General features: G+C 36.9%; 1 protein-coding gene across 1 annotated transcript; it reads right to left on the reverse strand.

Annotated features, from left to right (window-relative positions):
- Window positions 1-30472: 30472 nt before the first annotated feature.
- LOC129233580 (serine/threonine-protein phosphatase 6 regulatory ankyrin repeat subunit B-like) lies at window positions 30473-86884 on the reverse strand. The gene is made up of 6 exons (XM_054867590.1): window positions 86775-86884; window positions 74748-74802; window positions 48859-49085; window positions 42710-46302; window positions 41396-42601; window positions 30473-30645 (listed from the first exon to the last, which is right to left on the reverse strand). The coding sequence occupies exons 2-6, from the start codon at window positions 74760-74762 to the stop codon at window positions 30473-30475; spliced, it is 5214 nt and encodes a 1737-aa protein (XP_054723565.1). The 5' UTR covers window positions 74763-74802; window positions 86775-86884.
- Window positions 86885-144179: the final 57295 nt, after the last annotated feature.

A 144179-nucleotide genomic window follows, 5' to 3' on the forward strand; every position in this document is an offset into this window, starting at 1 on the left:
TTCTTTTTCGAAGTTGATATTTCGTATTATGATACCTACGATACAATCCTTATATTCTAAAAAACAAAGAAATCTAAAACCGAAGTTTAAAATTCTGGAAATAAAATGCAAGTGCGAGATATACGTAAAAATATCGCACCTGTGCAAATGGATTGAGCTGGGGTCCCCAAAGGGAGTGTCGTGACACCCTGGAGTTCCACGAGTTGTTCCTGATATCAAGACATGTGAACAATAAAGATAAAGTGCCATGAAAAAATTCTACTTCAAAGGGTGCCTCGAATCGAAAAATTTCGGGAACCCCTGGATTGAGCAATTTATTGAATATAAAGTTCAGTTAAGTTACGACGAATAAAACCACAGTTTACTTCTTTTCAAATAAAAGCTGATCTTATTTCCAGAAAACTGTTTTAACTTTTCCTCCTTCAATCTAATTTCATAAAAGTGTTATTAATGCCATAAATGCGCACTTTTTATGGTCACTTGTTTTTTTTTTTTTATACTAACTTCTTTGCAAACATAACCTTTTAAAAGTTCGATAAAAAAAACTGACCCAAGTCCTTTTAAGTAATAGTACTAAATATTCATATATATTATATAAATTTAGAACTTTTAATGTTTGCTAATTAACTTTATTTTAAAAATCATTTTTTATAAACAAAAAGCTTTAAAAAATAAAGGAAGAAAAAGTTTAAAAAAATTTGAACCGTTTGGCAAATAAATTTTTCCTTTGCTGGCTAACTTTTAAGAAACTCGGTTATTAATTACCTGTGTTTGTTATATTTTTGTTTAAAAAAAAGTCATCAAATCGTTTTTCTTTTAAATTACCGTATGTTGAAATTTTAAACTTCCAACTACACAAGTAGAATTTAAAATGTATTTCAATAATTCATAAAAGTTCTGTGGTTTTATTCCGGTTGTAGTAGTTTAAGTTTTCAGTTAAGAAAAATGAAGGCCTGTAATCTTTGCTACAATTCAGTTGTATTGTAACTGTGTACTTGTCTAGCACCAAAAGAAAATGTTAGCTGCTAAAAAAAAACTGAATATCGGGGAAAAAATTAACCCCAGGCCAAAAACAAATGTCGGGGAAAAAATTAACCCCAGGCCAAAAACAAATGTCGGGGAAAAAAGTAACCCCAGAACAAAAAAAAAAAAAAAGAAATGGGGGAGAAAATAAGCCCCTTAAAGAGAAAAAAAACAATAAAGAAAACTAAAGCAAAAAAAAAAAAAAAAAATCCTCGAGGCAAAAAAAACATGGTGCTTGACAAAAATTAACAAATCTTGATTTTATTACTGTAGAAAAACTTGCTTAAAATGTTCTCCCATAAAGCTTTTACACTTAAAATGCATAATGTAATAATATGGCATAACATATGTCTATAATAATATAAAAAAAGGTCTTTCGTAAATAGGCGGTGACGATCGGCAATCTAAGAAATGTGCCTCTCATGATTCAATTAGTTTTGACGTTTGTATATTGTGGAGGCATTGTCAAAAAAAAAAGCTGAGAAAAATTTCAATGAATTTTTAATACGTTTTAAATAATGCATGACAAGTTTATTCAAAGTATAAGATAGTATGACTTTTCATTAAAAAATGCAATTTAACCGAGCCACTCGAGCTGCTAAGAAGTGAAGGAGTTGTGACCTATCCCTTCGAAGCAACCAGAACAGAAAAATGTTTGAAGAGAGGATAAATGTGTGCGACAGAGATGAATCCAAGCGGCTAACAATCCAACAAGACACATCTGCTGCTTGAAAAAATATGCTAAAAATATTGCAGCCGAAAAACTGTTGCTGGAAATTGTTGATACTCTACAAAAATCAGCGCTTCAATAGAAGCAAGAACGAACTGCTTTCTGAATAAAATCTTTCATCAAAACCTAGAAAAAATTACGAAAATTACTCGGTGACGAGTAGGCAAGCAATTTGCTAAACGAAATATTTCGCAGTCATTGAGACAAATCAGCCTGAAAGTTAAATCACAGGACATCTGATTTTAAATAAAAATTCGTATTGTAGACCAGAGATGGTATGCAAGTCGAGTTGGGCCGTGACAACTTCCACTGTGCATTGAACTGAAACTTGCTCTAGTTGGAGCTCATAGAAAAAGAAAATATATCTCAACAAATTTGAGGTTTCTGGTGAAAAACCTAAATCGTGACTTTGCTGAAATATGTACTTTCATGTTTTGTGCATGATGTTAAAGGCATTGGGCAGCCTATTGTAGAGGACGATGGACTCGGAATCGGAGGGTTCTGGGTTCAGATCCCGATGCCTATGAAACCACCTGGTGCCTAAGTACCTGCTTACTCATCCGAGGATCCAAAAGAAAGTCCTGTGATACGTCTTTGCAGTTACCGTGGGTGCAAAGTTGCTAGAATACTTCTTGCATCCTTTCGGAACTATACCTAAATGGAGCTGGTGCTACCATCTATCGACGCTAAACCTGACTCCTTATTTGGAGGCCTTACTCTCACGGGATCCGCTCTCAGCTTTCTTATATCATAGTTTGTTACATGAAGAAGGGGTATGGGTTTCCGAGTGGCTTTAGTAAAAACACGTGAAAATAAGCTGTACTCATGATCCGTGTCCCCGTGCTAAACTGAAGAAATGTCACATAAGACTATGTTCTGATAAGTAAAAGAACTGATAAAAGCGTAACCCTATACGCCAGAAGATTTCATTTAAACGAAATAGAAATGGAAGAAATTTAACCCTTCTACAATTCATGCTCTCGGCGCTCTACAACAAAATATCTATTGAAATATTTTTTAAATAAGTTGGACTCAGTGACAAGCTAAACTGTCGATGTCTTCTTTATTGTTAACCACAAAAAAGGCTGAAAGGGGAAGAATATAAGAACCAATGTTATTTGACTGTGAAATTTTAAAATTGTATTTATCAAACATACATCATTCTTGTGATTATTACGCTTTCAAATATTATTGTTAATATTTCTAAGTGATTTTAGAGAGAGTGTGCACACTAACTCCTTCCAGTTCGGTTGATCGTTGACACATTTAACGCGAAATAAGTTTAATTTTTAATATTAAAAAAAAATCATTTCATTTTATGATTCAAACACTATTAAAAATAAAACGGTACTACCGATTTTAATTGTTTGGTATTATTTAATTGTAATTTGGTTTTTGATATTCCTTAAGGAATATCGAAAAACCCTGATGTTAATAACGAAGTAAATCTTAAATGAAATATATATCTAATAATAGTTTTTATTTTTAGGTAGAGGTAACTATTCATAATCTAACTAAACTATTGATTTCATATAAAACAGTAACCTAAATCTAATGTTAAACAGTAATGACGTCATTTAAGACGTCCTGGCATGAAGATCAGAAGACTAACTAAAAATGGAGTCTTCAGTTTACTGCAAGGGGTTAGATTGATTTTACTATTTGCTGATTGTCAACTCGCTGGAAATAAAAATACCTAGAATGTTTTAAATATTATAAGATGGTTGAACATTACTTCAGAATGATAAAAACTGATGTTTAATAACTAAAATATTTTTTATGATTCTGAAATTAGAAAATTTAAAAAATAGCTTATTTTGTTTTTTGATTATCAGAATAGATTGTTCTGAGTAGTTTTGCAACTGATTACTTATTCTCCAGCCACAAACGGGTGTCGTTACTCTAAACATTTAATGTTAAATTATTGTTAATATCTAAGTCTACTAAAATAAAAAACAGAATTGCTTTAAAATTTCACAAGTTATTAAATTTTAACGAATTGTCACTTTTTAATTAAAACAAGGTATGGTTTTTGACCATGAAAACAGCTGTTTAGGAAAAAGCGCGTGTTCTAAAGTCGAAATTTCACTTAAGTGTATGAATAAAATGTGGTGAAAATTTCAAAGTAATATGAGGTAGTTTTCTAGAAAAAGGAACATGAAATTTGAAATAGAGAAAATAGCTTTCGCAAGCAAAATTACAAGTATCTTTTATTACATTTCTGCTCCATTAATATTTAAATTAAATTACTTTTAATCTACATAGAATTCGATATTACGTAAAAGCTTTTAATTTAAATATTTTGAATAAAAACTGAAACTTTTTTTTAAAGGTTTTAGGGTAATAACTTTCCTTCAGAGCCTAACGTTCGTTATTTTTTTTTCTTATTCTTTTTAAATTTACGATAACATATTACCAAAGTGATTCGTTAGGTTTTCAATACTACACGATTTTCGAGCATTTTTCCGATTGGATTTTTCTCAGTCAGTTCAGTTCTTTTAGAAATTAAAGTTACTGCACATGGTAAGCATAAATGGTGGACCCGATTTCAAAAAATCATATTTTCGAAACTACTGCACATATTACAATAAGTGATACTTGAATTCAGAGAGCATTTACCAAGTTGTTTTTTCGAATGAAGCCCAAGTGTGGCACATTGTGCACAATGCACACAATAAATGCTCAATGTTGGAGCGTTCTGTTGCACGACATCATCCAAACCGTAATCCAGTTCGTTGCACATATTTTGTCGTATCAGACTTGTCAATTGATCGCAACGCTACAAAAATGGGACCTTTAAGTTTTTGTAGTGTTTTTAGCATCAGAAATTGAGAAATAGTGCCTTTGATGCAAATCCATCAAAAGAAATCACACGGCGTGTGGAACCAGCTGGATTGCAAATTAAATTTTCTTCTTCTAACAGGCTCACTTATCGAGCATGTAACTTAAAAACTTGGTATATTTCTTTTTATATTAGGGTCTCACTTCCAGTTAGTTGTTCAGTAGTTTTGAAAATATGATTTTTTGAAATCAGATCCAACATTTTTGGCCACCCTGAAAATTTAGAACTTAATGGATAACTTTACTAAGAGTAGTAATATAGTTCTAAAAAGCGTAATTTGGGTTTTGATGCATAAATTGTTCTGGCCGAGATTCGGTACAATAGTAGTAAAGGTTCTGTGAAGCGTGAGAATTCAAGAAATGCGATTTAAGAACAAAATGAATGTCTTAACGATCCGTTGTTCATTAAGCGGTAAGTTACCACCCCTAAACCAGGACTAAAGCAGAACTACGTGCAATGTACCGATGACCGAGCTGTAAGTTTATTGCATGTAACCGTTGTTCATGTTGATTTGAATGCAATAATTCAGGAAAAAATAGCAAAAGCAAATCAAGCACAGCTCCGTCATACAGCTGACTTTCACCGACTTCTAAATGGTTCAGAGTAATTATGAAATTCTTCACAGAAACATTTTTTTTTTCAGCCATCGAAACTAAAAATCATTTCACTCCATCGAAAAGGGTGGAGCAAAAAAACAAGGTCTATAATGCTTAAAACCAAAATATTGATAAGGAGGAAGAATAAATGTATCGAACAAATAAGAGCAATAAATTTTTTAAAATAAGTTTTGATACAAAAAAAGTAAAGCGCCGCAAGAAAAAATGTTTTTATTAGAAATTAGATAACCAGTACGAGAAATAATCTTCGTAAGCAATTAACTTTAATTCCTCGGAGCCAAATATAATAAAGTCGTTGGCAGTTTCTCTACATTCTTGCTTTAAAAGAAGTCTGTGTTCAAACATTTCTTCAGAAATTCAATTTTTAAATATTTTGCTTACTTTTCTCATGTTTTTAAGTATTCTTTAAAAAGAGGTAATATTCCTCTTCCATTGTCAAAATAGTTCCTTTTTGAGAAGTAATGCTTCAAAATCTTGTTCTTCACTAAGAAAACTTCCCCATTGCTTGACTTTCTTCTGTTGGTGGATTTGTAAAGAGCTTGTAATGAAACACCAAAGTAAAATTTTGATTTAAAAATATATATATATATATATATCGGAAAACCATCCGAAACTTCTTGTAACAGTTAACACCATGACTTTGAGGTCACATGAAATAATTGGTAGGCTACGCGACGGTATCAATTGATTACTCGGTACCGAGCACAATCGCCTTATCTCCCGACAGTACTTGCATACCCCCCCCCCTTATCCGCACCAGAATTAAATTACTGAATTCAAAACACGACATGATGTGTATTTCTGGAGCTACAAATAATAGTGAATAAATAATTCCCTGAAGAATTCAAAATGCATTCACGTAAAAAGTCACAAAGTAGTTACTTCCACTTCTCTTTCTACTTAGGGTTGAAATCCTAGTTGTATATTATTGAATTTGAAGCATTTGCAAAAGTCTAAATTGGAGAATGTTTTCCAAGAAAAATCAAGCTGTGTTTGATTTGGTACCTGTTCAAAAAAAAAAAAAAAAAACTTTGCGTTAATAGATTCTCAATTTTGTCAATATGCCAGAACTGGGGAGGGGGGGCTCAAATTTAGCGATTTCTCAAAAATTTGATTCTTATACATGAATAAAAAAACTAATTCGCGTAAAAAAAAAAACCAAAAAACAAAAAAAAACTTTTTTTTTTTATTTTGAGAAATAAAGTCATTCGAGAAGTTTGAGAAATAGTCATTCTAAGCGTTAACGTGACGTCTAGGTTTTTTGTTCTTTTAAACTGAATATATTGTTAATGGAAAAACATTGAAACATTTTGTTACAAAATCTGAAAGTCAAAATCATTTGCTTTACACATTTTTACCGGTACTTTACGTTTGATTGTTCAAATCAATTGTTCGAGGGAAAGAAAAGGGGAGGGGTTTTCCTAAAGCTGTATGGCTAAAGGTTTGAGCTTCTCATATGTGCTAAAAAGGAAGCAACACTGGTATTAAATATATAATCGATATTGTGCTAGTTATATGTAAATATTTTCTGTCATATGACTTTGTTTCTGATGAAATCTGTAGGAACGGATCAGTCGCTAATCATAATTAAGAAAATTTCTAAGAGATTTCCCTTTTTTCATAATAGCTCTTGTATCTTTAACCATGATATTTCCTTGAATTCCCAATTCCTAGAATACTAGGAAATCGTCCGTCAAGATATGACGGGTGAAAATGCTTCTACATTTGAACGAAGCAATTGCCTGTTTAGTGATATTTGATAGCTGAAACTTTATCCTCAACTCCATTTGATAGCGTTCATTGTTGACGGCGTTTTTGTTTCTTCATTCCCCTGAAATGACAGTCTTACCAGTAAAACAGTTAACTTACCGGATCCAGTTCAGCCTTGTTACAATAAAGCCTTTCCCAGCATGTCGAACATTGCCAAAAAATAATTATCATACCATGGAGCGAGTTTCAATGTTGATGATGTCAGGAGCGTTACTCGATCATGTGCTATTATTTATATATATATAAGGATCTTTTTTAAAAAGTATCTTCCTAATGAATGCGTTTTTGAATTGCTGGAATTTAAATCACCCTCTTTCTTTCGTTACGCGGAAGACGATTCTTGTCTGAATAGAATTTGAGATTAACACAAGCTTTAAAATACAGGGTGTCCGAAAAGTCAGTGTCACATTTTAAAAATTCATAAAAGCAACAAATTGTCATATCAATATGCAGTTTACGCCATATTACTTCAAAGGTCCAATAATTTTTTGACAGCATAAAAAGATAAATAAGTGAATATAAGTAATTTACATTGACCATTGTATCATTACAGTAAGAAAAACAAATTCTTACTATAATGTTACAGCCGTCATTACTTATGTGCTGTAGTTATTTTCCTTTTTTACGATGTCATAAATTCTTGAACCTATAAATATTTTTATGGCACAAACCGTATATTGATAAAATTTGTTGCTTTTCGATGAATTTTTAAAATGTGTCAAATACCTTTATAACAGCCTGTATACTGTTAAAAAAATAGTCAACGATTTTTGGAAACTTAATTTGAACGTTAATTTAATTATTTCGCTGGATTACCATTATACCCATTGTCAACCTTTATAAAATGCACTCGATATCTTACGGCTATTCCATTAATGGAGAAGATCCTTTTTCGAAAGATCGTTTTCGATATCACGATTTCTGTAATCAAATATTTTAAAATTTAAATCTGCTTTGATCCATTTCAAACAATTGAACTTTACACCAGTGGATAGCATATTCAAAAATGATGTTTAAAACTGTTTATGAAACTTAAACAAAAATTCCCTTGGCAGCTACGCTCATGTTTAGAGACTTGGACGATATGGAATTTTGAAACCTATTAGGGTAGGTGAGGTAAAGCTCCGCGATTTTCAGTTTTTATACCACCATGGTCAATAAAGGGCATATTTTCCCATTTTTTTCAAATTCGAGTCGTTGCGTGGGTTGTTACCTATAATCCTTCCAAATTTGAGCTACGTCTGATTAGTAATAATTGAGAAAATTACAATTTAGCGGGAAAACAAAATTGCGGGGTTTTGCTCCACAAAATGGGGTAAAACCCCGCAATGCGGATCTTTACCCCACTCAAGACGAATGTGAATAAAAAGGGTGACTGCTTGATAAAAACACTTGAAAAACCTTCTTGAACCATTGGTTTATTGTTATTCAGCAGTACCGAACTTAAATATATCACACGTTTAATCTTTTCTTTTTAACTTTGTCACGAAAATATCTTCTTCTCCATAAAAGGAGGATTAACTACCCGGGAAAAAATGACAGCCGCATTATAAAAAATAGTTTAAATGTCTGAAGCTATAATTTAATTGAATATCTAGTGCCCAGTGCTTTAAGTTATCAGTAAACTAGGTTGAGTTTTCTAAAAATGTTATTGCGTCGTGGATGGAACCGTGTCCTGCTGAGGTTACGACAATTTATTTATAACGTCTTCATTTCCAATGACTCTTCCTGTGTCTCAGTACATTTGCAGGCCTCTAGGTGTTTTATGTAAAAAAGAACCCTCTACATAACCTCCTCCTTCTTGTCATATTGAAGTTATCTTGGTCACATTCTGCAGGGATAAGCTTCGAGTTATTCTCTACAGTTTCACTCGAAATTATAGGGAAATTTGTTTCTTCTTCGAAGTCCCAAGCTTTTGTTTCATTTTTCAGAGATGTCTTCAATCGATATTTTTGAACCTAACTTTAATATCTACCATACAGAACGAAGAGATGCCTGCAATTAAGTTGCGTGCTTCATTAGGCGCGACATTTATCATGGTTCTGAATTGTTTTTCTTCTAAAGGTACTAGAACAAAAAATTAAACGTACGTAAATGTGCAAAAAAGAAAAAAAAAGAGAGGAAATTGTTACATTAATGAAAGCACATTTGAATTGAAATGAATGTAAGATTTTACCTAACAAATCTTATCCAAATTAAAACTTCATGAGTAAATGTCCCCAACAATTAATTTTTTCAGATGAATAAGCTGTACAAAACACATGCTAAACAAAGATATTAATAATATTTCAAAAAAGAGACAATTTTAAGCCGAGTGGAAAGAATCCTTGACCTTTTGGAGATGCGGGACTTTACCCCAAAACAACTGCGGGGATTTTCCCCATTTTGTCACTTTCTGAAAAACGCCCCATGTTGCTTTTAAGCAGCCATTAGAATAACTGTTTTCACGCGAAGGTTAAGCTTTAATGTTCCAGTATTAAAATGTAATTCATTGATTCTTCTTTTCAAATTCTACATTGTACAATGTTCACATAATATATTAGAAAAGTTAGATCAAAGTAGTAAAAAACAGACTTATCCCCCTTTCTCGTCTCTGGAGTGCCTAGTCTGGACAAAATTTCATTGATCAATAGGTTTCCATAGGACAAACCCACCACCTAGAGGTAAATTTCTTACTCCAAGGTGATCAAGTTAAAATATCGGTGCGGGTTTTTACCCCACGCGGGGCTTTACCCCCACCTACCCTATACTTTTGCTATTCTGTGTTCTAGCAATTACTGTACAGTTTTACGATTTTTATGCATCTCGCCATACAATCGTATAATAAAAATAATCTATATGTTATTTGAGCTTTAACAGAGTAAACTACCTAGTAAGCTAGGACTCGTTTGACATTAAAACAAAATACTTTTTTACTTTTGAAAAATGTGCACCACGAAATAATACATCTAAAATAGTAGTTAGTCATGACCAGTGGCGGCGATTCGTAGGGGGGGGGGGAGAGAACCCCCTCCACTTTTTATGGTTCATTTATTCGTTTTATTTTCTAATTTAGAAACTAAAATTAGGAATGTTTAAAAAATCACAAATGTCAAAATTTTCAGAACGTAATTATTTGTTTTACTTTGTATCTGTGTTTACGAAACATTATTTAGCAAAAGCAGTAACTTTCAGTGTATGTACTCATTGTTTAGATACTAGTAAATCAATTGTTTTACTTAAACCAGATTTACTTGTTTAATGAAATTATTACCAAACGTTTGTGACATCTCAAAATACTTTGGGGTAAAGTTTCAGTGTTTCTTCGGGGAATCTAATTGTGTACAAAATTCACCAATATCTTAAGTACGTGAGTTAAGTTGTTAGATTCACATCAATTACTCCTCATCTGCTCTCAAAACCAGGCCTAGCAAAATTTTGAACTTTTTTTTTCTTGTTTCATTTTTTGCTGCTGAATGTCCTGTGGCTTTTAGATTTTTTGTCCCCCCTCCCCCCCCCCCTTTCCGCCCGAATCGCCGCCTCTGGTCATAAAGCCTGATCTGAAATATTACGCTTAATGAAAGGACTAGAAAAACAAGAATGAAAAAAAACCTTTTCAATATGTACTACAGTTGAATTATTAAGAGTTTTGTTTTGATGAAGCACAGATTATATTATCTTTACTAATAATAAAGCTGAATGTCTGGATGTCTGTGGCGCGCATAGCACCTAGACGGTTCGACCGATGTTTATGAAATTTGGCACAGTTTGTAGCATAGGGGGTGTGCACTTCGAAGAGATTTTTCGAAAATTCGATTCGACTCCTCAGAAATATGGATAGATCTTTTAAATTGTTTATCTTGTTTGGCGGGAAACATTTCAAAGTGAAGTGGTTGCTTGGTGAGCAAAAAGCTTCTCGCCAATGCGAGGGACGCTGGGTAGAAAGAACTGTGCGCATGCGCAAGTATCGACGAAGGTCCACCTGTTCTATTGTGTACTAATTACCTTGACGGCGACAGCATGAAATCAATATCATCTTGACGGCGTCAACATGTATGCAATGTTGTTATTGTAAGGTAATATCAATATTGATATTTTAAGATGAATGCAATATTGCATACGTGTTGTTATTGTAATATTACATTTTATGCAAGCTTTACGCAGTATGAAACACGTCAATATTGACGCCATCAGTATAATATCAAGATCTGTTAAGGTTGATGTAAGAAATTTTGCTACTAGGAGAATTCGAAGCTGAATACCCATTACAAACTCGATTGCTTTTGATGTGTAGAGAAACTTTTAATTTTCTTCGATCCATGGTTGCAGATGATGTCTCTTAGGCCATGAGCATTTATCGAAATACAAACTAAGCAAGAAAGAGACAGTAAGACAGCTCAAAACAAATTAACCAACATATTTGGTACTGCACTGAAAAAAAATCAAACAAATCTAATATGTATGAGTTTTTATGAAATTTTTCGTAAACTCGTTTTTTACGAGCACTCGATTATGAGAAGTAAATTTTAAGGCCCCTTCGTGTTCGTTATAAGTGCGTTCGACTGTAATAGGGATATGTTGGAAATTGATTTTTTTTTTTTTTTTTCAGCGGAAACTAAATAGGCAAGCTTGTAGAATTTTGTTAACGATCAAAAGATGATAAAAATGTAAAAAATAAAATACGTTTGAAGATACTGCTTTTTACGCGGTTACGGTAGTACAGAAGGCAAGTATATTTTGCTGCAGTTGGAAGGTAAAAGGCAGTATCTGCAGAAATGAGTTTTTGAGATAAGAGAGTGGTTTGGATTCTGACAATAGGGTAAAGTTGGAAATTAACATTCTTTTCATGCTTTCTTTTTTCAGCGGAAACCAAATATCCATTTTTGTACAATGAAACTTAAGTACAATAAGTGACAAAACTGAAAAAAAAAAAAAAATTGCGGATGCTTCCTTGAACTTTCCTGCGGTGATTTAGGTCATCTTTAGAGGCAGTGAGAAGCAAATGGATGTCAGTGGTCGTTTTAAAGTTATCATTAAAACACGGTTTAAGTTCTGATTCCAGGTATGCTTGAATTGAAAAAAATATCTCAACCATGCTGTATGTCAACACCTACCAGAGCTACTAGCAGTATCTCTTTCCCCAAATTAGAAGAGTTTTTCCTTTCGTTCGAACTGGTTTTCTTCAAATTTTTAATTTGTGCACTTACAACCCTTCGCTTCTCACTACTTCATTTATAGTTCCATTAAACTTCTTCGGGAAACAATATATTTTGCATCGTAACTTATCTTTCAATTCTTTTTTTTTTTTTTTCGAGCAATCACGATTGCTTATTGTTCTCACTTGACTGTTTTTGGCGTTCCTTTGATTTTTCCCACCGCCACCCTCCACCCCATCACCGTCGACGGGTTCCTCACGGTGCTGCTCCTAGAGCGAAAGCCGTCTCCAGGTTGCATCCATGTCCTACACACACGCGCATACATACACAACTACACACACACAAACACATACACACACGCATACATACAGACACCGACACACACACACACAAACACATACGCACACGCATATATACAGACACCGACACATACACACAAACACATACGCACACGCATATATACAGACACCGACACATACACACAAACACATACAGACACCGACACATACACACACATACACACACGCATACATACAGACACCGACACATACACACACAAAAACATACGCACACACATACACACAACTACCCACACATTCATGTCTGCACACAGACTCAAACACATATGCCCCCCTACACACACATACACATAAGCCTACACACAAACACATACCCCCACACACAAACACACACGCCTACATACACACACTCGTGATTGCGAAAAACATAATTTGAATTCAAGATGTCAAAATTCAAAATTTTTTTTCTGGGGAATGGTAAAAAAAAAAAGACCCGCAATCGTAAAAGAAGAGCCGTCACTGATAATTTTTATTATACACTTTATAACTTAGTCTATTACTAATACGTTTCTGTTTTCCTCTCCGCTTTTCTGATGTGATGGAGCCAAGGCTGCTACTGCTTCTAGGATGAATCAAAAAGATGAAGCTTGGAAATAAAGAAAATCTTGGGTTATCGAAAACTAAGCCAAGAAAGGTAAAATATTACTTTCTGACTAATGGCATGTCTTGTCCTAATTGGTACACTGGTCGCGTTTACGAAGGAAACAAAAAAAAAAAAAAACTCGGCTAATTGAATCATTTATTTCAGAAACCACCCAAGTGCCCTTTTTTCAACTTTCGGAAAACTAAAAAGAAACTGTTTTGCAGAAGTATAGGGGTCTCTCTCTAGTCTATTTCAAGTATTTTTTACCAATTCAAAAACATGTTATTGGGATAATCTATTTAAAAAAAATTCCTTTAAGGTTTTGAGTTATAATTTTTTGAAAAAAATGCAGGTAGTTTCTGCTGTAAATGAGTGTATCCAAAATGATTTTTTAACATGTATTATTGAAATTAAGTCAAACCATTAATTTTTACCTGTTTTAGTTTTAAAGGAAAGTAACAGACACAAGTATAAAAGACTTTTTACTAGGCCTGAATCAAAAACTAAAAGTAGATTATAAGCTACACTACAGTATATCTATACAGGGTGTTCCGTTTTAACCTGCAAAAACCTTTATTTTCGCAACTGTTAGTCCTAGATGCGTTCTTCCAATAGCAAAAATGTTCAAAATCAGATGCAGAGTTAAGATATTAAAAGTTTGGAGTAAAAATTAAAATGAGTCGAAAAAGATAAAATTTAACTTTTCATACGTGCCCCAGGTTCCTTTTAGGGAAATGTTCTCCGTTGAAAAATAATTCCAACACAAAGTATGAAATTAGTACGACCAATATTCACCGAGATATGAAACGCAGCTTTTTGTGACTTACACCACTTTTCACTCGCCGTGAATAACACCTTTTGGGGGAAAATATAAATGCTAACAAGCATAACATTTGCATTCATTTTTGAATAGCAATGAAAAATGTAAATACCTTGTTTTTTTTTTACTTAGACGACCTGTCATTCTTCTGAAAGCGCGATAAGTTCCAATCTCATCTTCTGTATGGTCCCTTAAAACTTTGAACTGGAATATCTCCTCGAGTTTTGGTCGCACAAAGGTCAAGTGTTTTGTGTCAGTAATAGCTTTCAATGAAGATTTTTTCTTTAAGTATTAGTTAGGGGACCTTGAGCCCGTATAAAAAGTTAAGATATTGAAAGTTTGAGTCAAAACAATACAAAATTTAACTCTGCATCTGATTTTGAACATTTTTGCAATTTTAAGTATACATCTAGGAGTAACGGGTGCGAAAATAAAGGTCTTACAAGTTAAAAGGAGCACCCTGTATACAAAGGATCTGGTCTTATTCACTTATTAAGCTTCTGGCAAACTCCTTGTCAGTTGTTGGCCATTGGATGATAGTGTCACAAAACGAATTCTATCCAGTAGTCCTATCCAATATTTCAACAACATTTTTCAAAACCCGATAAACTTTAAAATTTGTTTACATCATTCAGCGGGGCTGTGCTGCTAACTTATTTTCCTTTATACGAGTACGAGACGTACTGCAGTCTTTCGAGCCTAGCATTCTGAATAATGTTCCGTTTATATTTTTCTTCGTACACAACTCTACGCTTGGGATTAGGTTCATCATCTGAACTATCAGACACGACTTAATAACTATATAATGTTAAAATAAACAAACACCTTATTTTCACCGAAAGCTCACGAAAACTAATAACTCAGTGTTAAGTAACATTTGAATCAAACAAAACAGCGAGTCGCAAAACAGGTGAGACCAACCGTCACGAGTGAAATTTACCGTTGAAAGAACCTAAGCGACGGCGTTTGTTTGTTTGTTTGTTTTTTTTTCTGAAATAAACTGATTATTTTCAAGGCTGCCAAAAAGCATTGCTGATATGGAACATAGGTTATTTCTGCACTTAAAGATGTATTTATCTTTTAATTGTACAGTACCACCAAAACACATTTGATATTTTGTCCCTTAGGTGGTTTCTGAAATAAACGATTCAATTATAGTCGCGCCAAGGAGCATATCCAAAATTCTGCCTGCAATGGTCCGATTGATTTCCTACCTTTTTTAGACTTTTCTTAGTGAGATTTTCTATCACTATAGTACTTGAATTGCGCAAACTTTTCTTTTTTTTTTTTTTTGAGGGGAGGGGGGGGGGGGGATTTTCGAGTTGATTGCCAACTAGCTCTAGCAGATTACACTAAGCTGTTGTATCTGCCTTAATGCGATTTAATGTCAATTTTTATTGTTTTAACCGGTTTAGATGAGAGATTAGGAATATTGAACAATTATTCAGATTGTTTTAAGTTTAATCACTTTATTAGTATTTAATTTATAATAATTAAAATTAGTTAAGTTTAGAACAAACATACATGAGCTGGAACAAGGTTTACTCTGTGTCTGATCTTCGCTTCCTATTCCGGTGTCCGACAACGTAATGAACAGCATGAAAAATCGATGCCGTCAATGCATTTCAAGTTAAGGGTGACAGATTCCTTATTGGAACACATTTATTGTACTGTTTCTGTGATATTTTACTACATAACACTGTGATGTTCTGTTTTCTTCAAGAATGGACTTTTCCGCAAAGATTGCCTTTTTTTTTGTAAAAAATCGTTTTTGCGATACACTAATACATATTTCTGTGGTGCATTCAATAAAAAGCTATTAAATTCATATATCCTCCAATTTTTTTGTTTCTACATTTATTCATTTGCAAATTAGACGCAAAAAACCGGTTGTAGCTTAACTTTTAGAGACCAGTGTATGATGAAAGGAATAGGGTGAATTCATCATCCAAATATTTATCACAACAGCTATTAGTTAATAACAAGTTTTTCCATTGCAGTCCAGTGTTATTTACCCTCCTCTCTCCCTTATCAAGATATACGGTCTTAAAGTATTCTTAAACGTTTAGAAAAGTTGCCAATAGCGAGAAAAAGAACATACCATGTGATTTCGCCACCCTCAGCAGTAAAGCTCTGGATCCTTGAGACGGATTAAGGGCTTTATGTGGCAGGACATCCGTCAGCAAACGTGTGAACGATGTTTATCATTACCGAAATTCACTAAATTTGGGAATGTTTCTCAAATATTCGGCAGACTTTAAAACCTTATTTCGCAGGCAGGGCAGAGTGAGTGATAATTTATGTGTCCACAAACATGTTTTACTGTGCTCTTTGGGTTGCAACTAATATACAGGGTCCATTATGAAAGTAATGAGCATTTACTGGCAAAATTTGTTTATTGATCGTAATTTGTACAAATATTCAATATTCTTCAAAATACATTCCTCCTGCATCAATACATTTGCGGAGACGTGTTAGCCACGCCTGAAAGGCACCCTGAAACTCCTTGAAGGGAATGCCTCTCAGGAACGTTGTAACATGGTGTTGGATGTTTTCCACGGTTTCCCAATGTTTTTCTTTCATCTTTCTCTTGAGTCGCGGAAACAAAAAGAAGTCACATGGAGCTAAGTCGGGACTGTAAGGGGGTGAGCGATCACCGAGGTGTTTCTCTGGGCCAGGAAATTGGTAATGATGAAGACTTTGTGACTTGAAATGCAATCGTCCTTGAAGGCTTCTTGCAACATCTGGAATGTTTCGGTTGCATTTTTTCCAAGCCTCACGCCAAACTTTACGGCGTTTCGTTGTTTAAGCGAACGCTCCATCGTGTCATGTTGCAAAAGTTGAAAACACACTTCAAGCGGAGGCACGTATCTCCTCTCACACTGCTCGAACTCAACTGACGACCGGATGCATTGAAAGGGCATGTCCCCCACCACATTTTCCAGCCAGTTTTACCGTGCTGCCATCTATCGTCGCGTCACAATAACATTATGCTCATTACTTTCATAATGGAACCTGTAGATTTGTTTCATTATTACACTATTGTATCGTTTTTTGAAAAGTATTAAAGCAAAAAATATAAATAATAATTTTCAATGCACTTTCAAATTTTTCTAGGCAGTTAGAAGATAACTATAAATTACAACAAGTGTCTTCGATTGGACATTACAAAGCAAATCTACAAGTAAAAGGTAAGTGCGGCGTCATTTGGTTATGTATCCTTCTGCACCAGAAATAGGTGCTTATAAACGTCACTTTTTTGACAAACAACACTCCCTGCAAACGTACCTGTTCTTAGATGATGTTCTTTTTAAGATGATGGGCACTTGGAAAATGGTTTAAGTTTCTGAGAAGTTAGTATTTAGTGTCAGGTTGTTGAACTGTAATCCAAGAATTTCAAACATTTGAAGGAAACACGAAGCAAGGTGATCAAGAGCAGTGCTGTCCTGCTCTTGAAATGTTGTAGGAAGTGTAGTTTTGGCATCGAACTGGCGTGTCTAAAAAAAACTTATGCTGTGAGACAAAAAAGCTTATTGACACGTAAATACAAGCAACAGATACATAAATTAAATTAAAAACAATTTGAAACTAAAATATTAGCAAATAATGTTTAAATAAATAAATAAATAATACAGCGAGAATAAAATAGGCAAATAATTGATCGACCAAAAATTTACTAAGGGCAAAAAGACCAAGTTTTCAACAAACGATTATTTAAATTAACATACCACTGATCTATGTTTTATGTCTAAGTATTTCTAACGACGGAAATAACTTTTGAATTACAAATATATTAATTGAAAAAAAGACACGACATAATAACCCGAATCAAGCGATAAAAAAAGAGAAGGAATATACCCAGAAAACCGTCACCCGTTGCAGTGAAGAGATGAATGTAAATAAACTATCATTAAATAACCAAAAGGAATAGATTAAACTGCTCAAAATTGAAGCGCTCTCTAAAGTACGAACATAATTTCATACAAAGATGAAAATTCTTCAAAAAATCTGCATAAACAGAAATTTAATATGCTCAGAAGTATATCTTAAACGCGTGAAATTAACAAGCGACAAATAGCGCCGTTCAAGTTAAAAAAGAAAATGGGTGCTAAGAACAAGAACATTTTTGTAATAGAAAAACCGACTACAAAGTAGTAAATAATAGTGAAAACATGACGAAACTGTAAACATTAGACCTTCTTCAGTTAAAGTTTTAATTTGTATTCGAACTTCAGTTAGCAAAGAAAAAGATGAATAGATAGTCTATAGGGTATCTTACCGCAGCGGTTTATTGAGTAAAGCATGTAAAAAAAAAATCGAACGTACATGAAGCACCGAAAAAATAACAAATAGCGTCCCTTGATACAGAAAAGAAAAACCTTCTGCAAAATATTAAATTTTGAATTTGAAAAATTAACTAAAGTCTACAAAAAAATAAAAATAAAAACCCAAAATACAGGTTAGTACAAGTACTTATACACATTTGAACATTAACATGCAGACCAAAAACTTTTTATTAGGTTTCACATTAAGAGTCAACATGAACAGTATCCTCAAGAAAACGAATTCAATCGTCTAAATACTAGAACGCTTGTAAGAAAATGCATAAAGTTCTAAAATAAATTAAGAATAGCGTCGTCCCCTAGTACAAAAAAAAAAAAAACTTATTCAAAAATAATTATTCTTTTACTCAAAAAATCAACAAAAAATAAAAACAAACCCAAAGTAGGGGAACATGGGGCAAAGTGAAATGGTGAAATATTTACTCTGCTTTTAGCCCCACCTATCTAATATTATTTTGACTATGTAGTACCATATATAGTCTATTCCAGTCAGGAAAAAAATACCGTCGAAGGATTAAAGCATTTGGTAATACAGGCAATTCTTCAAAAATGATTGGGTAAAAACTCCAGTTAGTCGGCCATTTAAGATGTCGGTTGTTGAGTTTTGTTAACCTATAAATTTCAGCTATCAATACAAAAACAATTTAAACCTTTAGTCTGTACCTCTCTGATAATGATTCACTAACTTGATTCTGGAATGAAATATTTTTATTTTAACCCCCCCCCCCCCTTCTAGTTATTGTTAATACGAGAAAATGCTTCAGAAGTCGGCCGTTTCATTTTCGTTACTCTTATGAGGTGTAAGAGAATAAATTTGAACAAAATTGAACGTGAAACTTACAGCACAGCAGTGTACTTAAAAAAGTAATTATTCTAGTAATTACGAAAGAATTTTGCATTCTGGATGTCTTCATAACGTTTATCTTTATATTATCTTCTAAACTGCAATCAGTTTGAATATGCATTTCTTCCAAATTTTTTTTAATTTATCTTCTACGTCAGCGGTTCTCAGCTTACGAACGGGGGGGGGGGGGGTACAAAAGAATATCAAGGCGCCGGAAGCGAGGGGCGTTGCATTTCATCCAATCACGCTTGGATTGGAATTTACTTTATGAAGTAAAATGCACGTAGCATTTTACTTCAAATGAAAATTAGGCGTTTACATTTTCAACAACATCGATTCACGCTGCGTCAACTTGTGCATTTTTTTTAAGTAGGAGGAGGGGGGAGTGTAGATATCAGTCAATATTTGGAAGGGGCTATGGTCTCAAAAAGGTTGGGAACCACTGGGGTAGAGCTCGCTGTGCAGCCACCTTCTTTTGGTGAGTTCTGAAGCATCCATTCGAGTGTGGGTGAGCGAAGAGCTGCGCTTGTTTGAAACGGCTCACAGACTCGTCATTTGGGTATGTGAGCCTGCTTTTATGTGAAAGTCCGACTTGTTATCGAAGGAAGTGTTTGAAGCAGAACCACATGGCTTTTCAGTGGCATCTGACTGTGTTACTGCTCACTCTACGGGAATGAAAAATAATGTCGAAGTGATTCTGAGGTTTCAGAAAGGCTTAAACAGAGGACATAGGTTAGAAAATGATTTTTCACAAATGTGTTCACTTTTCAGTCGACCATTGGGCGCGAAAAAATTAAGACTACGCAGTCGAAATATGAACCAACTTTCTTGGTAGGACAGTTGGTCCACTGCGAGTTTTATGTTTTTCGAGAATAATTAGCAAAACGTCATTTTTTCTCAATAATTGAACTTTCATCAAACCATCGGAGGCAAAGACTATTACCTGATTGTGCTTGGATTTTCCTATGTTTATGGTTGCACAACTTTTCTGCACCCCGCTGTTCTGATCCTTTGAACTTGGCGGTCTTTTGTTCCTCCCTACTACTTGTCCCTTTCCACCGATGAGTCATTATTTAACTTAAGATTTCGAAACTTTGTATCGAAAATTGTTTCAAAAGCATCCCAAACAAATACCTGTCGGGATGCCTGATCAGACATTGCTCGGCTCTCGGTGTGAACAAAAAAAAAAAAAAAAAAGACGGACCTGTCTTCGCGATCCCTAACCAGTTACAACAACTGTGGGGAAATGTGGAGTAAGGTTCATTTTACATCTCTAAACCGACTTACCCGTTACGTGTAAATATCTACAATCATTAGAAACCTGGGGTACATTTAAGATTATGACTGTAAAAGGGTTTTTTTGAAAGATGCATTCCATTCTTACTTCTTCTCCTAAGAGAGAGAGAAATTTCATCATAGAAATTTCTCTCTAATAATCAACTAATCTAGTAATTCAACACTAAGTTGTATATTTTTTTCAATTCGGTGTCAACCTTTTAGACCCAGAATAAGACACATTACTTTTTAATTCATGTGCATAAGCTCACGACGTCTTTGAAAATCGAGTCTGGTCACGAAGAGATGTAAACTTAATTTTCCTAAATATTTAATTGCTTCTTTCAAACGCTCTCATTATTTCTTTTCAATCGAGTATCCGGGGCAGATTTCAATCCGTTCACCCTTAAAATGTCTAACAGATACAAATGTGACTGAACTTTGCATTGAAAAATGAACACCGACACGGGAGGAAAAAAAAATCTCGGAAAATGAGAAAATAATCGAAACTTATTCGAAGATTGAAAACAGGAAACTACTTTTTATTCCACCCCCCACCCTTTAGAACACAGAAACTAAAAGAAAACTAAATATTCAGCGACCTTTTATTCAGGAAATTGCAAATGGCAGGAAACTTCTAAGGATGGACTATATCCAAAATAGAGAGAGAAATTGCTATCTCTTAAATATACTAAAAAAACAAATTTTTAAAAATAGCTAAAACAAAAACAGGGAGAAAGATTAGCCTCGAATAAATCTCTCTTCTCTCTATTTTAGGAGGAATTTCGATTCCGAGTCACAACTGACTACAACTGTATTATGTCGAGGACTGCATACTAAGTGCCTTGCCTCCATTATTTTTTATACCGATAGATGGCAGCACCATCACCGGATCGAACAGTTAATGAGAATTTAGAACTAGACCAGGAGCTAATAGCTGCCTGGTGCTAGCACCCCCAGAGATATCGTTTCACTTGGAGGACATTGAGACCACGAGCATATTTAACGTCGCCCAGTCCCCTTTAATGACGACGGTGGGTCTTCCACCATCCAGGTTCGAACTCAGGACCCTCCGGCCCCGAATCCGACACTCTACCGATCGGACTACCACGACCCCGCAGGAGGAATTCGGGCCAGAAACCGAACAAGACGAGAGGGGGTCTTGGGTCTTCCTCTTAAAAGCCAATACAAACTGATGTGCATTTAGCTACTGGGGAGGAAAATTACCCTTCCTGGTCCGGGGTAAGCTGCTTCCCCCACCAAGCCACATGAATTTACCCCCCACTAGACCCGAGCTCTCCTGGGGGGAGGGGGTCGAGAGGAGGTGTCGTGACGACCGAAACACTATCAAGGATCAAGTCAAGAGGACTTTGAGCAGAAGGTAGTTCCGGGGACGGAATATAAAAAGAACAACAATGAGATGTAATAATAAATGCTGCATTGTGAGTTGTCTTGTGTTCAAAAGAGAAGAATCCCCGCACCATGGAATGCCCTGCCTTGCAAGAGAGAAAGGCACGTGGAGCCTACCAAGTTGATATAAGGAAGGACAGTTCCACCTCTTTGAGATCCCTCGGAGCACCACCCTTAAACTAAACATTTATTTTCCCTTGCTGCTCGGAACTATTTTCTCGGACAAGAAATCGATAAGATGAAAATTCTTACTGCGGCCACAAAACAGACAAGCCGACACATCAGCTTAAGATCGGCCATTTTGGATCGGAGCACGTGTTTGAGTGGTTGCGTTTTCCGGCGAGTTATCGCGTGGCAGTGATTTTTCACTGCAAGGTGATATTGTTTGTAAAATAAAATATTAATTTTTGTATCTTGTTTTGAACTCAGTATTGCGCAAATGCCTTTTTTGTTGTTTTGATAGCTAAGTTGTAGTAACTAAAGAAATGAATGTAGAAGAAATAAAGATAAATTATAATCTATACTAAACTACTAGATGAAATTTTACGTTACACCTTTCTTGTACAATGTAAAATAAATTTTACTGATGCTTGCTTACATCAGTACCGCAGAGACAGCCTAGTATAAGTCCAAAAATGGCAATTTTCAGGTTGTTACGCAGAATATTATTCCGCAACGAGTATCAAATCGTAATTCGAAAAGAAATTCCTTTTTTCCGTCATAAAAGAGCGCGAGCACTATCCTTTGTTTGCACCAGACGAAATTTTTTTTTTCTCTCCTGTAAAGTAGCAATCATGTAGCTTACGCAATTCTGGTACAGAATTATAGTTACGGAAAATGGAGACTTATACATCAAAGAAAGAAAAACAATACATTTCTTTAAAATTTTTAAATTATCAGTGTCAACGTAAATCATTAAATAAAATTACCTATTCAGTCTTATTCGTTGCCAAGAAAAAGTATAACACACGAATTTTGAACTGTACTATTTGTCCATGTGGTGGCCATAGGCCCCCAAAAATCAATTACATTATTGTGGATGTATAAATGTTTAAAATTTGACCAATTTGGCAAAGTTTGGCAATGTCCTGAAACTTTGCTGTGGTAACCCTTGTTCCGCAACCATGAAAAACCCGATCGAAAAAATGGCTGATCTAAAGCTGATGTGTCAGCATATCTCCAGTTCTAACCAACCTTTCTATTTTCTTTTGCAGGGAAGCCACTCGCAAAACAGAGGCAGATTGACAGTCCTCAACAAAGACCCAGTGCAGTGGCGTATCCTAGAAGGGTTTTAAGGATTATATGCCCAAGATATGCTTTTAAAGACAGTGGCACAGAGTTTTAAAAATGAGAGGGACTACAAAAACAAGGCAGGGATTAGAAAACACAGTCAATTTTCAAAATCTGATCTTCCTGAAAATGGGCTTCAGATATTTTTCAATGAGAAATTTTTTGATGGAGACCAACCAATTATTTTGTATTAGGTGGAAAAAAAAAAGAATTACGATGATTATTGGTCCTCACTGGTAACGAACCCTGGAACTTCCGCTTGGTAGCCAAACGACCTAACCACTGAGCTATTTCGGTTCTGGAGGACGATATCTTAAACATTGTAATAACAAAAAATTCACCTTTGTCGATATTGATTTAAGCGATATAAAATCTGGAGGTAGCATCATTGAGTCAACATACAATTTTCTTTCCTGCTTATTTTAATATTATTCTAAAAAAAATGGGGCTAAAAAAATATTTGAAAACATGAAAAAAAAGAGAAAATTAATTTGAATTCTGAAATTTTGAATTCAAATTATGTTTTTCGCAATCACGAGTTGCGACAGGACTCGTGGAGACTCATTGGAGTTAGTTTCTAGAAACGCCTCCTGTCTCCCCCCCCCCCAAGCCTGCCTCTCCTCCTGGGTGGCTACGTGTGCATGGTTGTGTGTGTAGGCTTGTGTGTGAGTGTAGACCCGTGTGCATGCACGTAGGCACGTGTGAGTGTATGTGTGTAAAGTCGTGTGTGTGTGTCTGAGCGTGTGTGTGTGTAGGACATGTACGCCTTCGACCAAGAGAAGCGAGTAGTTCAGAACCGGAGTAGCCGCGCCGCCTGCAGAGGACGTTGGGCGGTGGTGCTGCAGAGGCCCTTGGTCCAAGCTGAAAAAGGAACCACAACGTCAAGGACGGTCAAGTGAGAACAATAAGCAATCGTGATTACTCAAAAAAAAAAAATGATTATCGCTCCCCACTGAAATCAAAATCGGGACCTTCCGCTTGGTAGCTGAACGCCCTAACAACTGAGCTATTCTGGAATATTGGAATCTAAAAATTATGAAAACAAAAAATTCACCTCAGTTGATATTGATTTTAACACTAAAAAATCTGGAGGTAGCATCATTGAGTCAACATAAAATTTTCTTTCCTGCATAAATTAATGTTATTCGGAAAAGTGAAGCTAAGAAAAAAATTCTGAAATTGTAAAAAATATATATATATATATATATATATATATATATATATATATATATATATATATATATATATATATATATATATATATATATATATATATATATGTATAATGATTATTTGTCTCCACTGGAATCGAACCCGTGACCTTCCGCTTGACAGCCAAACGCTCTGACGACTAAGCTATTTCGGCTCTCGGGTTCGAGATGTTAAACATTAAAATAACAAAAAGTTCACCTTAGTTGATATTGATTTAAGCACTAAAAATCTGGAGGTAGCATCATTTTAGGTCAACAAAGAATTTTCTTTCCTGTGGTAATTATTATCATTCGGAAAAATTGAGGCTAAAAAATATTTGAAATCTTGGAAAAAAAAATTATAATGATTATTGGTACCCACCGGAATCGAACTCGGGACCTTCCGCTTGGTAGCCAAACGCTCTAACCACTGAGTTATTTCTGTTCTGGAATATTGGATCCTAAAAATTACAAAAACCAAAAATTTACTTTAGTTGATATTGATTTTAACACTAAAAAATCTGGAGATAGCATCATTGAGTCAACGTAGAATTTTCTTTCCTGCATAAATTATTATTATTCGGAAATCGTGAAAAAAAGATATGATGACTATCGGTCCCCAATGGAAACGAATCCTGAAACTTCCGCTCGGTAGTCACAGGCCCTAACCACTGAGCTCTTTCGGTTCAGCAGATCGAGATCTTAAACATTATAATAACAAAAAATTCACCTTAGTTAATATTGATTTCAGCAATATAAAATCTAGAGGTAACATCATTGAGTCAACATACAATTTTCTTTCAGGCATAAATTATTGTTATTCGGAAAAGTTTGACAAAGAAAAATTTTTTGAAATTGTGAAAAAAAAAAAAAAAATGATGATTATTGGTCTTCACGGGAATCGAACACACGACCTCCCGCCTGACAGCCAAACGCGCTGACGACAGAGCTATTTCGTTTCTGGAGATCCACATCTTAAACATTATAATAACAATTAGTTCACCTTAGTTGATATTGATTTAAGCACTATAAAATCTGGAGTTAGCATCATTTTGTCAACATAGAATTTTCGTCCCTGTAAAAATTATTATTAGTCGGAAAAAATGGGGCTGAAAAATTATTTGAAATCGTAAAGAAAAAAAAAAATTATGATGCTAATTGGTCCCCCCTGGAATCAAACACGGGACCTTCCGCTTGACAGCCAAACGCTCTGATGACACGAGCATTGGTTTCCTAGGAGCGAATCGCCGAGAGGAAAAGTTGATTCTTCTGCGCATGCGCACCCGAGCGAAATCGGCGTGGTGAGTGGCCACGCCGGAATCACTTGACTTTGATTTCAGCGTCACGCCGAGTAGCGACGCCAAAGCTCGGTGATTTCGCTTCTAGGAAACCAGGGCTTAAGCTATTTCGGCTCTGGGGTTCCAGATGTTAAACATTATGAAAACAAAAAATTCACTTCAGTGGATATTGATTTAAGCACTGTAAAACCTGGAGGTAGCATCATTGAGTCAACATAGAATTTTCTTTCCTGCAAAAATTAATATTATTAGGAAAAAGTGGGGCTAAAAAATATTTAAAATTAAAAAAAAAAAAAAAATCCGATGATAATCTGTCCCCATGGGAATCGAACCCGGGACCTTCCGCTTGGTAGACAAACGCACTGAAGTATATCGGTCCTAGAGGTTCTATATCTTAAAAATTATATAAACAAAAAATTCGCCATGGTTGATATTGATTTAGGCCTTATAAAATCTTGAGGTAGCATCGGGTCAACATGCAATTTTCTTTCCTGCATAAATTAATATTATTCGGAAAAAATGGGGCGTGAAAAACATTTGAAATTGTGAAAAAGAAATTATGATAATTGTCGGTCTTCACTGGAATCGAATCCGGGACCTTTCGCTTGGTAGTCAAACGCTGTAACGACTGAGCGATTTCGGGTCTAAATTGGTTCAACTTCGTGCCAAGGGGGGCAACAATAGGCCACTGTTGCCATGGTGATGATTTTGCTCTCTAAGGGCAGCTTTTTTTAACTTACGAGCTCCAGAAAAATCCACCAGGTAGTGTAAACATTTAGATAGCTAAAGACGCTAGATCAGAGATTGCTATTGTTGTTGCATACCTTAGAAAAATTAGTCGTTCTTAATGCGTGATTAGACTCAATCATGGAAGAGCGAAAGGTGTCCTTTGGGCAGACCACTTATGCTGTTTTCCAAGATCTGTTAAGTTTAGATTTGCTTCAGTTAGATTTCAGTTATGAATTTAGCCTTTTGTTGAATTAAAATGTTTCATAGTTTTCACAAGCTCTCAATATTTATCGGAAATGGGGTACAACAATGGGTCACCTATTTTTTGCGGTTTTTAGTGTCTTGAAGCTTCATTTCATTCTCTGTAAGGATGCTTTCGTCATATTGTGTGTTATTTATTGTAAAGAATGTCAAGAAAAGACAGAAGAAAGCTTGTGGGGGTCATCCTATCGCCCATATTCACAAGAGATTTTGCAGAAGGTGCTGACCGAATTCCGAACAAATTTAAACTGAGATAATTTTATAAAAAAAATGTATTTTGATGGAATTTGGAAAGTGAAATGTGATTTTACATTCCAGTGTTTAAAATTTTTGTTGATCTCGTTTAAAAATTTTCAGATCTACGTATTTTCCGACACCTAAGTATAGACAAAGACCATATACCTAGTATAGTAAGTATAGTAGACCTAAGTATAGGTATTATTTTTCTAGTTTCCAAATGTTTCAATGTCAAAACCTAGGCATACAATAAAGAACGTTACCAACATTTACCATGTTGAACTTTATTAATCACGCAACACGACAAGTAATGATTAAACCTTAATTTTTTAATTAAAAAAATATAAATGATGGACTAAAAAAAATCTTGATGCATTTTCAAGCAGAGGGCAAATTGTAGCCTCCGACAAAAACAGGCAAGACTAAGTTTTCAATGTGTTTTCTGGGTTAAAATGAAGTGGCCCATAATTGTACCCCGTAGGGGTACAACTATGGGCCAGGGGGAAAAAATTCTCCTTCCTCTTCTTTACTACTTAAATTTTTTTTTAACATTTCATTTGAAAGACGAGATGTATAGCTACCAATGCTACAGTCCTCAAATTTTTAAATCAAAGACGTATACGGAATTTTCATTGAAAATATCGAAAAATGGTCCATAGTTGGATCATTTTTCGGTAATTAGACTGAACTTAAATCTTTTCTTTTTATGCACAGAAGTAAACGTTCATTCTTTCACCGTTAAAGCAGGACGTGTTTGAACTTCTTACTAGTTTAAATAAATTTACTAGAGCTTTTTAAAAAAGGATCAAAAATGCCGAATTTTACTCATCCGCGGGGCAGAAAAATAGCTCTTTCTCAAGAATAAAATTTTTTCAAGAAAAAAAATATAAGAGTTTAGGGGTACAGAATATTGGTACATATTACCTACCAAATTTCAACAAAATCAAAAATGGTGCGGGAACGGCCCATTTGTTGATTTAATATGGAATGACCCTAAAACTCAAATTTCAAGAAATTCACAAGTGGGGTTCCACTGAAAAATTGCAGGAAAAGAGTTACTGACCCCTTCTTATTGCATTCCAAAAAAATGGCTTACTATTGTAAGCCATTTTTGTTGAAAAAATATTGTTTGCAGCATATTGTTTAAAAAAAACCGTGGGTCCAAATGCTCGAAAATGTTACCAAAAACGTAAATTAATTAGATTTTTTTGTAGGGGGGCCAAAATTAGAATTTACGGGAGGGGGGCATGAATTTGAAGAACTGCTAGCTGGATTGCACAGAAGTGATGTCTGTTACAAACACGAAGAATTTTTTACATGATGGAACTGCAGATGCTTGTTTCACTAGTGTTCTTATTTTAAAAAGTAATTAAACCTGATCAGATAGTCAATGTCAGATTTGATGATTGAATTTAGTTTTGCAGTCTTACCAAGAAAAGTGGTTAGCAAAGCAACCCTGTCACGCACCTTTACCCATAGGATGTTTTTTTTATCTTTACTGTTGAGATACAGTTATCGTTAAACACACCGGAAAAAAAGTTAAGAACATTTGCAATATCCCTATCGTTTTGGATTAAATTTCCATGCTCATCAACCAATGGCCCAATTTGACTATTTCGAGCTTTCCCAGAATTAGCATAAGCAAGACCTCTTTTAGGATTCCCATCAATGTCTAATTGATGGGAATCCTAATGAAGGGACCGTTTAGGATGACCATCAAATAGACATTGATCGGAATCCTGAAAGAGGTTTTGCTTACGCTAATTCTGGGAAAGCTCGAAATAGTCAAATTGGGCCATTATTTGATGAGAATGGAAATTAAATCCAAAACGATAGGGATATTGCAAATGTTCTTAACTTTTTTTCTGGTGTGTTTAACGATAACTGTATCACAACAGTTGACACAAACAAGACACAAGCTATTATGCAGCTTGAGGATTTTGTGTTTTCCAGGGAGGAGGTTGTATTTCATTTGAAAAAGAATAAAACAAATGAAGCTCCGGGACCAGATAATATTTATTTAAAAATTTTAGATGAATGTGCAGAGGTATTAGTGGATTATTTTCAAATATTTTCAATACTTCTTATAACTTAGCGACAGTACCAGAGGTCTGGAAAGCATAACACCGCTCGTCAAGAAAGGGCCTAAAGGTAATGCTGGGAATTATAGACCTGTAAGTCTGCCTTCAGTGGCTTGTAAGATTTTCGAAACTTTGATCAAATCAAAACATTGACTCATGTATTTAATAAGTATTAGGAATTTCTTAGAGACTAATAGTTTGCAGTATGGATTAAGGAAAGGTAAAACGTGTGCTACTAATTTATTGCATTTCTACGACAAGGTTGCCTTGGCTGATAACAAAAAGTGTGATAACATCCACACACTTTTTGTTATCTTTTGTTGTTTCTATTGATTTTCAAAAAGCTTTTGATAAGATACGGCATGTTGCTCTTCTCAGCAAATTAGCTGATATAGAAATAAGAGGAAAAACTTGACTTTGGGTTAGAAAGTGGCTGACTGGAAGGAAATAAAGAGTAATTGTGAGAGGAAATCATTCTAAATGGAGTGATGGTTAAGGCGGGATTCCTCAGAGTTCCTTTTAGGGCCTCTCTTGTTTATTATTTTTATGAATGACATCAATGAGAATATTTCTGGAAACATGAATTGTTTTGCTGATGATGTAAAAGTTATGGGGATTGTAGAAAATGAAGAACAGGTAAAACAGCTTCAAGAGGATTGTTAACTTCAAGAGGATTGATTATATTACTAAGCGGGCGGATAAGTGGGGTATGGGAGTTAATGTAGGGAAATGTCAAGTGCTACACTTAGGTCATGGAAACAAGCGTGCGAGCTATCGTTTACAGGGTTCAGTCATTAGATAGGCATAAAATGTTGTTGATCTGGGTATCTTAATAGATCAGGACTTCAAGTTTAGTCAACAGTGCAGCATTGCAAGTAACAAAGCCAACAGAATGCTTGGGTTTATCAATAGATCAATTTCAAACAAATCTAAGAATTTTCTTCTGCCTTTATATAGGAGTTTAGTAAGGCCCCATTTGGAGTATGCTGTGCAGTTTTGGTCGCATTATCTGAGGAAAGATATTTGTGTACTGGAAACCGTTCAAAGAAGGGTAACTAGACTAGTAAAGGGACTTTGAGAATTAGATTATGATACCAGACTTAAAAGGGTTTATATGTGTAGCCAGGAGCAAAGAAGGGTCAGAGGGAACATGATTCAGTTGTTTAAATTTATCAAAATGATTGATGTTAATGGATTGGATTTTTTCACCGAAAGCAGGACGAGGGGTCATTGTTTTAAGCTATTCAAATTTTAGGCTACCCTGGAAATAAGGAAAACTACTTTAGTAGGGTTGTGGGCACTTGGAACAGCTTACCGGAAGAGGTGGTAATGAGCAAGGGGTGGATAGTTTTAAGAGGGCCATTGATCTTCATTGGGGATTAATAAATTGACTAGGACCAGCCTAGCTGGGCCAAGAGCCTGTTGCTGGTCGTCACATTTGTATTTGTATGAAGTTTAAGGCTTTATGTGAAAATCTGTTCAGATCACATTGCTCGATGACACAGGAGAGTTCTTTACTATATTAATGTGGGTGTAATAAAAATGATAAAAAACAGATTAAAAGACAATATTTTATTCTCAATTTCAATGTCAATTCAGCATACAGAAAAAAAAGGTTCAAATTTCGTCCGTAGTTCAATTTTCGAAGGTATCGTCCTCCAGGATGATGCAGCTTCCGCTGTCATACGCGATGGCAGAAAAAACTTTTCCAATCAAGCAAGATGGGACTCGAGGTTTGCAGCAATCTTCAGCTTCTTCTGCCTCTATCAGCGATTCCGGACATCGGCCCCAGCAGCATAAGGATCTATCTAAAAAGAGAAAAGTTTCACATTAATATAGAAAACTTAAAATACACTGCTCGACATTGAAAATGCAACACCAAAGAAGGAGTGGTCAGAAAGCGATGAAATTTGGAAAAAAGACAGAGACAGCAAGGAATAATAAATGATCTTAATTTCAGAATGATAGGCAGAATACAGAGCGAGAACGGCGTCGGCTCAGTACCTCGTAGGACCACCGCGGACAGCGATACACAAAGAAACACGTCTAGGCATAGAGTCAACAGGGGTGCGGATGGTGTGCAGAGGGATGGCTCTCCATTCCCTTTCAACCACTTGCCACAGTTCGTCTTCTGAACGTGGTAGGGACAGAGTCTGCAAACGGCGTCCAATCACATCCCACACATGTTCGATTGGTGACAGGTCAGGAGAGTATGGTGGCCAGGAAAGCATATGTGTACCTTAGAGAGTATGTTGGCAGATGCGAGCACTGTGTGGTCGGTGTTATCCTGCTGAAAAATTGCATTAGGTAGCCTTGAAGGTAAGAGATTGCCACCGGCCGCAGCACATTATCCAAGTATCGTTGGGCCGTCATAGTGTCCTGAATACGAACTAGAGGTGATATGGAATTGTACGCAATTGCGCCCCAAACCATTATGCCACGTTGTGGTGCGGTAAGACGTTCCACAGTTACTGCTGGATTAGATCTATATCCGGTGTTAGTCGCCGCATACGTGTGTGGCGTTTTTAACGTTTTTCAAATCTTTAAACACAATATTTTTCTCATAAAAGAGTGTTTAAACCAAAAGAACCGGACTTTTACTTCTTGATCTTTTAATTTTTAAAGTTCTGTAATGTACGTCAGACTTGTGATACTGCAAAATACTTTTCATGTTTAGGAATGCGTGATTTTAATTTTCCTTTTATTTTTTATTTATTGTAGATAGCTATGATTATGAGGAAATAAATTTACAAGAATTTATTCTTGGAAATTTTTAATAACTGTCTGAACTACCACAGTAAATTATTTGTTTGATTATTTATACCAAGGCCCATTTTTATGTATTGTATTTCTTTTAATATAGTAGAACCTCCCTCAAGGGACACGTCCGAATAAGGGACACCTCTATTTAAGGGACATTTTTTCTGTCCCAGTCCTTTTGAATACGGACCTCCATGTATTTACCTCTAATTAAGGGACACTCTATTTAAGGGACAGTCACAGAGGAAAAAAAAAAACTCTACAAGTGCATAAGAAAGATTGAATTTGCTCAATTCAAGTTCCACCTTTCCTCTAAAAATTAATTTAGGAGAGTTTAACGTTAACATACGTTAAAGAAATATATTGTACAAGTCTTGCTGAAAGTTAAATGCACGATTTATCCATCAAGATATTTATTCAAGTAGGCTCAAGGCCGAAGGGGAGGGCACAAACTGAGTAGCTTTTTACATCAAAATTGAAATGTGAACACTAATTGTAATTCACAATGTCTTGCATTGTAAATTACGTAACATGAAGGAAATTCATGCAATGAATTACTTCAAAATAATTGCTTCAAATTAAAAACTTGAAAAATTTATTATGTGTGAATTTTATTTAGTTGTGTATGAAAAATGTATAGTATTTAATCTTAACCGTTAGTCTAAGTTCATAAAAAAAAATTATATTGAGTTAACACATTGCATGCATAAACTAAAATACCTTCGAAGGGACACAATATCTGGTCCCATTAATGTCCCTTATTGAGAGGTTCTACTGTAGTTTCAAACAATATTCTCCTATAGAAATCTCTACGTATGAGGAAATGAAATTCCAAGATTTTACTCTTAATTATTTAATTAATTACGAAGAAATTAGGTACCAATATGAACCTAAAATAAAAAAATTTCTTATAAAAAAATGTTTAAACCAAATAAACCCGGTTTAAACCAAAAGAGCCGGTTTTTTACCAACCCTGAGACCAATTTTAGGAGGAGTACTGGTTACGAGGGTCTAAATGGTTTAGTTCTGTCTAAGGCCCCTATTTATACTGCGACTCTAGTTTTGTCTGAGGGAACACACAGTGGCATCAAAAACTGATTTGTAAAAAAATGTTAAAAAATGAAGAGGTATTTTTAAATTTTTAATTTTAAGATTTGAAAACTTTTTTGCGTAAATTTAGGTGAATTATTTACACTTTTGTAGTTAAAGTATATCAGTATTTCTTTTTCTAATTAAAGAGATATTTTAATCATATTAGTCACAGGGCTGCGGAGTTGGAACAGAAATTGCAGACTCCGACTCCTGGATTTTGAAACGTCCGACTCCGGCTTTTTCATTATTACTTTTTTTTCAAATCCTCCTTCCTCATGGGAAGGGGGGAAATTCCCTAAACAGAGATTGAAATATTAATACCTTTTTGTGAAAGTTTCGCGATGTATTTTATTGTAAACCTAAGATGTATACAACGTTAGAAATTCAATTTGAAAATCAAATTACCTAATAGTTGCTATTTCTAAAGTGAGATTACTTAAATATTAAAGGGAAGCAAATTAAACCTATTCAATTTTTTTAAATGGGATTTTTAACTAATAGATGTTGATCAAATCCTGTGCTTTCAAATTTTGAAAGCTTTACTTGATTTTTTTTTTTTTTTTTGCTTAGTCAAAAAACGTTTCTCGACAGGGGGCGGTCCTCCCACCACATGGGTGACACCCCATCTGGTGGATACCACCTCAACTTAATCTCAGAGTTTATAAAAATTGAAATACTCTGATTCTGAAAAATGTCCCCAATAATATCCCCGTAAATCTAAAATTTCATCTTGAAAATTCCAACGAAAATATTGCATTATATTCGGGGGAGAGGGCGGGTACATGTTCGTCTGTAGCGAATTTTACCCAAAGTGTGGCGGTATACAGCTTTGTACGAATAGCTTTTACTATAGCTACATTTCTTGGCTCAATTTTTAATTTTAGTTTCATTGGCAGCTTTAGAATTAACCTTAATAAGAAGATTTTAGGATTAACTACAATTATTGAGTGTTATAAACAAGAAATCATGTATTGATTTTATTTTGAACTTTTTAGTGATAACGAAGCTTTCTTAAATTAAGTCTTTAGATTAAAAAAAAAAAAAACATTTATATTCTATCGGATCTTTTGGATTTTCACTTTCGGGCCAAACCAACACTTATTTCAATTTACCAAGCACCCTCAGAAGTTTCCGGACTTGCTCAAGTGATTCATACATTCCTTTTACTATTTTATAACTGAGATCGAGGTAAAAAATATATTATTTTGATTTGAAAGTGATTACTTAGGAAATGTTAGGCAACAAAACTGTTTGCTGACAGTTGCTGTCACTTAAATAAAGTTTAAAAATAAGCAAACTAGCAAACGGCGTAGGTAGCCGTTACAGAAAGCTCGATAAACAATCAAGCCAGCTGGTTGCCACAATGACAAGCATTTTCTTATTAGTAGCATGTAATCAAATTAATAGGTAGTCAGTTTTGTAAAAAAAATGCAAGAAGAGTCGGTAAAAATTAAAGAAATAAATAAACCCGGAGTCGGTAGATTTTCGAACGACTCTGACTCCACAGCCCTGATTACTCATTCGTAAATTCTGAGGTAATTTATCCCTTTCAAAAATTCTTAGTATTTCTCAGAATCACAAGTAGCAGTGTACTGGTATTTTACAATAAGAAATATTAATTAACAATCATCAATAATTAAAATGATCTACAACTATGTGTATTGAATTAGCGATTTAATGACAAATAGCTTATTTGATAGTCTTTCTCTGCTAACTATTGAAATACCAGTGGTTCCATGAAAAAAGTGAGCATTAAAAAGGGTGCCACTAATAAAAAAAAAAAAAAAAGAAACGCTGTGATAGGGTAATATCCGCGTCATTATCCATCAGATAGAAACAGAATGTAATTTGGAGATATGTAGCTGTGTGGGTAGTTGTGCATAGTGATGTGGATCGGGTAAATACCCAGCGGGTAGGTAAATATTTTTTGGGTATTTACCAAAGGCCTGGGTAAATACGCAAAAACAGGGTATTTTACAAAAAAATGCAGAAAGTGAACGGGAAATTTTTTTTAAAAAACGTAAATATGAAATAATTGATCAAACTGATACATACATATGTATTACACAGTTTATAATATTTTTTATTGAAAAACTTGATGAAATTATGAAAGAAACATATCCAAAGATGAATGAAGAGAAAGAAGAATGAACCAAAGAATCTTTCTTTTCAATGTCATAATTGGAGAAGTATAAGCAATTCAATGATGAACTTCAGGATTTCAAAATCACAATCTAGGTTAGTCATATCCAAAATGGAAAAAAAAAAAAAAAAAAAAAGCATAAGGGATGTTTGGAAGAATAAACTGAGAAGTTATTCAGACTATGATCTTATTTATTTATTTTATTGCTGTTTAAGTGATAACGTGTAAATATAGAAACAGTTTTCACATTAATAAGCCAAAAAAAAGAAGTCAAAATATTGTTATCTGCTGCCTACCTCATTTGCATTTGCTCCCCATTACTTCATGATGAAAATTTATTCAAACTATTTTTAATACATGCAGTTAGTAGATGTAGGGTGGGAAGGTAAATATTTTTTTGTAAATTCCTAGTAATTGCGCACTTTACAAAAAAAATTTAGGTGATGTCAAAAGGTGATGATTTTCTTTTTAAAACATAAACCGTAAAATGAAAGATTAAAAAATTTATATAGTATAGTAATGGAAATAATAAGTTATATTAATTTATATTAGTTTATCTCAACGAAAATCTCATTTACAAGCTTATGAAAGAGTAAAAGTAGGTCTTTTTGTTTGTTCCATGTTTATGTACTTCCCAGGGGGTTTTCTCTTGCCATTGAGTTCATTTGTCTTTTCTTGTTGTTTGAATTTGTTCTAATTAATAACTGTGTGATTTTTTAATTATTTTTGGCTTCAGTTATCCCTTTTGCTTGACTTGTTGATATCGGGGTACTAGTGCTGTATTTTAGGCATTTTGCCTGCACCACTCACGTAACATCTAGTGGTTTTTCCCTCCCCCCTGATGAGGCGCCAGGGTGTTTTGTGACTTTGATTCAATTTTATATTCTTTTTTGTTCTAATTTTATATTGCTATCAAATTTTATTTGCTATTAAATTTATTGTCTACCAGTATCAACGTGCTGCCTGTTGAACTAAGTAGTGAAGCTTGATTAAATTTAGGTTGAATTGTCCAGGTTTAAAATGCAGATTATGTTAATGTTTCTTAATATATATATATATATATATTAGGGTGGTCCTTATTTATATGGGAAAATTTTTTCTTCGGAATTCAACAAGTGACGCCCCCTAGTTTTGTGACACTATAATAAAAAGTAATCGGTGCAAAATTTGAAGTCGATTGGTCGATAACACGTGCCCCTAGGACGTTGAACTTTAACACTTTTGATAATTTTCCCACATACCTTCGAGTTTTTACTTCAGGCTCCGTACATTGTGTCTCCTAGGTTTGCAAAATATTTTTTACAGCGAGGTAGCACTAAAATTAATCTTTTTAATTAATTCACATCATCTAAAGATTTTACATTGAATAAGAATGAAATAGTGCTTTAGAAACTTTACCTTAATCGTACACGTTTCTCAGTGTATCTCAATCGGGTGCATTTTTTTCCCGATAATCTTGGACTGTCTGTAAAGTACTAAATTGCTTTTGTGACTCATGTTTGGTAAATTGATTGGGAAATTCTTCGATTAATTGTGCTCCTCTTTCAGTTGTATCATTCACAACTTTCAGCATTTCAACAATATCTCTTCCTTTTAAATAGCTTCCATCATTTTGCCATGAATCAGGATCAAATAGGAAAACATCTTTTGGTGTTTGTAACTTATCAAACAGTTTTAAAGACTTGTAATTGATTCTATAAAGAGAAAGATCTTTACTTAAGAAAGTATTTCAAATCATCGACTGTTATCTGAATTTTTTATACAGTCATCAGTCACGTCTTCCTTTTCAGCAAGTATTTTTTTGGAGTAGTTTTTTCCTATTTTCAAAGTTAATTCCTACATCCAATACGGACAAAGCTACTAGTCCATCCCCCAAGTACCATAAGTGTGATTTATGAATTTTCCAATCACAGTTTCTGCTGCGTGTTTGTCATCATTTTGTACACTGCTAGTTTTTTAGACACATTATCTTCAAGGGCCTAGATTGGGTACTGCGGAAAACCATATTTTCATACAACATTACATGTAAAACAACATTTACAGGCATTCTCTTCATGTAAGGTCAATTTAAATTGTTTCCTAAATATATAAATATTCAAACAATAAATTCCTTTTGCCACCCATCTGGTTCAGGAATAAGCTTCAAGTTGCCGAAAACATAACCCTGTAGGAGGGACAACTTTACCAAGAAATAATTATTACCCGTTATGAGAATTCTCTGTAATATTTCTCAATTCCGCTTTCTACGAACAATATCATGTCATCAACTTCGTCTTCTAGAATTTAAGTGGTATGTGTACTTGATTGAAATGTTATAAGTTCTGAATGATGGAGATCTTTCCACAAAATTTTGAAGCGCTGCGCTTAAATAATGAAATATCGAGTCTAGAACTAAGAAAGACAAGAACTTCTTTAAAGACACCCTGCAGTACGATTTCAAGTGCATGATGATGGCAATCCAAACGTAATATATCACCGTTCAGCTTTTGCTCTAAAAAATTACATGCACAATTTATACGGCCGGTATTGTAAGCCGTTGTATCAAACACTACAGCTTGAACAGTTAGCAATAAAGAACAACCATCTAAAATATCATATACAACTGAAGAAATATCTCGGAAATTCTGAGTAGCTGTCCATTATTGGGACCTGAAGCTATCACGGTAAGCCTATCGGCGTTTTTTTCCCATTTACATCTGGATGTAGCTTTGTATCCCAGTGAATAACTAAAAAATCTAAATTTAAATTCATGAAATCCTATTTTACCTCTCGAAATAAAAATCATTTGGATTTAAATTTACTGCATCTACATAGACTGTTAATACATAAACAGCATCTTTGTCCCTAATATGGCACTTGTCTAACATTGATGAAATGCGAGTAGATATCAATAGTTGTCAAGCTTTTTTGCGTTGTGGTAGACCAGATATAGAAAAAAGTTTCAACAGGTTAGGATAGATATCCCTTTCGGTTTTCTAAATCTTGTGAATTTCAAGAAAAATTTGATGATAATAAAGGACTGTGTACTGAAAAAGAAGACAAAGTATAGATTTTTACATTATTCCGATCTGGAACTCCTTTAAATTTATATTTTAGCTATGGAAAATAGAGTATATTTTTAAGGTAGAATAATCGAGGATTTTTCAAAATTTATATTTTAAGAATGCATAAACATTTAAGTATATTTATAACTAAAGAACTGCGAATTAAAATATAATTGCCATTACTTATACTTATAGCATTGAAACCTAGCGACCCTATTTGCCACACCTATTACATACACAGAAAATTTTCTAAATCAACACCCCCTAAAGCCTGGAGGAGGCAATTTGTTGTTGTCAAAGATCATTCATTAATGGCCTTTAGAATCTCTTGTGTCCCTCTTGGTGGAAAAAAATGTCCCCCTGACGCTTGGTTTGAAACGAGCGCGAATAGCCTGTCCCAAGGCCATTAGTGTACATGTACCATCTGTAATACGTAAAATTTGACAGAATGAAAGTGAGAGAATGGTTCGTCTGGAAGTAGCAACATCTATCAAGGTTCAAAATTACTTTAAATATGAAACGTAAGAATATTTTTGCATAAAAATGAGAAAATCCGCAATTTCTTCTTCGAAACTCAAAGAAGGGGGCCCTAGGGGCACGGGTTAATATTCATGGATTGCCTTAAAATTTTGCATGGATCATTTATTTGTATAACGGAACAAATTGAGGGGGCGTCGCGTAAAATATCTGCAACTTCAAAAATAAGGACCACCCTAATATATATATATAAATAATAATAATAATAAAAGTGAAAAATATTGAAAAGATCACACCAAGAGCCCATAGATGCGCAATGCAGCAAAACTAAAAAGCCAAGTAAATATAAAATTAAGCAATTAGAATTTCAAATATTAAACAAATTATAAATAATAAATGATGATAAAAAGGAAAAATGCAAACAGCTATTAAGTAGGAATAGATAAAGAGTGAATCCAGAGCTCATCAGCCGTGGAGGATTCATTCATTGTGGTCGAAAGACCAAAATTTTAACTATGAACTAGAAGAGAATGTTTAAGCTCCATTCTCTTCTAGTTCATAGTTAAAATTTTGATCTTTCGACCATAATGAATGAATCCTCCACGGCTGATGAGCTCTGGATTCACTCTTTTTCTATTCCTACTTAATAGCTGTTTGCCTTTTTTCCTTTTTATCATAATTTATTATTTATAATTTGTTTAATACAGTGAAACCTGTGTAAGTTGACCACCTGCGGTGCAGTACTTTGGTGGTCAACTTAGACAGGTGGCCAACTTATAAAGGGTGGTACTGATTTTTTTTTTTTTTTTGCATCATGCATTTTGACTAATTCACACTTACTTTTTCTGTTCAACTCACTTTCATTGTTTAACATTACTTTGAAACAATACTTGAAAATGTTATTAAAATATTTTTGTTTTTTTACTATATTAGACACTGTAGTTTTAGAAATTCCATATGTGTGAGTCAATTTTCTCCTGCTCTCCCCTTTTTTCAATTAACTTTAATATTTCATACTTTTTATAAATCTCAAGTTCATCTAATTTTCTTTTTGAAGCCATTTTATGTAAAACTTATAACACAAAGAGCAACAAGCTGGACTCTCCTAGTTCAATACAGCAGTTGAAAATGAAAATGTTCTATCCCTTGTACCAGAAATAAATAACTTTACTCTTCAGCACAATTCCAGTGTTGCCACAAAATATTGCAACTGGAAGAAAAGACTTTGTACTTTTCTACTGACACCTGTTTTCATTGAACAGAGAGTACAAAAGGTAATCTCAAATAGAACAACAGAAGAAAAACAGTTTTAAACACTATGCCATGCTTGAAAACGCTCGACTGGGAAATGTGAAGCAAGATTACTTTTTTGCGGAACTGCGAAGTGTAGCTATTTTTGCGGAATAACTTCGCGGGGTGCGGAGCAGCTGGCAACCGTGCATCAAAACATTACAATTATTCATGGAAAGCTATAAAAAATAATAACAAAGTTAAAAAAAATGCTTGATTAAGTTTTAAAAAATAAACCAAATGGTCAACTTAAAAAGGGTTTTTTACGTTACTCCAAACCAAATTTGGTGTACATTAGTGGTCAAGATAGACAGGTGGTGAAGATAGAGAGGTGGTCAAGTTATAAAGGTTTTCCTTCATTATATAAGATAGGACTAATTCCGTTCCCGACAAAAGCGGTCAACATATGCAGGTGGTCAACTTACAAGGGTGGTCAACTTTACAGGTTTTACGTATTTGAAATTCTAATTGCTGAATTATATATATATATATATATATATATATATGAGATGCAGAATACGCCTGAACACTTGAACTAGGTTTGGAGAAAATTTCTGCAAAAGATATAGGTAAATAAATAGTAATGATAAATTGAGCGACATTTCATTAGATTTTGATGTCATGCAGGGACATATTACTGAGTTATAAAAGACTAGGACCTTAAAAAATTGATGTTTGCTATTTTTGTAACCAGTTAAGTTTTTTACTTTTTCTAGAATGGCTTTTTATATCTGAAATTTGGCTATCAACATTGATTAGGCATATCCAACATATTTAATGTGAATATCATATTAGATTGCTAAATTGTTTCACACAATAAATTCTTTAAATATGTGATCAAAATACAATTTTTGGGATACAATTTATTGTTTTGTATACAGTTGGTTATATATATACACAGTGGAACACATACAGAAAAGTATTTAGTTGAATAATAAATTTTTGAAATAAATACATGGGTAAATACCCATTTTGGGTATTTACCCCTAAAAATAAATATCCGGGTATTTTACATTAGTTGTTGTGCACCACAAAAAATAAAGACTAATGCTGGGAGAAAAGACATATTTTAAAACAAAAACAAAATGTAAGACAGTCTCACTTTAAGGAAAACACAGTAATAATGAGTTCAAAGTAACAAAAAAAAGTCATTATTTCGAACTTAAAGAATGAATAATAGTTCTGACTTAAAAGAAGAAGTATTTGTATTATGCTGCACAGTCTGATGACAAAGTTCTTTTGAAAATTTCATATCTTTGAAGAGCTTAGACAGTTAGAATAGAAGTTTTCCTAGAGGTAGAATATTATTTCAGGGATTAAAAGCAAAATAAGATAATGGCTTTCTTTAAGATTCAACTATGAAAGCCTTAATAAAATTTTTCATTTCAAGCTCACTCAAAAAAGCTAATATGACTTCGATGCACAACCATGGCAGTAGCGGTAATTTACGAGCCAAAAAAGCGAAGCATTGCCAACACTGACCATTTAGGATTCGTCTCCTTTCAGCCCTCCTTATTTTAAAAGAAAGTAATTCGCCATAATTTGGAAAGTTTAAAGCAGCTTTGTCCACAAGCAAAACACTATGAGCGTTTTCCTTCCTCAGACATCGTGCTACCTCGCTTATATGTCTACAAGAAATATCATGCAGAGAGAGAATATTTTTGTCCAACTTTGTCTGCTTCATCCGCTGTAACTCAGCTTCAAATTCCGAAAGCAGTGATACAAAGTAGGTTATATAATCATTCTCAAGACCCACGTCTTTCCAATCAATACAAATATCTCTCAGAGCACACATCGAAAGAATAATTTTTGCAACATCATTATTTCCTTTATTCAGAGCCACTTTCAAAGGGTACAGCCCTTTATTATTATTCACGCATGGATTCATGTCACAAAACAAAAGCTTCTTGACCACTTCTACATATGAATTTTCTGACGCGTAATGCAAAGCAGTCTCTCCATCTTCATCTTTTATGTTGTTTTCGGCATCTGCCGCGGCAAGTACTTCTGCTGCTTTTTGGCTTTGCTCTTTCAAAGCTACATGGAGGGCCGTCTTTCCCGTGTCGTCTTGAAGACGGGTATTAGCACCTGAAGCCAACAGCTTCCTTACAACTTCTTCATAATCGCATTCTGATGCATAATGTAATGCAGTCTTTCCATCCTTATCTTGAATGTTGTTTGTAGAGTCTGCCTCAACAAGCAATTCTGCTGCCTTTTTGCTGCGCTCTATTAAAGCGACATGGAGGGCCGTCTTTCCCGTGTCGTCTTGAAGACGGGTATTAGCACCTGAAGCCAACAGCTTCCTTACAACTTCTTCATAATCGCATTCTGATGCATAATGTAATGCAGTCTTTCCATCCTTATCTTGAATGTTGTTTGTAGAGTCTGCCTCAACAAGCAATTCTGCTGCCTTTTTGCTGCGCTCTATTAAAGCGACATGGAGGGCCGTCTTTCCCGTGTCGTCTTGAAGACGGGTATTAGCACCTGAAGCCAACAGCTTCCTTACAACTTCTTCATAATCGCATTCTGATGCATAATGTAATGCAGTCTTTCCATCCTTATCTTGAATGTTGTTTGTAGAGTCTGCCTCGACAAGCAATTCTGCTGCCTTTTTGCTGCGCTCTATTAAAGCGACATGGAGGGCCGTCTTTCCCGTGTTGTCTTGAAGACGGGTGTTAGCACCTGAAGCCACCAGCTTCCTTACAACTTCTTCATGATTGTGCTCTGATGCATAATGTAATGCAGTCTTTCCATCCTTATCTTGAATGTTGTTTGTAGAGTCTGCCTCGACAAGCAATTTTGCTGTCTTATTGCTGCACTCTTTTAAAGCTACATGGAGGGCCGTCTTTCCCGTGTTGTCTTGAAGACGGGTGTTAGCACCTGAAGCCACCAGCTTCCTTACAACTTCTTCATGATTGTGCTCTGATGCATAATGTAATGCAGTCTTTCCATCCTTATCTTGAATGTTGTTTGTAGAGTCTGCCTCAACAAGCAATTTTGCTGTCTTATTGCTGCACTCTTTTAAAGCTACATGGAGGGCCGTCTTTCCCGTGTTGTCTTGAAGACGGGTGTTAGCACCTGAAGCCACCAGCTTCCTTACAACTTCTTCATGATTGTGCTCTGATGCATAATGTAATGCAGTCTTTCCATCCTTATCTTGAATGTTGTTTGTAGAGTCTGCCTCAACAAGCAATTTTGCTGTCTTATTGCTGCACTCTTTTAAAGCTACATGGAGGGCCGTCTTTCCCGTGTTGTCTTGAAGACGGGTGTTAGCACCTGAAGCCACCAGCTTCCTTACAACTTCTTCATGATTGTGCTCTGATGCATAATGTAATGCAGTCTTTCCATCGTTATCTTGAATGTTGTTTGTAGAGTCTGCCTCGACAAGCAATTTTCCTGTCTTATTGCTGCACTCTTTTAAAGCTACATGGAGGGCCGTCTTTCCCGTGTTGTCTTGAAGACGGGTGTTAGCACCTGAAGCCACCAGCTTCCTTACAACTTCTTCATGATTGTGCTCTGATGCATAATGTAATGCAGTCTTTCCATCCTTATCTTGAATGTTGTTTGTAGAGTCTGCCTCAACAAGCAATTTTGCTGTCTTATTGCTGCACTCTTTTAAAGCTACATGGAGGGCCGTCTTTCCCGTGTTGTCTTGAAGACGGGTGTTAGCACCTGAAGCCACCAGCTTCCTTACAACTTCTTCATGATTGTGCTCTGATGCATAATGTAATGCAGTCTTTCCATCCTTATCTTGAATGTTGTTTGTAGAGTCTGCCTCGACAAGCAATTCTGCTGTCTTATTGCTGCACTCTTTTAAAGCTACATGGAGGGCCGTCTTTCCCGTGTTGTCTTGAAGACGGGTGTTAGCACCTGAAGCCACCAGCTTCCTTACAACTTCTTCATAATAAAAGCGCTCTGATGCATAATGTAATGCAGTCTTTCCATCCTTATCTTGAATGTTGTTTGTAGAGTCTGCCTCGACAAGCAATTCTGCTGCCTTATGTCTGTGCTCTTTTAAAGCTACATGGAGCGCCGTCTTTCCCGTGTTGTCTTGAAGACGGGTGTTAGCACCTGAAGCCACCAGCTTCCTTACAACTTCTTCATAATAAAAGCGCTCTGATGCATAATGTAATGCAGTCTTTCCATCCTTATCTTGAATGTTGTTTGTAGAGTCTGCCTTGACAAGCAATTCTGCTGCCTTATGCTTGCGCTCTTTTAAAGCTACATGGAGGGCCGTCTTTCCCGTGTTGTCTTGAAGACGGGTGTTAGCACCTGAAGCCACCAGCTTCCTTACAACTTCTTCATGATTGTGCTCTGATGCATAATGTAATGCAGTCTTTCCATCCTTATCTTGAATGTTGTTTGTAGAGTCTGCCTCGACAAGCAATTCTGCTGCCTTATGGCTGTGCTCTTTTAAAGCTACATGGAGCGCCGTCTTTCCCGTGTTGTCTTGAAGACGGGTGTTAGCACCTGAAGCCACCAGCTTCCTTACAACTTCTTCATAATAAAAGCGCTCTGATGCATAATGTAATGCAGTCTTTCCATCCTTATCTTGAATGTTGTTTGTAGAGTCTGCCTTGACAAGCAATTCTGCTGCCTTATGCTTGCGCTCTTTTAAAGCTACATGGAGGGCCGTCTTTCCCGTGTTGTCTTGAAGACGGGTGTTAGCACCTGAAGCCACCAGCTTCCTTACAACTTCTTCATGATTGTGCTCTGATGCATAATGTAATGCAGTCTTTCCATCCTTATCTTGAATGTTGTTTGTAGAGTCTGCCTCGACAAGCAATTCTGCTGTCTTATTGCTGCACTCTTTTAAAGCTACATGGAGGGCCGTCTTTCCCGTGTTGTCTTGAAGACGGGTGTTAGCACCTGAAGCCAACAGCTTCCTTACAACTTCTTCATGATTGTGCTCTGATGCATAATGTAATGCAGTCTTTCCATCCTTATCTTGAATGTTGTTTGCAGAGTCTGCCTCGACAAGCAATTCTGCTGCCTTATTGCTGCACTCTTTTAAAGCTACATGGAGGGCCGTCTTTCCCGTGTTGTCTTGAAGACGGGTGTTAGCACCTGAAGCCAACAGCTTCCTTACAACTTCTTCATGATTGTGCTCTGATGCATAATGTAATGCAGTCTTTCCATCCTTATCTTGAATGTTGTTTGCAGAGTCTGCCTCGACAAGCAATTCTGCTGCCTTATTGCTGCACTCTTTTAAAGCTACATGGAGGGCCGTCTTTCCCGTGTTGTCTTGAAGACGGGTGTTAGCACCTGAAGCCAACAGCTTCCTTACAACTTCTTCATGATTGTGCTCTGATGCATAATGTAATGCAGTCTTTCCATCCTTATCTTGAATGTTGTTTGCAGAGTCTGCCTCGACAAGCAATTCTGCTGCCTTATTGCTGCACTCTTTTAAATCTACATGGAGGGCCGTCTTTCCCGTGTTGTCTTGAAGACGGGTGTTAGCACCTGAAGCCAACAGCTTCCTTACAACTTCTTCATGATTGTGCTCTGATGCATAATGTAATGCAGTCTTTCCATCCTTATCTTGAATGTTGTTTGCAGAGTCTGCCTCGACAAGCAATTCTGCTGCCTTATTGCTGCACTCTTTTAAAGCTACATGGAGGGCCGTCTTTCCCGTGTTGTCTTGAAGACGGGTGTTAGCACCTGAAGCCACCAGCTTCCTTACAACTTCTTCATAATAAAAGCGCTCTGATGCATAATGTAATGCAGTCTTTCCATCCTTATCTTGAATGTTGTTTGTAGAGTCTGCCTCGACAAGCAATTCTGCTGCCTTATGGCTGCGCTCTTTTAAAGCTACATGGAGGGCCGTCTTTCCCGTGTTGTCTTGAAGACGGGTGTTAGCACCTGAAGCCACCAGCTTCCTTACAACTTCTTCATGATTGTGCTCTGATGCATAATGTAATGCAGTCTTTCCATCCTTATCTTGAATGTTGTTTGTAGAGTCTGCCTCGACAAGCAATTCTGCTGTCTTATTGCTGCACTCTTTTAAAGCTACATGGAGGGCCGTCCTTCCCGATTTATCTTGAAGACTGGTATTAGCACCTGAAGCCAACATTTTCCTTACAACACCTTTACAACTCCACTCTGATGCATAATGTAATGCAGTCTTTCCACATTTATCTTGAATGTTGTTTGTAGAGTCTGCCTGGACAAGCAATTCTGCTGCATCTTGGCTACGCTCTTTCAAAGCTACATGGAGGGCCGTCTTTCCCGATTTGTCTTGAAGTCGGGTATTAACACCAGCAGCTAAAAGTTTCTTCACAACTTCTATGTATTTCTTTTCTGTTGCATAATGCAAGGCAGTCTTACCATTTTTATCTTGTATGTCATTCTTCGCTTCTGCGTTCGTAAGAACTTTTGCTGTTTCTTCGTAGCTATGTTTCAAAGCTATATGGAGAGCGGTCATGCCCGCTTGCTCTTGCAGGCTCATATCAGCACCCACAGACAAAAGCAGTAATGCTATTTGCTTATTCCCTTGTTCGGCAGCTATGTGTAAGGCTGTCTTTCCGTATTCGTCTTGCACATCTACCAAGTGCATTTCATTCTGAAGAATCTCTTTAAGAGTAATGATATCCCAACAGGAAACGGCATCATGAATCTTTGTTCTTCGGTATGTAAGACTCGAAATTTTATATTTCTTTCTGAAAAGAAAAAAAAAAAGCTGTACTATCCAATCAGTATACAGTCAAATTTTGTGTTGAACTATTGAAGTAAGGAGACGTTGGGCGTGATTTGCCAAGTGTTCAAGGAAGAAAGCATACCACAACTGCAGTAAGTGCAAAAAGGGTGGCCGAGAGAATTTGGAGACCAAGTCCTCCTTATAGACTATCGTTTCATTCTTAAAATCAAACATATTCTGCTTTCACTTCCGTTTATCGCGCTTTTGATATTTGTTCCTCATGGGAACTTCTTAATGTGGACCTTAATTATCTAAAAGCTGTGGCAACTGATAGAGACTATCCGCCACCTTGAATTGATTCTATTTATAAACGAGCTGATGTGTGCCTCACATGACTTCCTTTTACTCCAATTTAATGTCATTTTCCCATTACTGGCAATTTTAATGTGATTAAATAGTTTACTCTCTAAATATCACCAACAATGGCCAAATTGAAACAGATTTTTAAAAAAAATCGCCAAATTTGTCGCCAAGTTAGCGACAAAAAGACTGGCCATATATCGCCAAGTGTCCGCCAAATTACAACATCACTTGAGTTTACATCGAAATTAACAATGATTTCCTTCCAAAAAGGGACAAAAGACCCCCTTGGGAACATCCGAATGCAACCAAAAGGGAAGGTGCACAACTAGACCCCACTAGGAGTCCACATACCAAATTTCAACTTTCTAGGACATGCCGTTCATAAGTTATGTGACATACATACGCACATAGGCACGTTCATAGATACGTCACGAGAAAACTGGTTGTAATTTCTCGGGAATTGTCAAAATGGATATTTCGCGTGTCTATACGTTCTTAGGCACTTATCCACATGTGGTGGAGTCGAAAAACCCTCAACATTCATTCGGAGGTGAGCAAAATGGAAATGAAGGTCGATTTTTGAGTGAAAATTTTTTCGCGAATACAATACTTCCTTTTTTGTAAAAGGAAGTAAAATTCTTTAATAAATCCAAAACTAATGTTCCTAACCGAACCTTCATCAGAAATAACTTGGTTGTTTTGCCATTCTTTCAATCTGTAAGCTATCAGGTTGCTAAATTCTATAACGTTTCCAATTCCAGATATAGTGTTCTCTCCTATTAATAAACTTTCATTCTCTTCTCTTTAAGATCCTATTCACCCTCTTAATTGTTGTGGTACTTATAAGACTAATTGTAGTTGTAAACTTGCCTATATTGGACAGACTTGGCGTGCTTTAAAATTTCGCTTGAAAGAGCATTGAAATTAAGTAAAAAAACAAATAAGTCTAGTATAGCTCAATATTCGATTCACTCTTATGATTTTAACTCTCATCAGATTGTTCGAAAATGCCCCAATTCATCAGATCTTTACTTTGGGAATCTTGTCTTATTTTGAGGAAGTTCTAACTTAGTTCATGATCTTAAAGCAGATCCGTAATTTTCCAATGTCTGGCTCCAAAATCTTTAAAATTGTACTTTCCCCATCCATTTTTTCTGTTTTGCACACATTATTTTTATTTTTCCATTCATTTTTATCTATCTTGCTTTGTTTATTTTTAGCTTTTTGCAATGGGTTGACACACACATCCCCCCCCCCCTTTTCTTATCTTTATTTTTTCTTTTTCCGAAAATTTTTGGTTATTTCATTTTCAGCTGTTTTTTCTTCCATTCAGCTTTTCCTTTCTTGCGGTTCACGGTTATTGACATTTTCTTTTTGCTTTAGCTATGTGGCGTAATCTTTGTCCTATTCAATTATTTCTCTCGGCTTTAATGTGCCTGTGAGAGAGCTCTTGCCCTTTGCTTGCATTCCTATTGGTTCTTTATTGCTTTAGAATTTGTTTGGTTAATTTTTAGTCGCTATTTTTATCTTTTAAGCTGTTTGCTTATCTAGCTCTTGGCTTTTGTCGGATGTCTTTTCATCCATAAGCTAATTACTTTTTGCATTGAAAAAGGTGTTTCTTGTAACGCCAAAATGTGTGTCTGCAGTAATCTGCAATTTGTGCTTTTAGACGTTATTCTTACTTTACATTCGAAAATGTTTTTAAAAATTACACAGAGGATTCCGTAATCCTTGCCAACGTTTTTGAAAATGTCATTAACCCCAGCTGCACAATGTATTCAGAAACGTTTTTGAAAATTACAGAAAGAGGATTACAAAATATTCGGAAACACTTCTCAAAATTATAGCAAAAGGATTCCGAAATACTCGGAAACGTTTCTGAAAACTTCAGAAAGAGGATTCCAAAACACTCAGAAACGTTTCTGGAAATTACAGAAAGAGGATTTCGAAATACTCTGAAAAGTATTTGAAAGTTTCATGAACCACAGCTGCCTGATATACCAGGAAACGTTTCCGGAACTTATTTTACAGTGTAGTTTTAAAAAAATGTAGGGAGATAGTCGGTAAAAATTAATAAATAAAAAAAAGCCAGGTGTGGGAATTTTTATAACCATTCTCAACGTTGACTCCATTACCCTAAAATTAGTACCATTCATACTCTTTGACTCCGCAGCTCTGCTTACAAAGTGTAGAAAGACGAAATGTAAGTCCTTACCTGGGGGGTTCTTCAGAATTCAATTCACTGTCGGAACTGCGTTCACCATCCGAACTGCATTCACCATCAGAACTGTCTTCACCATCAAAACTGCATTCACCGTCAGAACTGTCTTCACCATCAGAACTGCTATCACTGCTATGAAAATTGCGTTCACTGTCATGAAAACTGAGTTCACTGCCATGAAAACTGAGTTCACTGTCATGAAAACTGCGTTCACTGTCAGACTGAAAAGGAAAAACTATCAATAGTGTCCTTTAAACATATTGTCTAAAAGCATGAAAAGAACAATTTAATTTTGTTTTTTGTTTGTATGGAGCAACACATATTCCATTTCCACAAAACTACTGAGCACAGCAAATGAGTTGAGAAACAGAAATAGACCTGTTCTATTGACTGTTAGGTTATTGAAATTGGGGTGGTGGTGGCCTGATCAGTAAGGCATTGGACTTGTGACCGCCATCAGAATTTTTTGGTTTTTTTTTTTTAAAGAAAATTTTTGGAGGAAAGTATTAAATTTTTTTTAACGAGAATAAGGAAGATGCATTAATTATTTTTGACGTACATCTTCCAAATTAAGTAGCTTTGTCTTTTTTCAATGAAAATCACCTTAGACACAGGATGGCGTCAGAGTATGTTGCAAAAAAGGATCTGACTGTTTGATTTCATTTTAATTAAACATGATTTTTTCTGCAACGAGTATATTCTGTACGATGAAAACGTGTGACATGGATGAAAAAGAAATAAAAAATGGATGAAATAAAATATTTTAAAAATCTATTTTGTTTTTGTAAGAATTTTGACCATCCTGCTCCGGTCTTTCATGGATTTACTAAAACCGGCAAAATTCAATCAGAACTAGGTTTTTAAATAACATTTTTTTGCTCTTAACGATTTTTAATATACAGATTTTCTTTACAAACAAGTTTGAGTTCAAGAAGAATTTTTCACTTCATTTTACTTCCATGTTTTGTATCTTTTTTAAAATGGCAGTTTTTTAAATTTATCATTAGATGATTTTTACCAAACTTTCAAAAATGTTGGACTTTGCAGAAGGAAGTGGAGCAGTTTAATCTTATGTTAACTATTTTTCATGAACTATTTTCATTCTTCGATATCTAATACATAAAAGGAAGTTTTCTTTCCATAAAAATTCTCGAATTTGTATGCGGAGAATATCAATCTCTGTATGTGTTTGTGTGTGACAGATTTTTAATGGTATTTAGAGCTTGAAATTCAAAAAAACTTTCAGAAAACGCCTCCTCACCATAATTAAAGACCCTCTTAAGTTTTATTTTTAGGGCTCAATTTCAAAAAAAAAAAAAAAAATTCACGACAAAACCGTGAATTCCTTTCTTTAATTGCATTAGTATCGAAATTCATCTGCAATTGAGTTACTGGAATTTCAATTTCCAAAACTGCCTGTGGAGGGCCCCTCAACTTCTAACATAAATATTACCAAAGATGGTCTGAAACTGTCTTTTTAAAGATACAAGTTCGAAACTTTCCCAAGGCTACCCCTCTCCCAGTTATTCCTCTCTGCAGTTCTCGCAAACAATATTGAAAATAGTTTTAAGTTTCGTTTTTAGGGCTGAAATTCTGAAACATGTCCGGAGAAGATCTTCCGAGAACACTTCCCCCAAACATGATTGCCTTTTTGCAGCTTCAATTTCGAAAAACTGCCAGTCCGTAACGTTACCAAAGATGCATACAATCCTGTTTTTAGCAATAAAATTTCAAGAAATCCCTACCTTTCCCCTTAACATGCTTGAAGACAATCTACAATTACGTTTTTGGAGATCCAATTTCAAGAAATTGCCACGGTGGGCAACGGAACTTCTCTGCCTAACGTTACCAAAGATCGTTTAAAACTGTGTTTTTAGACCTAAAATTTCAAAAAAGTTTCAGGGGTGCGCCCCTGAACTCCCTTCTCCCTATCATTACCAAAGGTCGTCAAAAACTGCTATTGGAATTTTGATTTCGAACCTGAGTGACACAGAACCCCCCCCCCCCCCCCCTAAACATTGCTAAAGACCACCCTCCACCCAAAACTGCGTTCCAGAACAACAATTTCAATAAAAGTGCGTAGGAGAGCTTCCAAACCCCTCCCCCCTCCTAACATCCCCGAAGGTCGGCTAAAATTGTGTTTGGGGAGCTTCAATTTTGAAAAACTGATCGCTACCTAACGGTGCCAAAGATGGCTTTCAATCTCGGTTTTTAACACTTAAATTTCAAAAATTTTCCAGGAACATCTCCCGAACCTTCTTTACCTAACATAACCGAAGACAATCCAAAAATACGTTTTTGGAGTACAAAATGTCGAAGAATTGCCGTGCGACGGTCACCAAGTCTTTCCTCTGCCGAACGTTACCAAATATCGTCTAAAACAGCTTTTTAGAACTATAATTTCAAAACACTTTCGGGGAAGGAACCCCGGACCCCCTCCCCCCCAACATTACCAAACCTTTGTCTAAAACTGCGTTGTTGGAGTTTGAATTTCGAAAAATTGCCACGTAAGAGAAACGGAAACCTTTCCTCTCTCTAGCATAACTAAAGGTTGTCTAAAACTGCATTTTTAGAACTACAATTTCGAAAAAGTTCCGAAGCAGAGTCACTCAGCCACCCTTTTCCTGACATAATCGAAGCAATCAGCAATTGTGCTTTTAGAGTTTCAGTTTCAAAAAATTTCCACGCCAAGGTCACAAAGCCTCTCCTCTCCCTAAAATTACCAAAGATCATAGGCGTCGGAACCGGGGGAGCTGGGGGAGCTTGAGCTCCCCCTGGAATATTTCAAAACGGCTCAGCTCCCCCGGAAAATTCTAGCACTGTAGCTTATTGCCGTACATTAATTTCCTCAAACCCGATTTCAAAAATGTGATCTGCCGTTTCTAGGAATTTCGGAATTTCCACTCAATAAGCAACAAAAGCAGGGGGCAGTCGGAGTGGTCAGTGCACTTGAATTCACCTTCACCCTTTCTTACTATTAAAACATCTCTTGATTCCAGAAATGCGGAAAAGTGGGCTCTACCCAGCGGCCTGTGAAAATTAGTACCAGTACTAATATGGATTTGCTCCCCACCTTGAGCTCGTGTTTCGGCTTTCGAGAGCGGCATTGCAGTTCAGTTCATATTCTTATTAGTTTTGCATGCGTTTTTTTTTTTTTTTTTTTTTGGTCCAATGCGGTGGCGAATCCAGAATTTTGTTCTGGGGGCGGCTGAGGTAGTTAAAATTCTTGCTGAGATCTCCTTGTCATTACCAAAGTTTATCGATGTAAACGAAAGTGTTCTGTATCATTATCTGCTATCTAGGGGTGTTAATGACTGATGAATCTTTCTGAGTTTCATTTGAAATTATCTAAAATTTGGTATTCAGTGTTAAAATTCTAAATTTTAAATGTATATTCAAAGTTTTTTCATTCGTTTAGACATATTTGTTATGCAATTTGAAGGCAAAATTTTCAATTCTTGTTAAGGATGCAAAACAATTATGCTGACAAGGAGATGTAAATGAAATAGAAGAAAGAAAAGCTGAAAGATGTTAAACAAATAGTGAAAAACAGCGAGAAAGGAGACAAAATTTTAAGAATAGATATTAAACACGAAAATTAAAGAGAGAGAAAGAAAGAAAAACAAGTAGCTATTATATATACACTTTTTTCTCCTTTCCTTCTTTCAGTGAGTTAATGTATAAATATTTGGAACAGGTATTGAAAAAGTTCGGAAATTTGAAGGGAAATTTCGGAAAACTAACACTCCTGTTACTATCGCAAATTTGTGTATCAACCTTAAGAAGAGCGAAAACAAATTAATTGATAAAGATAGAATGGATATAGGAAATTATATATATATATATTTTAACATTAAGATGCATAGACAGAGGGTGAAAGAATTTATTTCTGGCATGGGGGTGGCTGCAGCCTCATAGCCCCCCCCCCCCCCTGGATTCGCCATTAGTCTAATGATCACAAAAAGAGATAATAATGAGCCAGTTTGGCATTTAAATATGAATAACATGGAAGGTGCTCCAGACATGACTGAAAAAAGGTTACTAAGCTTGTTTGTACTTGTTGAAATAATGTTGAACTTGTTCAAATAATTTCAACTTTCCAAAAACTTACAGTGGCTCCCAAAAGTATTCGTACACTTACGATTTTCAATGAAATACGTCATTATCGATTCATTAAAATTAATATTTTGGAACGAGTATTTAATTATAAGATCTATGATTTATTTTTTAACAAAACTACATGAAAATTGTTAATAACATAATAAAACTTGATTTTTAAGAAATCAATAATCAAAAAGTGCCAGAAACTTGATCTCACAAAAGTCTTCGTACACTTTGAAAAAAACGTCAAAAAACTAGTAAATAATCTAACTTTTTACTAAGTTATTATTTAGTAGAGAATATCATGCAGTATCAGTAACAGCTTCTAAACGTCTGGGAACAGATTTCATTGTTTGTTTTTTTTTTGAACAATTTCTGAGTAAGTGTTAAGCCGCACTTCGAGTCTTACTGTTTCTAATTCGTTTTCCGTTTCAATAGTGTATTTTCGTAATATATTCACCAGATATCTCCAAATATGTTCTATTAAGTTTAAATCTGGCGATTGAGGAGATATTTCTAAGCTTAATGACAATATTTGAGGCACCAAACGCAAACGTGTGCTTCTTATCGTTATCTTGATTAAAAAAAAACGAAGTTGTTTCCGATTGCCAAATTTTGGGCCAATAATTTAAAATTGTTTTCAAAAATATTTCACTGATCAGCATGATTCATTGAAAAGTTTCCAAACTTCCATGTCCTGCACCCTCACACAAGAACACCTTCACCATCCTGATTAACTGATCCCAACTAAGTTCTTTAGATTTAATTTCTCATTTTTTTCTATTTACAATTATGCAACAATTTAACCCAAAATGTTGAATTTATTTTTATTTTTAAGTAAGACGTTGTTCCAAAATGTTTTGAGTTTTTTTTATCATTGATTTTACGGCGGAAAACGTAAGTTTTTCGCACGAACAAGAAAATTTCTGCAGGAAGAGGTCCCATTTAATCCAGGTAATCAGAGAACTTGGTGAATAATTTTAGGGGAAAATTAAACGAAAATGTTTCACTCAATTCTGCAGAAAATTTTTCATCACTCAAAGGTGTATTTTTCATCATTTTTTTAACTGTAAATCTCCGATCACGCTTTGTTAACTTTGCATTTGACATTTTTGAGCAATCACGATTGCTTATTGTTGTCACTTGACAGTCCTTGATGTTCCAGTTCCTTTTTGAGCTTGGACCAGGCCTGCAGCACCACCGTCCACCGGCGGCGGCGCGGCTGGTCCTGAGCACTGTCCCCCGGAATCCACTTCTGCTGGGCGGTGGCGTCCATGTCCTACACACGCATGCTCATACACAGTCGCCTACGCGCGCACGGTCTTTACACACATACACACGCCTACGTGCACACACGTAAGCCTACACACACAACTATATACACGTAAGCACCCAGGAGGAGGGACATGCTTGGGCGGGGGAGCCATTTCTAGAAACAATAACTCTAACCAGTAGAGTCTTGTCGCAACTCGTGATTGCGAAAAACATCATTTGAATTCAAAGTTTCGGAATTCAAATTAGAGTTAATTTTTCTTACCTTGTTTTCGATCCGATTCTTGTCTTTAAAGCATTTTATCAAGCACTTCACTATAGAATGGTATAAATTAACTAATTTAGAGACATTTCAAACCGATTTACGGCTACTGAGAGAGAAAAAACATCAAATTTCGAATTGTGTTTTTGGTTTATGCGCATAGCTGCCATTTAAAAATAATAAGCAGAATATTAGGGCATAAATAAACAAAAAATCAAAGCCAAATGACTTTATAGTGTGTCATCACAATGCAAAAATAATAAAAAAAAACAACTTATGATAATTTTAATCACGAATTTATTCAAAAATATTTTAGTGTGCGATGACTTTTGTGGCCTATTTTTTTCTCTGACCCTTCGTCTTTTGACAAATTTCAAAAATAAAATCTGGAAATATTTTGAAAAAAACTACTGTGTTTTATTCAGGAATATGGATAGGTGTGAAAAAAAAAGGACTTAATATTCGAACTCAGTTTCGCGTTATTTTGATTTTACTACAAAATTTCAAGGTATACGAACACTTTTGGGAGCCACTGTATCTCATTTAAAGTTATCAGATAATACTTTACGAAGTTACAGTTATTCTTTTTTTTTGAGCAATCACGATTGCTTATTGCTTTCATTTGACTGTTTTGATGTGCAATCATTTTATTTTTCCGCCAGCACCCTCTGCAGCACCACCATCAACCGGCCTCACGATGCTGCTCCTCTAGCGAAAACCATCTCCAGGTAGCCGTTAATATCCTACACTTACACGCATACATACACGCACGTACAAACAAACACATACACACACACATACATACACCTACACACATACACACACACGCATACATACGGACATATACACACACATCTACACACAACTACCCACACACTCACGTCTGCACACAGACACAAACACATATGCCTACACACACATACACATTCCCCCCCCTACCACAAACACTCATACACACAACTACCCACACACTCATGCCTGCACACAGACACTAACACATATTCCTACACACACATACACATCCCCCCTACCACAAACACTCATACACACAACTACCCACACACTCATACCTGCACACATACACAAACACACACGCCTACATACACACACACTCTCGTGATTGCGAAAAACATAATTTGAATTTCAGATGTCAACATTGAAATTAATTATTTTTTTTTTTTTTTTTTTGCTTTCTCAAAATTACGATTTTTTTTATCACTTACAGATATATTTTTATGCCAAAATTGTTACCTTTCATCTATTATTGCAGAAAAAAGTCAACAATATTTTATAGTTTCTATCAAAGACTCAAAGACTTTAAACTAAAAATTTATCTGAACAATATAATATATAGTGAACAATTCATTTTAACACATTTTCTGTTTTTCCGCCCTCCTGTTTCATCTATTCCCCTTTTTCTAGTTCTCAGAAAATAAGAAAGTCTTCTAAATGCTACACTGTCGAAGCTTCCCCTTTCCTCCAAAATTATTACAGAGCGCCTCAAATTTTGTTTTCAAGGCTCAATTCCCTGAAAATTTCCGGAAGAGAGTCCTTTGAATGCCTTGCCCTCCAACAACATGGGAGATCATGTAATATTCCGTTTTTGGGACTTCAATTTCAAAAAAATTGCTGGACCCCTAATGCCAACAAATATGATCCACAGTCGCGCTTTTCAGCAACTACAATTTCGAAAAAATTAAGAAGAAGAAATCTCTGAACCTTTTCTGATTACATCATTGAAAAACGCTCTCTAATAGGACTTCAATTTTGAAAAATTTCCAGAGTAGAGCCCTAGTACAGCCTTTTCCCCTGCCATCATTGAATATTATCTACAATTACGTTTTTAGGACTTCCGATCCGAAATATTGGGACGGAGATGTCAATCGTTTGAAAAATCGATCGAGGACAATCCTTCGAGTCATATTTTCACTAATGAACAAATATGGTATATAATCGCGTTTTAAGACATTAATTTCGAAAATTTTTCAGGAAGGGTATTTGAACCTTTTATCCCCTTAACATTATCAAAGATCACCTATAAGTTTGATTTTAGAACATGAATTTTGAAAATTTTCCGGGAGAGACCCCGAAACACCTCTATTTCTACGTGCTCATCTTCGAGTACTAACCGACTCCTTTCAAAACCAGAAGTTTAATCACCTCATTCTCTCCATAAACAATTGTATATATACAATATTCAATAAGAGATGGAAGCTTCGAAGCGAATTTTTTAGGGGGAAAAACGTTTAAAAGCCTCCCTTCCAAAGCCACTCCCCCAAAAAATTATTTTCTGGTTGCACCCCTGCTTCTGCCCCTTAGATTCCAGACACTTCTCATACTGTGTCCCAGCTCCCCCTACTTCTACGAAGTTCCTACGCCTCTGCCAAAGATCGACAAAAACTGCAAATTCGTAAATTTTCCGGGAGAGAAAACTAAGGAACCATTATTTTTGAGTCAATATTATACTTACGATGGGGGTCGTATTGCTTACATCGAGTAATGATTCCTACGCTAATTAAAATCTGAATTCTCTCTTTCTCTCTGTGTATGTATTTTAAAATATATTAAGGGGAAAAAGGTGGGATGAGCTTGCTAAAACTCATACCCTTTTCTCTTAGATTTTTTTTATCTCGTGATGGCCCTGAAAAATTGAATGTTATCATTTTAACTGGGGCTTATGCATAAATTACAAATGTTGCAAACACATGCAATAAATAGAACAAATCTGGTAGCCGTGACACTCAAATTTGAAGTTCTGAGCAAGCAGCTAGACTAATTTTAGTATTAGCAGCGATTAGTTGCAAGATCCTAAATTTATTAGAAAAAATTATTCCTTGTACTTTTAATTGCTGTCGTAAATGTAAGCGTTCGTTTTTGCATTTGTTGTAACTTTTTTTTTATCTTAAGCAACATTATTTTGTTGAATTGTTTTGATTGATTCATTCACTCATTCAATTATTGCAAATGATGTAAATTTAACTGGGAATGCGTGACTTTAAAAAGTGTTATGTTTAACCTAATTTAAAAGCAAGAGAGCTGTGAAATTTGGGGGGGGGGGGGATGATTTCGCGCCATTGAGCTTACGAAGGATGGGCAACCCTGTGCTAAAGGGATGTAATAACATTCTTGAAATCAATATTTAGTAGCCATTAACGACGCCACTTCCTTTCGAAAAAAAATCGTGTTGTCGACGAGAAATTCGCGTCAGCTCTAAAATCCGTTACTCGCGAAAAATTCACGTTATAGCCCTTTCGCGTAAGCCGAATCGCGTTGTAGCGGGAGTCGACTGTAATTTACTTCCAGTAACCAGTTAACATAAGAGTTCTAAGAAATTATTAAAAACAGTCTTAAAGACATATCTAATCATGATAAAACTAAAAAGTTTGTATGGAAATAATTTTGAACTAAATTTTCAAGCAATATAATTATTGTTGCAAGAATAAAAAGTAATAGTGAAAGTATAGAAGTAATGTAGCTTTACTTACGTAAATAATAGACATATTCATGTGAAAAAATGAAACCCTTTAACAACCAGTCATATTGAGCTATTCTCTAATCAAGAATTTAAGTTTTAATTAATGAATACAGTCATCATCATCATAGTTGGCTCGACAGCCCAGGGGGGCCAAGGCCTTCCTTTGGAGAATCTTCCAAGACGTCCTACTTTTTGCCTGGGTTTTCCAATTTTTAACTTTGAGAATATCGAAGTCAGATTCAACAGAATCCAACCATCTCATTTTTGGTCGTCCCCTTCCTCGAATTGTCACAGGTTTTGCAGCAAAAACTTTTTTTACTGAGTTTTCTTCGTTCATTCGAGAGACATGGGCCACCCAGTTCATTCTCCTAATTTTTATGCTTTTTATTATGTCAGGTTCTCTAAACAATCTGTAAATTTCAAAATTGAATCGTCGTCTCCAGACACCGTTCTCATTGATGCCTCCAAAAATGCTTCTTAAAACCTTTCTCTCAAAAATTAATATCATGCGCTCTCCGGTTTTAGTCAAAGGCCATGTTTCAGAAGCATAACTTAGAACTGGCCTAATAAGAGTCTTATAAACCAAGATCTTTGTTTTTCTTGAAATCAAAGACGATCTGAAGATGGGGCGTAGTCCAAAAAAGGCCTTGTTTGCCAACGTTATTCGGTTCTGTATTTCTGAGATTGTGTCATTTTTGTTGTTAACACAGGACCCAAGGTACGTAAAACTGCTAACGATTTCAAATGAATGAGTACCAATTTCTAAACATGTGTTCCTGTCATTTGGCGGAATTTTTTGTACAGGCATATACTTGGTCTTGGAGTCGTTTATTTTTAGTCCCATTCGACCAGCAGCTATCTCCAAAGATGAAAAGGCCTCTTTCAAGGCTGGTACAGTCCTAGCAACTATATCAATATCATCAGCATAGGCTAAGATCTGAACTGATTTGTAAAAGATGGTGCCCCTAGTGTTGATAATTGAGTCACGAATAGCTTTTTCCAAAGCAATATTAAAAAGGCAAGACAATAAGTCACCCTGTCGAACACCATTATTAACATTTAAATCCTCAGAGAGGACACCTTTGAATTTTACCTTGCATTTAGTGTTGTTCATAGTGCACATTACAAGTCTAATTAATTTGCTTGGAATCTTGAATTCATACATTGCATCCATTAAATGTTTTCTATCCACACTGTCAAATGCAGACTTAAAGTCTATAAACAAGTGATGAGTGTCAATATTAAACTCAATTGATTTTTCAATAATTTGACGTAAACAGAAAATTTGGTCTACTGTAGATTTTCCACTTCTAAACCCACATTGATAACTACCAATTTCTGAATCCACAAATGGTTTTAGTCTCACAAACAGAATATTGGATAGGATTTTATAGCATGTGGATAGCAGGCTGATGCCTCTATAGTTGGAGCAGACCATTGGGTCTCCTTTCTTGTGAATAGGGCACAAAATACTAATGTTCCAGTCTGATGGTATATATTCAGAGCTCCAAATATCAATTATTAGTTTATGCAGGTGCTCATATAGCTGAGGACATCCATTTTTTAGCAACTCTGCAGAAATAAGATTATGTCCTGGCGATTTATTATTTTTTAGTTTATTTAAAGCAAATTGAATTTCATCTCTATCTGGGAGGGGGATGACTTACAGAAATTTATTAATGAATACAGTATTTTAACAAAAAAAAAAATAATTAAAAGATTTACTTATGTGCACAAGGTAACTCAATTTCAAATGATTTCATTATTTGTTGTAAAAAAATCTTAGATTACTTTCGTGAAAAACAACATTGAAATGAAAAAAACAATCAATTTCAAAATATGTATGTATATAACTTATTTTTTTAGAAAAAGAATTTTTAAAGTCTGAAAAAACCCTTAGTACTTGTATAATCTGAGGCGACAGCGAATAATACAATGGCAAAAAGTTGATTTTGATTTAAGATTCAAATTTTGCAATTAAATTAAAATTGCGAAGTAATAACCCTTAAACTTTTATCAGTATTAATTTAAAAAACAAAGATTTCTTCTTAAATTGTGATTACAGTATGCTATTTACTTTAAGACGAGTAAAAGCAAAAAATCTAAGGCATTAATGACGGCTTTCTCTTTGCCTGTAGGTTTGTTTATTTTATGTAGCATGGAATGTGTGAAAGGAAAATTCAAGCAACATAAACAACTTTACAGACACAGAAGTAATCTGGGAAGTTTATCCCCCCCACCCCCCTGTGGTTAATAAGTTAAGATTCATTATTTTGACGTTGAGGAAAAAAGATAAACAAATAAGCTGACGGTATATAATTGTCTCATTAATTTTACTTCTTTTTAAACAGATAAATGGTGGAAAATGCGTAGCAAATTAAGGTACTTAATTTTGCAAAGCAACAAAAAGATTTTTTCTTCACTTGATCAATTTTCCCTGAATTTGTTATTTTTTCGAAATTCCCTGATTTTTCCCTGATTAAAAAAGTTTCCTGACTTTTCCCTGATCTGTCGCCACCCTGTAAACGTTAACTGAATCTTTACTTTGCCTCTTCGACGAAAGAAAGCAAAATTTCAGAAAATTTCGGAGTTTGAACGGGGCAGAATCGTTGGCCTTTGTGAAGCTGGATTGTCTTATCGTGAGGTAGCCGCTCGTGTGTAGCGTAACAGCACCACAATCAAGCGTGTTTGGAAGCAGTGGACGGACGAGGGTCGGACAGCTCGGAAATCCGGGAGTGGACCCCAAAATGCGACGTCAGCTCACGATGACAGACACCTGGTGCGTATGGCGCTGAAGGACCACACAGCTTCTTCTAAACAATTGGCAGCACAGTGGTCAACAGCTACAGGTGTTTCATTGTGTGCTTCATCGATTCGGAGACGTCTGATGCAGCGTAAGCTTCACGCAAGGATTCCTTTATACAAGATTCTTCTCACGCAAAACCATCGCCGCCTGCCGCTACAATGGGCCAATGTGCATAGGAGCTGGCGTGCTGATTGGCAGCAGGTCGTCTTTTCTGACGAATTCCGCTTCAATTTGTGGCACCATGATAGCCGAATTCATGTCAGGCACTATGCCGGTGAACGGCACTTTCCGGAGAGCATTATCGAACGCCACAGTGGACGAACACTCGGAGTTATGGTCTGGGGTGCCATAGCATATCATGGACGATCACAATTGCTACGAATTGTGGGCAATTGCTACGAATTGGCAGCCCCAATCTATTTCTTTCCTGCAAGGATTGCCAGGGGCTGCATTCCAGCATGATAATGATCGTCCACGTGTCGCCAGGACTGTCAAATCCTACCTTGATTCGCAGCAGGTACAGCTTCTTCCTTGGCCTGCATATTCCCCGGATATGTCACCGATTGAACATGTGTGGGATTTCGTTAGGCGGCGTCTCGCTCGTGATCCTCGTCCTGTTGCTTCGACAGACGAACTTTGGTTGCGCATACAAACGATATGGAATACTCTTCCGTAGGCAGATATTCAAACTCTGTGTTACTCTATGCCGAGTCGTGTAGCAGCTAGCAGCTCTTATTGCGGCGCATGGTGGCCACACAAAATACTAATTTATATCCCTTTTTATTGTTTGCTTGGTTTGAAAATGTAATCATTTTTTTGTACCATTACCACTCAACTGTGTATTAAATTTCATTCAACTATGATGCTTCCTTCATGGTGTTGCAATTTTCACAAACAGGAGTGTACGTGGTCGTGTAAACATTAGTGAACACGTTCATATATGAGTAGATACATGCATACACGTGCCTACTCAAGTATATACGTATATACACGAGTATATAAGCATGTATACGTGATTATACCTACAGGAGTGTATACGTGTCTACACGAGTATATACTTGTCACGTGCATGAACGGTATATACACGTGTAATCGAACATCATATGTGTGTATGCACTTGTATCTCTAGCATATACGTGCATACCTGAGTATATACGTGTACAATAGACGTATACACGCATATATAAGTGTACATACACACATACGAGTACACACGAGTTAATTCGTGAATACATCCATTGCGTGTTTACGTGTCTACTGATATATATATTTATATGTATATATATATATATATAGTGAAACACGAGTATTTTTTTATACGTATGTATACGTGCAAACACGATTATATACCGTACAGTTAGGTGTATACACCTGTACATGCATGTACGAGGGCTGTTCAATAAGTAATAAGACTAAATTAACAAAAAATACAGAACAACTTTAATCGTCGTTATTTACATGATTTTTTTAAGAATAACTTCTGCAGGACTAAATGCATTTATTCCAACATTCTGTCCACTTCTTAAAAAGTTGTGAACGTTAAGTTCGTGAGAGCTTTATCAAAACCGCCTCAGAAGAGTACAGACATGCTTTGCTGCTTTCAAAATGTTTGCCTCGTAATGGTTCCGTAAGTTGAGGAAACAGCCAGAACTGACAGATGTAAAATAATTATGAGATTCTCCTAGATAATAATAGCAGCAGTGTTAATCATTGTCTCTGTGATGGACGTTGAAGATTGTCCCTCACGTTCAATACCTTCCATATCCTGCCTGCCTTCCTTAAAAGCTTTATGCCAGCAAAATGTACGGACTCTAAGCATTGCTTCATCATTGAAAACTTCACGTATCATATCAAAGATCTCCGATGCTGATTTTTTCTGACGAAAACCAACTTTAATCGCATAACTTTGTTCTAACAACGCTTCCATTTTGACAACTGGCTGCGTCTTGTAGGCGCTTGCCAACATGTTGGCATAATTAAAGTTAAGTTTAAAAATCCAAAGTTTAAGAGATTTAAACTAAGCCAACATTAACTGGCCATGTAATGTCAAGTTGGAGACAAGCAAAAAACATGTTTCAGAAAAATACATTTATTAAATATGACTAGAACTATAACACAATATCCCCATAAAAGAACACCCCCAAAATATCACAACAAAAGTGGTTCCAATAAGTAAAAGAAAAATGTCACCAATCTGTCGATGTAGTCACTAGCCAGTCCGAAGGATCCACGTCCAGAAGCACAAAAAGTCCCCCGGATCACACTTCAAGAACGCCCGTAACAGGAAGGCAACGTTAGACAGTTCGGAGATTGGTGAACAACTCAGGTAGACTTTTAGGATCTCACTTCCCCGGCAATATCAATTGGCCGGACACAACACAAGTGTTTCTTCACCTGGACTCATTCTAATTCCAGGACTTGGAAAATTTCAATACTTGAAAAGCAAGGTGAATATCCATCACCATTCACACACCACTAAAAAACCCCGCTAGCATCGCAGGGAAACCCCCCCCCCCCCACACGTGAGCCGAACTAGGCTTCACGATCAAAACAAAACTGGGGATCGTTGAGAGAAGAGAGAGAGAGTGATGCCACTCGCCTCAATATATATGTTTTATCAGCCAATGAGATTCCATGCCTCGATGACGTCACCACACGAACTTCTACTTCAACCATCACTCATTTCTTTATTCCACTGCCGCAAATATTCGTACTCCTCTCCATAGCACGTGCGGTCAACAAGTGGAATTAATCAGGTGACAACTCAACTTTTTCTGAATCGACACATCGAGACATGCAATCTTCAATGGTTTTAGTAAACAGTCGCCATTAATTATGGCGTGGGGGAATTGTCGATTGAAGTGTTAGCACCAACTAGTTGACTAGTTCTACATTTTACCAGACTGGGCTTAAAGTAGGTACATTTAACTTTAAAATATATTCATTAAATTATCGGCTGTGGACCGAGAATAAAAATAATATTTTATGCCAACACAACAGGCTTCAATTAAAACACGTGATACTCAAGAACACGAGTCTGTACACGCCAACTATCGGTATATTTTGTTAATACAGACAACAGACAATTCTCATGCCACAGGAATTAACGTTCCGATGAGTGGTTTCGCGGCAGTAAAATTAGTCTTATTTCTTATTAAACAGCCTACGTATACGCGAGTATATAAGCTTATGTGTGCCTACAAAGTGAATCCAAGCTCTAAAAAAATCTAAGGGGTGTGAGAGGGGAGGATAAGAAGCAAAGAATTATAAGGAACTTACGTTCACTGACGCGCTACATGCACACAAAGCCAGAAACTGATGGATGCGAAACAAATCACAAATTTGTTACACAAAGATGATTTTACCCAACATTTTAGTTTTTAAGAAATATTTAGAGCAGTTGTTAAAAGTTACAGCCTGTAGTAGCTCTAATACAAGCATCGCAACAAAGGCGCAGCGACTGATGAAAGTTTTTCAAAAGTATCGTCAAGATCGGACTGGCTATGTGGGCATTTGAGTAAATGCCCGGTGCGCAGCTTCAAAAGGCGCCGGTCGACCAACGTCGTTTTTCTTATGGAAAATTTTATTGTAATAATTTTTGTCAGTTGAGAAATGAAGATTTTTTTTTTGCTTGCAATAGAAAATATCGGAAAGGGAAAAAAGCTATTGTTAGACTTCCTGTAATTTATTTCCGGGGGATTATTGGGGGGGATATTATTATCGGGACGGAGGAGGCGTAGAGAAGAGATGGCCCTAGGGCAGAGGGTTTAACTTTCCTTCACACCACTCACATTACAACGTAGATCTTGCAAATGAGACACATGTTTTTTATTCATCAGCAGAAAATTATCCTGCTTTAGCAATATACAGTACTCAACAGTCAACTCACATAGAACAACTTATTTGTTTCCAAAAGTGCTTCGAGGCCCCGCCCTGTCTATGTCGGAAGATTTTTGCTTAAGGCCCTTCTGCAGAACGCCGTGTTTTGAGATTTCCAGTGTCCGCACAAAATGTTTCGTTTTAGCTCTGTGTGGACACATCTTTTACATCGGGGAAAAAGAATAATTTTCCGTACTTCAAAAAACTATTTTGTCCACTTTTTCCCTTAGAAATGTATAATGAAATCAGTTGATCCGTATACGGCTTCCATTCATCCAACATGGTGCAAAACGCTATTTTTTTTTCATAAACTGGACCAACACAAAGTCATTAAGGACTATGTGATTGGTAATTTGAATTGAAAAATAAAAATAATGTGTGAAATGATAGAATTCCTTGCAAACTGATTTTTCACCTTTCAATAAGCAAACTTATTTAGTAAAAAAAAGGCTTAAAAACGTGCAAAAAACACACAAAATCCTTTCTAAATGTATCCATAATTTTTATAAAGCAATTGATAAAGAATAAAATCCCAAAATTTAATATGAGAAATAAAAAAATATAATTTTATAAAGGAACTTATCACTTCGTAAGAATCAGTCACTTATTTTGTAAATGAAACTTAATACAGTGCCCGCCACTAATAAAATCACTGGATTATGAAATCAGCCGCTTTATGGAATCAAATCTGGAAGAACAGAATCCTTTCTATATCGAAACATGTTAGGTTTATACTTCAATAAAATCATCCTCGCCGTTTTATAAAATCAAACTTTTGGAGATTATATGTTAATAATTCTCTGAATAGAACTAGGATTTTATTTTTTCTTTCAAGGATTTAAAATATTGCTGCATTAATAAAATAAATTCCACATAAACAAAAACGGAAAAAAAAAAGGTGAAGGTTGTGCGTTTTTTTTTTCCTTGGGAAGTTGAATGAAAAAAAAAAAAAAAAAAGAAGAAGAATGAAGCAGTCTCACAAGAATTGTTTCAGAGTCATATATTTAGTTGGTGCTGCCTGTTTCCACTTCGCAGAACTGTTTCGACATGCAGCCCTGCTCACTGACCACTGAGTCAATCTGTTCGTGCTCATTCAGCTATCTACAGGGGTTGACAGTTCATTTTTACAATTGAGTTAAAATTATTAGCTAGCAAGTCGTGACGACTTGTGAAAGTTTAGTTCAAAATTTTGAATAAGTATGACAAGCTTCCTAAATGTAGTTAGTGTGATGCTGCAATTAAATTTGGGATTTCTCAATCTTTACTTTCAAATTCTCTTATTCAAACAACAACAAGTCAATATTTTAAGACCCTTGTGAAATTTTAAAAATGTACCTTATGTAAGTTAAAATGTCAACTGTATTATGCAACTGAACTAAAATAATGCAATACAACTCGACTAAAAATAAAATACAGCTAATCGTAATTTCTTTCTTTTTAAGAGTATTTATACTTAAAAATCTTTTTTTTTTCAGTGCATGAGTGCCGGTTTATAAAATCAGCCGCTTTATAAAATCAAATGTCCTCAGCACGAATGTGATTTTTATAAGCGGCGGGCACTGTATATGAAAAAAAAGGACAGAAAATCATACTTATCAAAATTAATCTAAGAAAGGCAAATAACAAAAAATATATCAGGGGTTCTCAAACTGGGTGGCGTGGCACCCCAGGGTGCCGTAGAAAGAGGCGAGGGGTGCCGCAAAGTGTCCATGTTACTGATATATTACATATTGAAAGCGCAAAATAAGCTCATATAGACCAATAAGGTCATCCTCCCATTGTTTGATTTAGTATGGTAAAAATTAGCTAGATCTCAATTTCATTGTCGTCAGAAAAATTAACTGAGAGATGATAAAAGTTTTATCAACAAGCAATTTTTAATTACCAGACAACAATGTAGCAAACGTTATTTCAGAAGAGACATGTCAAAACTACCTGATCTTATTTTTTGATATCTTTTGTTTCTACATGGATCACTGTACATTACTAGTTTGAAAAAATGTTATTAAGTGTTCTTGCAGCCTAATTTATGTAGTTGACAAATTCAAAAAGAAAAATGTCCTTGTATACCATCATTTTTTCTTGTGATTAAATAACCTAGGTAAGTACATTGTGGGTCAATAAGACCATATTCACTTTATTTTCACTCCAGTGCCTTTATAATAAGACCCCAGAGTATCAGATGAAGGGTATGATCTTATGCTGTATGTGCAGAAATTTATATATATATATTATTTGCCCCGAATGTGTCGATTGACCTTAAGTTTCCTTTCTGTTTAAGTAAATATGAAAATTTTGGTAATGCTTTTGAGGTTTTCAAAATGTGTTTCAATGTTCATGTTTTTATGCTGGCTTTTTTTTTTTTTTTTTTCTCAATTCTTTTTAGTTTGATGATAGTTTTTTGGCAATATTTTTTTTTTTCGTCTTCAACTTGGCATGAAGTAATCCTTGCCCACAGAGTTTTCCTTATAAGGAACCTGTGTTTCACCCCTATAAATCGTCTTTCTTTGTTAAAACTGCTAAGAAACAAAATGAAAACTTCAATTTCCCCTTGGTTTCATTGTGTTCTTATTTTTCATGAGTCATCTCGTAAATACGCAGAAGCTGGATCCAATTCAAATATAAGTGAGCGATATACCAGTTTATGAACCTTAAGGTCGCCTCATTTGGCGCACTTACCTTAAATAATAGAAATAGACTGGGATGTTGTGAGAAAGTTCTAAAAGGGTACCGCGAATCAAAAAAGTTTGAGAACCCCTGAAATATATTATAACTAACTTTTTATTTTTTTTCACTCAAAGCTGAAAAGGATTAGTGTGGGGATGTGTCCACAGAAGTCCCATTCCCATGTGTCCACTCTAACCCCATGGAGCATTTTTTTTTCTTTTAAGCCTTTTAATTATTAATCAAAATTATACACTGCAGAACTGAATTTCAAAATATATATTTAATACATTTATCTACAATATATCTCTCCTTTTACTTGAAATAATTAAAATACGTAGTCCCCAATCTAATAATTAAGAGAAAATCCAAAATTTACTTTTCCACCATGAATACCTTCTTTTGTAAATTGCTACTAAACTATCAAGTGTTTTCTCAGGAAAATACACATGGAAGTGCATCTTGGTGTTGTCATTATGAATAAATTAACAGAGAAATTCTAGAAAAAAAAACAATCATTCCAGATGTCCACACTAACCCCTTGTCCACACTAGCCTCCTTTCCCTCAATTGAATTTTTTTTTCTTTTTTTTTTTTTTTGTCATTATTATACACTATTACGTATCTTCCCATAACAGTGAAATCCATTGAGGCAAAATGCTTTTTTAAAAAGTTTTTTTTTTTTTTTTTAACTTAGCCTATTCTTGTAAGGCTGGCATTTTTTGCTTTTTGATACTACTTGCCCAACTTACTGTTATGCTAATCATAAAGTTTGCAATATAAAGGGACATTTTAATGCTCTGTGACACATATATGATAATTTTGATATCTATTTAGTTTTACTTATGGCATTAATACATTAAAGTGAGACTGGGGACAGTTGATCCCATTTTTTGTTGGAGCTTATAACTTTTAAAGTAAGAAATAACAACGTCAAAAAAGCACAAATTGCAGATTATTGCAGACATGTGTTTTGGCATTACATGGGATGCCTTTTTCAATGAAAAAAGTAATAAGCTTATGGATGAAAAGACATCGGACAAAAATCAAGAGCAGATAAGCGTACAGCTTAAATGATAAAAATAGCCGATTAGCCAGACACCCAATGAGAAAATTATAAACCAATAAGGAACCAATAGGAACGCAAACAAAGACCAAGAGCTCTCTCTGAGGTACAGTAAAACCGAAAGAAAGAATTCAATTGGACAAAGATTAGGCCAAAGCTTAAACAAAAAGAAAATGTCACTAACCGTGAACCGCAAGAAAGGAAAAGCTGAATGGAAGAAAAAAACACCAGAAATAAAATAAACAAAAATTTTTGGAAAAGGAAGAAATAAAGGATCAATAGAAAAAAAGGGGGGGGGGGTGTCAACCATGACAAAAAAGTAAAAAATAAACAAAGCAAGATAGATAAAAATGAATGGAAAAATAAAAAAGTATGCAAAATAGAAAAAATGGATGGGGAAAGGACAGTGTTAAAGATATGAGAGCCAGACATTGGAAAAATATGGAACTGCTTTAAGATTCCTCAAAATATTATGGAACTAAGTTCCTAAGTCAAGATCTGACGAATTGGGGCATTTTTGGATAATCCGAAAAGATCTTGGTGTCTGGCTAATCCGCTATTTTTACCGTTTAAGCTCTACGCTTATCTGCTCTTGGCTTTTGACGGATGTCTTTTCATCCATAAGCTCATTACTTTTTGCATTGAAAAAAGCATTCCCTGCAACGCCGAAACACGTGTCCGCAGTAATCCGCAATTTGTGCTTTTTTGACGTTGTTATTTCTTACTTTACTGTTCAGCACAAAGGTATTTATCTTATCACTTTTGTTTGATTCAATGAAGCGTCAAAGGTTACATCGAGAACACTTTCCCCCCCTCAAAATGCTATACCGTTTTTAATATTTATATACTAGAATTAAATATTTTAAAGAAAAGCCAAAACTTGGTAAAATAATCAAGTCTTCTTTGTGTACGGAGACTTGATACCAGTTTGCAGGAGACTTGATCCTGGGGCAAAAGAGTGCTTATATGTATTTTCACTTAGTGCTTATATGTAAATACAAGTCAAACATTTATATTGTGACATGGTTATTATTTACTCATTAACCCCCTTGCAGTTGGACAGTCGAAGAATTGGGTCATTCCATATCAAATCGATCAAAAAAGTAAGATTTTCAAGTTGACCCCTTCCGATTTTTCTAAAATTTTATACAGAGGTAGTGTTTGGTAATAAAAGTAAAAACCCAAATTTTTAAATTTTTGATACAAATATTCTTTGATAGGGGGTCATTACAAAAAATCGAATTTTGGTAGACGGAGTAGCTTTTGAACACATATAACTTTTGTTCTAATTGAACTACATGTAAAAACTTGATACCATTGTAAAGCTCTTAAAACGAGCTTTAAGATGAAACAAAAATGAAATCTTAAATTTTGAAGGTCATTCAAAATTACCTTTGACCTTGAATATTTCCAAAAGTTATAATTTTAAATATCTGAAAAAAAAATATAAACTGAGTAGGTTTAGTTTTAAAGATTAATTTCGCGTATAGTTAAATTAGTGTTTAATACAGGATTCAGTGGGTTATCAGTTACGTTATGTAGTTGTGTATTGGAGGCCCCGACTTCAAAAGGTTATTAAAAATTAAGAGATTATATATAATTAGTTAGGTATTTAAAATAATTCATCGTATAGTAATTTAAATCAGTGTTTATTTTATAATTCGATGTTTAGTTTAGTTGATTTTTGTACTGGAATTGTAACATACATTTCATTTCTATGTTTGGGTAGGAAACAGAATGTAAGTGAAATCAGTTATTTTTTGCTTTTTAGTTCCTGGGTATTTTTTTAAGGCAGGTTTTTTTTATTTAAAAGTAATTTATTTGTGCCAAGTTTCATGTTGGGACAACACTGGGATCATGCATAAATTAACAATTTTTCATTTTGAAGGTCATTTGAAATTGACCTTAGGTATTTCCAAAAGTTATTATTTTAAAAATCTCAAAAAAATACATATTATACACATAATTGAGTTCTTTATTTGTGCCAAGTTTCATGTTGGGACAATTAGGGGATCGGCTATAATTTAATGCTTCATGCAACGGGTGTTTCACGATAAATTTGAAAATAATGATATAGCAACGTTTGGCAAACGATAAAATTAGAAATGTAAAAATATTTTTAAATTATATTTGCTTTTTTTTTAAAATATCGTCTGCAGATTGACTTACAGTTGCTATTTTCCCCGCCTGTGATGGAGTGGTCCCGGGTTTGAATCCCGACTCAGGCATGGATGTACTTTCTCTCTCCTGTCCTTCCTTTGTGTGAATGTGTTGTTATGCTGTGATTGGTTGCCTACCCTATTAACGGGTCCCTATGGCATGTGTGCAGTTTTGCATAATATAGACGAACGCGCGAACGGCGTTCGCAGAAAATTTTTGGCTCTGCAGAATTTTTTTTTTTTAATGGAATTTTTAAGAAAATCCCATAGCTCTTATTTCTGTTAAAGCCTTTCTCCAAAAGCCTTTTAAAGCACACGTGTAAAAAAATAATGGTTTTGGCAGTTTTCTTCAGCTGATGAAAAATAAGCAAACTATATGTTATCGTAAAAAAAATTAAATGATTTAAAGCACTTTTTTTTGTCTCTTTCATATTTGAATATAAATTTAATTTTTTATTCAAGGGTGAGTAAGGCAAAATAATTATGTGCAGAAAATTTTCCAGTTAGGATTTGTGTTCGCAGAAAGCTTTTCATTTTATCTAAGTCTGCATGTATGTATTGTGGAAGATGGACTTCACACCAAATTACCGCACAGTTGGAAAAATGAAGCAGCGCACCCCAAATTGCCAGCCTTGCTGGCACAAGACAACAACAACAACGTTCTTCTCGATGAGTTGAATCAACTTCTTAGTTGATTCAACTCTTAAGGACATTGCCAAGCGTTCGTTTTCCACGAGTAAATTTGTTGAGTCAACTCTGCTCAGTTTTAACAGCGTTGTGAGGTATTTTTAGAAGAAAAATTGAATCTACGAAGTTGCCTCGTGTGAAGACAATGCAATACTCCAGTCAACGACTGCCATAACATTGTGTGCATGAAGACTTGAGACCAGTTTTTACCCAAGTGCAGAAACTGGAAGGAGATATAAAATTGCAGAAGCAGAAAGCAACCTAGCAAAGCATTGTCAGGAAGAAGTATATAACTGTTAAGTCAAGTTTGACGGCATGGATAACTTGTATAATTATTTTATGTAATTTACTCATTGTACATCACATTGAATGAATTTTTCATTTTTCTAATGTTATATTATCAGCATGATTATGACACATTTGGGTGCATATATTTGATCTTCAATTGATGGCAATTTATTTTTGGCCACTTGGAGTAACATTTATTTTAAATTATGCATGATCCCAGTGTTGTCCCAACATGAAACTTGGCACAAATAAAGAAAATTACACTGTGTACAAAATATATTTTTTCAGATTTTTAAAATTATAACTTTTGGAAATACTCAAGAACAAAGGTCAATTTCAAATGACCTTCAAAATGAAAAATTGTTAAATTATGCTTAATCTCAGTGTTGTCCCAACATAAAACTTGGCACAAAAAAAGAAAATAATAGTACGTTTGAAAACACTCTAGGTCAAAGTTCAATTCAAATGACCTTCAAAATGAAAAATTGTATTTTTGTATCAAGTAATATATCATTTTAAAGCTCTGAATGTAAACTTCAAAAATATATAAAGTTCAAGATTCTAACTTGATTTGTTCCAGAGTTATGGTCAGGCAAGTATGAGCCGGTGCAGCAAAACATTAAAATTTCGACCCCTTATATCTAAAAAACTACAACAGCTAGAGGGTCAAAATTTGTTTTTTTTTATACCACTTAGTGAATGGGTATGAACCTGCAAAATATTGTTATAATCTGTGAGCACTCACTTTTTAGGTGTGTGATTTGACATGGAATGACCCAATTACATATTAAATGGACGAGATATGTCGTCATAAACTGCAAGGTGGTTAAAAAATGAACTAAGTTGATGATGTCAAATTAAAAACTGAAACAAAAAAAAAACAATAGCTAATAAAAACAATTTAACAATCAAAATTGCCTAACAGGAAATAACCATCATTGCTAAAGAAACTAATACTTTTTCATCAATCTTGATTAAGTATTCAGCAAAAATTAAAAATGTCCTAACCATCTATTACATCTACTACTAAGCTTATTAGATGCTTTAATTTCCAAAATAATTCTTAAAATTCGAAAACAAATATTCTTTTCATTTTCATTCCAACCACTAATTTCAGATGATTGTTGGGGTCAATTTTGTAATATTTTATTGTTTGCGATATTAAAACACTAATTCTGCTCATCACTAATAGCATGTAAATTAAAGTTTAAATATAGTTTTGATATTTATTTTTTAGTTTTCACAAGCACTTTATCAAGATTTATGACAAAATTAAATTGTTGATTCTTTAGCAATTATTTCCTATTAGAGTTGATTTTGTTTGTTAAATATGTTTTGTTTGTTAATTTATTGTCTATTGTTTGTTTTATTTTAGTTTTTAATTTGACATGATAAATTTGATCTTTTTATGAGTAAATAATAATCATGTAGCAATAATGAATGTTTGACTTGCATTTGAAACACATATAAGGACTCTTTTGCCACTATTATCAAGTCTCCTGCAGACTGGGATCAAGTCTTCTTGTACAAAAATTTGATTCTTTTACTAAGTTCGGTTTTTTTCTTTATAATATTTTATTCTAATATATAAGTTTTAAAAACGGTATAGCATTTTGACAGGGAAAAGACTGTTCTAAATATGTAACGTGTGATGCTCAATTAAGTTATAAGCTCCAACCAAAAAGGGATCAATTGTCCCATGTTTCACTAAAATGTTACTAATGTCATATGTAAAACTAAATAAATACCAAAATTTTCATGTATGTGTCACAAAGCATTAAAATATCACTTGCAAACTTAATGATTAGCATTAGAGTAAGTCAGGCAACTAGTATCAAAAAGCCTACAAGAAAAGGCTCGGCTCAATGGATTTTACTGCTATGGTAAGACACATAGAGTATAATAATGGCAAAAAAATATTTCAATATGTTGTTCGGACAAGAAGTTACGATCATTTGAATATCAATAAAATATGACATTTTCTATACTTCGGTCTAATGTAACTGAAAGTACATTGGACTTGCCACAAAAAATTATACATTTTTTAAAAGTACTTATACTTGCTTTTTCAAGCGATACTACTTTTGTCGCGGCAACTGAAAGGTGCAAGCTGTTTTTAGACCTCAAAAATGATAAAAAACGTCGAAAATGCAACTTTTTTGTGACCTTCATTGACCTTGTGCAACTAGTTGCCTCAGATTTATCATTTATTATATTAAGTTGGACCTTTCTATAAAACAAATTTAGAGGTAAACTTTTTCCGAAAGAGTTGTGGCACATAGCAATTTCTATATCTCATAAATGCGCTTAATTTTTAATACCGCACACAAGCCTTTAGTTATCCAAAAAACCGAACAGCTCAACTTTAGAACCAAAAATTTTGGATTTGGTCTTTTAATAAGATGAAAAACAACAGGTTATTTTTTTGAAAAAAATCCAAGATTGCATAAATCAACTCATGATGCTAGGTGTGCCAGTTTCTCAGAATCTTGCTCTTAATTATATGTTCTTGCATGCTGTAATTTTTTTCACAAAGACTGCTTACTTTCTATCAGATTTTTTGAACTCTCCTGTATTACTGTTGCTACTACTTGTGCAGAGAGGAGAGGTACTACAGAACTAAGATAGAAGTTTGGTAAGGCCTCATTTGGAGTATGCTGTTCAGTTTTGGTCTCCTTATCTTAAGAAAGATATTAATGTATTGGAAAGGGTTCAAAGGCGGGCTACAAGGCTAATAAGTGGACTTTCCCACTTAGATTATGATTCCAGGCTTAGAAGGCTAAAAATGTAGTCTTGAGCAAAGAAGAGACCGAGGGGACAAGATTCAGTTGTTTAAATTTATTAAAATTAAAGATGTTATGGGGCTGAAGTTTAGCCCTGAAAACAGGACAAGGGGTCATTGTTTTAAGCTATTCAAATCTCAGGCTAACCTGGAAATAAGGAAAAAATTACTACTTTAGTAAAGGTGTGGGGGGGGGGGACTTGGAACAGCTTAGCAGAAGAGGTGATAACGAGCAAGGGGGTGGATAGCTTTAAGAGGGCCATTGATTTTCACTGGGGATTGTAAATTGACTAGGACCAGTCTAGCTGGGCCCAGAGCCTGTTGCAGGTCGTCACTTTTGTATTTGTATTCGTATAAATTAATCTTTACCGCTCAGATTTAAAGTAATACCTTGTTTGTTAAAATATAATAATTTCGAAAAACAGATCATGAGGTTAACTTACCTGAGAATTGCCCATCTTCAATAAGACCTTAGCAACAACTTCTATAAGGTTTGAACTGCGTCAACGAAAATAAAAGGAAAAAATCAAAAAAGGTATAACATTTTCAAAAATTTTTAACAAATAATATATCATACAATACACTTTTCATTTCCCAATATTTCAAAATTAGAAGGATTTTAAGAAAATCTTAATGAAAAAATATTAAGCTATAAATACACCGCCAGCTCAGTCATTCCAACCACGGACTGCAGTTTTGTGCTTATTAGCACTCATCAGTCTGGAATAGGAAGTAACTGAGCTGGAAGTGGAAAACCTCTTAAAGGAACCAAGAAAGCCATACACTGGAGATCGCCTTTTGACCAGAAAGGCGATGGATGCTTCAGCATTTCAGATAGAAACATAGTCGCCATATTTGGTCATTCACAAGATGGAAGTAGATAAGATGCTTAAGTGCCTAAGTTTTACAAACAAAGCAGAATTGGATGTTTTATTTATTTAAAACTAATGAAAACTAAAAATGTGCAGCAAATCGTTTTTTTGCTTAATTTTTTAAAATAATTTTCTTGAGAAATGAAAAATTTTTATATTTAAAGTTTCACCTTATCCTCATTGCTTGGGGCCCAAAAGCGCTAAAAACTTTTCAACTAAAGTGTAGTCTCATGAGGAATTTTTATTTTTAATTATTTTTTTGCAACAAATTCAGAAATTTGTATTTTAATTTTTGGCGCAGTCGCCATGTTTGGGCATTCCAAAGGTGTTGGCAAGAAAGACTCTTTAATTGCCTACGTTTTCATAAACGGAATTGGATGTTTATTGCAATGCAAACGATTGAAAATTATGCAAAATTTGCCATTTTTTTCCTGATAATTCTTAATTATTGTCTTGAAATTGCAAAGTTTCATCTTTAGAATATTATCTTATCTTCATTGCTTTAGAGGCTAACGTGCTAAAAACCAAGTATTTCATCTAAATTTTAGTTTTTTTAAGGATTTTGATGTAACAAATTCAAAAATCTATTTATAAAGCATGAATTTTTCGCGTAGACGCCATGTTTCATCGTACGCAAAATGGCAATAGACGAGCCTATTACTTGCTTAAGTTGGCAAAAACAGAATTGAATCTTCACCTCAATACAAACTATTTAAGATAACATAAAATGTACAATAAATCATGTTTTTTTACTTCCTTTTACAAAAAAGGAAGTATTGCATTCGCGAAAACATTTTCCCTCAAAAATCGGCCTTAATTTCTATTTTGCTCACACCCGAATGAATGTTGGGTTTTTTTTTCCGACTCGACCACACGTGGATGTATGCCTAGGAACATACAGACACACGAAATATCCATTTTGACGATCCCTCCCGAGTTAATTACAACGAGTTTTCTCCTGACGTCTGTATGTACGTATGTGTCTCTCATAACTCAAAAATGGTATGTCCTAGAAAGTTTAAATTTGGTACATGGACTCCTAAAGGGGTCTAGTTGTGCACCTTCCCTTTTGGTTGCATTCGGATGTTCCCAATGGGTCTTTTGCCCCTTTTTGGAGGGAAATCATTGTTTAATTTCGATGTAAACTCAAGTGATGTTGTAATTTGGCGGACACTTGGCGATATATCGCCAGTCTTTTTGCCAAGTTTTGGACCCAACTTGGCATTTTTTTTTTAATCTGGTATCGATTTGGCCACTGTTGGTGATATTTAGAGAGTAAACAATTGAATCACATTAAAATCGCCAATAATGGGAAAATGACATTTAATTGGAGTAAAAGGAAGTCATGTGATGCACACATCAGCTTGTTTTTTTTTTTTAATTCGTTTCATGAAACATGTGATTGTTATCTGAACAATTGTATGGGTAATTCCACATCAAATCAACCATAGCCAAAACCTCATGTCTTCGGATTTTGCTGATTTTTGGCTCAAATGGAGTATTAGCACAACAGCGAAAATATACCAAGTTTTGGATTTTTTTGATCATTTGTTGTTGAGTTATAAATTTTTAAAGTTTTGACGAATTTTGCATTACTGAGTAATCTTAAAAAGGCCATAATTAAAAATCTATTTTACTTAAAGAGCTGAAACTGGTACTGTTTTGTTCAGTATTTAATGAGGTTTTATAAAATATGTGATATGACCTAGGTACTCTACCTTTTATTTTTTTAAATTTTTTTTATGAAAAAATTTTGAAATTTCAAAAAAACTCAAAATCGAAATTTTAAATTTTTTTGAAAAATATTTACTTTATTTAGTCTTATTTTTGTAACATTTATGCAAAATTTAATGATGGCATTTTTGTGGTATCATAAGGAAAAAAAATACTCATTCACATATTCTTCATTCACGTAACAATTCATTCTAGCTTGACCAGATTCATCACCCAAGTGTGTGTGGGGGGGGGGGGGGGGGGCGTGGTGAATAAGGTGCCATTAAGATATTTAAGGGGGTGTTTTTTTAATGGAGTCTTTTGTTCTCTGTGAATGGGGTTTCATTCCGTGGGGTGGGGGTAATGGGATCGCCACCCCAGAGTTGATATCTTTATGTAATATTATTTTTGTAATTTGTAAAGTTTACTCATTTATTTTTTAAGTAGTTGAGAATTATCAGAATTAAGACATGATTAATTGTAGTTAACCAGGAATGAAAACTTGTGAAATATTTTTTCATCCTTAAGCATAATTTGTGTAAGTGGAAATGATTTTGCAGTATCTACAAATGAATCACAAGTCTGATATATATTAAATACTATAAAACCAAAAGATGAACAAATATTTTGTTTAAAGCTAAATAAAGTTGTAGATCATGTAATAATTACCTTATGTATCAATGACAACACTCATACTAATAGGAAGAATAGGTTTTAAGAAAATCATTTATGTGGTTCATTACAGACTTAATTTCTCTTGGTTTCATACATTTGGCAAAATAATTTCTTTATCTAAAACTATTTAAAAAATATTTTAATGAAAACTTCAAATGAAAAGACAAGTTCTGAAGTATTTTCTAACACTAATTTTTTTTTTTTTTTTTTTTTTTTTTTTTTTTTTTTTTTTTTTTTTTTTGACTGTTCAAATCCAAATAATGATCAAAAAAATTTCTTTGAAAGGTGAAAATTTGGCATTAAATTTTACTTTTAAGCGCACAGAGTTTCATGCATATTGTATGTTTCAAAATTTATGCATTTTTTCCCCCCCTTGTTCTGACTGTATTGTGGATGAAGCATAGTAATGCCGACAAGTGCGAGGGTGTTAGAGCCATTTATGCCTTCAAAGTACTCTAAGGTTTCTTTAGTTATTTTTTTCTCTCATTATTTAAAAATTATTTAGAGTTAAGATTCATATATACTACCAATCCGTGATGCATGATGTATCTCTATAAATTTTAAGTAACCAAGCAAGCAAATTAAGTAGTAGGATGAAGTTTTGGCTGAAATATGCTTTTTGGGATACTTTCAAATGTAAAAGATGGTAGGGGGAGGGGGAGAATAATGACAGTAATATAGTTGGGTTTTTGCTCCATGTAATGTTTAAAAAACTTAGTTTGTCTGCTTTGTGCATTTATGTACCTATGTTGCATTAATTGGAAACATGGGGAGGGGGGAGAATTGGAATACTTGCAGCATATTAAAAAAATAATAATAGTTTTGATAACTTTTTTAATTTGGTCTTCATCTCTAAAGCTTTGCTGGTAACTTTGCATGAATTGAATTTTGCATTTTACAATAAAATGAAAATACATGAAAACATTTGTGTGTGTGGGAGATTTGGCTGTACAAAAAAAAAAAGCATTTTGGTTTAAACCAAATAACCCTATATATTTATAATATATATATAGGATAAAAGCACAGTAAATTTGTTACTAAAATAGTGCTTAAAAAAGGTTCAGTAAATCAATTTTTTAAATGAAAAATTTCAAATTTAATTAATTATTTTTTCAATTAATAAACTTTTTCATCAAAAAAATTGCTTGTACTTGTTGTAAATGCTTGTAATTGCAAAGTACTTGTTTTTTCATGCAATAGCTATGGTTTATACTTGAATTACTCTTAAACAGATAAGGTGTTTTTTATAACTAGAATTTAAGCAACTGTTGAAAGAGGAAATATTTTTTTCCTGCATGATACCAAAAGAATGCCATCTTGAAATTTTGAGTAAATGTTGCTAACAGAAGGCTAAGTAACATATATTTTTTTCAAGAAAATTAAAAATTTCGATTTTGAATTTTTACAAATTAAAAACTTTTTTATTAAAAAACATTTTTTTAGCAACTAAGCTTTGCTATATATTTTTGAAAACCTTATAAAAGACTGAACAAAACAGCACCAATTGTTGACTTCTAAGCCAAATAGTATTCTAATAACAGCCCTCTTAAGTTTTTAATCAATGCAAAATTTAGGATTCCTCCAAAATTTAAAAAACACATAACTTTGCAAAGAATTGTTGAAAAAATTTGAAACTTCAGTTTTTTCATCCTGAAGGTAAGTATAATAAACAGACAAAAAATCATAACAATCCAAAACATTGACCTTCAAAATTTATTTTTTATTGGTTGATTTGATATGGAATGACCCGTATTTGATCCTCATTGCTTTGGAAGCTTTGCTATGAACTAAAACATTCCTTTAAAATGCAGTTTCCTGCCAACTTCTCATTTACTAATTTATTTATTCATTTAAAAAAAAAATTTAAAAATCTATTTTAACTTACATTTTTGATGTTTAAATAAATATGCATTGAATAACTGTTTTTCATAGTGCGCAGGATTCTATTTATTTTTGTGAAAGTAGTGAAAATTGCCCCCCCCCCCCTTTTTTTTATACTTTGAAACTCGGCGACAGTAGTGGTGGCTACTATGTTTTTTGGGTCTAGTGGCCACTTGGAAAATTTTTGAGACTTGACCTTTAACAGGGACTTGCGTATTTTATGAAAACCAAAAATAAAACTAATAATAACGCTGCAGATTATTTTCAACTGCCCAAAATAGTGTCGCAGACTGGCTAGAAAGTTTCTGCTACTGGGGTCCTTGGTTAAAAAGTTAAATGCTGAACCCCTGCCTGAATTTTTTTTCCTTAGTTATTTTAATTGCTAGACAAATAACATTTCTAATGTAATTTAACATGATGTAGAATGGTAGATAAATATTGATACTTGAGAGGTGCCCATTTCTCAGTGAGTGATGACTCCCTCCCCCCTTCCCCAAATACTAGAATAACACTCAACAATGATATTCTCAACAGAAAAAAAGAGGGAAAACACTCAACTTTAAGTGTCAATGATACAGTTTCCACCATCTCAGGAATCTAAACTTTCGTTTTTACAAAAAAAAAAAAAATTCTTTTGGAAAAATTATTTGATTTTTCACAAAAAATGGACCCTGTGAAAAATTCTGGACAGAACCCCCGACTCAGTACAACGAGCAAATATCACGGTCCCTTTGTGCTTGTTTTAAGAGAGTTCGACTATAATACTCTTTAAAGGAAAAAATAACTAAAAAGATCTAAAAGGAAGAAAATAAGCCGAAAAATGAATAGAAAGAAACTTGATTCGGCTTATGATGTATAAAGCAATTATAGTTCATTGTGTAAGATATTTCTCCGTTGCCGAATGGTAAGATACCTTTTCCATTCCAAAATTGCGTGTTCTCTTTCAGCATGTCAAAACATTTTAAAGTTATTAAATTTTTCCAGCTACAGCACTGTATATATAATTAAGGTTTTACCAATAAACCAAACCTTGTAGGGGGGAACCGGGGTAAAATGGGTAGCCGGGGTAAAATGAGTATAGTTGCATTTTTCTTGATTTTATTCTACTGGACAACATTTTTTGAAAATAAAAAAATATGATGAAAATGTTTACATATCAGGCAACATTTTGACTTGAGGAAAAAAAATCTAGCAACTCATTTACCAGGCTTGGCAACAATTTTATTTTTCCGAACACAAAGCAATGCATTTATAGTGAGTGATAAACTTCTTTCTAGAAAAATTTAAAGGAAGAGTTTTGGAAATTTTTCATTTGGATTTGATAGAAAAAGAATTTTTCTAACAGAAAACTCAAAAAATAAGTAAATTTTAATATTTACAAAAATTTTGTAGTACTTTTAGTTGCACGGGGTAAAATGGGTATAGCCAACATTTTCGAGTTAAAGACATTGAATGCATGAAGATTAAAAAACTTAATTATCTTTGCAAGACAAATGTTAGATATTATTCATCTTTTAAACTAAAAGCATGTTTTTAAAACGTTTTATAAATAATTACTCTTCATTTATTTGTCGTATTTTAATTACTATAACATGCCAATTAGTACTTAAATGTATTATATTTTTTGATTATTATCGATATAGTTCATCATTACTGTAGGTTAGTAATTTACTGTAAGTTTATTATGTATATGATTCATTGCTACACATTATAAAACATAGTAAGTATTGATAGCTAATATGATGTCTTTTTTATTTCCTTTTAAAACCACCAACCCCATTCCCAGAACACAGTCTAAGTACAACCTCACATACAATCACAACAGAATCCTTATGCCTCATAGCAAAGTTGTACAGAATAACTAAATCCTCCTACTATACCTCTTGGTTCACAGTCATTTTTAGCACTGGTAAGGAAATGAAAAATTTACAAAAAAAAAAGTAAGAGTCTAAACAAAGGTGGGAGATGTTGTAATTACAGAGCAGGTGGCTGCAAGATTGTACACAAACAGGCAAGAGACAAACAAAAAAGCAGAAAAAATAAATAAATACACATAAAATAAATAAATTTAAAAAAAACATTAACAATAACTGAAGTAGAAGTGAAAACTAGTGGTTCTCCTAGTTGTTAATTCCAGCAAATTGGCGGCAGGGGCCGTTGTTAAATTTGTGGAATTCATAGGTTTAATCACTGAAATCTCAGCTGAAGGTGACTATACTGAGAAGTTTGCTACAAAATCATCTGCCAAATTATCATATATACTCCCCAAGTTGACATTTATGTTGTGCAGGCATCACAAAGTTGTAAAAATACTATCTCAGCCAAACTACAAGTCTTTGCCAATGCGCCTTTTGTTCATAAATTTGGTTCTGTAAACATTTTTTTGCGGTTGTTTTGGATTAAAGTTTTTATCCTCCAATGCAATTATACTCAATTTAAATTTTTTTTTCTCCATTAGTTAGTAGTTCAACTTTAAGCAACATATATCCATTTTACCCCCAAAGCACGGGGTAAAATGGCAATGGGTATATACAGGGGTAAAATAGGTATACCCCTTTACGCTAAATTTAAAGCAAAAAGTTAACACAAACTATGCCCAAATTAGACCTAAGATACACAATGTATAGAATATTAAAAAAAAAACACAATTATATTTCATGATATTTCTGCTATGGGTCACTGAAATTAAAAATGCTGTTTTTTATACCCATTTTACCCCAGGTGACTCTATAACAAAAAAAGTAACAGCAAATCTATCAGTAGCTCAGCCAGGGTACAAGACAACTTAATTTAAAAAAAAAAAGAAAGAAAAACCTAAAAATATTAGGCAACTTAAAAAATATTCCACATTACCAATGAGAACATAAAAAAAGCAACACTTTTTACCCAAGGAAAAAATTAGACAGTAATAATCAGTAAAAAATAAAGCCAAATCAATATAGATGGAAGTGGATAGGGATGTTATAGAACAGGGGCAAATCCAGGATTTTTTCTCACTACCTATTTTGTTAAAAGTATTGTATCAATATTCTATTTTTGTGAAAGTTTTTTTTATTAGCATTGAGTTTGTTATCTTTTAAAGGCATATTTTAATTTTTGTTAAAGAACATTACAGCAATTTAAACGTTGAAAAGTGCAAATGTTATTTACTACTATTTGTAACGGGGGTTTGGGGGGGGGGGAGGGGGAGTTTAAGAGGTAGGGAAAAAACCATTGTATCTCAGCTCAATAGGCTTTATACTGTGTACAATTCAGGAAATTATCATCCCCTAAAACTGATGCTAAAAGATGGCGTAAATGCAGTTTGCCGAAAAAACATAAAAATGTGTTTAATTCTAGAGATGAGACGGGTTCAGCCCGGGCTCGGGCTCTAGAACCTAAAATGGGTTTTGGGCTCAAGCACAGATATTCAATCGCCAATCTCCATACAAATTCAAAACAAATCAACATTTTCCTACTGTGAGAAAATGAAAGGAACATTTAAACCAGTTCAATCAATGCCAAATTTACTCCCCCCCCCCCCAAAAAAAAAAAATTAATTAATAAATTAACGCTTATTTATAGTGTTTTTACTATTGCAACATGTCATACAGTAATGCATTTGAAGTGGAGCATTTTAAGAAAATTTCGAAACTTCTCTCTGTTAATGAAGAACATTTGACGTAACATTTTTCATTAACAGAGAGATCATGTCAGATTGTAGAAGGCTCGGTTTCTGATACAAGAAAGTTTTCTTCGGGCTTGGATTTTGGTCCGAGGCAATATCACTCGGGCTTGGTTACAAATTTTCGAGCTTGGGCGGGCCCGGGCTCTCAAAAATGAGCCCGAACTCATCTCTATTTAATACTATGAAAAAGTTGTTACCTAAGCGACTGTTCATGTAAATCATCTTAGCATTTCATTTTATGAGTAAACTGTGTTTTTAACAGAAAAACAAGTTTTCTATTTTAGAATAGATTTTTGTAAAACTTTCCCTTTTTTAATGTTGTTTCTAGAGTGTGCTGATTTTCAAAGTTAGTTTTGTGAAGCTGCTGATTTTACAACTTGATTTTTGTGAAAGTACCGATCTTAAAATAAGATTTCTGTGAAAGTACCGAAAAACGGTAGTAAAACTAGCCTGTATTGGGCCCTGTAGAAGCCGAAAGGTTAATCAGAAAAGTGATAACAGGTATTCTTAGAAACAATTTCAGCGACAGAAAGCTTGAGAGGGATTTTAGTACATGTGTAGGACAGGAAGTGGAATGTCTAACATTTTGTTAGCAGCCCAAACAAGTTACACAAAACATTGCCAATGGATACATTGGAAAATTGAAAATGAACTGCAGCGATTAAAGAAAAAGCAGAAGTAAAAAAGTTCGAATGATTATATTGTATTGCACTGAGAAAAAGGAAGTTTGAGATCAATTGAAAGTTAAAAATTTGAAGATGAATGTAATTAAAAAGAAAAAAAGCGATTTTATCACAAGTGCATCAATACAATGTTCCAAACTCCTCACCGTTCAAAAGAACGGTTGTTCATTTTAAGGATTTGTTTTTTGACCGGTTTGTTCATGAATGACACATCCCTTGTGGGTGGATATGAAGTAACTGAGCACTTCAATATCGAGGAAGGAAAAAAAGTCAATGTTTCAAGCAAATCACACGTTTTGGTGCACAAAAGAATTCCAGCACAAATTTTTGGAATCCACCTGCTTATATCTACTTAATTTCAGACCGAAAATAATTTCACATGTCCAGTCAATCCTTTTCAAATTTACCTTTATCAACATTTCCCCCTGTGCAGAGAGCAGAAAAATAAAACCATGCGACTAGTAGGTGTTTCTTAACAATTCAAAGAATTAAACCTGACCAGCAGGTGCTACTCAAGCCCAAACATTACTCACCCTTACAACTAACAATACTGCCGTGCTAAGCACAGATGTGGTATCTGCACATTTTATCAAAATCGAGTTATTGTCACCAGGTGGTCGTTAGTCATTTAATTTACCTAAATCTCAAGTTTTTTGGCGATTTGTGAACGCCAAATATTAAAAAAAGCTTTCGGAAAAAGTCGTAACTGCACAGTTTGCGGAGTTTGCTAAGGCAATTTGAACGTAAATACTAAGCCTTTAAAGTGGTATCTGCGCAGTTACCACTTTTTTCCTTAGTATTTTTTGTAGATACGACTTTTATACCTTAGTAAAGCAGCATATTTAATAATGTAGCAGTTTATTATAACACAGAAATAAAAATTAGTTTACCGTTGAATAGTTGATACAGGTTGATAATAAAAATTAATACAACTTTGCATAATTGTTAAAGTAAATATTCAGCTTTTTCTATTCAAATGTTTATTTAAAATGTAAATTCTAAAAATGAAATGCATGTAAAATATTCATATCTAATTCTTTCATGCAAAAAAAAAAAAAAAACACACATTTCATTCTACGGCCAGTAATATTTTTATTTAAGTATCGTCTGCTGTCAAAATTATTTTCATGCTCGGTAAAAATGAATCTAGAAAATAAAACATTATAAAAAACACATTCTTTTAATATATAGAACAGAAAATTGTAATGGATTACAGTTTTAACTTGGTAGAGTGTTTTGAAAATGGTATCTTTCAGAAGGTAGATTCTGTTAGATTTGTATTAATAAAATAAAGCGAAACAGCTAACTCCAAAGAAAGCAGATGTTTTCAGTATTATTTAATGATACCTTGAGCACGTTTTACTAAGCTATTTTTGTCGTATCTTTGCAGATACCCCTAAAAATGCGTAGTCATTGTCACTTACGGTGAAAATAGCTTAGTATATGAAAAGGTTTTGAAAAGAAAATTAGTCGTAATTACATTTATTAATTTTAAATTAAGATTTTTACAAAAATACTCTTCTTACGGTTTTTAGGTAAGTTATTTACGGAACAACTATCGCAAGTTGAGCATTTAATTAAGTCATAAATCAAAGAAATGAGTTGTAAAACTTTAATTGTCGATTTCTCATTTTGAGCTCTACTGCAGATACCACATCTGTGCTTAGCACGACAGAATAGTGCATTGTACACACATCGGATTCGAGAAAAAAGAAAACGGATGCACATAAAGAAAGGTTCATTCAGCGGTCAAAATGACCGTAGTCAGCCTTTCATGGTATAAGCATTTATAGCAACTATAATAATAGACCTAAAGAAATACAATCTAGTGTTGTAAGATCTTAATATAAGTCAATGAAGGACCAAGAGTATGAAAACTAAATACGGCAAACGTAAGCATTTGAAAATCGTTTGCGGTCAAAATAACCGCATCCGTCTTTCCAGTCAGAGCCGTGTCCAAGGGGAGGGTTTTAAGGGTTAAACCCCTCCCATTGGAGAAAAAATAATAAGCCAAAAGAAAATGTGTAGTTGAATTTAATAACTTCAATGTGAAAGTTTGTGTAAAGCGCTTTGAAAGAAAACCTCGAGGTTTTTCTGCCATTTAAGACTGATAGAGCTTTATCAACTGGAATAACATTTTGTAAACCTGTGGGAGAAGAATCGCTAAATGAAAGATTTGTCAACACAAAGCATCAACAGCGTTAATATTGCTTGAGGACTGAGGAGGTTATGATGAATTCGGTATATGTTGCAGCTGCGAAGATGCATTGATTGTGTTTGGTAATGTAATTTGCATCCACAACAAACTTTTTCTTGTTTAGTGTACAAAGCATTATTTCAGAATATGAAACCCAATATACATGCTACATTATAAAAGAATCTGTGGGCAGTTTTTAAAATTAATTGCAATCAATAACCGCACAGTAAACAGACTTGATTAAAACAGAAACAAACGAGGTTTGATTAAAAAGAGGATGTAAAATGAATGAATACTGCTGTTATTTGCGCAGCTAGAATTATTCTTCTGGGGGGGGGGGTATAGCAGTCCTCACAGGTCTATAAATGCCATGCTGGGATTGGCAATTTAACGAAAAACGAAAGTTTGGTGGATAAAATCTCAGCCCCCCTCCCCCCTCGGGAAAGAATGTAGAAGCTATAAAACCCCTCCCTTCATGAAAACCTGAACACGGGCCTGTTTCCAGTCATAATGTATGTCTTCCTTCATATTATGACATGACGAACTTCATCAAGTCTTACTTCATAAATTTCTTCAGCAAACCCACATTGAGACCCAAAACGTTTTTGACACGGGAAAGGAAGGGGTTTTTGAGGGGAAAACCAGTGTTATACCCTTGTCGAAGTGTATCCCCCCTTGTCACGTAAAAACCACTTGTTCATTTCCAACCCTGATTAAAATCAAATTAAACTTCCAATTTCACCCGCGTCCGTAAGCTAAATAAATAATAATGAACAACATACCCTTGAAATGGAAGGACTTTTTCCCTTAACACCACTCGTAATGGATATTCAGCTACTTAACGTTACTAGTCTAAAACCAAAACATGTGCATTCCATGTTCAAACATCGTCCCAACATATCGTATACTAGCGAGCCGTCGAGCAGGCGTGCTTGATTGGAGGAATAAGTTTCACTGCAGCCAATCGTAGGTGATCGTTACGAAAGAATCTGTTTATTTTCAAAACAATTGTTTCTCCTTTTTCCTTTTGGGGAAGAATTTTCGATACCGAGAGATTCCTATTCCTATTCAGAGTCACAACTGACTACAACTGTATTTATGACGAGGACTGCATACTAAGTGCCTTGCCTCCATTATTTTATCTACCGATAGATGGCAGCACCATCACCGGATCGAACAGTTAATGTGAATTTAGAACTAGTCCAGGAGCTAATAGCTGCCTAGTACTAGCACCCCCAGAGGTATCGTTTCACTTGGAGGACATTGGGACCACGAGCCTATTTAACGTCGCCCAGTCCCCTTTACTGACGACGGTGGGTCTTCGACCATCGAGGTTCGAACCCAGGACCCTCCGGCCCCGAATCCGACACTCTACCGATCGGGCTACCACGACCCTACCGAGAGATTATTTTGTACTTCCGAGACATGAAGAGTTTTGGAACTTCTTTTTCAAATATCGGAATTGGCCAATACATTACTTTTTCTTTCATTTGTGTTCACAAAAATTTTGCAGTTTCTTCCATTTTGCGTCAGACGCAAGGAAGCTTTTTTATTTCGATCTTCAAAGAAATAAAATTTAGTTCATATTATACTAATTCAATAATATGATTTTTTTTTTTTCGTTTTTTACTAACTTATTTTATAAATATCATCACGCCAAGTAATTTATTATGTTTGAAAGACTATATAGAGACATTAGTTCATAGCGGTAAAACACCACAGAGGAGAGAGGCAGCGTAAAGCTGAAACAACTAAAAATTCTTCGAACTAGAATTTACATTTGAAGTCGGGTCGTCATTTGGGGGAGGGGGGGGGTCAATTAAAATTGTGTAATTGTGTTTTTGAATAATTGTGTGAGTGGGCGCAGGGCCGATCCTAGGGTGTCGGCCGCCCGTGTGCAAAGACCTAATGTGCCGCCCCTCAAGAGTAATTTGCATATTTTGACTAATCTTTAACGTCTATATAAATCTTTCTTTATATTTCTATGCCAAGTTCGAATTTAAAAAAAAAGGGGGGGGGCAGAAGAATGATCTTATAAAAAGGAAGAAATTTTTTATAATAAGAAACTCCTTAGGTACAATTTATATCTTTGAAGAAAGTATAAACACCAAAATTTACTAGTCGTAAAAACGCATTTTATAGTCTTTCTTCGGTGACATCAGAGAAGGGACGGAGGAAGGGGAAGCGTGGGGGGAGGTGTCAGGGGTTCAGGGGAGAAGGATTGCTCCAAGAAAATTATCGAAATTGGTGTATGAAAAATATTTTTATTTAATCTTTAGTTGTGTTTGGTTGCAAGGACAAAAGAGTCAAGTGTATTCAAGGTGCATAGAGAAATTTTCGAAATTGACGTCAAATATCGCAATTTTAGGAACTTTTTCGAGACTTTAGGTGAAAGTAATGTTGCAGTTCTTTCCTAAAATTCTTTCAAAATTGAAATCAATTTGAAGCTATTTTTTAAGACCGTAGCTTAGGAAGGATCGGCGTTCTTCCCGAAAAATCTCCGAAACTGAAATTTTAAACCCGCAATTTTGGGTTACCTTTGTTGTCGTTGCAAGATGGAGGGAGATTCAATCGTCTTCCATCGAAAGATTTCAAAATATAAGTTTAAAACGAAAATTTAGACAGTCTTTGGTGACGGAAGGGGATCTGGTGGCTATCCTCCGGTAATTTCTCGGCACTATTTTTCAAAAACCCTTTTTTGGCTAGATTTGAAAACAATAGGGGAAACGTGAAAATATTCCGAACCAAAATATTTTTCGGAACTGAAATCCATTATAGGCTATTTTTGGGAAGGAAGGATTTTGAAGCTTTTAAGCGATATTTCTAAAATTGCAATTTTATATTATCTTTGAAGACGTTAACAAAACTGGGAAGCTTCTACGGATCTTTCGGATATTTTTCAACATTAATGTCTGAAAAATATAACTATAGACTTTTGTCCACCTCACCTCGACGATTGATGGATATGCCCTAGCGCCGTGAAAAGTTACATAAGCCTGGCAGTTCTCCTCCGGAATTCTTTAGAAATATAAGTCCCAAAATCGTATTTTAAGCATTGTTTGATAACGATGGGCCTAAGAGCGGGCGGGGGTTCAGTGTGCCCTCACGAACTGTGTTTTTGAAACTGAAGTCAATTTTAGGCTAGTTAGGCAGGAAGCTGTGGCTCCATGGAACCGTCTAAGAGTGAAATTTTCAGGTATAGTGATTGCGTTGGAGAAAAGGGGGATCCGGGGTCTTTCCCCAAAAGTTCTTGAAACTGATGTTTGAAAAACGCAATTTTAGTTTGTTTTTCAATACGTTAAGTGAAAGGGGGTGGAATTAGGGGCTTCTCTAAAGATGCTAATTGAGACTGCCTTTGGTAGTAATGTTTGCGAATGGATTTCGGGGTCCTGCACTGCAAAAATTTCGAAAAATGCCAAAGCAATTTTATATGACGTTTGATGATAGGAAGGGCTGTCGTCTGAAAACACGTTTTGGATTTTGGAGTCAACATTTTTAAGCTATGGTAGATTAAGTTAAGGTGGAAGAGGTGAATCAGAAACTTAATTGAGTCCTTAAGATCGATCGTTCAACCAGCGAAATTTTCTGAAAGTTAAGTTCTAGAAACGCAATTTTAAGCCTTCTTTAGTTTCGTTAAGGAGGTCATGGCATCCTTTTGGCTCTTCGTTTTGGAGTCACATTTAAATTTGCTTCCCGGGGCAAGGGCCCTGTCCTCCTACCTGATCTGAAATCGGGCAGTTCATTCAAGATTTTAATCAGAAAAATTGTCGTAAAAGGGGAAAAGTACAACATTTTAGTTCGTCATTCATATATATTACTCTCAAGGGAGTCGCAATTTTCCACTTTCTCTCCACGCCTCCACGATTGTTAAACCAGGCCCGTGTCCAGATTTTTATAAAGGGAGGGGTTTTAATCTTACCAGTGGGGGGGGGGGGAGAATTCAACCCTCTTACAGCTTTTAGTTTTACGACAAATTGCCGATCCCAGTATGGGGTTTATTCGCATGTAAGGACTGCTGTATTCTTGAAGGAATACCTCTAGCTGTACAAAATACCAAAGTATTCCTTCGTTTCACAGATTCGCTTTAATCAAACTTTGCTTACTTCTTTTTAATTGAATCTGTTTACTATGTAGTATATTGCAATGAGTATTAAAAACTCTTCACAAATTCTTTTATAATGTAGAATGTATATCAGGTTATTATGTTCTGAAATAATGCTTAATAAACCAAACAAGAAAGAGCTCTTTGCAGATGCAAATTACATAGTCAAGCACAATCACTAATGCATCTTCATAGATGTAACATATGCCAAATTCACCATCAGCTCCTTACAATAAGCAATATTCTTTCTTTGCATTTTGTAGATCATTCAGCGGTTCGTCCGCCATACTTTTTCCGAAATATTACATCAGTTTGTAAGGCTTTAGCAGTTGTAAATCGCAAAAAACTTCAGAGAGAAAATTAAAATAAAATAAAAACGCTGAACGCAAACTTTCTCATTAAAGTAAATTTAAGTCAAATATACATTTTCTTCATTTTGTTTATTTTTTCCCCAAGGGAGGGGTTTAACCCCTAAAACCCTCCCCTTGGACACGGCGCTGTGTTAAACACAGAGTTTGTTACATAGTTTGTTGTTTGAAATGCTTGCGAGAGTATCTAATCAGTATAGCTTTTTTTTTTAATAAATAAAATATGTCTTCATTGTTTAGGTCTATAAAAGCTTGGGGGGTAAGCATTAGTGACCGCCCTCGGTGCTCCTTTTAGACGGCCCCATTTCATGCTTCAGAAGGGGGCCTTTCCCCTCCCCTGTATCCATGCCTGATCACCGGTTCTGTCACAAACTTTGCAACCAAATGAAGCATGTGTGTTAAGAGTAGATATTAATGGACAATGAACCAACACAATGTTCCCTTACATTCTATTTTTCTTAAACTATGCTATGCTGTCGGGAAATCGACACATACTTTGACAATTGAACATTTAAAAATCAGCATATTTATTCTACTTATTATAAGTTATCTTGTAAGAAATTCTTGAGGAATTTTGCTTGATTATTAGAACTAAACGATGCGGCCTGCGGCCGCCCCTTGCTTTGGCCGCCCTTGTGCGGTGCACACTCTGCACACCTGCTAGGATCGGCCCTGAGTGGGCGCGGGTTTCGGCACATGAGTGTTTTCCCTTTGCCTCCCCCCCCCCTCTCTGGAAAAATTCGAAATGACAGGCATGATTTGATTCTTACTAAACTTTGTTTCAAAAATCTTTTTTTTACAATTGAAAAAAAAAAGAATGAATGAATGAAAGTCCCCTCCGGTTCCTCGAAAATGTTCTTAAAGTTCACTTTAAACCATTAATCCGCTTTAAAGTGAAGAATTAAATATCAAATTAATTCGAATGTGCTTGTGACTGCTAAACCTTTAATATTTTCGCCAATATGGAATAATAATGATGATACTAGTCGACCCGTGCGGAACTCCGCACTGTGCTTCGAATCGTTTCATAAGGTATTTGGCTCTTTAAGAGTTTCAACGGATGAACAATATGAAGAAGAACCGAAAAAAAAAGTAAACGCTGAAGAGAAGGCATGTAATTTAAAAACATCAGTAACAAAACCTCGTTAAACACAACGTTGTTATAATTTGTTCATCGCTCACCTTTTGGTCGTACATATTTTCAATTCAAACATAAATATCATTAAAAGTGTTCCTGAGTAGTGACTCGTGAAAAAGCAATAATTGTGCATGTAAAAAAACAGGTTGTGGCAAATACAGTCCTGCCCATGTGAGCATCTGACGGGAAAAAAAGAAACATTAAAGAGATATTTATTGGAACGGATTCGAATTGGCGCCATTCTAATTAACAGCCCGACAACCCAACAAACCTAGCAATTGCGCCTTCCTTTTCGAAAGCTATTCATTGAAGGAATGCGTAGTAAAAAACAGCAAAAAAGCTTTTTGCCAAAAAAAAAAAAATAAATAAATACGATCATGCTTCTATGTTTTGTCATTAACCAGCATGATACGATTTAAAATTATTCGAAAAGCATGGAATTTGATTCAAGAATGACGAAGATCTCACGTAGCGATTGAAACGAAAATTCTAGAGAAGTAATAAATTTGATTGAAAATAGGTGTTTTTATCTTTGAATATTGAACAATTTCACATAGAAGGTTGCTTTATGAGTTACGGCTTAAATGCCCGCAGATGTTTCTCTTTTAATCGAACACTTAAAATTCAAAACCAAAACCAGTTGAACTGAGTCCGTTTTTTAAGTATAATTTTTCGAACGTAGACAAAATGTTTTTTTTTTTTTTTCAGCAGAAAGCAGAGGAATAGAAAATGATTTCTTGCTAATGAAGTTGATAATAATTTTAATGCTTTATATCGTATTCGTGCGAATAAAAAATTAAAGGTTTACTGGGTGAAATTCGTAGTTTTCATTTGGCGAAGTATTTTTTCATTTGTACAAAAGGTCGAACACTGCTATTAGAAACATCTACATTTCAGCATACAATGAAAATGTTTTTCTGCACAAAAAGGATTTTCTTTAGGTAAATCTAATTCTTTTTGTGCTTACATTATGCTGAGTGATCTGGATGTAGTCAAAGCTTAAAAAAAGGAAGAACACTCTTCGATTAACAGTCAACTTATCCGAATGAAAACTGTAGCCTGCATAAAGGAGCCGAAACACCAAGTAGCATTCCCACTGCATTTATTTTATTACGTTTGTATGTTATGAGTACATGTAATGCGTAATACTAATATAAATTTGATATCCTTTGGGACAGCCCAAACTTGCCCGAAGTTCAAATAGTTTATAGCCGAACGGTCTACCGAAAAAAACTTATTAATTTAACCGAACAACTAAGTCCAGTGCTTTAAAACTTTATTAAAATATGAACACACAGAAAAGCTTTTTTTTTTTTTAGCCGAAAGCGACGTAAAAAATGGAAAACTGCATTAGAACTTTGCAATGTATTTTGAATGAATTTTGAATGAATTGTAATGAATTTTCAATGTATATTTTTAGTTTCTAATTTGATAATTCTTCTTTTTTTAATATTTCCCTTTTGCGAAGTCAGTCAGCCAGTCCAGTCCAGTCAGTCAAGCAGTTGGTCATTTAGTCAAGCAGTCAGTCATTCAGTTAGTCAGTCAGTCAGACAGTCCAGTCAATCAGTTAGTCAGTCAAGCAGTCAGTCTGGCAGTCAGACAGTCAGTCAGTCAGTCCAGTCCAGTCAGTCAATCAGTCCCATTCAGTCAGTCAGTCAGTCCAGTCCAGTCAGTCAAGCAGTCACTCATTTAGTCTCAGTAAGTCAGTCAGTCGGTCAGTCCAGTCAGTCAGGCAATCAAGAAGTCAGTCAGTTAGTCCATTCAGTTCAGTCAGTCAAGCAGTCAGTCAGTATCAGTCATTCAGTCAGGCAGGAAGACTCCGACCGACAGAGCTCCGTTAGCCTAATGGCTAAACCGTTGGGCTTCCAAGCGCGTGGCCCTGGGTTCGATTCCCAGCTTGAACGAAAATCTTCATTGTGTTTTCTTAGTTTCTAATTTGGAAATTCGTTTTTTTTTTTTATTTTTCTCTTTAGCGAATATATTTCATTCAGTCAGTCAGGCAGTCAGTCTCGGTCCGTCAGTGAGTCATTCAGTCAGTCAGTAGAGCAGTCCGTCATTTAGTCTCAGTCAGTCAGTCAGTCAGTTCAGTCCAGTCAGTCAAGGAGTCAGTGAGTCAGTCAGGCAGTCAAGCATTCAGTCAGTCAGTCTCAGTCAGTCAGTCAGTCAACCAGTCCCATTAAGTCAGTCGGTCAGTCTCATTCAGTCAGTCAGTCTAATCCAGTCGTTCAGTTAGTCAGTCAAGCAGTCAGTCAGTCAGTTAGTTAGTCATTCAGTCAGTCAGTCAAGCAGTCAGTCATTGAGTCTCAGTCAGTCAGTCGGTCAGTCCAGTCTGTCAGTTAGTCAGTCAGTCCAGTAAGTCAGTCAGTCACTCAGTCAGTCATTCTTAGTCAGTCAAGCAGTCAGTCAGTCAGTATCAGTCAGGCAGTAAGACTGCGACCGACAGAGCTCCTTTAGCCTAATGGCTAGACCGTTGGGCTTCCAAGCGAGTGGGCCTGGGTTCGAGTCCGATCCTGAACGAAAATCTTCGATGTATATTTTTAGTTTCTAATTTGAAAATTCGTTTTTTTTTTTTTTTAAATTTCTCTCTTTTGCGAATATGGATTATTTATGTAGGGAGGAAAATTCTGCGTCAGTTTAATTTTCCGACCTGTAGATTTCAAAGTGTTTGAATCAATAATTACCAAGTTGCATTTTTAGTTTTTATTACATTTAAGACTCCGATTGACAGAGCTGCGATAGCCTAATGGCTAGACTGTTGTGCTTCCAAGCGAGTGGCTCTGGGTTCGAGTCCCAGCAGGAACGAATATCTTCAATGTATTTAATTCTTTTCTAATTTGAAAATTCTTTTTTTTCCAATTTCTTTCTTTTGCAAATATCGATTATCTATGTAGGGAAGAAAATTCTGAGTCAATTTAATTATTCGACCTGTAGATTTCAAAGATTTTAGAACAATAATTACCAAGATGCATTTTTTGTTTTTATTATAATTAAGACTCCACTCGACAGAGCTCCGATAGCCTAATGGCTAGACCGTTGGACTTCCAAGCGCGTGGCCCTGGGTTCGAGTCCCAGTTTGAACGAAAATTTTCAAAGTGTTTTTTAGTTTCTAATTTTAAAATTCTTTTTTTTTTTTTCAATTTCTTTCTTTTGCAAATATCGATTATTTATGTAGGGAAGAAAATTCTGAGTCAGTTTACTTATTCGACCTGTAGATTTCAAAGTGTTTGAATCAATAATTACCAAGGTGCATTTTTTGTTTTTATTATATTTAAGGGGTCTAAGGACCCTTAACCTTCAAAATTTTCGACTTTCTGGAAAAAATATATGTTATGTATAATTTGATTCTCAACAATTTGATACCTTATTTTTTACCATACGCAAAAAACTTTCCAAGTTATTGTAAAAATGCGTAAACTTTCCCCATAGAGATTTATGTTAATAGCAGCTGTTTAAGCCTCTTTTTCTCAGGTACCGGTTTCTTCAGTTTTCACGTTTTGCGCGTATGATATCTCAGAAAGTTTCTTATATATTTCCTTAGGTAATAAATAAGGTATCAAATTGTTCAGAATTAAAATATGCATAACATATATTTTTTCCAGAAAGTCGAAAATTTTGAAGGTTAAGGGTCCTTAGACCCCTCAAGTCTTTAATCGACCGAGCTCCGATTGCCTAATGGCTAGACCGTTGGGTTTCCAAGCGCGTGGTACTGGGTTCGAGTCACGGCCGGAACGAATATCTTCAATGTATATATTTCTTTTCTAAATTGAAAAATCTTTTTTTTTTTTTCAATTTCTTTCTTTTGCAAATATCGATTATTTATGTACGGAAGAAAATTCTGAGTCAGTTTAATTATTCGATCTGTAGATTTCAAAGATTTTAGTGCAATAATTACCAAGGTGCATTTTTTGTTTTTATTATAATTAAGACACCGACCAACAGAGACCCGATAGTCTATTGGCGAGAGCGTTGGGCTTCCATGCGTGTGTCCCTGGGCTCGAATCCCGGCCGGAAAAGAAATCTTAAATGCATATATTTTTTTTCTAATTTGATAATTCTTTTTTTTTTCCCTTTTGCGAAGTCAGTCAGTCAGTCCAACAGTCAATCAGTCAGTCTCATCCAGTCAGTCAGTCGGTCAGTTCAGTCCAGTCAGTCAGTCACTCAAGCAGTCAGTCATTCAGTCTCGGTCAGTCAGTCCAGTCAGTCGGTCACTCAGTCAGTTAGGCAGTCAGTCAGTCAGTCTCAGTCAGTCAGTTAGTCATTCAGCCAGTCAGTCAAGCAGTCAGTCAGTCAGTCAGGCAGTCAGTCAGTCTATCAGTCTCATTCAGCTAGTCTGTCAGTCAGTCAGTCAGTCAGTCAATCGTATTCAGTCAGTCTGTTAGTCGGTCAGTCCCGTCCAGTCAGTCCAGTCAGTCAGTTAGTCAGTCAAGCAGTCAGTCAGTCATTTAGTCATTCAATCAGTCAAGCAGTCAGTCAGTCATTTAGTCATTCAGTCAGTCAATCAAGCAGTCTGTAATTTACTCTCAGTCAGTCAGTCAGTCAGTCGGTCAGTCAAGCAGCCAGTTAGTCAGTCAAGCATTCAGTTAGTCAGTCAAGCAGTCAGTCAGTCCAATCCAGTCTCAGTCAGGCAGTCAACCAGTCAGTCTCGGTCAGTCAGTGAGTCAGTATCAGTCAGTATCAGCCAGTCAGTCAATCAGTCAGGCAGATTCAGTCAGGCAGTAAGACTACGACCGACAGAACTCCGATAGCCTAATGGCTAGACCGTTGGTCTTCCAAGCGAGTGGCTTGGGTTCGAGTCCAGGCCGTAACGAAAATCTTCAATGTGTATATTTCTTTTCCAATTTGAAAATTCTTTTTTTTTTCAATTTCTTTCTTTCGCAAATATTGATTATTTATGTAGGGAAGAAATCTCTGAGTCAGTTTAATTATTCGACCCGTAGATTTCAAAGATTTTAGATCAATAATTACCAAGATGCATTTTTTATTTATATTATAATTAAAACTCCAATCGACTGAGCTCCGATAGCCTTATGGCTAGACCGATGGGCTTCCAAGCGCGTGGCCCTGGGTTCGAGTCCCAGCTTGAACGAAAATCTTCAAAGTGTTTTTCAGTTTCTAATTTGGAAATTCTTTTTTTTTTTTTAATTTTTGTCTTTTGCGAATATTGATTATTTATGTAGGGAGAAAAATTCTGAGTCAGTTTATTTATTCCACCTACAGATTTCAAAGTGTTTGAATCAATAATTACCAAATTGCATTTTTTGTTTTTATTATATTTAATATTCCAAATGACAGAGATCTGATAGCCTAATGGGTAGACCGTTGGGATTCCAAGCGAACGGCCGTGGGTTCGATGCCCAGCCGGAACGAATGTCTTCAACGTCTATAATTCTTTTCCAATTTGAAAATTCTTTTTTTTTCAATTTCTTTCTTTTGCAAATATTGATTATTTATGTAGGGAAGAAAATTCTGAGTCAGTTTAATTTTTCGACCTGTAGATTTCAAAGTGTTTGAATCAATAATTACCAAAGTGCATTTTTTGTTTTTATTATAATTAAGACACCGACCAACAGAGTTCCGATAGTCTATTGTCGAGAGCGTTGGGCTTCCATGCGTGTGGCCCTGGGTTCGAATCCCAGCCGGAAAGGAAATCTTAAATGCATATACTTTTTTCTAATTTGATAATTCTTTTTTTTTATTTTTCCCTTTTGCGAAGTCAGTCAGTCAGTCCAACAGTCAATCAGTCAGTCTCGGTCAGTTAGTCAAGCAGTCAGTCAGTAAGGCAGTCAAGCAGTCAGTCTCAGTCAGTCAGTTAGTCATTCAGTCAGTCAGTGAAACAGTCAGTCAGTCAGTCAGTCAGTCAGCCTCATTCTGTCAGTCTGTTAGTCGGTCAGTCCCGTCCAGTCAGTCCAGTCATTCAGTTAGTCAGTCAAGCAGTCAGTCAGGGAGTCAAGCAATCAGTCAGTCATTTAGTCATTCAATCAGTCAATCAAGCAGTCTGTCATTTACTCTCATTCAGTCAGTCAGCCAGTCAGTCGGTCAGTCCAGTCCAGTCAGTCAGTTAGTCAGTCAAGCAGTCAGTCAGTCAGTCTCAGTCAGTCAGTTAGTCATTCAGTCAGTCAGTCAGTCCAGTCCAGTCTCAGTCAGTCAGGCAGTCAGTCAGTCAGTCTCGGTCAGTCAGTCAGTCAGTCAGTCATTCAATCAGTCAATCCAGCAGTCTGTCATTTACTCTCAGTCAGTCATTCAGTCAGTCAGTCAGTCAGTCGGTCAGTCAAGCAGTCAGTTAGTCAGTCAAGCAGTCAGTCAGTCCAGTCCAGTCTCAGTCAGTCTCGGTCAGTCAGTGAGTCAGTCAGTCAGTCAGTCTGTCAGTCAGGCAGACACAGTCAGGCAGTAAGACTTCGACCGACAGAACTCCGATAGCCTAATGGCTAGACCGTTGTTCTTCCAAGCGAGTGGCCTGGGTTCGCGTCCCAGCCGGAACGAATATCTTCAATGTGTTTTTTTAGTTTCTAATTTGGAAATTCTTTTTTTTTTTTTTTAAATTTTTCGCTTTTGCGAATATTGATTATTTATGTAGGGAAGAAAATTCTGATTCAGTTTAATTTTTCGATCCGCAGATTTCAAAGTGTTTAAATAAATAATTACCAAAGTGCATTTTTTGTTTTTATTATAATTAAGACACTGACCAACAGAGATCCGATAGTCTATTGTCGAGAGCGTTGGACTTCCATGCGTGTGGCCATGGGTTCGAAGCCCAGCCGGAAAGGAAATCTTAAATGCATATATTTTTTTCTAACTTGATAATTCTTTTTTTTTTTTTCCCTTTTGCGAAGTCAGTCAGTCAGTCCAACAGTCAATCAGTCATTCTCGTCCAGGCAGTCAGTCAGTCAGTCTCAGTCAGTCAGTTAGTCATTCAGCCAGTCAGTCAAGCAGTCAATCATTTAGTCTCAGTCAGTCAGGCAGTCAGTCAGTCAGGCAGTCAGTCAGTCAGCCTCATTCAGTCAGTCTGTCAGTCAGTCAGTCGGTCAGTCCTGGCCAGTCAGTTCAGTCAGTCAAGAAGTCAGTAAGGCAGTCAAGCAGTCAGTCAGTCAGTCTCAGTCAGTCAGTTAGTTATTCACTCAGTCAGTCTCAGTCAGTCAGTCAGTCAGTCAATCGCATTCAGTCAGTCTGTCAGTCGGTCAGTCCCGTCCAGTCAGTCAGTTAGTCAGTCAAGCAGTCAGTCACGGAGTCAACCAGTCAGTCAGTCATTTAGTCATTCAATTAGTCAATCAAGCAGTCTGTCATTTACTCTCAGTCAGTCAGTCATTCATTCAGTCAGTCAGTCAGTCAGTCAGTCCAGTCCAGTGAGTCAGTTAGTCAGTCAAGCAGTCAGTCAGTCTGTCAGTCAGTCAGTCAGCCCAGTCCAGTCTCAGTCAGTCAGGCAGTCAGTCAGTCTCGGTCAGTCAGTGAGTCAGTCAGTCAGTCAGTCAGTATCAGTCAGTCAGTCAGTCAGTCGGTCAGTCTGTCAGTCAGGCAGACTCAGTCAGGCAGTAAGACTCCGACCGACAGAAAACCGGTAGCCTACTGGCTAGACCGTTGGTCTTCCAAGCGAGTGGCCTGGGTTCGAGTCCCAGCCGGAACGAATATCTTCAATGTATATATTTCTTTTCTAATTTAAAAATTCTTTTTTTTTTTCAATTTCTTTCTTTTGCAAATATCGATTATTTATTTACGGAAGAAAATTCTGAGTCAGTTTAATTATTCGACCTGCAGATTTCAAAGATTTTAGATCAATAAGTACCAAGATGCTTTTTTTGTTTTTTTTATAATTAAGACAGAAATCGACAGAGCTCCGATAGCCTAACGGCTAGATCGTTGGGCTTCCATGCGCGTGACCCTGGGATCGAGTCACATCTTGAACGAAAGTCTTCAAAGTGTTTTTTTAGTTTCTAATTTGGAAATTCCTTTTTTTTTTTATTTTAATTTTTCTGTTTTGCGAATATTGATTATTTATGTAGGGAGAAAAATTCTGAGTCAGTTTATTTATTCGACCTATAGATTTCAAAGTGTTTGAATCAATAATTACCAAGGTGCATTTTTTGTTTTTATTATATTTAAGACTCTTATTGCCAGATCTCCGATAGCCTAATGGCTAGACCATTGGGCTTTCATGCGAGTGGCCCTGGGTGCGAGTCCCGGCCGCAACGAATAACTTCAATGTATATCTTTATTTTCTAATTTGAAAATTCTATTTTTTTCAATTTCTTTCTTTTGCAAATATCGATTATTTATGTACGGAAGAAAATTCTGAGTCAGTTTAATTATTCGACCTGTAGATTTCAAAGTGTTTGAATCAATAATTACCAAGGTGCATTTTTTGTTTTTATTATATTTAAGACTCCAATCGACAGAGGTCCGATAGCCTTATGGCTGGACCGTTGGGCTTCCAGGCGCGTGGCCCCGGGTTCGAGTCCCAGCTTGAACGAAAATCTACAAAGTGTTTTTTAGTTTCTAATTTGGAAATTCTTTTTTTTTTTTTTTAATTTTTCTCTTTTGCGAATATTGATTATTTATGTAGGGAGAAAAATTCTGAGTCAGTTTATTTGTTCGACCTGCAGATTTCAAAGTGTTTGAATCAATAATTACCAAGGTGCATTTTTTCTTTTTATTATATTTAAGATTCCAAATGACAGAGATCTGATAGTCTAATGGCTAGACCGTTGGGCTTCCAAGCGCGTGGTACTGGGTTCGAGTCACGGCCGGAACGAATATCTTCAATGTATATATTTCTTTTCTAATTTGAAAAATCTTTTTTTTTTTTTCAATTTCTTTCTTTTGCAAATATCGATTATTTATGTACTGAAGAAAATTCTGAGTCAGTTTAATTATTCGACTTGTAGATTTCAAAGATTTTAGTGCAATAATTACCAAGGTGCATTTTTTGTTTTTATTATAATTAAGACACCGACCAACAGAGACCCGATAGTCTATTGACGAGAGCATTGGGCTTCCATGCGTGTATCCCTGGGTTCGAATCCCAGCCGGAAAAGAAATCTTAAATGCATCAATTTTTTTCTAATTTGATAATTCTTTTTTTTTATTTTTCCCTTTTGCGAAGTCAGTCATTCAGTCCAACAGTCAATCAGTCAGTCTCGGTCAGTCAGTCAGTCGGTCAGCCCAGTCCAGTCAGTCAGTCACTCAAGCAGTCAGTCAGTCAAGCAGTCAGTCATTCAGACTCAGTCAGTCAGTCCAGTCAGTCGGTCACTCAGTCAGTTAGGCAGTCAGTCAGTCAGTCTCAGTCAGTCAGTTAGTCATTCAGCCAGTCAGTAAAGCAGTCAGTCATTTAGTGTCAGTCAGTCAGTCAGTCAGGCAGTCAGTCAGTGTATCAGTCTCATTCAGCTAGTCTGTCAGTCAGTCAGTCAATCGTATTCTGTCAGTCGGTCAGTCACGTCCAGTCAGTCAGTTAGTCAGTCAAGCAGTCAGTCAGTCATTTAGTCATTCAATCAGTCAAGCAGTCAGTCAGTCATTTAGTCATTCAGTCAGTCAATCAAGCAGTCTGTCATTTACTCTCTGTCAGTCAGTCAGTCAGTCGGTCAGTCAAGCAGCCAGTTAGTCAGTCAAGCATTCAGTTAGTCAGTCAAGCAGTCAGTCAGTCCATCCCAGTCTCAGTCAGTCAGTCAGTCAGTCTCGGTCAGTCAGTGAGTCAGTCAGTATCAGTCAGTATCAGCCAGTCAGTCAGTCAGTCTGTCAGTCAGGCAGACTCAGTCAGTCAGTAAGACTACGACCGACAGAACTCCGATAGCCTAATGGCTAGACCGTTGGTCTTCCAAGCGAGTGGCTTGGGTTCGAGTCCCGGCCGGAACGAAAATCTTCAATGTATATATTTCTTTTCCAATTTGAAAATTCTTTTTTTTTTTTTCAATTTCTTTCTTGTGCAAATATTGATTATTTATGTAGGGAAGAAAGTTCTGAGTCAGTTTAATTATTCGACCCGTAGATTTCAAAGATTTTAGATCAATAATTACCAAGATGCATTTTTTATTTATATTATAATTAAGACTCCAATCGACTGAGCTCCGATAGCCTTATGGCTAGACCGATGGGCTTCCAAGCGCGTGGCCCTGGGTTCGAGTCCCAGCTTGAACGAAAATCTTCAAAGTGTTTTTCAGATTCTAAATTGGTAATTCTTTTTTTTTTTTAATTTTTGTCTTTTGCGAATATTGATTATTTATGTAGGGAGAAAAATTCTGAGTCAGTTTATTTATTCGACCTACAGATTTCAAAGTGTTTGAATCAATAATTACCAAATTGCATTTTTTGTTTTTATTATATTTAATATTCCAAATGACAGAGATCTGTTGACAGAGACCGTTGGGATTCCAAGCGAACGGCCGTGGGTTCGAGGCCCAGCCGGAACGAATGTCTTCAACATCTATAATTCTTTTCTAATTTGAAAATTCTTTTTTTTCAATTTCTTTCTTTTGCAAATATTGATTATTTATGTAGGGAAGAAAATTCTGAGTCAGTTTAATTTTTCGACCTGTAGATTTCAAAGTGTTTGAATCAATAATTACCAAAGTGCATTTTTTGTTTTTATTATAATTAAGACACCGACCAACAGTGTTCCGATAGTCTATTGTCGAGAGCGTTGGGCTTCCATGCGTGTGACCCTGGGTTCGAATCCCAGCCGGAAAGGAAATCTTAAATGCATATACTTTTTTCTAATTTGATAATTCTTTTTTTTTATTTTTCCCTTTTGCGAAGTCAGTCAGTCAGTCCAACAGTCAATCAGTCAGTCTCGGTCAGTCAGTCAAGCAGTCAGTCAGTAAGGCAGTCAAGCAGTCAGTCTCAGTCAGTCAGTAAGGCAGTCAAGCAGTCAGTCTCAGTCAGTCAGTCAGTCTCAGTCAGTAAGTCAGTCAGTCAGTCAGCCTCATTCTGTCAGTCTCTTAGTCGGTCAGTCCCGTCCAGTCAGTCCAGTCAGTCCGTTAGTCAGTCAAGCTGTCAGTCAGGAAGTCAAGCAATCAGTCAGTCATTTAGTCATTCAATCAGTCAATCAAGCAGTCTGTCATTTACTCTCATTCAGTCAGTCAGCCAGTCAGTCGGTCAGTCCAGTCCAGTCAGTCAGTTAGTCAGTCAAGCAGTCAGTCAGTCAGTCTCAGTCAGTTAGTTAGTCATTCAGTCAGTCAGTCAGTCCAGTCCAGTCCAGTCTCAGTCAGTCAGGCAGTCAGTCAGTCAGTCTCGGTCAGTCAGTCAGTCATTCAATCAGTCAGTCAGTCAGTCGGTCAGTCAAGCAGTCAGTTAGTTAGTCATTCAGTCAGTCAGTCAGTCCAGTCCAGTCCAGTCTCAGTCAGTCAGGCAGTCAGTCAGTCAGTCTCGGTCAGTCAGTGAGTCAGTCAGTCAGTCAGTCAGTCAGTCAGTCAGTCTGTCAGTCAGGCAGACACAGTCAGGCAGTAAGACGTCGACCGACAGAACTCCGATAGCCTAATGGCTAGACCGTTGTTCTTCCAAGCGAGTGGCTTGGGTTCGCGTCCCAGCCGGAACGAATATCTTCAATGTGTTTTTTTAGTTTCTAATTTGGAAATTCTTTTTTTTTTTTTTTTTTAAATTTTTCTCTTTTGCGAATATTGATTATTTATGTAGGGAAGAAAATTCTGATTCAGTTTAATTTTTCGATCCGCAGATTTCAAAGTGTTTAAATAAATAATTACCAAGGTGCATTTTTTGTTTTTATTATAATTAAGACTCCGACCAACAGAGATCCGATAGTCTATTGTCGAGAGCGTTGGGCTTACATGCGTGTGGCCATGGGTTCGAAGCCCAGCCGGAAAGGAAATCTTAAATGCATATATTTTTTTCTAACTTGATAATTCTTTTTTTTTTTTTCCCTTTTGCGAAGTCAGTCAGTTAGTCCAACAGTCAATCAGTAAGTCTCGGTCAGTCAGTCAGTCAGTCAGTCATTCCAGTCTGTCAGTCATTCCAGTCTGTCAGTCACTCCGTCAGTTAGGCAGTCAGTCAGTCAGTCTCAGTCAGTCAGTTAGTCATTCAGCCAGTCAGTCAAGCAGTCAGTCATTTAGTCTCAGTCATTCAGTCTGTCAGTCAGTCAGTCGGTCAGTCCTGGCCAGTCAGTTCAGTCAGTCAAGCAGTCAGTAAGGCAGTCAAGCAGTCAGTCAGTCTCAGTCAGTCAGTTAGTTATTCACTCAGTCAGTCTCAGTCAGTCAGTCAGTCAGTCAATCGCATTCAGTCAGTCTGTCAGTCGGTCAGTCCCGTCCAGTCAATCAGTTAGTCAGTCAAGCAGTCAGTCACGGAGTCAAGCAGTCAGTCAGTCATTTAGTCATTCAATTAGTCAACCAAGCAGTCTGTCATTTACTCTCAGTCAGTCAGTCATTCAGTCAGTCAGTCAGTCAGTCGGTCAGTCCAGTCCAGTGAGTCAGTTAGTCAGTCAAGCAGTCAGTCAGTCAGTCTCAGTCAGTCAGTTAGTCATTCAGTCTGTCAGTCAGTCAGTCAGCCCAGTCCAGTCTCAGTCAGTCAGGCAGTCAGTCAGTCAGTCTCGGTCAGTCAGTGAGTCAGTCAGTCAGTCAGTCGGTCAGTCTGTCAGTCAGGCAGACTCAGTCAGGCAGTAAGACTCCGACCGACAGAAAACCGGTAGCCTAATGGCTAGACCGTTGGTCTTCCAAGCGAGTGGCCTGGGTTCGTGTCCCAGCCGGGACGAATATCTTCAATGTATATATTTCTTTTCTAATTTAAAAATTCTTTTTTTTTTCAATTTCTTTCTTTTGCAAATATCGATTATTTCTTTACGGAAGAAAATTCTGAGTCAGTTTAGTTATTCGACCTGGAGATTTCAAAGATTTTAGATCAATAAGTACCAAGATGCTTTTTTTGTTTTTATTATAATTAAGACAGAAATCGACAGAGCTCCGATAGCCTAACGGCTAGATCGTTGGGCTTCCATTCGCGTGACCCTGGGATCGAGTCACAGCTTGAACGAAAGTCTTCAAAGTGTTTTTTTAGTTTCTAATTTGGAAATTCCTTTTTTTTTTTTAATTTTTCTGTTTTGCGAATATTGATTATTTATGTAGGGAGAAAAATACTGAGTCAGTTTATTTGTTCGACCTATAGATTTCAAAGTGTTTGAATCAATAACTACCAAGGTGCATTTTTTGTTTTTATTATATTTAAGACACTTATTGCCAGATCTCCGATAGCCTAATGGCTAGACCGTTGGGCTTTCATGCGAGTGGCCCTGGGTTCGAGTTCCGGCCGCAACGAATAACTTCAATGTATATCTTTATTTGAAAATTCTATTTTTTTTCAATTTCTTTCTTTTGCAAATATCGATTATTTATGTACGGATGAAAATTCTGAGTCAGTTTATTTATACGACCTGTAGATTTCAAAGTGTTTGAATCAATAATTACCAAGGTGCATTTTTTGTTTTTATTATATAAGACTCCAATCGACGGAGCTCCGATAGCCTTATGGCTAGACCGTTGGGCTTCCAAGCGTGTGGTCCTGGGTTCGAGTCGCAGCTTGAACGAAAATCTTCATTGTTTTTTTTTTGGTTTCTAATTTGGAAATTCTTTTTTTTTTTTTTTTGTAATTTTTCTCTTTTGCGAATATTGATTATTTATGTAGGGAGGAAAATTCTGAGTCAGTTTATTTATTCGACGTGTAGATTTCAAAGTGATTGAATCAATAATTACATAGGTGCATTTTCTCCCTTTTGCGAAGTCAGTCAGTCAGTCCAACAGTCAATCAGTCAGTCTCAGTCAGTCAGTCAGTCTGTCAGTCAGTCAGTCAGTCTCAGTCAGTCAGTCAGTCAGTCCAGTCAGTCAGTCACTCAGTCAGTTAGGCAGTCAGTCAGTCAGTCTCAGTCAGTCAGTTAGTCATTCAGCCAGTCAGTCAAGCAGTCAGTCATTTAGTCTCAGTCAGTCAGTCAATCAGTCAGTCAGTCAGTCAGGCAGTCAGTCAGGCAGTCAGTCAGTCAGTCAGCCTCATTCAGTCAGTCTGTCAGTCAGTCAGTCTGTCAGTCAGTCAGTCGGTCTGTCCTGTCCAGTCAGTTCAGTCAGTCAATTAGTCAGTCAAGCAGTCAGTAAGGCAGTCAAGCAGTCAGTCAGTCAGTCTCAGTCAGTCAGTTAGTCATTCAGTCAGTCAGTGAAACAGTCAGTCAGTCAGTCAGTCAATCGCATTCAGTCAGTCTGTCAGTCGGTCAGTCCCGTCCAGTCAGTCCAGTCAGTCAGTTAGTCAGTCAAGCAGTCAGTCACGGAGTCAAGCAGTCAGTCCGTCTCAGTCAGTCAGTTAGTCATTCAGTCAGTCAGTGAAACAGTTAGTCAGTCAGTCTCATTTAGTTAGTCAGTCAGTCAGTCAGTCAATCGCATTCAGTCAGTCTGTCAGTCGGTCAGTCCCGTCCAGTCAGTCAGTTAGTCAGTCAAGCAGTCAGTCAGTCAGTCTCAGTCAGTCAGTAAGTCATTCAGTCAGTCAGTCAGTCCAGTCAAGTCTCAGTCAGTCAGGCAGTCAGTCAGTCAGTCTCGGTCAGTCAGTGAGTCAGTCACACATTCAGTATCAGTCAGTCAGTCAGTTTGTCAGTCAGGCAGACTCAGTCAGGCAGTAAGACTCCGACCGACAGAATTCCGATAGACTAATGGCTAGAATGTTGGGCTTCCAAGCGAGTGGCCCTGGGTTCGAGTCCCAGCCTGAACGAAAATCTTCAATGTATAGTTTTAGTTTCTAATTTGAAAATTCTTCTTCTTTTTTTAATTTTTCTCATTTGCGAGTATTGATTATTTATGTAGGGAGAAAAATTCTGAGTCAGTTTAATTATTCGACCTGTAGATTTCAAAGTGTTTGAATCAATAATTAAAAAGGTGCATTTTTTGTTTTCATTATATTTAAGATTCCTTATGATAGAGCTCCGATAGCCTAATGGTTAGACCGTTGGGCTTATAAGCGAGCGGCGCTGGGTTCGAGTCCCAGCAAGAACGAATATCTTCAATGTATATATTTCTTTTCAAATTTGAAAATTCTTTTTTTTTTTTTCCAATTTGTTTCTTTTGCAAATATTGATTATTTATGTAGGGAAGAAAATTCTGAGTCATTTTAATATTTCGACCCGCAGATTTCAAAGTGTTTAAATAAATAATTAATAAGGTGCATTTTTTGTTTTTATTATATTTAAAACTCCGACCGACAGAGCTCCGATAGCCTTATGGCTAGTCCGTTGGGCTTCCAGAGCGTGGCCCTGGGTTCAAGTCCCAGCCTGAACGAAAGTCTTCGATGTATATTTTTAGTTTCTAATTTGAAAATTCTTCTTCTTTTTTTTAAATTTTTCTCTTTTGCGAATATAGATTATTTATGTAGGGAGAAAAATTCTGAATCAGTTTAATTATTCGACCTGTAGATTTCAAAGATTTTAGATCAGTGATTACCAAGGTGCATTTTTTGGTTTTATTATAATTAAGACTCCGATCAACAGAGATCCGATAGTCTATTGGCGAGAGCGTTGGGCTTCCATGTGTGCGGCCCTGATTTCGAATCCCAGCCGAAAACGAAATCTTAAATGCAAATATTTTTTTAAAATTTGATAATTCTTTTCTTTTTTATTTTTTCCTTTTGCGAAGTCAGTCAGTTAGTCCGACAGTCAATCAGTCAGTCTCGGTCAGGCAGTCAGTCAGTCAGTCTCAGTCAGTCAGTTAGTCATTCAGCCAGTCAGTCAAGCAGTCAATCATTTAGTCTCAGTCTGTCAGTCATTCAGTCAGTCAGTCGGTCAGCCTTATTCAGTCAGTCTGTCAGTCAGTCAGTCGGTCAGTCTTGTCCAGTCAGTTAGTCAGTCAAGCAGTCAGTCAGGCAGTCAAGCAGTCAGTCAGTGAGTCTCAGTCAGTCATTTAGTCATTCAGGCAGTCAGTGAAATAGTCAGTCACTCAGTCAAGCAGTCAGTCAGTCAGTCTCAGTCAGTCAGTCAGTCAGAGAGTCAGTCAGTCCAGTCTAGTCTCAGTCAGTCAGTCAGTCAGTCAGTCAGTCTCGGTCTGTCAGTCAGTCAGGCAGTCAGTCAGTCAGTCAGCCTCATTCAGTCAGTCTGTCACTCAGTCAGTCGTTCAGTCCTGTCCAGTCAGTTCAGTCAGTCAGTTAGTCAGTCAAGCAGTCAGTCAGTCAGTCAGTCAGTTAGTCATTCAGTCAGTCAGTCAAACTGTGAGTCAGTCAGTCAAACTGTCAGTCAGTCAGTCAGTCAGTCACTCAGTCCAATCCAGTCTCAGTCAGTCAGGCAGTCAGTCAGTCAGTCTCGGTCAGTCAGTGAGTCAATCAGTCAGTCAGTATCAGTCTGTCAGTCAGGCAGTAAGATTCCGACCGACAAAACTCCGATAGCATAATGGCTAGACCGTTGGTCTTCCAAGCGAGTGCCCTGGGTTCGAGTCCCAGCCGGAGCGAATATCTTCAATTTATATTTTTGGTTTCTAATTTGAAAATTCTTCTTCTTTTTTTTTTCATTTTTCTCTTTTGCGAGTATTGATTATTTATGTGGGGAGAAAAACTCTGAGTCAGTTTAATTATTCGACCTGTAAATTTCAAAGTGTTTGAATCAATAATTACCAAGATGCATTTTTTGTTTTTATTATACTTAAGACTTCGATCGACAGAGCGCAAATAGCCTAATGGCTAGACCGTTGGGCTTCCATGCGCGTGGTACTGGGTTCGAGTCCCGGCCGGAACGAATGTCTTCAATGTATATATTTCTTTTCTAATTTAAAAATTCTTTTTTTTTTCAATTTCTTTCTTTTGAAAATATCGATTATTTATGTGCGGAAGAAAATTCTTAGTCAGTTTAATTATTCGACCTGTAGATTTCAAAGATTTTAGATCAATAATTACCAAGGTGCATTTTTTGTTTTTATTATAATTAAGACTCCGACCGGCCGAGATCCGATAGTTTATTGGCGAGAGCGTTGGGCTTGCATGCGAGTGGCCCTGGGTTCGAATCCCAGCCAGAAAGAAAACCTTAAATGATACATTTTTTTCTAATTTGATAATTTTTTTTTTTTATTTTTCCCTTTTGCGAAGTCAGTCAGTCAGTCCGACAGTCAATTAGTCAGTCTCGGTCAGACAGTCGGTCAGTCCAGTCCAGTCAGTCACTCAAGCAGTCAGTCAGTCAGTCACTCAAGCAGTCAGTCAGTCAGTTAGTCATTCAGTCAGTCAGTCAAGCAGTCAATCATTTAGCCTCAGTCTGTCAGTCATTTAGTCAATCAGTCAGTCAGTCAGTCAGGGAGTCAGTCAGTCAGTCAGCCTTATTCAGTCAGTCTCTCAGTCAGTCAGTCATTCAAGCAGTCAGTCAGTGAGTCTCAGTCAGTCATTTAGTCATTCAGTCAGTCAGTGAAATATTCAGTCAGTCAGTCAAGTAGTCAGTCAGTCAGTCTCAGTCAGTCAGTCAGTCAGTCCGCTGGTCTTCCAAGCGAGTGGCCTGGGTTCGAGTCCCAGCCGGAGCGAATATCTTCAATGTATATATTTCTTTTCTAATTTGAAAATTCTTTTTTTTTTCAATTTCTTTCCTTTGCAAATATTGATTATTTATGTAGGGAAGAAAATTCTGAGTCAGTTTAATTTTTCGACCGACAGATTTCAAAGTGTTTAAATAAATAATTACCAAGGTGCATTTTTGTTTTTATTATATTTAAAACTCCGACCGACAGAGCTCCGATAGACTAATGGTTAGAGTGTTGGGCTTCCAAGCGAGCGGCCGTGGGTTCGAGTCCCAGTCTGAACGAAAATCTTCAATGTATATTTTTAGTTTCTAATTTGAAAATTCTTCTTCTTTTTTTTTTTTAATTTTTCTCTTTTACAAGTATTGATTATTTATGTAGGGAAGAAAATTCTGAGTCAGTTTAATTTTTCGACCCGCAGATTTCAAAGTGTTTGAATCAATAATTACCAAGGTGCATTTTTTGTTTTTATTATATTTAAAACTCCGACTGCCAGAGCTCCAATAGCTTAATGGCTAGACCGTTGGTCTTCCAAGCGAGTGGCCTGGGTTCAAATCCACGCCGGAACGAATATCTTCAATGTATATATTTCTTTTCTAATTTGAAAATTCTTTTTTTTTTTTTTTCAATTTCTTTCTTTTGCAAATATTGATTATTTATGTAGGGAAGAAAATTCTGAGTTAGTTTAATTTTTCGATCCGAAGATTTCAAAGTGTTTAAATAAACAATTACCAAGGTGCATTTTTTGTTTTTATTATATTTAAAACTCCCACCGACAGAGCTCCCATAGACTAATGGCTAGAGTGTTAGGCTTCCAAGCGAGTGGCCCTGGGTTCGAGCCCCAGCCTGAACGAAAATCTTCAATGTATACTTTTAGTTTCTAATTTGAAAGTTCTTCTTCTTCTTTTTTTTTTAATTTTTCTCTTTTGCGAATATTGATTATTTATGTAGTTAGAAAAATTCTGAGTCAGTTTAATTATTCGACCTGTAAATTTCAAAGTGTTTGAATCAATAATTACCAAGGTGCATTTTTTGTTTTTATTATATTTAAGACGTCTATCGACAGAGCTCCGATAGCCTAATGGCTAGACCGTTGGGTTATAAGCGCGTGGTACTGGGCTCGCGTCCCGGCCGGAACGCAAATCTTCAATGTATATATTTCTTTTCTAATTTGAAAATTCTTTTTTTTTTTCATTTTCTTTCTTTTGCAAATATCGATTATTTATGTACGGAAGAAAATTCTGAGTCAGTTTAATTATTCGACCTGTAGATTTCAAAGATTTTAGATCAATAATTACCAAGGTGCATTTTTGGTTTTTATTATAATTAAGACACCGGCCAACCGAGATCCGATAGTCCATTGGCGAGAGCGTTTGGCTACCATGCGTGTGGCCCTGGGTTCGAACCCCAGCCGGAAAGAAAATCTTAAATGCATGTATTTTTTTCTAATTTGATAATTTTTTTTTATTTTTCCCTTTTGCGAAGTCAGTCAGTCCGTCCGACAGTCAATCAGTCAGTTTCTGTCAGCCAGTCAGTCTGTCAGTCGGTCAGTCCAGTCCAGTCAGTCACTTAAGCAGTCAATCAGTCAGTTAGTCATTCAGTCACTTAGTCAGTTAGGCAGTCAGTCATTCAGTCTCAGTCAGTCAGTCAGTCCTGTCAGTCAGTCACTCAGTCAGTCAGGCAGTCAGTCTCAGTCAGTCAGTTAGTCATTCAGTCAGTCAGTCAAGCAATTTAGTCACTTAGTCTCAGTCAGCTAGTCATTCAGTCAGTCAGTCAGTCAGTCACTCAGCCTCATTCAGTCATTCTGTCAGTCAGTCAGTCAGTTAGTCATTCAGTCAGTCAGTCTCAGTCAGTCAGTCAGTCTGTCAGTCGATCAGTCCAGACCCGTCAGTCAGTCAAGCAGTCACTCATTCAGTTGCAGTCAGACAGTTAGTCAGTGCAATCAGTCAGTCACTCAGTCAGTCACTCAGTCAGTTAGGCAGTCAGTCAGTCAGTCTCAGTCAGTCAGTTAGTCATTCAGCCAGTCAGTCAAGCAGTCAGTCATTTAGTCTCAGTCAGTCAGTCAGTCAGTCCAGTCCAGTCTCAGTCAGTCAGTCTCGGTCAGACAGTCAGTCTCGGTCAGTCAGTGAGTCACTCAGTCAATCAGTATCAGTCAGTCAGTATCAGTCAGTCAGTCAGTATCAGTCAGTCATTCAGTCAGTCTGTCAGTCAGGCAGTCTCAGTCAGGCAGTAAGTCTCCGACCGACAGAACTCCGATAGCTCATGGCTAGACCGTTGGTCTTCCAAGCGAATGGCCTGGGTTCGAGTCCCAGCCGGAACGAATATCTTCAATGTATATATTTCTTTTCTAATTTGAAAATTCTTTTTTTTTCAATTTTTATCTTTTGCAAATATTGATTATTTATGTAGGGAAAAAAAATCTGAGTCAGTTTAATTATTCGACCTGTATATTTCAAAGTGTTTGAATCAATAATTAAAAAGGTGCATTTTTTGTTTTTATTATGTTTAAGACTTCAATCGATAGATCTCCGATAGCCTAATGGCTAGACCGTTGGGTTCCAAGCGCGTGGTACTGGATTCGAGTCCCGGCCGGAACGAAAATCTTCAATGTATATATTTCTTTTCTAATTTGAAGATTCTTTTTTTTTTCAATTTCTTTCTTTTGCAAATATCGATTATTTATGTACGGAAGAAAACTCTGAGTCAGATTAATTATTCGACCTGTAAATTTCAAAGTGTTTGAATCAATAATTACCAAGGTGCATTTTTTGTTTTTATTATATTTAAGACGTCCATCGACAGAGCTCCAATAGCCTAATGGCTATACCGTTGGGTTCCAAGCGCGTGGTACTGGGTTCGAGTCCCGGCCGGAACGAAAATCTTCAATGTATATATTTCTTTTCTAATTTGAAAATTCTTTTTTTTTTCATTTTCTTTCTTTTGCAAACATCGATTATTTATGTACGGAAGAAAATTCTGAGTCAGTTTAATTATTCGACCTGTAGATTTCAAAGATTTTAGATCAATAATTACCAAGGTGCATTTTTTTGTTTTTATTATAATTAAGACACCGGCCAACCGAGATCCGATAGTCCATTGGCGAGAGCGTTTGGCTTCCATGCGTGTGGCCCTGGGTTCGAATCCCAGCCGGAAAGAAAATCTTAAATGCATGTATTTTTTTCTAATTTGATAATTTTTTTTTATTTTTCTCTTTTGCGAAGTCAGTCAGTCCGTCCGACAGTCAATCAGTCAGTCTCTGTCAGCCAGTCAGTCTGTCAGTCCAGTTCAGTCAGTCAGTCAAGCAATCAGTCAGTCAGTCACTCAAGAAGTCAGTCCAGTCAGTCAGTCACTCAGTCAGTTAGACAGTCAGTCAGTCAGTCTCAGTCAGTCAGTCAGTCAGTCAGTCTCACTCAGTCAGTTAGTCATTCAGCCAGTCAGTCAAGCAGTCAATCATTTAGTCTCAGTCTGTCAGTCATTCAGTCAGTCAGTCAGTCAGTCAGGCAGTCAGTCAGTCAGTCAGTCGGTCAGTCCTGTCCAGTCAGTTAATCAGTCAAGCAGTCAGTCAAGCAGTCAGTCAGTGAGTCTCAGTCAGTCATTTAGTCATTCAGTCTGTCAGTGAAATAGTCAGTCAGTCAGTCAAGCAGTCAGTCAGTCAGTCTCAGTCAGTCAGTCAGTCAGTCAGTCAGTCCAATCCAGTCTCAGTCATTCAGGCAGTCAGTCAGTCAGTCTCGGTCAGTCAGTGGGTCTGTCAGTCAGTCAGTATCAGTCAGTCATTCAGTCAGTCAGTTAGTCAGGCAGTCAGTCAGTCAGTCAGCCTCATTCAGTCAGTCTGTCAGTCAGTCAGTCGGTCAGTCCTGTCCAGTCAGTCAGTTAGTCAGTCAAGCAGTCAGTCAGTCAGTCAGTTAGTCATTCAGTCAGTCAGTCAAACTGTCAGTCAGTCAGTCAGTCAAACTGTCAGTCAGTCAGTCTCAGTCAGTCAGTCAGTCAGTCAGTCTGTCCAGTCCAGTCTCAGTCAGTCAGGCAGTCAGTCAGTCAGTCTCGGTCAGTCAGTCAGTCAGTATCAGTCTGTCAGTCAGGCAGTAAGATTCCGACCGACAGAACTCCGATAGCCTAATGGCTAGACCGTTGGTCTTCCAAGCGAGTGGCCTGGGTTCGAATCCCACCCGGAACGAATATCTTCAATGTATATATTTGTTTTCTAATTTGAAAATTCTTTCTTTTGTAAATATTGATTATTTATGTAGGGAAGAAAATTTTTAGCCAGTTTAATTTTTCGACCGGCAGATTTCAAATTGTTTAAATAAATGATTACCAAGATGCATTTTTTGTTTTTATTATATTTAAGACTTCGATCGACAGAGCTCCGATAGCCTGATGGCTAGCCCGTTGGGCTTCCAAGCGCGTGGTGCTGGGTTCCAGTCCCGGCCGGAACGAATGTCTTCAATGTATATTTTTCTTTTCTAATTTGAAAATTCTTTTTTTTTTTAATTTCTTTCTTTTGCAAATATCGTTTATTTATGTACGGAAGAAAATTCTGAGTCAGTTTAATCATTTGACCTGTAGATTTCAAAGATTTTAGATCAATAATGACCAAGGTGCATTTTTTGTTTTTATTATAATTAAGACACCAACCAACAGAGATCACATAGTCTATTGGCGAGAGCGTTGGGCTTCCATGTGTGTGGCCCTGGGTTCGAATCCCAGCCGAAAACGAAATGTTAAATGCAAATATTTTTTTAAAATTTGATAATTCTTTCTTTTTTATTTTTTCCTTTTGCGAAGTCAGTCAGTTAGTCCGACAGTCAATCAGTCAGTCTCGGTCAGGCAGTCAGTCAGTCAGTCTCAGTCAGTCATTCAGCCAGTCAGTCAAGCAGTCAATCATTTAGTCTCAGTCTGTCAGTCATTCAGTCAGTCAGTCAGGCAGTCAGTCAGTCAGTCAGCCTTATTCAGTCAGTCTGTCAGTCAGTCAGTCGGTCAGTCCTGTCCAGTCAGTTAGTCAGTCAAGCAGTCAGTCAGTCAGTCAAGCAGTCAGTCAGTGAGTCTCAGTCAGTCATTTAGTCATTCAGTCAGTCAGTGAAATAGTCAGTCAGTCAGTCAAGCAGTCAGTCAGTCAGTCTCAGTCAGTCAGTCAGTCAGTCCAATCCAGACTCAGTCAGTCAGGCAGTCAGTCAGTCAGTCTCAGTCAGTTAGTGAGTCAGTCAGTCAGTCAGTATCAGTCAGTCAGTCAGTATCAGTCTGTCATTCAGTCAGTATCAGTCAGTCAGGCAGTCAGTCAGTCAGTCAGCCTCATTCAGTCAGTCTGTCAGTCAGTCTGTCGGTCAGTCCTGTCCAGTCAGTTCAGTCAGTCAGTTAGTCAGTCAAGCAGTCAGTCAGTCAGTCAGTTAGTCATTCAGTCAGTCAGTCAAACTGTCAGTCAGTCAGTCTCAGTCAGTCAGTCAGTCAGTCCAATCCAGTCTCAGTCAGTCAGGCAGTCAGTCAGTCAGTCTCGGTCAGTCAGTGAGTCAGTCAGTCAGTATCAGTCTGTCAGTCAGACAGTAAGATTCCGACCGACAGAACTCCGATAGCCTAATGGCTGGCCGTTGGTCTTCCAAGCGAGTGGCCTGGGTTCGAGTCCCAGCCGGAACGAATATCTTCAATGTATATATTTCTTTTCTAATTGGAAAATTCTTTTTTTTTCAATTTCTTTCTTTTACAAATATTGATTATTTATGTAGGGAAGAAAATTCTGAGTCAGTTTAATTATTCGACCTGTAGATTTCAAAGTGTTTGAATCAATAATTACATAGGTGCATTTTTTGTTTTTATTATATTTAAGACTTCCATTGATAGAGCACCGAGAGCCTAATGCCTAGACCGTTGGGCTTCCAAGCGCGTGGTACTGGGTTCGAGTCCCGGCCGTAACGAATGTCTTCATTGTACATATTTCTTTTCTAATTTGACATTTTTTTTTTCATTTTCTTTCTTTTGCAAATATGGATTATTTATGTACGGACGAAAATTCTGAGTCAGTTTAATTATTCGACCTGTAGATTTTAAAGATTGTAGATCAATAATAACCAAGGTGCATTTTTTGTTTTTATTATATTTAAGACACCTACCATCGGAGATCCGATAGTCCATTGGCGAGAGCGATGGGCTTCCATGCGTGTGGCCCTGGGTTCGAATCCCAGCAGGAAAGAAAATCCTAAATGCATATATTTTATTCTAATTTGATAATTTTTTTTATTTTTCCTTTTTGCGAAGTCAGTCAGTCCGACAGTCAATCAGTCAGTCTCGGTCAGTCAGTCAGTCTGTCAGTCGGTCAGTCCAGTCCAGTCAGTCAGTCAAGCAGTCAGTCAGTCAGTCAGTCAGTCAGTCAGTCACTCAGTCAGTTAGGCAGTCAGTCAGTCAGTCTCAGTCAGTCAGTTAGTCATTCAGCCAGTCAGTCAAGCAGTCAATCATTTAGTCTCAGTCTGTCAGTCATTCAGTCAGTCAGTCAGTCAGTCAGTCAGTCAGTCAGGCAGTCAGTCAGTCAGTCAGACTTATTAAGTCAGTCTGTCAGTCAGTCAGTCGGTCAGTCCTGTACAGTCAGTTAGTCAGTCAAGCAGTCAGTCAGGCAGTCAAGCTGTCAGTCAGTGAGTCTCAGTCAGTCATTTAGTCATTCAGTCAGTCAGTGAAATAGTCAGTCAGTCAGTCAAGCAGTCAGTCAGTCAGTCTCAGTCAGTCAGTCAGTCAGTCAGTCAGTCAGTCATTCAGTCAGTCCAGTCCAGTCTCAGTCAGTCAGGCAGTCAGTCAGTCAGTCTCGGTGAGTCAGTGAGTCAGTCAGTCAGTCAGTATCAGTCAGTCAGTAAGTATCAGTCTGTCAGTCAGGCAGTAAGATTCCGACCGACAGAACTCGGATAGCCTAATGGCTAGACCGTTGGTCTTCCAAGCGAGTGCCCTGGGTTCGAGTCATAGCGGGAACGAATATCTTCAATGTATATATTTCTTTTCTAATTTGAAAATTCTTATTTTTTTCAATTTCTTTCTTTTGCAAATATTGATTATTTAAATAGGGAAGAAAATTCTGAGTCAGTTTAATTTTTCGACCCGCAGATTTCAAAGTGTTTAAATAAATAATTACCAAGGTGCATTTTTTGTTTTTATTATATTTAAAACTCCGACCGACACAGCTCCGATAGACTAGTGGCTAGAGTGTCCGGCTTCCAAGCGAGTGGCCCTGGGTTCAAGCCCCAGCCTGAACGAAAGTCTTCGATGTATATTTTTAGTTTCTAATTTGAAAATTCTTCTTCTTTTTTTTAAATTTTTCTCTTTTGCGAATATTGATTATTTATGTAGGGAGAAAAATTCTGAATCAGTTTAATTATTCGACCTGTAGATTTCAAAGATTTTAGATCAATAATTACCAAGGTGCATTTTTTGGTTTTATTATAATTAAGACTCCGATCAACAGAGCTCCGATAGTCTATTGGCGAGAGCGTTGGGCTTCCATGTGTGTGGCCCTGATTTCGAATCCCAGCCGAAAACGAAATCTTAAATGCAAATATTTTTTTAAAATTTGATAATTCTTTTCTTTTCTTTTTTTTCCTTTTGCGAAGTCAGTCAGTTAGTCCGACAGTCAATCAGTCAGTCTCGGTCAGTCAGTCAGTCTGTCAGTCGGTCTGTCCAGTCCAGTCAGTCAGTCAAGAAGTCAGTCATTCAGTCACTCCAGCAGTCAGGCAGTCAGTTAGTCATTCAGTCACTCAGTCAGTTAGGCAGTTAGTCATTCAGTCTCAGTCAGTCGATCAGTCAGTTAGGCAGTCAGTCAGTCAGTCGATCAGTCAATTAGGCAGTCAGTCAGTCAGTCTCAGTCAGTCAGTTAGTCATTCAGTCAGTCAGTCAAGCAGTCAGTCATTCACTCTCAGTCAGTCCAGTCAGTCAGTCACTCAGTCAGTTAGGCAGTCAGTCAGTCAGTCTCAGTCAGTCAGTTATTCATTCAGCCAGTCAGTCAAGCAGTCAGTTATTTAGTCTCAGTCAGTCAGTCATTCAGTCAGTCAGTCGGTCAGTCCAGTCTAGTCAGTCAGTTAGTCAGTCAAGCAGTCAGTCAGTCAGTCTCAGTAAGTCAGTTAGACATTCAGTCAATCAGTCAGTCAGTCAGTCTGTCTCGGTCAGTCAGTGAGTCAGTCATTGAGTCAGTATCAGTCAGTCAGTCAGTATCAGTCAGTCAGTCAGTATCAGTCAGTCAGTCAGTATCAGTCAGTCATACAGTCAGTCTGTCAGTCAGGCAGTAAGACTCCGACCGACAGAACTCCGATAGCCTAATGGCTAGACCGTTGGTCTTCCAAGCTATTGGCCTGGGTTCGAGTCCCAGCCGGAACGAATATCCTCAATGTATATATTTCTTTTCTAATTTGAAAATTCTTTTTTTTTTTCAGTTTCTTTCTTTTGCAAATATTGATTATTTATGTAGGGAAGAAAATTCTGAGTCAGTTTAATTTTTCGAAACGCAGAATTCAAAGTGTTTAGATAAATAATTACCAAGGTGCATTTTTTGATTTTATTATATTTAAAACTCCGACCGTCAGAGCTCTGCTAGACTAATGGCTAGAGTGGTGGGCTTCCAAGCGAGTGGCCCTGGGTTCGAGTCCCAGCCTGAGCGAAAATCTTCAATGTATATTTTTAGTTTCTAATTTGAAAATTCTTCTTCTTTTTTTTTAATTTTTCTCTTTTACGAGTATTGATTATTTATGTAGGGAAGAAAATTCTGAGTCAGTTTAATTTTTCGACCCGCAGATTTCAAAGTGTTTGAATCAATAATTGCCAAGGTGCATTTTTTGTTTTTATTATATTTAAAACTCCGACCGACAGAGCTCCGATAGCCTACTGGCTAGACCGTTGGGCTTCCATGCGTGTAGCCCTGGGTTCGAATCCCAGCCGGAAAGAAAATCTTAAATGCATGTATTTTTTTCTAATTTGATATTTTTTTTTATTTTTCCCTTTTGCGAAGTCAGTCAGTCAGTCCGACAGTCAATCAGTCAGTCTCTGTCAGCCAGTCAGTCTGTCAGTCGGTTAGTCCAGTCCAGTCAGTCAGTCACTTAAGCAATCAATCTGTCAGTTAGTCATTCAGTCACTCAGTCAGTTAGGCAGTCAGTCATTCAGTCTCAGTCAGTCAGTCAGTCAGTCCTGTCAGTCAGTCACTCGGTCAGTCAGGCAGTCAGTCAGTCAGTCTCAGTCAGTCAGTTAGTCATTCAGTCAGTCAGTCAAGCAACTTAGTCACTTAGTCTAAATCAGCTAGTCATTCAGTCAGTCAGTCAGTCAGGCAGTCAGTCAGTCACTCAGCCTCATTCAGTCATTCTGTCAGTCAGTCAGTCAGTCAGTCCAGTCCAGTCTCAGTCAGTCAGTCAGTCAGTCTCGGTCAGTCAGTCAGTCAGTCATTCAGTCAGTCAGTCATTCAGTCAGTCAGTCAGTCGGTCAGTCCTGTCCAGTCAGTTAGTCAGTCAAGCAGTCAGTCAGGCAGTCAAGCAGTCAATCAGTCAGTGTCAGTCAGTCAGTTAGTCAGTTAAGCAGTCAGTCAGGCAGTCAAGCAGTCAGTCAGTCAGTGTCAGTCAGTCATTTAGTCATTTAGTCAGTCAGTGAAATAGTCAGTCAGACAGTCAAGCAGTCAGTCAGTCAGTCTCAGTCAGTCAGTTAGTCAGTCAGTCAGTCTCAGTCAGTCAGTTAGTCAGTCAGTCAGTCTCAGTCAGTCAGTTAGTCAGTCAGTCAGTCCAGTCTCAGTCAGTCAGGCAGTTAGTCAGTCAGTCTCGGTCAGTCAGTGAGTCAGTCAGTCTCGGTCAGTCAGTGAGTCAGTCAGTCAGTCAGTATCAGTCAGTCAGTGAGTCAGTCTGTCAGTCAGGCAGTCTCAGTCAGGCAGTCTCAGTCAGGCAGTAAGACTCCGCTCGACAGAACTCCGATAGCCTAAAGGCTAGACCGCTGGTCTTCCAAGCGAGTGGTCTGGGTTCGAGTCCCAGCCGGAGCGAATATCTTCAATGTATATATTTCTTTTCTAATTTGAAAATTCTTTTTTTTTTCAATATCTTTCCTTTGCAAATATTGATTATTTATGTAGGGAAGAAAATTCTGAGTCAGTTTAATTTTTCGACCGGCAGATTTCAAAGTGTTTAAATAAATAATTACCAAGGTGCATTTTTGTTTTTATTATATTTAAAACTCCGACCGACAGAGCTCCGATAGCCTACTGGCAAGACCGTTGGGCTTCCAAGCGAGTGGCCCTGGGTTCGAGTCCCAGCCTGAGCGAAAATCTTCAATGTATATTTTTAGTTTCTAATTTGAAAATTCTTCTTCTTTTTTTCAAATTTTTCTCTTTTACGAGTATTGATTATTTATGTAGGGAAGAAAATTCTGAGTCAGTTTAATTTTTCGACCCGCAGATTTCAAAGTGTTTGAATCAATAATTGCCAAGGTGCATTTTTTGTTTTTATTATATTTAAAACTCCGACCGACAGAGCTCCGATAGCCTACTGGCTAGACCGTTGGGCTTCCATGCGTGTAGCCCTGGGTTCGAATCCCAGCCGGAAAGAAAATCTTAAATGCATGTATTTTTTTCTAATTTGATATTTTTTTTTATTTTTCCCTTTTGCGAAGTCAGTCAGTCAGTCCGACAGTCAATCAGTCAGTCTCTGTCAGCCAGTCAGTCTGTCAGTCGGTCAGTCCAGTCCAGTCAGTCAGTCAAGCAGTCAGTCAGTCAGTCACTTAAGCAATCAATCAGTCAGTTAGTCATTCAGTCACTCAGTCAGTTAGGCAGTCAGTCATTCAGTCTCAGTCAGTCAGTCAGTCAGTCCTGTCAGTCAGTCACTCGGTCAGTCAGGCAGTCAGTCAGTCAGTCTCAGTCAGTCAGTTAGTCATTCAGTCAGTCAGTCAAGCAATTTAGTCACTTAGTCTAAATCAGCTAGTCATTCAGTCAGTCAGTCAGTCAGGCAGTCAGTCAGTCACTCAGCCTCATTCAGTCATTCTGTCAGTCAGTCAGTCAGTTAGTCATTCATTCAGTCAGTCTCAGTCAGTCAGTCTGTCAGTCAGTCTCAGTCAGTCAGTCAGTCAGTCAGTCAGTCAGTCCAGTCCAGTCTCAGTCAGTCAGTCAGTCAGTCTCGGTCAGTCAGTCAGTCAGTCATTCAGTCAGTCAGTCAGTCGGTCAGTCCTGTCCAGTCAGTTAGTCAGTCAAGCAGTCAGTCAGGCAGTCAAGCAGTCAATCAGTCAGTGTCAGTCAGTCAGTTAGTCAGTCAAGCAGTCAGTCAGGCAGTCAAGCAGTCATTCAGTCAGTGTCAGTCAGTCATTTAGTCATTTAGTCAGTCAGTGAAATAGTCAGTCAGACAGTCAAGCAGTCAGTCAGTCAGTCTCAGTCAGTCAGTTAGTCAGTCAGTCAGTCCAGTCTCAGTCAGTCAGGCAGTTAGTCAGTCAGTCTCGGTCAGTCAGTGAGTCAGTCAGTCAGTCTCGGTCAGTCAGTGAGTCAGTCAGTCAGTCAGTATCAGTCAGTCAGTGAGTCAGTCTGTCAGTCAGGCAGTCTCAGTCAGGCAGTAAGACTCCGCTCGACAGAACTCCGATAGCCTAAAGGCTAGTCCGCTGGTCTTCCAAGCGAGTGGCCTGGGTTCGAGTCCCAGCCGGAGCGAATATCTTCAATGTATATATTTCTTTTCTAATTTGAAAATTCTTTTTTTTCAATTTCTTTCCTTTGCAAATATTGATTATTTATGTAGGGAAGAAAATTCTGAGTCAGTTTAATTTTTCGACCGGCAGATTTCAAAGTGTTTAAATAAATAATTACCAAGGTGCATTTTTGTTTTTATTATATTTAAAACTCCTACCGACAGAGCTCCGATAGCCTACTGGCAAGACCGTTGGGCTTCCAAGCGAGTGGCCCTGGGTTCGAGTCCCAGCCTGAACGAAAATCTTCAATGTATATTTTTAGTTTCTAATTTGAAAATTCTTCTTCTTTTTTTTTTAATTTTTCTCTTTTACGAGTATTGATTATTTATGTAGGGAAGAAAATTCTGAGTCAGTTTAATTTTTCGACCCGCAGATTTCAAAGTGTTTGAATCAATAATTACCAAGGTGCATTTTTTGTTTTTATTATATTTAAAACTCCGACCGACAGAGCTCCGATAGCCTACTGGCAAGACCGTTGGGCTTCCAAGCGAGTGGCCCTTGGTTCGAGTCCCAGCCTGAGCGAAAATCTTCAATTTATATTTTTAGTTCCTAATTTGAAAATTCTTCTTCTTTTTTTTTTAATTTTTCTCTTTTGCGAGTATCGATTATTTATGTAGGGAGAAAAATTCTGAGTCAGTTTAATTATTCGACCTATAAATTTCAAAGTGTTTGAATCAATAATTACCAAGGTGCATTTTTTGTTTTTATTATAATTAAGACCCCGATAAACAGAGATCCGATAGTCCATTGGCGAGAGCGTTTGGCTTCCATGCGTGTGGCCGTAGGTTCGAATCCCAGCCGGAAAGGAAATCGTACATGCAACTATTTTTTTCTAATTTGATAATTCTTTTTTTTTTATTTTTCCCTTTTGCGAAGTCAGTCAGTCAGTCCGACAGTCAATCAGTCAGTCTCGGTCAGTCAGTCAGTCTGTCAGTCGGTCAGTCCAGTCCAGTCAGTCACTTAAGCAGTCAATCAGTCAGTCAGTCATTCAGTCACTCCAGCAGTCAGTTAGTCATTCAGTCACTCAGTCAGTTAGGCAGTTAGTCATTCAGTCTCAGTCAGTCAGTCCAGTCAGTCAGTCGATCAGTCAGTTGGGCAGTCAGTCAGTCAGTCTCAGTCAGTCAGTTAGTCATTCAGTCAGTCAGTCAAGCAGTCAGTCATTCACTCTCAGTCAGTCCAGTCAGTCAGTCACTCAGTCAGTTAGGCAGTCAGTCAGTCAGTCTCAGTCAGTCAGTTAGTCATTCAGCCAGTCAGTCAAGCAGTCAGTTATTTAGTCTCAGTCAGTCAGTCATTCAGTCAGTCAGTCGGTCAGTCCAGTCTAGTCAGTCAGTTAGTCTGTCAAGCAGTCAGTCAGTCAGTCTCAGTCAGTCAGTTAGACATTCAGTCAATCAGTCAGTCAGTCAGTCAGTCTCGGTCAGTCAGTGAGTCAGTCATTCAGTCAGTATCAGTCAGTCAGTCAGTATCAGTCAGTCATTCAGTCAGTCTGTCAGTCAGGCAGTCTCAGTCAGGCAGTAAGACTCCGACCGACAGAACTCCGATAGCCTAATGGCTAGACAGTTGGTCTTCCAAGCGAGTGCCCTGGGTTCGAGTCCCAGCCGGAACGAATATCTTCAATGTATTTATTTCTTTTCTAATTTGAAAATTCTTTTTTTTTTCAATTTCTTTCTTTTACAAATATTGATTATTTATGTAGGGAAGAAAATTCTGAGTCAGTTTAATTTTTCGACCCGCTGATTTCAAAGTGTTTAAATAAATAATTACCAAGGTGCATTTTTTGTTTTTATTATATTTAATACTCCGACCGACAGAGCTCTGCTAGACTAATGGCTAGAGTGGTGGGCTTCCAAGCGAGTGGCCCTGGGTTCGAGTCCCAGCCTGAGCGAAAATCTTAGATTTATATTTTTAGTTTCTAATTTGAAAATTCTTCTTCTTTTTTTTTAATTTTTCTCTTTTGCGAATATTGATTATTTATGTAGAAAGAAAAATTCTGAGTCAGTTTAATTATTCGACCTGTAAATTTCAAAGTGTTTGAATCAATAATTACCAAGGTGCATTTTTTGTTTTTATTATATTTAAGACTTCCATCGACAGAGCTCCGATAGCCTAATGGCTAGACCGTTGCGTTCGAAGCGCGTGGTACTGGGTTCGAATCCTGGCCGGAACGAATGTCTTCAATGTATATATTTCTTTTATAATTTGAAAATTCTTTTTTTTTTCAATTTCTTTCTTTTGAAAATATCGATTATTTATGTGCGGAAGAAAATTCTGAGTCAGTTTAATTATTCGACCTGTTGATTTCAAAGATTTTAGATCAATAATTACAAAGGTGCATTTTTTGTTTTTATTATAATTAAGACTCCGACCAGCAGAGATCCGATAGGTTATTGGCGAGAGCGTTGGGCTTCCATGCGAGTGGCCCTGGGTTCGAATCCCAGCCGGAAAGAAAACCTTTATGATATATTTTTTTCTAATTTGATAATTTTTTTTTATTTTTCCCTTTTGCGAAGTCAGTCAGTCAGTCCGACAGTCAATTAGTCAGTCTCGGTCAGTCAGTCAATCTGTCAGTCGGTCAGTCCAGTCTAGTCAGTCAGTCAGTCACTCAAGCAGTCAGTCAGTCAGTTAGTCATTCAGTCAGTCAGTCAAGCAGTCAGTCATTAAGTCTCAGTCAGTTAGTCAGTCAGTCCAGTCAGTCAGTCATTCAGTCAGTTAGGCATTCAGTCAGTCAGTCTCAGTCAGTCAGTTAGTCATTCAGTCAGTCAGTCAAATAGTCAGTCAGTCAGTCAGTCAGTCAGTCAGCCTCATTCAGTCAGTCTGTCAGTCAGTCAGTCGGTCAGTCCTGTCCAGTCAGTCAGTTAGTCAGTCAAGCACTCAGTCAGTCAGTCAAACAGTCAGTCAGTCAGTCAGTCCAGTCCAGTTTCAGTCAGTTAGGCAGTCAGTCAGTCAGTCTCGGTCAGTCAGTGAGTCAGTCAGTTAGTATCAGTCAGTCAGTCAGTCGGTCTGTCAGTCAGGCAGTCTCAGTCAGGCAGTAAGACTCCGAACAACAGAACTCCGATAGCCTAATGGCTAGACCGTTGGTCTTCCAAGCAAATAGCCTGGGTTCGAGTCCCAGCCGGAACGAATATCTTCAATGTATATATTTCTTTTCTAATTTAAAAATTCTTTATTTTTTTTCAATTTCTTTCTTTTGCAATTATCGATTATTTATGTCCGGAAGAAAATTCTGAGTCAGTTTAATTATTCGACCTGTAGATTTCAAAGATTTTAGATCAATAATTACCAAGTTGCATTTTTTGTTTTTATTATAATTAAGACACCGGCCAACAGAGATCCGATAGTCCATTGGCGAGAGCGTTTGGCTTCCATGCGTGTGGCCGCGGGTTCGAATCCCAGCCGAAAACGAAATCGTAAATGCAAGTATTTTTTTAAAATTTGATAATTCTTTTTTTTTTATTTTTTCCTTTTGCGAAGTCAGTCAGTCAGTCCGACAGTCAATCAGTCAGTCTCGTTCAGGCAGTCAGTCAGTCAGTCTCAGTCAGTCAGTTAGTCATTCAGCCAGTCAGTCAAGCAGTCAATCATTTAGCCTCAGTCTGTCAGTCATTCAAACAGTCAGTCAGGGGTCAGTCAGTCAGTCAGCCTTATTCAGTCAGTCTGTCAGTCAATCAGTCGGTCAGTCCTGTCCAGTCAGTTAGTCAGTTTAGCAGTCAGTCAGTCAGTCTCAGTCAGTCAGTCAGTCAGTCAGTCCAATCCAGTCTCAATCAGTCAGGCAGTCAGTCAGTCAGTCAGTCAGTCAGTCAGTCAGTGAGTCAGTCAGTCAGTCAGTATCAGTCAGTCAGTTAGTATCAGTCAGTCAGTCAGTATCATTCTGTCATTCAGTCAGTATCAGTCAGTCAGGCAGTCAGTCAGTCCGTCAGCCTCATTCAGTCAGTCTGTCAGTCAGTCTATCGGTCAGTCCTGTCCAGTCAGTTCAGTAAGTCAGTTAGTCAGTCAAGCAGTCAGTCAGTCAGTCAGTTAGTCATTCAGTCAGTCAGTCAAACTGTCAGTCAGTCAGTCTCAGTCAGTCAGTCAGTCAGTCCAATCCAGTCTCAGTCAGTCAGGCAGCCAGTCAGTCAGTGTCGGTCAGTCAGTGAGTCAGTCAGTCAGTCAGTATCAGTCAGTCAGTCAGGCAGTAAGATTCCGACCGACAGAACTCCCATAGCCTAATGGCTAGACCGTTGGTCTTCCAAGCGAGTGGCCTGGGTTCGAGTCCCAGCCGGAGCGAATATCTTCAATGTATATATTTATTTCTAATTTGAAAATTCTTTTTTTTTTCTATTTCTTTCCTTTGCAAATATTGATTATTTATGTAGGGAAGAAAATTCTGACTCAGTTTAATTTTTCGAACCGCAGATTTCAAAGTGTTTAAATAAATAATTACCAAGGTGCATTTTTTGTTTTTATTATATTTAAAACTCCACCCGACAGAGCTCCGACAGACTAATGGCTAGAGTGTTGGGCTTCCAAGCGAGTGTCTCTGGGTTCGAGTCCCAGCCTGAACGAAAATCTTTAATGCATATTCTAATTAGAAAATTCTTCTCCTTTTTTTTTAATTTTTCTCTTTTGCGAGTATTGATTATTTATGTAGGGAGAAAAATTCTGAGTCAGTTTAATTATTCGACCTGTAGATTTCAAAGTGTTTGAATCAATAATTAAAAAGGTGCATTTTTTGTTTTTATTATATTTAAGACTTCCATCGACAGAGCTCCGATAGCCTAATGGCAAGACCGTTGGGCTTCGAAGTGCGTGGTACTGGGTTCGAATCCCAGCCGGAAGGAAAATCTTAAATGCGTATATTTTTTTCTAATTTATATATTTTTTTATTTTTCCCTTTTGCGAAGTCATTCAGTCACTCCGACAGTCAATCAGTCAGTCTCGGTCAGTCAGTCAGTCAGTCAGTCGGTCAGTCCAGTCCAGTCAGTCAGTTAGTCAGTCAAGCAGTCAGTCAGTCAGTGTCATTCAGTCAGTCCAACCCAGTCTCAGTCAGTCAGGCAGTCAGTCAGTCAGTCTCGGTCAGTCAGTAAGTCAGTCAGTCAGTCAGTATCAGTCAGTCAGTCAGTCAGTCTGTCAATCTTTCAGTCAGGCAGTCTCAGTCAGGCAGTAAGACTCCGACCGACAGAACTCCGATAGCTAGACCGTTGGGCTTCCAAGCGCGTGGTACTGTGTTCGAGTCCCGGCCGGAACGAAAATCTTCAATGTATATATTTTTTTTCTAATTTGAAAATTCTTTTTTTTTTCAATTTCTTTCTTTTGCAAATATTGATTATTTATGTAGGGAAGAAAATTCTGAGTCAGTTTAATTTTTTAACCCAAAGATTTCAAAGTGTTTAAATAAACAATTACCAAGGTGCATTTTTTGTTTTTATTATATTTAAAACGCCCACCGACAGAGCTCCCATAGACTAATGGCTAGAGTGTTAGGCTTCCATGCGAGTGGCCCTGGGTTCGAGTCCCAGCCTGAACGAAAATCTGCTATGTATATTTTTAGTTTCAAATTTAAAAATTCTTCTTCTTTTTTTTTTTTAATTTTTCTCTTTTGCGAATATTGATTATTTACGTAGGGAGAAAAATTCTGAGTCAGTTTAATTATTCGACCTGTAAATTTCAAAGTGTTTGAATCAATAATTACCAAGGTGCATTTTTTGTTTTTATTATAATTAAGACACCGGCCAACCGAGATCCGATAGTCCATTGGCGTGAGCGTTGGGCTTCCTTGCGTGTGGCCCTGGGTTCAAATCCCTGCCGGAAAGGAAATCTTAAATGCAGATATTTTTTTCTAATTTGATAATTTTTTTTTTATTTTTCCCTTTTGCGAAGTCAGTCAGTCAGTCCGACAGTCAATCAGTCAGTCTCTGTCAGCCAGTCAGTCTGTCACTCGGTCAGTCCAGTCCAGTCAGTCAGTCACTTAAGCAGTCAATCAGTCAGTTAGTCATTTAGTCACTCAGTCAGTTAGGGAGTCAGTCATTCAGTCTCAGTCAGTCAGTTAGTCAGTCCCGTCAGTCTGTCATTCAGTCAGTCAGGCAGTCAGTCAGTCAGTCTCAGTCACTCAGGCAGTCAGTCAGTCAGTCTCAGTCAGTCAGTTAGTCAATCTGCCAGTCAGTCAAGCAGTCAGTCATTTAGTCTCAGTCAGTCAGTCAGTCAGTCCAGTCCAGTCTCAGTCACTCAGGCAGTCAGTCAGTCAGTCTCGGTCAGTCAGTCAGTCTCGGTCAGTCAGTGAGTCAGTCAGTCAATCAGTATAAGTCAGTCATTCAGTCAGTCTATCAGTCAGGCAGTCTCAGTCAGGCAGTAAGACTCCGACCGACAGAACTCCGATAGCTAATGGCTAGACCGTTGGTCTTCCAAGCGAATATCCTGGGTTCGAGTCCCAGCCGGAACGAATATCTTCAATGTACATATTTCTTTTCGAATTTGAAAATTCTTTTTTTTTTCAATTTTTTTCTTTTGCAAATATTGTTTATTTATGTAGGGAAGAAAATTCTGAGTCAGTTTAATTTTTCGAAACGCGAAAAAGTGTTTAGATAAATAATTACCAAGGTGCATTTTTTGATTTTATTATATTTAAGAGTCCGACCGTTAGAGCTCTGCTAGACTAATGGCTAGAGTGGTGGGCTTCCAAGCGAGTGGCCCTGGGTTCGAGTCCCAGCCGGAACGAATATCTTCAATGTATATATTTCTTTTCGAATTTTATTTTTTTTTTCAATTTCTTTTGCGAATATTGATTATTTATGTAGGGAGAAAAATTCTGAGTGAGTTTAATTATTCAGCCTGTAGATTTCAAAGTGCTTGAATCAATAATTAAAAAGGTGCATTTTTTGTTTTTATTATATTTAAGACTTCAATCGACAGAGCTCCGATAGCCTAATGGCTAGACTGTTGGGTTCCAAGCGCGTGGTACTGGGTTCGAGTCCCGGCCGGAACGAAAATCTTCAATGTATATATTTCTTTTCTAATTTGAAGATTCTTTTTTTTTTTTCAATTTCTTTCTTTTGCAAATATCGATTATTTATGTACGGAAGAAAATTCTGAGTCAGTTTAATCATTCGACCTTTAGATTTCAAAGATTTTAGATCAATAATTACCAAGGTGCATTTTTTGTTTTTATTATAATTAAGACACCGACGGACCGAGATCCGACAGTATATTGGCGAGAGAGTTGGGCTTCCATGCGTGTCGCCCTGGGTTCAAATCCCAGCCGGAAAGGAAATCTTAAATGCCAATATTTTTTTCTAATTTGATAATTCTTTTTTTTTATTTTTCCCTTTTGCGAAGTCAGTCAGTCAGTCCGACAGTCAATCAGACAAGCACTCAGTCATTCAGTCTCAGTCAGTCAGTCCAGTCAGTCAGTCACTCAGTCAGTTAGGCAGTCAGTCAGTCTCAGTCAGTCAGTCAGTCAGTCAGTCTCAGTCAGTCAGTCAGTCAGTCAGTCAGTCCAGTCCAGTCTCAGTCAGTCAGTCAGTCAGTCTCGGTCAGTCAGTCAGTCAGTCATTCAGTCTGTCAGTCAGTCAGGCAGTCAGTCAGTCAGTCAGCCTTATTCAGTCAGTCTGTCAGTCAATCTGTCAGTCAGCCTTATTCAGTCAGTCTGTCAGTCAGTCAGTCGGTCAGTCCTGTCCAGTCAGTTAGTCAGTCAAGCAGCCAGTCAGGCAGTCAAGCAGTCAGTCAGTCAGTGTCAGTCAGTCATTTAGTCATTCAGTCAGTCAGTGAAATAGTCAGTGAGACAGTCAAGCAGTCAGTCAGTCAGTCTCGGTCAGTCAGTGAGTCAGTCAGTCAGTCTCGGTCAGTCAGTGAGTCAGTCAGTCAGTCAGTATCAGTCAGTCAGTGAGTCAGTCTGTCAGTCAGGCAGTCTCAGTCAGGCAGTCAGTCAGTATCAGTCAGTCAGTGAGTCAGTCTGTCAGTCAGGCAGTGAGTCAGTCTGTCAGTCAGGCAGTCTCAGTCAGGCAGTAAGACTCCGCTCGACAGGACTCCGATAGCCTGATGGCTAGACCGCTGGTCTTCCAAGCGAATGGTCTGGGTTCTTGTCCCAGCCGGAGCGAATATCTTCAATGTAAATATTTCTTTTCTAATTTGAAAATTCTTTTTTTTTTCAATTTCTTTCCTTTGCAAATATTGATTATTTATGTAGGGAAGAAAATTCTGAGTCAGTTTAATTTTTCGACCGGCAGATTTCAAAGTGTTTAAATAAATAATTAACCAAGGTGCATTTTTGTTTTTATTATATTTAAAACTCCTACCGAGAGAGCTCCGATAGACTAGTGGTTAGAGTGTTGGGCTTCCAAGCGAGTGGCCCTGGGTTCGAGTCCCAGCCTGAACGAAAATCTTCAATATATATTTTTAGTTTCTAATTTGAAAATTCTTCTTCTTTTTTTTAATTTTTCTCTTTTACAAGTATTGATTATTTATGTAGGGAAGAAAATTCTGAGTCAGTTTAATTTTTCGACCCGCAGATTTCAAAGTGTTTGAATCAATAATTACCAAGGTGCATTTTTTGTTTTTATTATATTTAAAACTCCGACCGACAGAGCTCCGATAGCCTAATGGCTAGACCGGTGGTCTTCCAAGCAAGTGGCCTGGTTTCGACTCCACGCCGGAACGAATACCTTCAATGTATATATTTCTTTTCTAATTTGAAAATTCTTCTTTTTTTCAATTTCTTTCTTCTGCAAATATCGATTATTTTTGTAGGGAAGAAAATTCTGAGTCAGTTTAATTATTCGACCTGTAAATTTCAAAGTGTTTGAATCAATAATTACCAAGGTGCATTTTTAGTTTTTATTATATTTAAGACTTCCATCGACAGAGCTCCGATAGCCTAATGGCTAGACCGTTGGGTTCCAAGAGCGTGGTACTGGGTTCGAGTCCCAGTCGGAGCGAATATCTTCAATGTATATATTTCATTTCTAATTTGAAAATTCTTTTTTTTTTCAATTTCTTTCCTTTGCAAATATTGATTTTTTATGTAGGGAAGAAAATTCTGAGTCAGTTTAATTTTTCGACCGGCAGATTTCAAAGTGTTTGAATCAATAATTACCAAGGTGCATTTTTTTGTTTTTATTATATTTAAAACTCCGACCGACAGAGCTCCGATAGCCTAATGGCTAGACCGTTGGTCTTCCAAGCGAGTGGCCTGGGTTCGACTCCACGCCGGAACGAATATCTTCAATGGATATATTTTTTTTTCTAATTTGAAAATTCTTTTTTTTTCAAATGTCTTTCTTTTGCAAATATTGATTATTTATGTAGGGAAGAAAATTCTGAGTCAGTTTAATTTTTCAGACCGAAGATTACAAAGTGTTTAAATAAACAATTACCAAGGTGCATTTTTTGTTTTTATTATATTTAAAACTCCCAGCGACAGAGCTCCCATAGACTAATGGCTAGAGTGTTAGGCTTCCAAGCAAGTGGCCCTGGGTTCGAGTCCCAGCCTGAACGAAAATCTTCAATGTATCCTTTCAGTTTCTAATTTGAAAATTCTTCTTCTTTTTTTTTTAATTTTTCTCTTCTGCGAATATTGATTATTTATGTAGGGAGAAAAATTCTGAGTCAGTTTAATTATTCACCTGATAATTTCAAAGTGTTTGAATCAATAATTAAAAAGGTGCATTTTTTGTTTTTATTATATTTAAGACTTCGAGCGACAGAGCTCCGATAGCCTAATGGCTAGACCGTTGGGTTCCAAGCGCGTGGTACTGGGTTCGAGTCCCGGCCGGAACGAAAATCTTCAATGTATATATTTCTTTTCTAATTTGAAGATTCTTTTTTTTTTCAATTTCTTTCTTTTGCAAATATCGATTATTTATGTGCGGAAGAAAATTCTGAGTCAGCTTAATCATTCGACCTTTAGATTTCAAAGATTTTAGATCAATAATTACCAAGGTGCATTTTTTGTTTTTATTATAATTAAGACACCGACCGACCGAGATCCGATAGTACATTGGCGAGAGCGTTGGGCTTCCATGCGTGTCGCCCTGGGTTCAAACCCCAGCCGGAAAGGAAATCCTAAATGCAAATATTTTTCTCTAATTTGATAATTCTTTTTTTTTTATTTTTCCCTTTTGCGAAGTCAGTCAGTCAGTCCGACAGTCAATCAGTCAAGCACTCAGTCATTCAGTCTCAGTCAGTCAGTCCAGTCAGTCAGTCCAGTCAGTCAGTTAGGCAGTCAGTCAGTCAGTCTTAGTCAGTCAGTTAGTCCTTCAGCCAGTCAGTCAAGCAGTCAGTCATTTAGTCTCAGTCAGTCACTCATTCAGTCAGTCAGTCAGTCAGGCAGTCAGTCAGTCAGTCAGTCGGTCAGTCCTGTCCAGTCAGTTAGTCAGTCAAGCAGTCAGTCAGTCAGTCAGTCAGTCAGTCTCAGTCAGTCAGTCTCAGTCAGTCAGTCAGTTCAGTCCAGTCTCAGTCAGTCAGTCAGTCAGTCTCGGTCAGTCAGTCAGTCAGTCATTCAGTCAGTCAGTCAGGCAGTCAGTCAGTCAGTCAGCCTTATTCAGTCAGTCTGTCAGTCAGTCAGTCAGTCAGCCTTATTCAGTCAGTCTGTCAGTCAGTCAGTCGGTCAGTCCTGTCCAGTCAGTTAGTCTGTCAAGCAGTCAGTCAGGCAGTCAAGCAGTCAGTCAGTCAGTGTCAGTCAGTCATTTAGTCATTCAGTCAGTCAGTGAAATAGTCAGTCAGACAGTCAAGCAGTCAGTCAGTCAGTCTCAGTCAGTCAGTTAGTCAGTCAGTCTGTCAGTTAGTCAGTCAGTCCAGTCTCAGTCAGTCAGGCAGTTAGTCAGTCAGTCTCGGTCAGTCAGTGAGTCAGTCAGTCAGTCTCGGTCAGTCAGTGAGTCAGTCAGTCAGTCAGTATCAGTCAGTCAGTGAGTCAGTCTGTCAGTCAGGCAGTCTCTTTCAGTCAGTAAGACTCCGCTCGACAGAACTCCGATAGCCTAATGTCTAGACCGCTGGTCTTCCAAGCGAGTGGCCTTGGTTCGAGTCCCATCCGGAGCGAATATCTTCAATGTATAAATTTCTTTTCTAATTTGAAAATTCTTTTTTTTTCAATTTCTTTCCTTTGCAAATATTGATTATTTATGTAGGGAAGAAAATTCTGAGTCAGTTTAATTTTTCGACCGATTTTGCGAAGTCAGTCAGTCAGTCTGTCAGTCGGTCAGTCCAGTCCAGTCAGTCAGTCTGTCAGTCGGTCAGTCCAGTCCAGTCAGTCAGTCAAGCAGTCAGTCAGTCAGTCACTCAAGCAGTCAGTCAGTCAGTTAGTCATTCAGTCACTCAGTCAGTTAGGCAGTCAGTCAGTCAGTCTCAGTCAGTCAGTCAGTCAGTCCAGTCAGTCAGTCAGTCCAGTCCTGTCCAGTCAGTTAGTCAGTCAAGCAGTCAGTCAGTCAAGCAGTCAGTCAGTGAGTCTCACTCAGTCATTTAGTCATTCAGTCAGCCAGTGAAATCAGTCAGTCAGTCAAGCAGTCAGTCAGTCAGTCAGTTAGTCATTCAGTCAGTCAGTCATACTGTCAGTCAGTCAGTCAAACTGTAAGTCAGTCAGTCTCAGTCAGTCAGTCAGTCCAGTCCAGTCTCGGTCAGTCAGGCAGTGAGTCAGTCAGTCAGTATCAGTCTGTGAGTCAGGCAGTAAGATTCCGACCGAAAGAACTCCGATAGCCTAATGGCTAGACCGTTGGTCTTCCAAGCGAGTGGCCTGGGTTCGAGTCCCAGTCGGAACGAATATCTTCATTGTATATATTTCTTTTCTAATTTGAAAATTCTTTTTTTTCAATTTCTTTTTTTGCAAATATTGATTATTTACGTAGGGAAGAAAATTCTGAGCCAGTTTAATTTTTCGACCCGCAGATTTCAAAGTGTATAAATAAATAACTACGAAGATGCATTTTTTGTTTTTATTATATTTAAGACGTCAATCGACAGAGCTCCGATACCCTAATGGCTAGCCCGTTGGGCTTCCAAGCGCGTGGTGCTGAGTTCCAGTCCCGGCCGGAACGAATGTCTTCATTGTATATATTTCTTTTCTAATTTGAAAATTCTTTTTTTTTTTAATTTCTTTCTTTTGCAAACATTGATTATTTATGTAGGGAAGAAAATTCTGAGCCAGTTTAATTTTTCGACCCGCAGATTTCAAAGTGTTTAAATAAATAATTACCAAGATGCATTTTTTGTTTTTATTATATTTAAGACTTCAATCGACAGAGCTCCGATAGCCTAATGGCAAGCCCGTTTGGCTTCCAAGCGCGTGGTGCTGGATTCCAGTTCCGGCCGGAACGAATGTCTTCAGTGTATATATTTCTTTTCTAATTTGAAAATTCTTTTTTTTTCACTTTCTTTCTTTTGCAAATATCGATTATTTATGTACGGAAGAAAATTCTGAGTCAGTTTAATTATTCGACCTGTAGATTTCAAAGATTTTAGACCAATAATTAACAAGGTACATTTTTTGTTTTTATTATAATTAAGACACCGACCAACAGAGATCCGATAGTCTATTGGCGCGAGCGTTGGGCTTCCATGTGGGTGGCCCTGGGTTCGAATCCCAGCCGAAATCTTAAATGCAAATATTTTTTTAAAATTTGATAATTCTTTTTTTTTTATTTTTTCCTTTTGCGAAGTCAGTCAGTTAGTCCGACAGTCAATCAGTCAGTCTCCGTCAGGCAGTCAGTCAGTCAGTCTCAGTCAGTCATTTAGTCATTCAGCCAATCATTTAGTCTCAGTCTGTCAGTCATTCAGTCAGTCAGTCAGTCAGTAAGTCAGGCAGTCAGTCAGTCAGTCAGCCTTATTCAGTCAGTCTGTCAGTCGGTCAGTCCTGCCCAGTCAGTTAGTCAGTCAAGCAGTCAGTCAGTGAGTCTCAGTCAGTCATTTAGTCATTCAGTCTGTCAGTGAAATAGTCAGTCAGTCAGTCAAGCAGTCAGTCAGTCAGTCGGTCAGTCCTGTCCTGTCAGTTCAGTCAGTCAGTTAGTCAGTCAAGCAGTCAGTCAGTCAGTCAGTCAGTCAGTCAGTTAGTCATTCAGTCAGTCAGTCAAACTGTCAGTCAGTTAGTTAAACTGTCAGTCAGTTAGTTAAACTGTCAGTCAGTCAGTCAGTCAGTCAGTCAGTCCAGTCCAGTCTCAGTCATTCAGGCATTTAGTCCGTCAGTCAGTCTCGATCAGTCAGTGAGTCAGTCAGTCAGTATCAGTCTGTCAGTCAGGCAGTAAGATTCCGACCGACAGAACTCCGATAGCCTAATGGCTAGACCGTTGGTCTTCCAAGCGAGTGGCCTGGGTTCGAGTCTAAGTTGGAACGAATATCTTCAATGTATATATTTCTTTTCTAATTTGAAAATTCTTTTTTTTTCAATTTCTTTCTTTTGCAAATATTGATTATTTATGTAGGGAAGAAAATTCTGAGCCAGTTTAATTTTTTAACCCGCAGATTTCAAAGTGTTTAAATAATTAATTACCAAGGTGCATTTTTCGTTTTTATTATATTTAAAACTCCCACCGACAGAGCTCCGATAGACTAATGGCTGAGTGTTGGCCTTCCAAGCGAGTGGCCCTGGGTTCGGGTCCCGGCCGGAACGAATGTCTTCAATGGACATATTTCTTTTCTAATTTGAAAATTCTTTTTTTTTTTTTCAATTTCTTTCTTCTGCAAATATCGATTATTTATGTCCGGAAGAAAATTCTGAGTCAGTTTAATTATTCGACCTGTAGATTTCAAAGATTTTAGATCAATAATTACCAAGTTGCATTTTTTGTTTTTATTATCATTAAGACACCGACCAACAGAGATCCGATAGTCCATTGGCGAGAGCGTTTGGCTTCCATGCGTGTGGCCGCGGGTTCGAATCCCAGCCGGAAAGGAAATTTTACATGCAACTATTTTTTTCTAATTTGATAATTCTTTTTTTTTTATTTTTTCCTTTTGCGAAGTCAGTCAGTCAGTCTGTCAGTCGGTCAGTCCAGTCCAGTCAGTCAGTCAATCAGTCACTCAAGCAGTCAGTCAGTCAGTTAGTCATTCAGTCACTCAGTCAGTTAGGCAGTCAGTCAGTCAGTCTCAGTCAGTCAGTCAGTCAGTCCAGTCAGTCAGTCAGTCCAGTCCTGTCCAGTCAGTTAGTCAGTCAAGCAGTCAGTCAGTCAAGCAGTCAGTCAGTGAGTCTCACTCAGTCATTTAGTCATTCAGTCAGCCAGTGAAATCAGTCAGTCAGTCAAGCAGTCAGCCAGTCAGTCAGTCAGACAGTCAGTCCAATCCACTCTCAGTCAGTCAGGCAGTCAGTCAGTCAGTCAGTCAGTCAGTCAGTCAGTATCAGTCAGTCAGTTAGTATCAGTCAGTCAGTCAGTATCAGTCAGTCATTCAGTTAGTCAGTCAGTCAGGCAGTCAGTCAGTCAGTCAGCCTTATTCAGTCAGTCTGTCAGTCAGTCAGTCGGTCAGTTCTGTCCATTCAGTTCAGTCAGTCAGTTAGTCAGTCAAGCAGTCAGTCAGTCAGTCAGTTAGTCATTCAGTCAGTCAGTCATACTGTCAGTCAGTCAGTCAAACTGTAAGTCAGTCAGTCTCAGTCAGTCAGTCAGTCCAGTCCAGTCTCGGTCAGTCAGGCAGTGAGTCAGTCAGTCAGTATCAGTCTGTCAGTCAGGCAGTAAGATTCCGACCGAAAGAACTCCGATAGCCTAATGGCTAGACCGTTGGTCTTCCAAGCGAGTGGCCTGGGTTCGAGTCCCAGTCGGAACGAATATCTTCAATGTATATATTTCTTTTCTAATTTGAAAATTCTTTTTTTTTAATTTCTTTTTTTGCAAATATTGATTATTTATGTAGGGAAGAAAATTCTGAGCCAGTTTAATTTTTCGACCCGCAGATTTCAAAGTGTATAAATAAATAACTACGAAGATGCATTTTTTGTTTTTATTATATTTAAGACGTCAATCGACAGAGCTCCGATAGCCTAATGGCTAGCCCGTTGGGCTTCCAAGCGCGTGGTGCTGGGTTCCAGTTCCGGCCGGAACGAATGTCTTCATTGTATATATTTCTTTTCTAATTTGAAAATTCTTTTTTTTTTTTAATTTCTTTCTTTTGCAAACATTGATTATTTATGTAGGGAAGAAAATTCTGAGCCAGTTTAATTTTTCGACCAGCAGATTTCAAAGTGTTTAAATAAATAATTACCAAGATGCATTTTTTGTTTTTATTATATTTAAGACTTCAATCGACAGAGCTCCGATAGCCTAATGGCAAGCCCGTTTGGCTTCCAAGCGCGTGGTGCTGGATTCCAGTTCCGGCCGGAACGAATGTCTTCAGTGTATATATTTCTTTTCTAATTTGAAAATTCTTTTTTTTTTCACTTTCTTTCTTTTGCAAATATCGATTATTTATGTACGGAAGAAAATTCTGAGTCAGTTTAATTATTCGACCTGTAGATTTCAAAGATTTTAGACCAATAATTAACAAGGTACATTTTTTGTTTTTATTATAATTAAGACACCGACCAGCAGAGATCCGATAGTCTATTGGCGCTTGCGTTGGGCTTCCATGTGTGTGGCCCTGGGTTCGAATCCCAGCCGAAATCTTAAATGCAAATATTTTTTTAAAATTTGATAATTCTTTTTTTTTATTTTTTCCTTTTGCGAAGTCAGTCAGTTAGTCCGACAGTCAATCAGTCAGTCTCGGTCAGGCACTCAGTCAGTCAGTCTCAGTCAGTCAGTTAGTCATTCAGCCAGTCAGTCAAGCAGTCAATCATTTAGTCTCATTTTGTCAGTCATTCAGTCAGTCAGGCAGTCAGTCAGTCAGTCAGCCTTATTCAGTCAGTCTGTCAGTCAGTCAGTCGGTCAGTCCTGTCCAGTCAGTTAGTCAGTCAAGCAGTCAGTCAGGCAGTCAAGTAGTCAGTCAGTGAGTCTCAGTCAGTCATTTAGTCATTCAGTCAGTCAGTGAAATAGTCAGTCAGTCAGTCAAGCAATCAGTCAGTCAGTCTCAGTCAGTCAGTCAGTCACTCAGTCACACAGTCCAATCCAGTCTCAGACAGTCAGTCAGTCAGTCTCAGTCATTCATTTAGTCATTCAGTCAGTCAGTGAAATAGTCAGTCAGTCAGTCAAGCAATCAGTCAGTCAGTCTCAGTCAGTCAGTCAGTCACTCAGTCACACAGTCCAATCCAGTCTCAGGCAGTCAGTCAGTCAGTCTCGGTCAGTCAGTGAGTCAGTCAGTCAGTATCAGTCTGTCAGTCAGGCAGTAAGATTCCGACCGACAGAACTCCGATAGCCTAATGGCTAGACCGTTGGTCTTCCAAGCGAGTGCCCTGGTTTCGAGTCCCATCCGGAACGAATATCTTCAATGTATATATTTCTTTTCTAATTTGAAAATTCTTTTTTTTTCAATTTCTTTCTTTTGAAAATATTGATTATTTATGTAGGGAGAAAAATTCTGAGTCAGTTTAATTATTCAACCTGTAAATTTCAAAGTGTTTGAATCAATAATTACCAAGATGCATTTTTTTGTTTTTATTATATTTAAGACTTCGATCGACAGAGCTCCACTAGCCTAATGGCTAGACCGTTGGGCTTCCAAGCGCGTAGTACTAGGTTCGAGTCCCGGCCGGAACGAATGTCTTCAATGTATATATTTCTTTTCTAATTTGAAAATTTTTTTTTTTTTCAATTTCTTTCTTTTGAAAATATCGATTATTTATGTGCGGAAGAAAATTCTGAGTCAGTTTATATATTCGACCTGTAGATTTCAAAGATTTTAGATCAATAATTACCAAGGTGCATTTTATGTTTTTATTATAATTAAGATTCCGACCAGCAGAGATGCGATAGTTTTTGGCGAGTGCGTTGGGCTTCCATGCGCGTGGCCCTGGGTTCGAATCCCAGCCGGAAAGAAAACCTTAAATGCTATATTTTTTTCTAATTTGATAATTTTTTTTTATTTTTCCCTTTTGCGAAGTCAGTCAGTCAGTCTCGGTCAGTCAGTCAGTCTGTCAGTCGGTCAGTAGAGCAGTCAGTCAGTCGGTCACTCAAGCAGTCAGTCAGTCAGTTAGTCATTCAGTCAGTCAGTCAAGCAGTCAGTCAGTCAGTCAGTCGGTCAGTCCTGTCCAGTCAGTCAGTTAGTCAGTCAAGCAGTCAGTCAGGCAGTCAAACATTCAGTCAGTCAGTCTCAGTCAGTCAAACAGTCAGTCAGTCAGTCAGTCCAGTCAAGTTTCATTCAGTCAGGCACTCAGTCAGTCTCGGTCAGTCAGTGAGTCAGTCAGTCAGTATCAGTCAGTCAGTCAGTCGGTCTGTCAGTCAGGCAGTCTCAGTCAGGCAGTAAGACTCCGCCCAACAGAACTCCGATAGCCTAATGGCTAGACCGTTGGTCTTCCAAGCAAATGACCTGGGTTCGAGTCCGAGCCGGAACGAATATCTTCAATGTATATATTTCTTTTCTAATTTGAAAATTTTTGTTTTTCAATTTCTTTCTTTTGCAAATATTTATTATTTATGTAGGGAAGAAAATTCTGAGTCAGTTTAATTTTTCGACCCGCAGATTTCAAAGTGTTTAAACAATTAATAACCAAGGTGCATTTTTTGTTTTTATTATATTTAAAACTCCCACCGTCAGAGCTCCGATAGACTAATGGCTAGAGTGTTGGGCATCTGAGCGAGTGGCCCTGGGTTCGAGTCCCAGCCTGAACGCAAATCTTCAATGTATATTTTTGGTTTCTAATTTGAAAATTCTTCTTCTTTTTTTTTTCATTTTTCTCTTTTGCGAGTATTGATTATTTATGTAGGGAGAAAAATTCTGAGTCAGTTTAATTATTTAACCTGTAAATTTCAAAGTGTTTGAATCAATAATTACCAAGATGCATTTTTTGTTTTTATTAAATTTAAGACTTCGATCGACAGAGCTCCAATAGCCTAATGGCTAGACCGTTGGGCTTCCAAGCGCGTGGTACTGGGTTCGAGTCCCGGCCGGAAAGAATGTCTTCAATGTATATATTTCACTTCTAATTTGAAAATTCTTTTTTTTTTTTTCAATTTCTTTCTTTTGAAAATATCAATTATTTATGTGCGGAAGAAAATTCTGAGTCAGTTTAATTATTCGACCTGTAGATTTCAAAGATTTTAGATTAATAATTACCAAGGTGCATTTTTTGTTTTTATTATAGTTAAGATTCCGACCAGCAGAGGTGCGATAGTTGATTGGCGAGAGCGTTGGGCTTCCATGCGAGTGGCCCTGGGTTCGAATCCCAGCCGGAAAGAAAACCTTAAATGCTATATTTTTTTCTAATTTGATATTTTTTTTTATTTTTCCCTTTTGCGAAGTCAGTCAGTCAGTCTCGGTCAGTCAGTCACTCAGTCAGTTAGGCAGTCAGTCAGTCAGTCTCAGTCAGTTAGTTAGTCATTCAGTCAGTCAGTCAGTTAGTCAGTCAAGCAGTCAGTCAGGCAGTCAAACATTCAGTTAGTTAGTCTCAGTCAGTCAAACAGTCAGTCAGTCAGTCAGTCCAGTCCAGTTTCAGTCAGTCAGGCACTCAGTCAGTCAGTATCAGTCAGTCAGTCAGTATCAGTCAGTCAGTCAGGCAGTCTACGTCAGGCAGTAAGACTCCGACCAACGAAAGTCCGATAGCCTAAAGAAGCCTATAGAAGAAAATTCTAAGTCAGTTTAATTATTCTACCTGTAGATTTCAAAGATTTTAGATCAATAATTACCAAGGTGCATTTTTTGTTTTTATTATAATTAAGACACCGACCAACAGAGATCCGATAGTCTATTGGCGAGAGCGTTGGGCTTCTATGTGTGTGGCCCTGGGTTCGAATCCCAGCCGAAAACGAAATCGTAAATGCAAGTATTTTTTTAAAATTTGATAATTCTTTTTTTTTTATTTTTTCCTTTTGCGAAGTCAGTCAGTCAGTCCGACAGTCAATCAGTCAGTCTCGTTCAGGCAGTCAGTCAGTCAGTCTCAGTCAGTCAGTTAGTCATTCAGCCAGTCAGTCAAGCAGTCAATCATTTAGCCTCAGTCTGTCAGTCATTCAGTCAGTCAGTCAGGGGTCAGTCAGTCAGTCAGCCTTATTCAGTCAGTCTGTCAGTCAATCAGTCGGTCAGTCCTGTCCAGTCAGTTAGTCAGTTTAGCAGTCAGTCAGTCAGTCTCAGTCAGTCAGTCAGTCAGTCAGTCCAATCCAGTCTCAATCAGTCAGGCAGTCAGTCAGTCAGTCAGTCAGTCAGTCAGTCAGTGAGTCAGTCAGTCAGTCAGTATCAGTCAGTCAGTTAGTATCAGTCTGTCAGTCAGTCTATCGGTCAGTCCTGTCCAGTCAGTTCAGTAAGTCAGTTAGTCAGTCAAGCAGTCAGTCAGTCAGTCAGTTAGTCATTCAGTCAGTCAGTCAAACTGTCAGTCAGTCAGTCTCAGTCAGTCAGTCAGTCAGTCCAATCCAGTCTCAGTCAGTCAGGCAGCCAGTCAGTCAGTGTCGGTCAGTCAGTGAGTCAGTCAGTCAGTCAGTATCAGTCAGTCAGTCAGGCAGTAAGATTCCGACCGACAGAACTCCCATAGCCTAATGGCTAGACCGTTGGTCTTCCAAGCGAGTGGCCTGGGTTCGAGTCCCAGCCGGAGCGAATATCTTCAATGTATATATTTATTTCTAATTTGAAAATTCTTTTTTTTTTCTATTTCTTTCCTTTGCAAATATTGATTATTTATGTAGGGAAGAAAATTCTGACTCAGTTTAATTTTTCGACCCGCAGATTTCAAAGTGTTTAAATAAATAATTACCAAGGTGCGTTTTTTGTTTTTATTATATTTAAAACTCCACCCGACAGAGCTCCGACAGACTAATGGCTAGAGTGTTGGGCTTCCAAGCGAGTGTCTCTGGGTTCGAGTCCCAGCCTGAACGAAAATCTTTAATGCATATTCTAATTAGAAAATTCTTCTCCTTTTTTTTTAATTTTTCTCTTTTGCGAGTATTGATTATTTATGTAGGGAGAAAAATTCTGAGTCAGTTTAATTATTCGACCTGTAGATTTCAAAGTGTTTGAATCAATAATTAAAAAGGTGCATTTTTTGTTTTTATTATATTTAAGACTTCCATCGACAGAGCTCCGATAGCCTAATGGCAAGACCGTTGGGCTTCGAAGTGCGTGGTACTGGGTTCGAATCCCAGCCGGAAGGAAAATCTTAAATGCGTATATTTTTTTCTAATTTATATTTTTTTTTATTTTTCCCTTTTGCGAAGTCATTCAGTCACTCCGACAGTCAATCAGTCAGTCTCGGTCAGTCAGTCAGTCAGTCAGTCGGTCAGTCCAGTCCAGTCAGTCAGTTAGTCAGTCAAGCAGTCAATCAGTCAGTGTCATTCAGTCAGTCCAACCCAGTCTCAGTCAGTCAGGCAGTCAGTCAGTCAGTCTCGGTCAGTCAGTAAGTCAGTCAGTCAGTCAGTATCAGTCAGTCAGTCAGTCAGTCTGTCAATCTTTCAGTCAGGCAGTCTCAGTCAGGCAGTAAGACTCCGACCGACAGAACTCCGATAGCTAATGGCTAGACCGTTGGGCTTCCAAGCGCGTGGTACTGTGTTCAGTCATTTAGCCTCAGTCTGTCAGTCATTCAGTCAGTCAGTCAGGGGTCAGTCAGTCAGTCAGCCTTATTCAGTCAGTCTGTCAGTCAATCAGTCGGTCAGTCCTGTCCAGTCAGTTAGTCAGTTTAGCAGTCAGTCAGTCAGTCTCAGTCAGTCAGTCAGTCAGTCAGTCCAATCCAGTCTCAATCAGTCAGGCAGTCAGTCAGTCAGTCAGTCAGTCAGTCAGTCAGTGAGTCAGTCAGTCAGTCAGTATCAGTCAGTCAGTTAGTATCAGTCAGTCAGTCAGTATCATTCTGTCATTCAGTCAGTATCAGTCAGTCAGGCAGTCAGTCAGTCCGACAGTCAATCAGTCAGTCTCTGTCAGCCAGTCAGTCTGTCACTCGGTCAGTCCAGTCCAGTCAGTCAGTCACTTAAGCAGTCAATCAGTCAGTTAGTCATTTAGTCACTCAGTCAGTTAGGGAGTCAGTCATTCAGTCTCAGTCAGTCAGTTAGTCAGTCCCGTCAGTCTGTCACTCAGTCAGTCAGGCAGTCAGTCAGTCAGTCTCAGTCACTCAGGCAGTCAGTCAGTCAGTCTCAGTCAGTCAGTTAGTCAATCAGCCAGTCAGTCAAGCAGTCAGTCATTTAGTCTCAGTCAGTCAGTCAGTCAGTCCAGTCCAGTCTCAGTCAGTCAGGCAGTCAGTCAGTCAGTCTCGGTCAGTCAGTCAGTCTCGGTCAGTCAGTGAGTCAGTCAGTCAATCAGTATAAGTCAGTCATTCAGTCAGTCTGTCAGTCAGGCAGTCTCAGTCAGGCAGTAAGACTCCGACCGACAGAACTCCGATAGCTAATGGCTAGACCGTTGGTCTTCCAAGCGAATATCCTGGGTTCGAGTCCCAGCCGGAACGAATATCTTCAATGTACATATTTCTTTTCGAATTTGAAAATTCTTTTTTTTTTCAATTTTTTTCTTTTGCAAATATTGTTTATTTATGTAGGGAAGAAAATTCTGAGTCAGTTTAATTTTTCGAAACGCGAAAAAGTGTTTAGATAAATAATTACCAAGGTGCATTTTTTGATTTTATTATATTTAAAAGTCCGACCGTTAGAGCTCTGCTAGACTAATGGCTAGAGTGGTGGGCTTCCAAGCGAGTGGCCCTGGGTTCGAGTCCCAGCCGGAACGAATATCTTCAATGTATATATTTCTTTTCGAATTTTATTTTTTTTTTCAATTTCTTTTGCGAATATTGATTATTTATGTAGGGAGAAAAATTCTGAGTGAGTTTAATTATTCAGCCTGTAGATTTCAAAGTGTTTGAATCAATAATTAAAAAGGTGCATTTTTTGTTTTTATTATATTTAAGACTTCAATCGACAGAGCTCCGATAGCCTAATGGCTAGACTGTTGGGTTCCAAGCGCGTGGTACTGGGTTCGAGTCCCGGCCGGAACGAAAATCTTCAATGTATATATTTCTTTTCTAATTTGAAGATTCTTTTTTTTTTTCAATTTCTTTCTTTTGCAAATATCGATTATTTATGTACGGAAGAAAATTCTGAGTCAGTTTAATCATTCGACCTTTAGATTTCAAAGATTTTAGATCAATAATTACCAAGGTGCATTTTTTGTTTTTATTATAATTAAGACACCGACGGACCGAGATCCGACAGTATATTGGCGAGAGAGTTGGGCTTCCATGCGTGTCGCCCTGGGTTCAAATCCCAGCCGGAAAGGAAATCTTAAATGCCAATATTTTTTTCTAATTTGATAATTCTTTTTTTTTATTTTTCCCTTTTGCGAAGTCAGTCAGTCAGTCCGACAGTCAATCAGACAAGCACTCAGTCATTCAGTCTCAGTCAGTCAGTCCAGTCAGTCAGTCACTCAGTCAGTTAGGCAGTCAGTCAGTCTCAGTCAGTCAGTCATTCAGTCAGTCAGTCAGTCAGTCAATCAGTCAGTCATTTAGTCTCAGTCAGTCAGTCAGTCAGGCAGTCAGTCAGTCAATCAGTCGGTCAGTCCTGTCCAGTCAGTTAGTCAGTCAAGCAGTCAGTCAGTCTCAGTCAGTCAGTCAGTCAGTCAGTCTCAGTCAGTCAGTCAGTCAGTCAGTCAGTCAGTCCAGTCCAGTCTCAGTCAGTCAGTCAGTCAGTCTCGGTCAGTCAGTCAGTCAGTCATTCAGTCTGTCAGTCAGTCAGGCAGTCAGTCAGTCAGTCAGCCTTATTCAGTCAGTCTGTCAGTCAATCTGTCAGTCAGCCTTATTCAGTCAGTCTGTCAGTCAGTCAGTCGGTCAGTCCTGTCCAGTCAGTTAGTCAGTCAAGCAGCCAGTCAGGCAGTCAAGCAGTCAGTCAGTCAGTGTCAGTCAGTCATTTAGTCATTCAGTCAGTCAGTGAAATAGTCAGTGAGACAGTCAAGCAGTCAGTCAGTCAGTCTCGGTCAGTCAGTGAGTCAGTCAGTCAGTCTCGGTCAGTCAGTGAGTCAGTCAGTCAGTCAGTATCAGTCAGTCAGTGAGTCAGTCTGTCAGTCAGGCAGTCTCAGTCAGGCAGTCAGTCAGTATCAGTCAGTCAGTGAGTCAGTCTGTCAGTCAGGCAGTGAGTCAGTCTGTCAGTCAGGCAGTCTCAGTCAGGCAGTAAGACTCCGCTCGACAGGACTCCGATAGCCTGATGGCTAGACCGCTGGTCTTCCAAGCGAATGGTCTGGGTTCTTGTCCCAGCCGGAGCGAATATCTTCAATGTAAATATTTCTTTTCTAATTTGAAAATTCTTTTTTTTTTCAATTTCTTTCCTTTGCAAATATTGATTATTTATGTAGGGAAGAAAATTCTGAGTCAGTTTAATTTTTCGACCGGCAGATTTCAAAGTGTTTAAATAAATAATTAACCAAGGTGCATTTTTGTTTTTATTATATTTAAAACTCCTACCGAGAGAGCTCCGATAGACTAGTGGTTAGAGTGTTGGGCTTCCAAGCGAGTGGCCCTGGGTTCGAGTCCCAGTCTGAACGAAAATCTTCAATATATATTT

This window comes from Uloborus diversus, unplaced genomic scaffold, assembly GCF_026930045.1.
Source record: "Uloborus diversus isolate 005 unplaced genomic scaffold, Udiv.v.3.1 scaffold_54, whole genome shotgun sequence".
Taxonomy (NCBI): Eukaryota; Metazoa; Arthropoda; class Arachnida; order Araneae; family Uloboridae; genus Uloborus; species Uloborus diversus.

Coding starts and splice junctions, on each gene's coding strand:
- LOC129233580 (XM_054867590.1), bottom strand. Junction 46,303..48,858: donor AATTCTGAAGAACCCCCCAG/GTAAGGACTTAC, acceptor TTTTCTTTTCAG/AAAGAAATATAAAATTTCGA. Junction 42,602..42,709: donor GGCTTCAGGTGCTAACACCC/GTCTTCAAGACA, acceptor ACAACATTCAAG/ATAAGGATGGAAAGACTGCA.